The sequence below is a fragment of the Coregonus lavaretus genome, assembly GCF_964263955.1.
Source record: "Coregonus lavaretus genome assembly, chromosome: 1".
Classification (NCBI taxonomy): Eukaryota; Metazoa; Chordata; class Actinopteri; order Salmoniformes; family Salmonidae; genus Coregonus; species Coregonus lavaretus.
This window is the reverse complement of record NC_139988.1, coordinates 93,735,059-93,871,212: the sequence shown is the minus strand read 5'-3', so window position 1 is coordinate 93,871,212 and position 136,154 is coordinate 93,735,059. Positions and strand designations below refer to the sequence as shown.

The window sequence follows — 136,154 nt, the reverse complement described above, 5'->3', positions numbered from 1 at the left end:
GTTGTTGTTATAGAGGACACTCCAGTGTCTTGTTGTTGTTGTTGTTGTTGTAGAGGACACTCCAGTGTCTTGTTGTTGTTGTAGAGGACACTCCAGTGTCTTGTTGTTGTTGTAGAGGACACTCCAGTGTCTTGTTGTTGTTGTTGTAGAGGACACTCCAGTGTCTTGTTGTTGTAGAGGACACTCCAGTGTCTTGTTGTTGTTGTAGAGGACACTCCAGTGTCTTGTTGTTGTTGTTGTAGAGGACACTCCAGTGTCTTGTTGTTGTTGTTGTTATAGAGGACACTCCAGTGTCTTGTCGTTGTTGTTGTTGTAGAGGACACTCCAGTGTCTTGTTGTTGTTGTAGAGGACACTCCAGTGTCTTGTTGTTGTTGTTGTTGTAGAGGACACTCCAGTGTCTTGTTGTTGTTGTTGTAGAGGACACTCCAGTGTCTTGTTGTTGTAGAGGACACTCCAGTGTCTTGTTGTTGTTGTTGTAGAGGACACTCCAGTGTCGTGTTGTTGTTGTTGTAGAGGACACTCCAGTGTCTTGTTGTTGTTGTTGTAGAGGACACTCCAGTGTCTTGTTGTTGTTGTTGTAGAGGACACTCCAGTGTCTTGTTGTTGTTGTTGTAGAGGACACTCCAGTGTCTTGTTGTTGTAGAGGACACTCCAGTGTCTTGTTGTTGTTGTTGTAGAGGACACTCCAGTGTCTTGTTGTTGTTGTTGTAGAGGACACTCCAGTGTCTTGTCGTTGTTGTTGTTGTAGAGGACACTCCAGTGTCTTGTTGTTGTAGAGGACACTCCAGTGTCTTGTTGTTGTTGTAGAGGACACTCCAGTGTCTTGTTGTTGTTGTTGTAGAGGACACTCCAGTGTCTTGTTGTTGTTGTAGAGGACACTCCAGTGTCTTGTTGTTGTTGTTGTAGAGGACACTCCAGTGTCTTGTTGTTGTAGAGGACACTCCAGTGTCTTGTTGTTGTTGTTGTAGAGGACACTCCAGTGTCTTGTTGTTGTTGTTGTAGAGGACACTCCAGTGTCTTGTCGTTGTTGTTGTTGTAGAGGACACTCCAGTGTCTTGTTGTTGTTGTAGAGGACACTCCAGTGTCTTGTTGTTGTTGTTGTAGAGGACACTCCAGTGTCTTGTTGTTGTAGAGGACACTCCAGTGTCTTGTCGTTGTTGTTGTTGTAGAGGACACTCCAGTGTCTTGTTGTTGTAGGAGGCCATATGTTCTATTTCCTCTCCGTTTGATATGATTATGACCTGGTATATTAAGACACTCAGTTTAATGCATGTTAGATTTCTCCTGCTGCACTATTTGATGATCAAACAGGGAATGAATCTAACAGAGTTCTCAGCAAGTTAAGTTGTTTTAGAATAACCCCAAACATGGGAGGCCTAAGGTACTAACGAGAGCGATGAAACGATAAAGATCTAAAGAGAAAGGTGAACAAACCTTACAGTTGAGCAAAGCGTTATAAAACAGGAATGATCCATGCATGCAAGGCCTAAAATAAATATATATCCTTCCTTGCCATTGCGAACCAGACAACCAAAATCGTACTAACTGAAATATCAAAAAAGCATTAATACAAATTGAAGGTATGAAGAGTATTTTTCAAATGAATCTAATAAATAGTTTTAGGTTCCTAAAGTTGCAGCTTTTAAATGGGAATCAGTATGAAAGTGGGATTTTATGCTGTAATCATTCACAGATTTATTTTGAATGACATATATATTTTAGACCACAAGAAGTGAAATTGAGCAAACAATAACAAGATGGGAAAAATATATAATGAGGCAAAAGAAAACTTAGGCTACAGCAGAGGAAAGCTTATGAAAGAAATGCGTAGTTGGCCTAGACCTATTTCAATATTATAGCAATGTGCATCAGATAGACCTGGGATCCTACACATCTCTAGACCTGGGATCCTATACATCTCTAGACCTGGGATCCTACACATCTCTAGACCTGGGATCCTACACATCTCTAGACCTGGGATCCTACACATCTCTAGACCTAGGTAACTTCAGCTTTTGGACAAATAAGAAATCAGTCCTACTTTGGACCAGTGTCTAAAAAAAGTGAATGTGAAGCCCAGTATATGGACAGAAAGATCTATAGGATAGAGCTTGAAGTAGCTAGCCTGCTGCTGCCAAGCAGTATAGCTGTGTAGTTAACTTAACACCATCATCATGACTGGCTGGATCACGTGACTGGCTGGATCACATGCTACAAGGCTCAGCTGACAGAAGTGTGCGTGCAGGCGGGCTTGTTAACCGTACATGCTGCCTAACTGTTTGTACCGGAGCCTCGATTGGTTCAGACGCTCTCGCTATGTTAATTATTGTCTAACACCCTGTGCCAAAGTCTCACTAGAAGAAACACACACTAGGGTTTAATATTTTCCTGAGAAATTTGACAAACTGACTTGTTGGAAAGGTGGCATCCTATGATGGTGCCACGTTGAAAGTCACTTGGCTTTTCAGTAAGGCCATTCTACTGCCAATGTTTGTCTATGGAGTTTGCATGGCTTAATGCTCAATTTTTATACACCTGTCAGCAACGGGTGTGGCTGAAATAGCCGATTCCACTCATTTGAAAAGGGATGTCCACATACTTTAGTTTATATAGTGTACCTTAGTACAGCATTGGTTACGTTTAGAGATCAACTGTTAAAAACAGACACGATATTGGAGGATTTGGACATAACTTCACCCATAAATCCTGGTGGAATGCATGATATTGTGTAACAGTGTTGCTTCCGTCCCTCTCCTCACCTGGGCTTGAACCAGGGACCCTCTGCACACATCGACAACAGTCACCCTCGAAGCACCGTTACCCGTCGCTCCACAAAAGCCGCGGCCCTTGCAGAGCAAAGGGAAACAACTACTTCAAGGTCTCAGAGCGAGTGACGTCACCGATTTGAAATGCTACTAGCGTGCACCGCTAACTAGCTAGCCATTTCACACCGGTTACAATTGTATATGAAACATATGCTCCTAGGTTAACCCAGAAGAAGCCATGTGCACCTAGCTTAACCCAGAAGAAGCCATATGCACCTAGCTTAACCCAGAAGAAGCCATATGCACCTAGCTTAACCCAGAAGAAGCCATATGCACCTAGCTTAACCCAGAAGAAGCCATATGCACCTAGCTTAACCCAGAAGAAGCCATATGCACCTAGCTTAACCCAGAAGAAGCCATATGCACCTAGCTTAACCCAGAAGAAGCCATATGCACCTAGGTTAACCCAGAAGAAGCCATATGCACCTAGCTTAACCCAGAAGAAGCCATATGCACCTAGGTTAACCCAGAAGAAGCCATGTGCACCTAGCTTAACCCAGAAGAAGCCATATGCACCTAGCTTAACCCAGAAGAAGCCATATGCACCTAGGTTAACCCAGAAGAAGCCATATGCACCTAGGTTAACCCAGAAGAAGCCATATGCACCTAGGTTAACCCAGAAGAAGCCATGTGCACCTAGGTTAACCCAGAAGAAGCCATGTGCACCTAGGTTAACCCAGAAGAAGCCATATGCACCTAGGTTAACCCAGAAGAAGCCATGTGCACCTAGGTTAACCCAGAAGAAGCCATATGCACCTAGCTTAACCCAGAAGAAGCCATATGCACCTAGCTTAACCCAGAAGAAGCCATATGCACAGCGCAGACAGAGGAGTTCAGAATGTTCCTCAAAGAGACTGGTTCAGGTTCAGTCCCCATGCAGCACCTTGTCTGAGCTGAGCTGACACTCAGAGACGGGTTCAGGTTCAGACCCCATGCAGCACCTTGTCTGAGCTGAGCTGACACTCAGAGACGGGTTCAGGTTCAGTCCCCCATGCAGCACCTTGTCTGAGCTGAGCTGACACTCAGAGACGGGTTCAGGTTCAGACCCCAATGCAGCACCTTGTCTGAGCTGAGCTGACACTCAGAGACGGGTTCAGGTTCAGTCCCCCATGCAGCACCTTGTCTGAGCTGAGCTGACACTCAGAGACGGGTTCAGGTTCAGTCCCCATGCAGCACCTTGTCTGAGCTGAGCTGACACTCAGAGACGGGTTCAGGTTCAGTCCCCCATGCAGCACCTTGTCTGAGCTGAGCTGACACTCAGAGACGGGTTCAGGTTCAGACCCCAATGCAGCACCTTGTCTGAGCTGAGCTGACACTCAGAGACGGGTTCAGGTTCAGTCCCCATGCAGCACCTTGTCTGAGCTGAGCTGACACTCAGAGACGGGTTCAGGTTCAGTCCCCCATGCAGCACCTTGTCTGAGCTGAGCTGACACTCAGAGACGGGTTCAGGTTCAGTCCCCATGCAGCACCTTGTCTGAGCTGAGCTGACACTCAGAGACGGGTTCAGGTTCAGTCCCCCATGCAGCACCTTGTCTGAGCTGAGCTGACACTCAGAGACGGGTTCAGGTTCAGACCCCAATGCAGCACCTTGTCTGAGCTGAGCTGACACTCAGAGACGGGTTCAGGTTCAGTCCCCATGCAGCACCTTGTCTGAGCTGAGCTGACACTCAGAGACGGGTTCAGGTTCAGTCCCCCATGCAGCACCTTGTCTGAGCTGAGCTGACACTCAGAGACGGGTTCAGGTTCAGACCCCCATGCAGCACCTTGTCTGAGCTGAGCTGACACTCAGAGACGGGTTCAGGTTCAGTCCCCCATGCAGCACCTTGTCTGAGCTGAGCTGACACTCAGAGACGGGTTCAGGTTCAGACCCCCATGCAGCACCTTGTCTGAGCTGAGCTGACACTCAGAGACGGGTTCAGGTTCAGTCCCCCATGCAGCACCTTGTCTGAGCTGAGCTGACACTCAGAGACGGGTTCAGGTTCAGACCCCCATGCAGCACCTTGTCTGAGCTGAGCTGACACTCAGAGACGGGTTCAGGTTCAGTCCCCCATGCAGCACCTTGTCTGAGCTGATATCAGAAACTGGTTAGTCCATATTCTTCTATCCAGTTACGTAGAAACATTATTATTACCATAGCAGACTAGCCTCCCGGGGCTCGTACCACACCAAGACTAATCATGTAAATCTTTCTGTTCCGTATTTGTAAAGCGATCCTGTCCCATCTGTTGAACAAGGCTAGATGAAACCTAGGCCGAGCACATTTCACAAGGCTCATATGTCTTGTTTTAAAAACACTGGTTTAAGGGTTAAAAAGGGTTCAAACATCAGATATTCACATTTCAACTTTGTCTAGTTAATCCTGTCTGCTAGTATGCATGTCTGCTCAGAAAGTCTAAAAGTTAAGTTAGGGAAGTCTAGAATATGTTTCATTTTGGTTTGTTGATCTGGCAACGGGACAGAAAGGGTAACCAAGACAACCAGTTATCCATGTAAACCACAGCTCTCTGCACGTCTCACATGTACAACTCATTATGCTGAAGGGGCTCTGCAGGGACACTGAGCGGGAGACAGAGAGGTGTGTTCGTGCGGAGGAGGAAGAGAGAGTAAACTAGGTTAAACTCCTGGCTGGTAGTTTGACTCCTGGCCCCTCTCCAGAGGGAGTATGTTTTAATGGTTCTGCTACGTGCCGTGCGGCGTGTGCTGCAGTGTGGGGGGAGGCTGTTCCATCCACTAGTCAGTGAATACTCCACCCAGATAGAGAATAACGGCGTGTGGGGGAGGCTGTTCCATCCACTAGTCGGTGAATACTCCACCCCAGATAGAGAATAACGGCGTGTGCTGCAGTGTGGGGGAGGCTGTTCCATCCACTAGTCAGTGAATACTCCACCCAGATAGAGAATAACGGCGTGTGGGGGAGGCTGTTCCATCCACTAGTCAGTGAATACTCCACCCAGATAGAGAATAACGGCGTGTGGGGGAGGCTGTTCCATCCACTAGTCAGTGAATACTCCACCCAGATAGAGAATAACGGCGTGTGGGGGAGGCTGTTCCATCCACTAGTCAGTGAATACTCCACCCCAGATAGAGAATAACGGCGTGTGGGGGAGGCTGTTCCATCCACTAGTCAGTGAATACTCCACCCAGATAGAGAATAACGGCGTGGGGGGAGGCTGTTCCATCCACTATTCAGTGAATACTCCACCCAGATAGAGAATAACGGCGTGTGGGGGAGGCTGTTCCATCCACTAGTCAGTGAATACTCCACCCCAGATAGAGAATAACGGCGTGTGGGGGAGGCTGTTCCATCCACTAGTCAGTGAATACTCCACCCAGATAGAGAATAACGGCGTGTGCTGCAGTGTGGGGGAGGCTGTTCCATCCACTAGTCAGTGAATACTCCACCCCAGATAGAGAATAACGGCGTGTGGGGGAGGCTGTTCCATCCACTAGTCAGTGAATACTCCACCCAGATAGAGAATAACGGCGTGTGCTGCAGTGTGGGGGAGGCTGTTCCATCCACTAGTCAGTGAATACTCCACCCCAGATAGAGAATAACGGCGTGTGGGGGAGGCTGTTCCATCCACTAGTCAGTGAATACTCCACCCAGATAGAGAATAACGGCGTGTGGGGGAGGCTGTTCCATCCACTAGTCAGTGAATACTCCACCCAGATAGAGAATAACGGCGTGTGGGGGAGGCTGTTCCATCCACTAGTCAGTGAATACTCCACCCAGATAGAGAATAACGGCGTGGGGGGAGGCTGTTCCATCCACTAGTCAGTGAATACTCCACCCAGATAGAGAATAACGGCGTGTGGGGGAGGCTGTTCCATCCACTAGTCAGTGAATACTCCACCCAGATAGAGAATAACGGCGTGTGGGGGAGGCTGTTCCATCCACTAGTCAGTGAATACTCCACCCAGATAGAGAATAACGGCGTGGGGGGAGGCTGTTCCATCCACTAGTCGGTGAATACTCCACCCAGATAGAGAATAACGGCGTGGGGGGAGGCTGTTCCATCCACTAGTCAGTGAATACTCCACCCAGATAGAGAATAACTTCCACTGAAATAGCCGTGGATGTATTTGGGCGATTTCGTGGAAAGGTCAACCTGAGCATCCACAAATAAAGTGCGTAATTTCCAAATGAAACCATGTTCATAATTATGCTTAAAGTTTAGGATTTTTTTTTTTTTTTTTTAAGTTTCTGTAAGAAGTTGTATGAATTTTGACCATTGCAGAGTAGAATGCAATGTCTCAAAGGCTTTAAAGTCAATCATATTTCATTTATTTTAGAAAGGGCTCACAGCTTGTTTTTCCATTCACCCCCCAGTATTAGTTCTGAAGAGTAGATGATCATGAAACAATAGACCAATAGACAGTCTGGTAAAGATAAGGGACAGGCCGTAATGTTTTTTAGGAAACGTTGTTGTAAAACATGGACCTTACATTGGATTGTCTTGAAACTTTCTCTGTAACGTTTATATGGTCTATAATCGGTTTCTCTCTTTTCATTGTCGGTATCCTTTTTCAGCGTTATGATATCCATAACGGTTGTCGGTGTGATGGAAATTGATGTATCATATCTTAGCTTCAGAATCACCGTCTGTGCTAGTTCTTAAATGTATTCTTTAGACTTTTGCCGAAGTTTGTTTATCTTGAAAATCATGTGTTCTAGCTAATATTTTCTTCTAAAATACTCAGTGGACAGTTTATTGGGTACAGTGCATTCAGAAAGTATTCAGACCCCTTGACTTTTTCCACATTTTATGTTACAGCCTTATTCTAAAATTGATTAAATAGTTTTTTCCCCATCATCAATCTACACTTAATACCCCGTAATGACAAAGCAAAATTATTAAAAATAGAAAAATTAAATATGACATTTACATAAGTATTCAGACACTTGTTGAAGCACCTTTGGCAGCGATTACTCCTGAGTGGCGCAGTGGTCTAAGGCACTGCATCGCAGTGCTAACTGTGCCACTAGAGATCCTGGTTCGAATCCAGGCTCTGTCGCAGCCGGCCGCGACCGGGAGACTCATAGGCGGCGCACAATTGGCCCAGCGTCGTCCAGGGTAGGGGAGGGAATGGCCGGCAGGGATGTAGCTCAGTTGATAGAGCATGGCGTTTGCAACGCCAGGGTTGTGGGTTCGATTCCCATGGGGGGCCAGTATAAAAAAAATATATATGTATTCACTAACTGTAAGTCGCTCTGGATAAGAGCGTCTGCTAAATGACTAAAATGTAAATGTAAAATGATTACAGCCTCGAGTCTTCTTGGGTATGATGCTACAAGCTTGGCACACCTGTATTTGGGGAGTTTCTCCCATTCTTCTCTGCAGATCCTCTCAAGCTCTGTCAGGTTGGATGGGGAGCGTCGCTGCACAGCTATTTTCAGGTCTCTCCAGAAATGTTTGATCGGGTTCAAGTCTGGGCTCTGGCTGGGCCACTCAAGGACATTCAGAGACTTCTCCCGAAGCCACTCCTGTGTTGTCTTGGCTGTGATTAGGGTCGTTGTCCTGTTGGAAGGTGAACCTTCTCCCCAGTCTGAGGTCCTGAGCGCTCTGGAGCAGGTTTTCATCAAGGATCTCTCTGTACTTTGCTCCGTTCATCTTTCCCTCGATCCTGACTAGTCACCCAGTCCCTGCCGATGAAAAAAATTTCCTCAGCATGATGCTGCCACCACCATACTTCACTGTAAGGATGGTGCCACGTTTCCTCCAGACGTGACGCTTGGCATTCAGGCCAAAGAGTTCAATCTTGGTTTCATCAGACTAGAGAATCTTGTTTCTCATGGTCTGAGAGAATTTAGGTGCCTTTTGGCAAACTCCAAGTGGGCTGTCATGTGCCTTTTACTGAGGAGTGTCTCCCGTCTGGCCGCTCTACCATAAAGGCCTGATTGGTGGAGTGCTGCAGAGATGGTTGTCCTTCTGGAAGGTTTCTCCCATCTCCACAGAGGAACTCTGGAGCTCTGTCAGAGTGACCATCGGGTTCTTGGTCACCTCCCTGACCAAGGCCCTTCTCCCCCGATTGCTCAGTTTGGCCGGGCGGCCAGCTCTAGGAAGAGTCTTGTTGGTTCCAAACTTCTTCCATTTAAGAATGATGGAGGACACTGTGTTATTGGGGACCTTCAATGCTGCAGAATTGTTTTGGTACCCTTCCCCAGATCTGTGCCTCGACACAATCCTGTCTCGGAGCTCTACGGACAATTCCTTCGACCTCATGGCTTGGATTTTGCTCTGACATGCACTGTCAACTGTTATACCTTATATAGACAGGTGTGTGCCTTTCCAAATCATGTCCAATCAATTTAATTTACCACATGTGGACTCTAATCAAGTTGTAGAAACATCAAGGATGATCAATGGAAACAGGATGCACCTGAACTCAATTTTGAGTCTCATAGCAAAGGGTCTGAATACTATTTCTGTTTTATGTTTAGTACATTTGCAAAAAATTGTAAAAACCTGTTTTTGCTTGGTCATTATGGGGTATTGTGTGTAGATTGAGAGTTGTTATTTATTTAATCAATTTTAGAATAAGGCTGTAACGAGGAAAAAGTCAAGGGGTCTGAATACTTTCCCGAAGGCACTACATCACCTGAGGGACACTCACACGTACACATGGATGTTGTATTGTAAATATGTGGTAGTAGAGTAGTGGCCTGAGGGAACACACTGAATGTGTTGTATAAGGTGTTATGTAATGTCATGTAGTATTTTAAACTGTATATAACTCATAATGTCATGTAGTATTTTAAACTGTATATAACTCATAATGTCATGTAGTATTTTAAACTGTATATAACTGTGATGTAATGTCATGTAGTATTTTAAACTGTATATAACTGTGATGTAATGTCATGTAGTATTTTAAACTGTATATAACTGTGATGTAATGTCATGTAGTATTTTAAACTGTATATAACTGTGATGTAATGTCATGTAGTATTTTAAACTCTAAAATACTACATGACATTATGAGTTATAAACTGTATATAACTCATAATTCAAAAGGCACTCACACATCTGAGCTATCTTAGTTGCAGTTGCCTGGTAACAGTTGAATAACATGAGAAAAAGAAGAAGCTGCACACTGCTCTCGATGGTATCACTGCTCTCGATGGTATCACTGTTCTTTATTAAGCTTTACTCAAAAGCTCTGACGAAGGCCTGGAGGCCGATATGTAAAGCTGAATAAAGAGCAGTGATACCATTGAGAGCTGTGTGTGGGTTTCTTCTTTTTTCCTGTATATAACTGCCTTAATGTTGCTGGACCCCAGGAAGAGTAGCTGCTGCCTTGGCAGGAACTAATGGGGATCCATAATAAACCCCAGGAAGAGTAGCTGCTGCCTTGGCAGGAACTAATGGGGATCCATAATAAACCCCAGGAAGAGTAGCTGCTGCCTTGGCAGGAACTAATGGGGATCCATAATAAACCCCAGGTATGAATGGGTGTCCGAGCTGTGTGCCCGAGCTGTGTGCCAGTAGTTCAAACAGACAGCTCGGTGCATTCAACATGTCAATACCTCTCACAAATACAAGTAGTGATGAAGTCAATCTCTCCTCCACTTTGAGCCAGGAGAGATTGACATGCATATTATTATTGTTAGCTCTCTGTGTACATCCAAGGGCCAGCCGTGCTGCCCTGTTCTGAGCCAATTGCAATTTTCCTAAGTTCCTCTTTGTGGCACCTGACCTGATTGAAACTAGGGCCTGTAGGACCTGCCTTGTTGATAATGCTGTTAAGAAGGCAGAGCAGCGCTTTATTATGTACAAACTTCTCCCCATCTTAGCTACTGTTGTATCAATATGTTTTGACCATGACAGTTTACAATCCAGGGTTACTCCAAGCAGTTTATTCACAACAACTTCCTCAATTTCCACATTATTCATTACAAGATTTAGTTGAGGTTTAGGGTTTAGTGAAGGATTTGTCCCAAATACAATGCTTTTAGTTTTTGAAATATTTAGGACTATCTTATTCCTTGCCACCTGTTCTGAAAGTAACTGCAGCTCTTTGTTAAGTGTTGCAGTCATTTCAGTCGCTGTGGTAGCTGACGCGTATACAGTGCCTTGGTGTTTTTCCTATTTTGTTGCATTAAAACCTGTAATGTAAATTGATTTTTATATTTGGATTTCATGTAATGGACATACACAAAATAGTCCAAATTGGTGAAGTGAAATTAAAAAAATAACTTGTTAAAAAAAATTCTAAAAAATTAATAACGGAAAAGTGGTGCGTGCATTATGTAGTGGGTGATTTGGACGGAGTCAGGCAGGAGGTGGTACAGCGGTACGCAGCAAATGTATAAAGCTCCACCGCGCTATCGTCACCTCCACAATAAACAATCACACACAAAGACAAGGGGCAGAGGGAATACTTATACAGGTAATGATGAGGGGATATGAACCAGGTGTGTGTAAAAACAAGACAAAACAAATGGAATGATGAGATGAGGAGCGGCAGTGGCTAGAAGGCCGGAGACGACGAACGCCGAAGCCCGAACAAGGAGAGGAGGCAGCTTCAGAGGAAGTTGTGACAGTAAACCCCCCCCCCCCCCCGACACGCGGCCAGGATGGCGACGGTGGAAATCCCGCAACAGGGAGGGATCGAGGACATCCCTCACCGGGACCCAGCACCGCTCCTTCGGACCGTACCCCTCCCACTCCACGGGGTACTAAAGGCCCCCCACCCGACGCCTCGAATCCAGAATGGAACGGACAGAGTACGCCGGGGCCCCCACACCTCAGACTCCTGGAGCAGACCAGCCACCACCGGCCTGAGGAGAGACATGTGAAACGAAGGGTTAATACGGTAATCAGGAGGGAGTAGTAACCTATACATAACCTCATTTACTCTCCTCAGGACTTTGAACGGCCCCACCAACCACAGGCTCAGCTTCTGGCAGGGCAGGTGGAGGGTCGAGAGCCAGACCTGATCACCCGGTACAAAGACCGGGGGCCTCACTGCGGTGGCGGTCAGCGTTGGCCTTCTGGCGATATACGGTGTGCTGGAGGTGGACGTGGGCAGTGTTCCATGGCTCCTCCGCGCGCCAAAACCAGTCGTCCACCGCAGGAGCTTCGGTCTGGCTCTGATGCCACGGTGCCAGGACCGGCTGAAACCCTAAAACACATTGAAATGGAGACAGGTTAATGGAGGAGTGGCGGAGAGAGTTCTGAGCATATTCGGCCCATGGCAAGAACACCGACCTCTCCCCCGGCCGGTCCTGGCAGTAGGACCGCAGGAACCTACCCACATCCTGATTCACCCGTTCCACCTGCCCATTGGGGCTCCCGAGTGGCGCAGCGGACTAAGGCACTGCATCTCAGTGCTTGAGGCGTCACTACAGACCACCTGGTTCGATTCCAGGCTGTATCACAACTGGCCGTGATTGGGAATCTCATAGGGCGGCGCACAATTTGGCTCAGCGTCGTCCGGGTTTGGCCAGTGTAGGCCGTCATTGTAAATAAGAATTTGTTCTTAACTAACTTGCCTAGTTAAATAAAGGCTAAAATAAATAGATAAAAATTAGATTCGGGGTGAAACCCAGAGGTCAGGCTGACCGAGACCCCCAGACGTTCCATGAATGCCTTCCAGACCCTGGACGTAAACTGGGGACCCCGGTCAGACACTATGTCCTCTGGCACCCCGTAGTGCCGGAAGACGTGAGTAAACAGGGATTCTGCAGTTTGCAGGGCCGTGGAGAGACCGGGCAGGAGGTGGCAGGCTTTAGAAAAGCAGGAGGGGAAGATCGGTTAGGAATGTTGTGGAACTGGGATGTAACTTACCCGCTGGAAGGTGCCTAGGTGCCTTACTCTGGGCGCTCACCGAGCGTCCTTAGCCAAGGTAGGCCACCAGTACTTCCTGGTCAGGCAGCGCACTGTACGGCCGATGCCTGGGTGATTAGAGGAGGGGGACGTGTGTGCCCAATAGATAAGACAATCACGGACAATAGACGGCCGCAGCCCAGCTGGGTACTGAGGTGGAGAAGTGGGCGTAACGCCCACTCTATGTCCACCGCCCACATTACCGGCGCCACAATGCAGGGCCTCTCCTCTGTATCGTACAGCCGTGACAGGGCATCTGCCTTCACGTTCTTTGTGCCTGGTATGTAGGACAGTGTGAAATCAAACTGGGTGACGAACAAGGCCCACCTGGCCTGGCGAGGGTTCAGCCTCCTCGCTGCCCGGATATACTCCAGGTTACGGTTGTCAGTCCAGACAAGGAAAGGTTGTTTCGCCCCCTCGAGCCAGTGCCTACACGCAGTCAGGGCTCTGACAACAGCCAACAGCTCCCGATCACCAACGTCATAGTTCTGCTCCACCGGGCTGAGCATCTTATAGAAGAAGGCACAGGGGCGGAGCTTGGGTGGTGTGCCCGAGCGTTGGCATAGGACAGCGCCTACCCCTACCTCGGACGCATCCACCTCCACTACGAACGGCAATGATGGATCGGGATGGGCCAGTACCGGGGCTGAGGTGTACAGACCCCTCAGGTTAAAAGCCCTGTCAGCCTCAGCAGTGCACCCTTCAAAAGAGAGGTGATGGGAGCTGCGACCTTGCCAAAGCCCTGGATAAACCTCCGATAGTAATTGGCAAAGCTAATAAAGTGCTGTTCCTCCTTTACCGTGGTTGGAGTCGGCCAATTACTCACGGCTGAAATGCAGTCTCCCTCCATCTCCACACCTGAGGTGGTAATGCGGTATCCGAGGAAGGAGACGGACTGTTTAACAGACACTTTTCTGCCTTGGCATATAGGTCATGCTCCAACAGTTGGCCCAGCACTCTGCGAACCAGGGACACATGCTCGGTGCGCGTAGCGGAGTACACCAGAATGTCATCGATGTAGACCACCACACCGTGACCAAGCATGTCCTGAAACACCTTGTTCACAAAGGACTGGAAGGCTGATGGAGAATTCATCAACCATTAACGGCATCACCAGGTATTCATAATGCCCCGTGGTTGTGCTGAATGCTGTTTTCCACTCGTCCCCTTCCCGGACACACACCAGGTTGTACGCACTCCGGAGATCTAATTTCATGAAGAAGCGCGCCCCATGCATTGATTCGTTAACAGATGAGATGAGGGGTAGAGGGTAACTATAGTGAATGGTAGTTTCATTAAGTGCACGGTAATCAATGCAAGGGCGCAGACCTCCGTCTTTCTTCTTCACGAAAAAGAAACTCGAGGAGGCGGGCGAAGTGGAGGGATGTATGAGCCCCTAGCGCAGGGACTCGGAGACGTGTTTCTCCATAGCCTCTGTTTCAGCCTGAGACAGGGGATATACGACTCCTGTGAGGCACAGTGTCTAACTGGAGGTTTATCGCGCAATCCCCCACCCGATGGGGGTGGTAATTTGGTCGCCTGCGTTTTGGAAAACGCTTGCACCAAGTCGAGGTATTCGGGGGGAATGCGCACAGTGGAGGTAGTGTCTGGACCTTCCACCGTGGTTGCACCAACGGAAACAGCTAGACACCTACCCTGACACTCTCGCGACCACCCCGTGAGAACCCTCTGCGGCCATGAAAAGGTGGGGTTGTGTAGTGCGAGCCAGGGAAGACCCAACACAACAGGGAAATCAGGGGACTCAATAATATAAAATGTGATTTGCTCTCTATGGGTCTCTTGCGTAATCATCGTGACTGGTGCTGTAACCTCCCTAACAAAACCTGACCCTAATGGTCAACTGTCAAGTGCTTTGATGGGCAATGGAATGGATAGGGGAACCAATGTAATACATAGACTATTAGCTAAAGACCTGTCCATAAAGTTCCCAGCTGTGCCTGAATCGACCAGCGCCTTAAACTGGGGAACTACCGTGTAATCAGGGAAGTTGATGTGTATGGTGAAGTGCACAGCAGAGGGTTCTGAACGAGTGTGGGTTTGCGCTACCTGGGGCGATGCGAGAGTGACCTGCATGCCGCCTCCAGACAGCGTGCAGCAGAATGTCCTCTCTTGCCACAAGAGTGACACTGAATGCCGAATAAATGGTTTATTCGGCAAATACAGCGGTACGCAGAAATGCGTAAAACACTACAGTGCGGTATAACGGCGCACTGGAGAAAACAAAGCACACGGGTGAATATCCCGGCGATACAAATATATAAAGCTCCACCGCGCTATCGTCACCTCCACAATAAATAATCACACACAAAGACAAGGGGGGCAGAGGGAATATTTATACAGGTACTGATGAGGGGATATGAACCAGGACAAGGGGGCAGAGGGAACACCTATACAGGTACTGATGAGGGGATATGAACCAGGACAAGGGGGCAGAGGGAACACCTATACAGGTACTGATGAGGGGATATGAACCAGGTGTGTGAAAAAACAAGACAAAACAAATGGAATGATGAGATGAGGAGCGGCTGTGGCTAGAAGGCCGGTGACGACGAACGCCGAAGCCTGCCTGAACAAGGAGAGGAGGAAGCTTTGGAGGAAGTCGTGACTGCATATGTATTCACCACCTTTGCTATGAAGCCCCTAAATAAGATCAGGTGCAACCAATTACCTTCAGAAGTCACATAATTAGTTAAATAAAGTCCACCTGTGTGCAATCTAAGTGTCACATGATCTGTCACATGATCTCAGTGTATATATACACCTGTTCTGAGAGGCCCCAGTGTCTCCAACACCACTAAGCAAGGGGCACCACCAAGCAAGCGGCACCATGATGACCAAGGAACTATCCAAACAGGGGTGGGACAAAGTTGTGGAGAAGTACAGATCAGGTTTGGGTTCTGAAAAAATATCTGAAAATTTGAACATCCCACGGAGCACCATTTAAATCCATTATTAAAAAATGGAAAGAATATGGCACGACAACAAACCTGCCAAGAGAGGGCCGCTGTCACGATCGTTAACGGATGAGAAGGACCAAGGCGCAGCGTGATATGTATTCATATTTATTTCCGTACTGAACACACGACAAATCAACAAACGAAACGTGAAGTCCAAGGTAGACAAAATAACATACCTCACACGGAACAAGATCCCACAACTAACAGGTGCCAAAAGGCTGCCTATGTATGGTCCCCAATCAGAGACAACGAGCTACAGCTGCCTCTGATTGGGAACCACACCGGCCAACATAGATCTACACACTCTAGATCTTAAACATAGAAAATCCAACATAGCAAACACACAACACAGAAAATACACACCCTGACTCAACCAATACGAGTCCCTTGAGTCAGGGCGTGACAGTACCCTCCCCCCAAAGGTGCGGACTCCGACCGTGCCACATAAACATAACAGGGTAGGGGCCGGGTGGGCATTCCGCCTCGGGGCGTGACCACCACTTACTCTCCACCTCCCTGTTGCTATTGCTGCTATTCCCTTGCTGCTATTCCAGTTTCAACTGTTCTGCCTGCGGCTACGAAACCCCTACCTGTCCCAGACCTGCTGTTTTCAACTCTAAATGATCGGCTATGAAAAGCCAACTGAGAGACCTGAGCCCTAGGACCATACGTCGGGACTACCGGCCGTGGTGACTCCTTGCTATCCCCAGTCCGCCTGGCCTTGCTGCTATTCCAGTTTAAACTGTTCTGCCTGCGGTTATGGAACCCCTACCTGTCCCAGACCTGCTGTTTTAAACTCTAATGATCGGCTATGAAAAGCCAACTGAGATTTATTCCTGATTATTATTTGACCATGCTTGTCACTTATGAACATTTTTGAACATCTTGGCATGGTTCTGTTATAATCTCCACCCGGCACAGCCAGAAGAGGACTGGCCACCCCTCATAGCCTGGTTCCTCTCTAGGTTTCTTCCTAGGTTTTGCCTTTCTAGGGAGTTTTTCCTAGCCACCGTGCTTCTACACCTGCATTACTAGCTGTTTGGGGTTTTAGGCTGGGTTTCTGTACAGCACTTCGAGATATTAGCTGATGTAAGAAGGGCTATATAAAATAAAATTGATTGATTGTTGCGCCCCTGGTCTGGACCTCGGCGCGCTGCTTCCCCTCTCCTTCCTCCCACGACGTACCAAGCCCTGTCTGGACCCTGGTGTGGGAGACCCCGAACCTGGAGAGGGGCTGACGTCTGGGTCTGGACTGGAACCGCTGACTGGAGCTGGACCCGACGACGGTGGATCGAACTGCTCTGGCTCCGGAGTGGAGCCGCTGACCGGAGCTGGATCAGGCACCGGTGGAGCGGACTGCTCTGGCTCCGGAGTGGAGCCGCTGACCGGAGCTGGACTAGACCCCGGTGGAGCGGATTGCTCTGGCTCCGGAGTGGAGCAGCTGACCGGAGCTGAACTGGGCACCGGTGGAACAGGCACGGGCCGTGCCGGACTGGACACGCGCACCACCGGCTTGGTGCGGGGAGCAGGAACGGGCCGGACCGGGCTGACGACGCGCACCACTGGCTTGGTGCGAGGGGCAGGAACAGGCCGGGCCGGGCTGGCGACGCGCACCACTGGTTTGGTGCGAGGGGCAGGAACAGGCCGGACCGGGCTGGCGACGCGCACCACTGGTTTGGTGCGAGGGGCAGGAACAGGCCGGACCGGGCTGGCGACGCGCACCACTGGCTTGATGCGAGGGGCAGGAACGGACCGTACTGGGAACACGCACCACTGGCTTAGTGCGGGGAGCAGGAACGGGTCGGGCCGTACTGGGAACACGCACCACTGTCTTAGTGCGGGGAGCAGGTACGGGCCGGACCGTACTGGGAACACACACCACTGGCCTTGTGCGGGAAGCAGGAATGGGTCGGGCCGTACTGGCAACACGCACCACTGGCTTAGTGCAGGGATCAGGAACGGGCCGGACCGGACTGGCGACACACACCACTTTCTTGGTGTGAGGAGCGGGACTGGGTTCCCTTATAAACCCCCGCTCCTTCTGCTGCCTAACCAGCTCCTCTCGCCGTGCCTCTACACTCTCCTTCTCCCTTATCGCCTCCAGTAGCTCCTCCCTCTGACCAAATAACTCCTGCTCCCTCTGGACCAATAGCCCCCGTAACCTGGTGGCCTCCTCTCCTAACCTGCAGATTCGCCACGTCGCTGCCTCCTGCTGCCTCGTCGTCCACACCGTGTGCCCCCCAAATTTTTTTATTGGGGTTGCCTCTTGGGTCTCCGTCGTCGGCACTGTTGGCGCCGTTTCTCCTCTCCTACCTGGGCATCCTCATTCATCGCCCTCCGGTAACGGACGGCCTCTTCCTCCGAAATTCTCCCCCAACCGAGGAGGACATCAACTAATGTAACCTCCCGTTGAATTCCCGGCGTTTGCTCCTGAACCCGCTGCTTGGTCCTAGGTTGGTGGGATCTTCTGTCACGATCGTTAACGAATGAGACGGACCAAGGCGCAGCGTGATATGTATTCATATTTATTTCCGTACTGAACACACGACAAAACAACAAACGAAATGTGAAGTCCAAGGTAGACAAAATAACATACCTCACACGGAACAAGATCCCACAACTAACAGGTGCCAAAAGGCTGCCTATGTATGGTCCCCAATCAGAGACAACGAGCTACAGCTGCCTCTGATTGGGGACCACCCCGGCCAACATAGATCTACACACTCTAGATCTTAAACATAGAAAATCCAACATAGCAAACACACAACACAGAAAATACACACCCTGACTCAACCAATACGAGTCCCTTGAGTCAGGGCGTGACAGCCGCCCACCAACTGAAAAGTTATGCACACTCAAGTTTTCTGTTTTTTTGTGTTATTTCTTGTTTGTTTCACACCAAAAAATATTTTGCATCTTCAAAGTGGTAGGCATGTTGTGTAAATCAAATGATACAAACCCCCCAAAATCAATTTAATTCCAGGTTGTAAGGCAACAAAATAGGAAAAATGCCAAGTGGGGTGAATACTTTCACAAGCCACTGTAGGTGAGGCAGGTGAACCTGTAACCGTATTACTTCAACAGTATTTAACACGGTGACTGGCCTTGTATACTATTCAGGCTACCTGTAATTATGCAATCCTAAAGTACTATGACTTCTGCTGACATTTTTAAAACATTCCAAATTACAACAAATGTGTTATGATAGAGTTTGATCAAGAAATCTTTCAGATTTGAATGTCTATTTTAGACTGTAACGTCAATAACGGAGAGTGTAACATTCATAGCGGTTGTGTCTCCTTCCTAGGTCTAATCATGAGATTTAGTTAATTGATCACATTCTTAGGAGAGTCAGGACTAATCTTCTCCTCCTAGGCTAATCATGAGAGTTAGTCTATTTTAATGTTGTTATGAGTAATTCTGTTATCACGTATACTTAGGAGAGTCAGGACTAATCTTTTCCTCTGTTTCTGTTCTGTTGTCTAGGCGATGGTGGCATGTTACCCAGGCAACGGGACCGGATACGTACGCCACGTGGACAACCCGAACGGAGACGGGCGATGTGTCACCTGTATATACTACCTAAATAAAGACTGGGACGCCAAGGTATATTACTAATATTACTGTCTACAGTTATCTACTATTACTGAACCATGTAGCACAGAGACTGGGATACCAAGGTATGAAATATTACTGTCTACAGTTAATCCTGAAATTAACCCTCTAGCAAAGAGGGTGGACAGGATCCTTTGGGTTTTGACCAAGTAGGGAATAGGCTGTGTTGTTGCTTTAGTCTCTGGATCTCTAGTCTGTCGTCTCTGGTGTCTCTGGATCTCTAGTTTGTAGTCTCTGCTGTTTCTGGATCTCTAGTTTGTAGTTTGTGGTGTCTCTGGTGTTTCTGGATCTCTAGTTTGTAGTCTGTGGTGTCTCTGGTGTTTCTGGATCTCTAGTTTGTAGTCTGTGGTGTATTTGGTGTTTCTGGATCTCTAGTTTGTAGTCTAGTGTCTATGGTGTTTCTGGATCTCTAGTTTGTAGTCTGTTGTGTCTCTGGTGTCTGTGGATCTCTAGTTTGTAGTCAGTGGTGTTTCTGGATCTCTAGTTTGTAGTCTGTGGTGTTTCTGGATCTCTAGTTTGTAGTCTGTGGTGTTTCTGGATCTTTAGTTTGTAGTCTGTGGTGTCTCTGGTGTTTCTGGATCTCTAGTTTGTAGTCTGTGGTGTTAATGGATCTCTAGTTTGTAGTCTGTGGTGTCTGTGGTGTTTCTGGATCTCTACTTTGTAGTCTTTGGTGTCTCTGGTGGCTCTGGATCTCTGGTTTGTAGTATGTGGTGTGTCTGGATCTCTAGTTTGTGGTTTGTGGTCTGTGGTGTCTGTGGTGTTTCTGGATCTCTAGCTTGTAGTATGTTTTGTTTCTGGATCTCTAGTTTGTAGTCTGTGGTGTCTGTGGTGTTTATGGATCTCTAGTTTGTAGTCTGTGGTGTATTTGGTGTTTATGGATCTCTAGTTTGTAGTCTGTGGTGTATTTAGTGTTTCTGGATCTCTTGTTTGTAGTCTGTGGTGTCTGGTGTTTCTGGATCTCTAGTTTGTAGTCTGTGGTGTCTGTGGTGTTTCTGGATCTCTAGTTTGTAGTCTGTGGTGTATTTGGTGTCTGTGGATCTCTAGTTTGTAGTCAGTGGTGTTTCTGGATCTCTAGTTTGTAGTCTGTGGTGTTTATGGATCTCTAGTTTGTAGTCTGTGTTGTCTCTGGTGTTTCTTGAACTGTAGTTTGTAGTATGTGGTGTGTTTGGTGTTTCTGGATCTCTAGTTTAGTCTGTGGTGTTTCTGGATCTCTAGTTTGTAGTCTTTAGTGTCTCTGGATCTGTAGTTTGTAGTCTGGTGTGTCTCTGGTGTTTCTGGATTTCTAGTTTGTAGTCTGTGGTGTTTCTGGATCTCTAGTTTGTAGTCTGTGGTGTTTCTGGATCTTTAGTTTGCAGTCTGTGGTGTTTCTGGATCTTTAGTTTGTAGTCTGTGGTGTTTCTGGATCTCTAGTTTGTAGTCTGTGGTGTTTCTGGATCTTTAGTTTGCAGTCTGTGGTGTTTCTGGATCTTTAGTTTGTAGTCTGTGGTGTTTCTGGATCTCTAGTTTAGTCTGTGGTGTTTCTGGATCTTTAGTGTGTAGTCAGTGGTGTTTCTGGATCTCTAGTTTAGTCTGTGGTGTCTCTGGTGTTTCTGGATCTCTAGTTTGTAGTCTGTGGTGTTTCTGGATCTCTAGTTTGTAGTCTGTGGTGTTTCTGGATCTTTTAGTTTGTAGTCTGTGGTGTTTCTGGATCTCTAGTTTGTAGTCTGTGGTGTTTCTGGATCTCTAGTTTGTAGTCTGTGGTGTTTCTGGATCTTTAGTTTGTAGTCTGTGGTGTTTCTGGATCTTTAGTTTGCAGTCTGTGGTGTTTCTGGATCTTTAGTTTGTAGTCTGTTGTGTTTCTGGATCTCTAGTTTAGTCTGTGGTGTTTCTGGATCTTTAGTTTGTAGTCAGTGGTGTTTCTGGATCTCTAGTTTAGTCTGTGGTGTTTCTGGATCTTTAGTTTGTAGTCAGTGGTGTTTCTGGATCTCTAGTTTAGTCTGTGGTGTTTCTGGATCTTTAGTTTGTAGTCTGTGGTGTTTCTGGATCTCTAGTTTAGTCTGTGGTGTTTCTGGATCTTTAGTTTGTAGTCTGTGGTGTTTCTGGATCTCTAGTTTAGTCTGTGGTGTTTCTGGATCTTTAGTTTGTAGTCAGTGGTGTTTCTGGATCTCTAGTTTGTAGTCTGTGGTGTTTCTGGATCTCTAGTTTGTAGTTTGTGGTGTTTCTGGATCTTTTAGTTTGTAGTCTGTGGTGTTTCTGGATCTCTAGTTTGTAGTCTGTGGTGTTTCTGGATCTTTAGTTTGTAGTCTGTGGTGTTTCTGGATCTTTTAGTTTGTAGTCTGTGGTGTTTCTGGATCTCTGGTTTGTAGTCTGTGGTGTTTCTGGATCTCTAGTTTGTAGTCTGTGGTGTTTCTGGATCTCTAGTTTGTAGTCTGTGGTGTTTCTGGATCTTTAGTTTGTAGTCTGGTGTTTCTGGATCTTTAGTTTGCAGTCTGTGGTGTTTCTGGATCTTTAGTTTGTAGTCTGTGGTGTTTCTGGATCTCTAGTTTAGTCGGTGGTGTTTCTGGATCTTTATTTTGTAGTCAGTGGTGTTTCTGGATCTCTAGTTTGTAGTCTGTGGTGTTTCTGGATCTCTAGTTTGTAGTCAGTGGTGTTTCTGGATCTCTAGTCTGTAGTCTGTGGTGTTTCTGGATCTCTAGTCTGTAGTCTGTGGTGTTTCTGGATCTTTATTTTGTAGTCAGTGGTGTTTCTGGATCTCTAGTTTGTAGTCTGTGGTGTTTCTGGATCTCTAGTTTGTAGTCTGTGGTGTTTCTGGATCTCTAGTTTGTAGTCTGTGGTGTTTCTGGATCTCTAGTTTGTAGTCTGTGGTGTTTCTGGATCTCTAGTTTGTAGTCTGTGATGTCTCTGGTGTTTCTGGATCTTTAATTTGTAGTCTGTGGTGTTTCTGGATGTCTAGTTTGTAGTCTGTGGTGTATTTGGTGTTTCTGGATCTCTAGTTTGTAGTCTTTGGTGTATTTGGTGTTTCTGGATCTTTTGTTTGTAGTCTGTGGTGTCTCTGGTGTTTCTGGATCTCTAGTTTGTAGTCTGTGGTGTCTGTGGTGTTTCTGGATCTTTAGTTTGTAGTCTGGTGTTTCTGGATCTTTAGTTTGCAGTCTGTGGTGTTTCTGGATCTTTAGTTTGTAGTCTGTGGTGTTTCTGGATCTCTAGTTTAGTCGGTGGTGTTTCTGGATCTTTATTTTGTAGTCAGTGGTGTTTCTGGATCTCTAGTTTGTAGTCTGTGGTGTTTCTGGATCTCTAGTTTGTAGTCAGTGGTGTTTCTGGATCTCTAGTCTGTAGTCTGTGGTGTTTCTGGATCTCTAGTCTGTAGTCTGTGGTGTTTCTGGATCTTTATTTTGTAGTCAGTGGTGTTTCTGGATCTCTAGTTTGTAGTCTGTGGTGTTTCTGGATCTCTAGTTTGTAGTCTGTGGTGTTTCTGGATCTCTAGTTTGTAGTCTGTGGTGTTTCTGGATCTCTAGTTTGTAGTCTGTGGTGTTTCTGGATCTCTAGTTTGTAGTCTGTGATGTCTCTGGTGTTTCTGGATCTTTAATTTGTAGTCTGTGGTGTTTCTGGATCTCTAGTTTGTAGTCAGTGGTGTTTCTGGATCTCTAGTCTGTAGTCTGTGGTGTTTCTGGATCTCTAGTCTGTAGTCTTTGGTGTTTCTGGATCTCTAGTCTGTAGTCTGTGGTGTTTCTGGATCTTTATTTTGTAGTCAGTGGTGTTTCTGGATCTCTAGTTTGTAGTCTGTGGTGTTTCTGGATCTCTAGTTTGTAGTCTGTGGTGTTTCTGGATCTCTAGTTTGTAGTCTGTGGTGTTTCTGGATCTCTAGTTTGTAGTCTGTGGTGTTTCTGGATCTCTAGTTTGTAGTCTGTGGTGTTTCTGGATCTCTAGTTTGTAGTCTGTGATGTCTCTGGTGTTTCTGGATCTTTAATTTGTAGTCTGTGGTGTTTCTGGATGTCTAGTTTGTAGTCTGTGGTGTATTTGGTGTTTCTGGATCTCTAGTTTGTAGTCTTTGGTGTATTTGGTGTTTCTGGATCTTTTGTTTGTAGTCTGTGGTGTCTCTGGTGTTTCTGGATCTCTAGTTTGTAGTCTGTGGTGTCTGTGGTGTTTCTGGATCTCTAGTTTGTAGTCTGTGGTGTATTTGGTGTTTCTGGATCTCTAGTTTGTAGTCTAGTGTCTATGGTGTTTCTGGATCTCTAGTTTGTAGTCTGTGGTGTTTCTGGATCTCTAGTTTGTAGTCTGTGGTGTTTCTGGATCTCTAGTTTGTAGTCTGTGGTGTTTCTGGATCTCTAGTTTGTAGTCTGTGATGTCTCTGGTGTTTCTGGATCTTTAATTTGTAGTCTGTGGTGTTTCTGGATGTCTAGTTTGTAGTCTGTGGTGTATTTGGTGTTTCTGGATCTCTAGTTTGTAGTCTTTGGTGTATTTGGTGTTTCTGGATCTTTTGTTTGTAGTCTGTTGTGTCTCTGGTGTCTGTGGATCTCTAGTTTGTAGTCAGTGGTGTTTCTGGATCTCTAGTTTGTAGTCTGTGGTGTTTATGGATCTCTAGTTTGTAGTCTGTGTTGTCTCTGGTGTTTCTTGAACTCTAGTTTGTAGTATGTGGTGTGTTTGGTGTTTCTGGATCTCTAGTTTAGTCTGTGGTGTTTCTGGATCTCTAGTTTAGTCTGTGGTGTTTCTGGATCTCTAGTTTGTAGTCTGTGGTGTCTCTGGTGTCTCTGGATCTCTAGTTTGTAGTCTGTGGTGTTTCTGGATCTTTAGTTTGTTGTCTGTGGTGTTTCTGGATCTCTAGTTTGTAGTCTGTGGTGTTTCTGGATCTCTAGTTTGTAGTCAGTGGTGTTTCTGGATCTCTAGTTTGTAGTCTGTGGTGTTTCTGGATCTCTAGTTTGTAGTCTGTGGTGTTTCTGGATCTCTAGTTTGTAGTCAGTGGTGTTTCTGGATCTCTAGTTTGTAGTCTGTGGTGTTTCTGGATCTCTAGTTTGTAGTCTGTGGTGTTTCTGGATCTCTAGTTTGTAGTCTGTGGTGTTTCTGGATCTCTAGTTTGTAGTCTGTGGTGTTTCTGGATCTCTAGTTTGTAGTCTGTGGTGTTTATGGATCTATAGTTTGTAGTCTGTGTTGTCTCTGGTGTTTCTTGAACTCTAGTTTGTAGTATGTGGTGTGTTTGGTGTTTCTGGATCTCTAGTTTAGTCTGTGGTGTTTCTGGATCTCTAGTTTAGTCTGTGGTGTTTCTGGATCTCTAGTTTGTAGTCTGTGGTGTCTCTGGTGTCTCTGGATCTCTAGTTTGTAGTCTGTGGTGTTTCTGGATCTTTAGTTTGTTGTCTGTGGTGTTTCTGGATCTCTAGTTTGTAGTCTGTGGTGTTTCTGGATCTCTAGTTTGTAGTCAGTGGTGTTTCTGGATCTCTAGTTTGTAGTCTGTGGTGTTTCTGGATCTCTAGTTTGTAGTCTGTGGTGTTTCTGGATCTCTAGTTTGTAGTCAGTGGTGTTTCTGGATCTCTAGTTTGTAGTCTGTGGTGTTTCTGGATCTCTAGTTTGTAGTCTTTGGTGTATTTGGTGTTTCTGGATCTTTTGTTTGTAGTCTGTGGTGTCTCTGGTGTTTCTGGATCTCTAGTTTGTAGTCTGTGGTGTCTGTGGTATTTCTGGATCTCTAGTTTGTAGTCTGTGGTGTATTTGGTGTTTCTGGATCTCTAGTTTGTAGTCTAGTGTCTATGGTGTTTCTGGATCTCTAGTTTGTAGTCTGTTGTGTCTCTGGTGTCTGTGGATCTCTAGTTTGTAGTCAGTGGTGTTTCTGGATCTCTAGTTTGTAGTCTGTGGTGTTTATGGATCTCTAGTTTGTAGTCTGTGTTGTCTCTGGTGTTTCTTGAACTCTAGTTTGTAGTATGTGGTGTGTTTGGTGTTTCTGGATCTCTAGTTTAGTCTGTGGTGTTTCTGGATCTCAAGTTTAGTCTGTGGTGTTTCTGGATCTCTAGTTTGTAGTCTGTGGTGTTTCTGGATCTCTAGTTTGTAGTCTGTGGTGTTTCTGGATCTCTAGTTTGTAGTCAGTGGTGTTTCTGGATCTCTAGTTTGTAGTCTGTTGTGTTTCTGGATCTCTAGTTTGTAGTCTGTGGTGTTTCTGGATCTCTAGTTTGTAGTCTGTGGTGTTTCTGGATCTCTAGTTTGTAGTCTGTGGTGTTTCTGGATCTCTAGTTTGTAGTCTGTGGTGTTTCTGGATCTCTAGTTTGTAGTCTGTGGTGTCTCTGGTGTTTCTGGATTTTTAGTTTGTAGTCTGTGGTGTTTCTGGATGTCTAGTTTGTAGTCTGTGGTGTATTTGGTGTTTCTGGATCTCTAGTTTGTAGTCTTTGGTGTATTTGGTGTTTCTGGATCTTTTGTTTGTAGTCTGTGGTGTCTCTGGTGTTTCTGGATCTCTAGTTTGTAGTCTGTGGTGTCTGTGGTGTTTCTGGATCTCTAGTTTGTAGTCTGTGGTGTATTTGGTGTTTCTGGATCTCTAGTTTGTAGTCTAGTGTCTATGGTGTTTCTGGATCTCTAGTTTGTAGTCTGTTGTGTCTCTGGTGTCTGTGGATCTCTAGTTTGTAGTCAGTGGTGTTTCTGGATCTCTAGTTTGTAGTCTGTGGTGTCTCTGGTGTCTCTGGATCTCTAGTTTGTAGTCTGTGGTGTTTCTGGATCTTTAGTTTGTTGTCTGTGGTGTTTCTGGATCTCTAGTTTGTAGTCTGTGGTGTTTCTGGATCTCTAGTTTGTAGTCTGTGGTGTTTCTGGATCTCTAGTTTGTAGTCTGTGGTGTCTCTGGTGTTTCTGGATCTCTAGTTTGTAGTCTGTGGTGTCTCTGGTGTTTCCAGATCTCTAGTTTGTAGTCTGTGGTGTTAATGGATCTCTAGTTTGTAGTCTGTGGTGTGTCTGGATCTCTTGTTTGTGGTCTGTGGTGTTTCTGGATCTCTAGCTTGTAGTATGTTTTGTTTCTGGGTCTCTAGGTTGTAGTCTGTGGTGTCTTTGGTGTTTATGGATCTCTAGTTTGTAGTCTGTGGTGTATTTGGTGTTTATGGATCTCTAGTTTGTAGTCTGTGGTGTATTTAGTGTTTCTGGATCTCTTGTTTGTAGTCTGTGGTGTCTGGTGTTTCTGGATCTCTAGTTTGTAGTCTGTGGTGTCTGTGGTGTTTCTTGAACTGTAGTTTGTAGTATGTGGTGTGTTTGGTGTTTCTGGATCTCTAGTTTAGTCTGTGGTGTTTCTGGATCTCTAGTTTAGTATGTGGTGTTTCTGGATCTCTAGTTTAGTCTGTGGTGTTTCTGGATCTCTAGTTTGTAGTCTTTAGTGTCTCTGGATCTGTAGTTTGTTGTCTGTGGTGTCTCTGGTGTTTCTGGATCTCTAGTTTGTAGTCTGTGGTGTTTCTGGATCTCTAGTTTGTAGTCTGTGGTGTTTCTGGATCTTTAGTTTGCAGTCTGTGGTGTTTCTGGATCTTTAGTTTGTAGTCTGTGGTGTTTCTGGATCTCTAGTTTAGTCTGTGGTGTTTCTGGATCTTTAGTTTGTAGTCAGTGGTGTTTCTGGATCTCTAGTTTAGTCTGTGGTGTCTCTGGTGTTTCTGGATCTTTTAGTTTGTAGTCTGTGGTGTTTCTGGATCTCTAGTTTGTAGTCTGTGGTGTTTCTGAATCTCTAGTTTGTAGTCTGTGGTGTTTCTGGATCTTTTAGTTTGTAGTCTGTGGTGTTTCTGGATCTTTAGTTTGTAGTCTGTGGTGTTTCTGGATCTTTAGTTTGCAGTCTGTGGTGTTTCTGGATCTTTAGTTTGTAGTCTGTGGTGTTTCTGGATCTCTAGTTTAGTCTGTGGTGTTTCTGGATCTTTAGTTTGTAGTCAGTGGTGTTTCTGGATCTCTAGTTTAGTCTGTGGTGTTTCTGGATCTTTAGTTTGTAGTCAGTGGTGTTTCTGGATCTCTAGTTTAGTCTGTGGTGTTTCTGGATCTTTAGTTTGTAGTCTGTGGTGTTTCTGGATCTCTAGTTTGTAGTCTGTGGTGTTTCTGGATCTTTAGTTTGTAGTCTGTGGTGTTTCTGGATCTCTAGTTTAGTCTGTGGTGTTTCTGGATCTTTAGTTTGTAGTCAGGGGTGTTTCTGGATCTCTAGTTTGTAGTCTGTGGTGTTTCTGGATCTTTTAGTTTGTAGTCTGTGGTGTGTCTGGTGTTTCCAGATCTCTAGTTTGTAGTCTGTGGTGTTAATGGATCTCTAGTTTGTAGTCAGTGGTGTTTCTGGATCTCTAGTCTGTAGTCTGTGGTGTTTCTGGATCTCTAGTCTGTAGTCTGTGGTGTTTCTGGATCTCTAGTTTGTAGTCAGTGGTGTTTCTGGATCTCTAGTTTGTAGTCTGTGGTGTTTCTGGATCTCTAGTTTGTAGTCTGTGGTGTTTCTGGATCTCTAGTTTGTAGTCTGTGGTGTTTCTGGATCTTTAGTTTGTAGTCTGTGGTGTTTCTGGATCTTTAGTTTGCAGTCTGTGGTGTTTCTGGATCTTTAGTTTGCAGTCTGTGGTGTTTCTGGATCTTTAGTTTGTAGTCTGTGGTGTTTCTGGATCTTTAGTTTGTAGTCTGTGGTGTTTCTGGATCTCTAGTTTGTAGTCTGTGGTGTTTCTGGATCTCTAGTTTGTAGTCAGTGGTGTTTCTGGATCTCTAGTTTGTAGTCTCTGGTGTTTCTGGATCTCTAGTTTGTAGTCTGTGGTGTTTCTGGATCTTTAGTTTGCAGTCTGTGGTGTTTCTGGATCTTTAGTTTGCAGTCTGTGGTGTTTCTGGATCTTTAGTTTGTAGTCTGTGGTGTTCTGGATCTTTAGTTTGTAGTCTGTGGTGTTTCTGGATCTCTAGTTTGTAGTCTGTGGTGTTTCTGGATCTCTAGTTTGTAGTCAGTGGTGTTTCTGGATCTCTAGTTTGTAGTCTGTGGTGTTTCTGGATCTCTAGTTTGTAGTCTGTGGTGTTTCTGGATCTCTAGTTTGTAGTCAGTGGTGTTTCTGGATCTCTAGTTTGTAGTCTGTGGTGTTTCTGGATCTCTAGTTTGTAGTCTGTATTGTTTCTGGATCTCTAGTTTGTAGTCTGTGGTGTTTCTGGATCTCTAGTTTGTAGTCTGTGGTGTTTCTGGATCTCTAGTTTGTAGTCTGTGGTGTTTCTGGATCTCTAGTTTGTAGTCTGTGATGTCTCTGGTGTTTCTGGATCTTTAATTTGTAGTCTGTGGTGTTTCTGGATGTCTATTTTGTAGTCTGTGGTGTATTTGGTGTTTCTGGATCTCTAGTTTGTAGTCTTTGGTGTATTTGGTGTTTCTGGATCTTTTGTTTGTAGTCTGTGGTGTCTCTGGTGTTTCTGGATCTCTAGTTTGTAGTCTGTGGTGTCTGTGGTGTTTCTGGATCTCTAGTTTGTAGTCTGTGGTGTATTTGGTGTTTCTGGATCTCTAGTTTGTAGGCTTGTGTCTATGGTGTTTCTGGATCTCTAGTTTGTAGTCTGTTGTGTCTCTGGTGTCTGTGGATCTCTAGTTTGTAGTCAGTGGTGTTTCTGGATCTCTAGTTTGTAGTCTGTGGTGTTTATGGATCTCTAGTTTGTAGTCTGTGTTGTCTCTGGTGTTTCTTGAACTCTAGTTTGTAGTATGTGGTGTGTTTGGTGTTTCTGGATCTCTAGTTTAGTCTGTGGTGTTTCTGGATCTCTAGTTTAGTCTGTGGTGTTTCTGGATCTCTAGTTTGTAGTCTGTGGTGTCTCTGGTGTCTCTGGATCTCTAGTTTGTAGTCTGTGGTGTTTCTGGATCTTTAGTTTGTTGTCTGTGGTGTTTCTGGATCTCTAGTTTGTAGTCTGTGGTGTTTCTGGATCTCTAGTTTGTAGTCAGTGGTGTTTCTGGATCTCTAGTTTGTAGTCTGTGGTGTTTCTGGATCTTTTAGTTTGTAGTCTGTGGTGTTTCTGGATCTCTAGTTTGTAGTCTGTGGTGTTTCTGAATCTCTAGTTTGTAGACTGTGGTGTTTCTGGATCTTTTAGTTTGTAGTCTGTGGTGTTTCTGGATCTTTAGTTTGTAGTCTGTGGTGTTTCTGGATCTTTAGTTTGCAGTCTGTGGTGTTTCTGGATCTTTAGTTTGTAGTCTGTGGTGTTTCTGGATCTCTAGTTTAGTCTGTGGTGTTTCTGGATCTTTAGTTTGTAGTCAGTGGTGTTTCTGGATCTCTAGTTTAGTCTGTGGTGTTTCTGGATCTTTAGTTTGTAGTCAGTGGTGTTTCTGGATCTCTAGTTTAGTCTGTGGTGTTTCTGGATCTTTAGTTTGTAGTCTGTGGTGTTTCTGGATCTCTAGTTTGTAGTCTGTGGTGTTTCTGGATCTTTAGTTTGTAGTCTGTGGTGTTTCTGGATCTCTAGTTTAGTCTGTGGTGTTTCTGGATCTTTAGTTTGTAGTCAGTGGTGTTTCTGGATCTCTAGTTTGTAGTCTGTGGTGTTTCTGGATCTTTTAGTTTGTAGTCTGTGGTGTCTCTGGTGTTTCCAGATCTCTAGTTTGTAGTCTGTGGTGTTAATGGATCTCTAGTTTGTAGTCAGTGGTGTTTCTGGATCTCTAGTCTGTAGTCTGTGGTGTTTCTGGATCTCTAGTCTGTAGTCTGTGGTGTTTCTGGATCTCTAGTTTGTAGTCAGTGGTGTTTCTGGATCTCTAGTTTGTAGTCTGTGGTGTTTCTGGATCTCTAGTTTGTAGTCTGTGGTGTTTCTGGATCTCTAGTTTGTAGTCTGTGGTGTTTCTGGATCTTTAGTTTGTAGTCTGTGGTGTTTCTGGATCTTTAGTTTGCAGTCTGTGGTGTTTCTGGATCTTTAGTTTGCAGTCTGTGGTGTTTCTGGATCTTTAGTTTGTAGTCTGTGGTGTTTCTGGATCTTTAGTTTGTAGTCTGTGGTGTTTCTGGATCTCTAGTTTGTAGTCTGTGGTGTTTCTGGATCTCTAGTTTGTAGTCAGTGGTGTTTCTGGATCTCTAGTTTGTAGTCTCTGGTGTTTCTGGATCTCTAGTTTGTAGTCTGTGGTGTTTCTGGATCTTTAGTTTGCAGTCTGTGGTGTTTCTGGATCTTTAGTTTGCAGTCTGTGGTGTTTCTGGATCTTTAGTTTGTAGTCTGTGGTGTTCTGGATCTTTAGTTTGTAGTCTGTGGTGTTTCTGGATCTCTAGTTTGTAGTCTGTGGTGTTTCTGGATCTCTAGTTTGTAGTCAGTGGTGTTTCTGGATCTCTAGTTTGTAGTCTGTGGTGTTTCTGGATCTCTAGTTTGTAGTCTGTGGTGTTTCTGGATCTCTAGTTTGTAGTCAGTGGTGTTTCTGGATCTCTAGTTTGTAGTCTGTGGTGTTTCTGGATCTCTAGTTTGTAGTCTGTGTTGTTTCTGGATCTCTAGTTTGTAGTCTGTGGTGTTTCTGGATCTCTAGTTTGTAGTCTGTGGTGTTTCTGGATCTCTAGTTTGTAGTCTGTGGTGTTTCTGGATCTCTAGTTTGTAGTCTGTGATGTCTCTGGTGTTTCTGGATCTTTAATTTGTAGTCTGTGGTGTTTCTGGATGTCTAGTTTGTAGTCTGTGGTGTATTTGGTGTTTCTGGATCTCTAGTTTGTAGTCTTTGGTGTATTTGGTGTTTCTGGATCTTTTGTTTGTAGTCTGTGGTGTCTCTGGTGTTTCTGGATCTCTAGTTTGTAGTCTGTGGTGTCTGTGTTGTTTCTGGATCTCTAGTTTGTAGTCTGTGGTGTATTTGGTGTTTCTGGATCTCTAGTTTGTAGGCTTGTGTCTATGGTGTTTCTGGATCTCTAGTTTGTAGTCTGTTGTGTCTCTGGTGTCTGTGGATCTCTAGTTTGTAGTCAGTGGTGTTTCTGGATCTCTAGTTTGTAGTCTGTGGTGTTTATGGATCTCTAGTTTGTAGTCTGTGTTGTCTCTGGTGTTTCTTGAACTCTAGTTTGTAGTATGTGGTGTGTTTGGTGTTTCTGGATCTCTAGTTTAGTCTGTGGTGTTTCTGGATCTCTAGTTTAGTCTGTGGTGTTTCTGGATCTCTAGTTTGTAGTCTGTGGTGTCTCTGGTGTCTCTGGATCTCTAGTTTGTAGTCTGTGGTGTTTCTGGATCTTTAGTTTGTTGTCTGTGGTGTTTCTGGATCTCTAGTTTGTAGTCTGTGGTGTTTCTGGATCTCTAGTTTGTAGTCAGTGGTGTTTCTGGATCTCTAGTTTGTAGTCTGTGGTGTTTCTGGATCTCTAGTTTGTAGTCTGTGGTGTTTCTGGATCTCTAGTTTGTAGTCAGTGGTGTTTCTGGATCTCTAGTTTGTAGTCTGTGGTGTTTCTGGATCTCTAGTTTGTAGTCTGTGGTGTTTCTGGATCTCTAGTTTGTAGTCTGTGGTGTTTCTGGATCTCTAGTTTGTAGTCTGGTGTTTCTGGATCTCTAGTTTGTGGTCTGTGGTGTTTCTGGATCTCTAGTTTGTAGTCTGTGATGTCTCTGGTGTTTCTGGATCTTTAGTTTGTAGTCTGTGGTGTTTCTGGATGTCTAGTTTGTAGTCTGTGGTGTATTTGGTGTTTCTGGATCTCTAGTTTGTAGTCTTTGGTGTATTTAGTGTTTCTGGATCTTTTGTTTGTAGTCTGTGGTGTCTGGTGTTTCTGGATCTCTAGTTTGTAGTCTGTGGTGTCTGTGGTGTTTCTGGATCTCTAGTTTGTAGTCTGTGGTGTATTTGGTGTTTCTGGATCTCTAGTTTGTAGTCTAGTGTCTATGGTGTTTCTGGATCTCTAGTTTGTAGTCTGTTGTGTCTCTGGTGTCTGTGGATCTCTAGTTTGTAGTCAGTGGTGTTTCTGGATCTCTAGTTTGTAGTCTGTGGTGTTTATGGATCTCTAGTTTGTAGTCTGTGTTGTCTCTGGTGTTTCTTGAACTCTAGTTTGTAGTATGTGGTGTGTTTGGTGTTTCTGGATCTCTAGTTTAGTCTGTGGTGTTTCTGGATCTCTAGTTTAGTCTGTGGTGTTTCTGGATCTCTAGTTTGTAGTCTGTGGTGTCTCTGGTGTCTCTGGATCTCTAGTTTGTAGTCTGTGGTGTTTCTGGATCTTTAGTTTGTTGTCTGTGGTGTTTCTGGATCTCTAGTTTGTAGTCTGTGGTGTTTCTGGATCTCTAGTTTGTAGTCTGTGGTGTTTCTGGATCTCTAGTTTGTAGTCTTTGGTGTCTCTGGTGTTTCTGGATCTCTAGTTTGTAGTCTGTGGTGTCTCTGGTGTTTCCAGATCTCTAGTTTGTAGTCTGTGGTGTTAATGGATCTCTAGTTTGTAGTCTGTGGTGTTTCTGGATCTCTAGTTTGTAGTCAGTGGTGTTTCTGGAACTCTAGTTTGTAGTCTGTGGTGTTTCTGGATCTATAGTTTGTAGTCTGTGGTGTTTCTGGATCTCTAGTTTGTAGTCTGTGGTGTTTCTGGATCTCTAGTTTGTAGTCTGTGGTGTTTCTGGATCTCTAGTTTGTAGTCTGTGGTGTTTCTGGATCTCTAGTTTGTAGTCTGTGATGTCTCTGGTGTTTCTGGATGTCTAGTTTGTAGTCTGTGGTGTATTTGGTGTTTCTGGATCTCTAGTTTGTAGTCTTTGGTGTATTTGGTGTTTCTGGATCTTTTGTTTGTAGTCTGTGGTGTCTCTGGTGTTTCTGGATCTCTAGTTTGTAGTCTGTGGTGTTTCTGGATCTATAGTTTGTAGTCTGTGGTGTTTCTGGATCTCTAGTTTGTAGTCTGTGGTGTTTCTGGATCTCTAGTTTAGTCTGTGGTGTTTCTGGATCTCTAGTTTGTAGTCTGTGGTGTCTCTGGTGTCTCTGGATCTCTAGTTTGTAGTCTGTGGTGTTTCTGGATCTTTAGTTTGTTGTCTGTGGTGTTTCTGGATCTCTAGTTTGTAGTCTGTGGTGTTTCTGGATCTCTAGTTTGTAGTCTGTGGTGTTTCTGGATCTCTAGTTTGTAGTCTGTGGTGTCTGTGGTGTTTCTGGATCTCTACTTTGTAGTCTTTGGTGTCTCTGGTGGCTCTGGATCTCTGGTTTGTAGTATGTGGTGTGTCTGGATCTCTAGTTTGTGGTTTGTGGTCTGTGGTGTCTGTGGTGTTTCTGGATCTCTAGCTTGTAGTATGTTTTGTTTCTGGATCTCTAGTTTGTAGTCTGTGGTGTCTGTGGTGTTTCTGGATCTCTAGTTTGTAGTCTGTGGTGTATTTAGTGTTTCTGGATCTCTAGTTTGTAGTCTGTGGTGTTTCTGGTGTTTCTGGATCTCTAGTTTGTAGTCTGTGGTGTCTGTGGTGTTTCTGGATCACTAGTTTGTAGTCTGTGGTGTATTTGGTGTCTGTGGATCTCTAGTTTGTAGTCAGTGGTGTTTCTGGATCTCTAGTTTGTAGTCTGTGATGTTTATGGATCTCTAGTTTGTAGTCTGTGGTGTATTTGGTGTTTCTGGATCTCTAGTTTGTAGTCTAGTGTCTATGGTGTTTCTGGATCTCTAGTTTGTAGTCTGTTGTGTCTCTGGTGTCTGTGGATCTCTAGTTTGTAGTCAGTGGTGTTTCTGGATCTCTAGTTTGTAGTCTGTGGTGTTTATGGATCTCTAGTTTGTAGTCTGTGTTGTCTCTGGTGTTTCTTGAACTCTAGTTTGTAGTATGTGGTGTGTTTGGTGTTTCTGGATCTCTAGTTTAGTCTGTGGTGTTTCTGGATCTCTAGTTTAGTCTGTGGTGTTTCTGGATCTCTAGTTTAGTCTGTGGTGTTTCTGGATCTCTAGTTTGTAGTCTGTGGTGTCTCTGGATCTGTAGTTTATAGTCTGTGGTGTCTCTGGTGTTTCTGGATCTCTAGTTTGTAGTCTGTTGTGTTTCTGGATCTTTAGTTTGTAGTCTGTGGTGTTTCTGGATCTCTAGTTTGTAGTCTGTGGTGTTTCTGGATCTCTAGTTTGTAGTCTGTGGTGTCTCTGGTGTTTCTGGATCTCTAGTTTGTAGTCTGTTGGGTTTCTGGATCTTTAATTTGTAGTCTGTGGTGTTTATGGATCTCTAGTTTGTAGTCTGTGGTGTTTCTGGATCTCTAGTTTGTAGTCTGTGGTGTTTCTGGATCTCTAGTTTGTAGTCTGTGATGTCTCTGGTGTTTCTGGATCTTTAATTTGTAGTCTGTGGTGTTTCTGGATGTCTAGTTTGTAGTCTGTGGTGTATTTGGTGTTTCTGGATCTCTAGTTTGTAGTCTTTGGTGTATTTGGTGTTTCTGGATCTTTTGTTTGTAGTCTGTGGTGTCTCTGGTGTTTCTGGATCTCTAGTTTGTAGTCTGTGGTGTCTGTGGTGTTTCTGGATCTCTAGTTTGTAGTCTGTGGTGTATTTGGTGTTTCTGGATCTCTAGTTTGTAGGCTTGTGTCTATGGTGTTTCTGGATCTCTAGTTTGTAGTCTGTTGTGTCTCTGGTGTCTGTGGATCTCTAGTTTGTAGTCAGTGGTGTTTCTGGATCTCTAGTTTGTAGTCTGTGGTGTTTATGGATCTCTAGTTTGTAGTCTGTGTTGTCTCTGGTGTTTCTTGAACTCTAGTTTGTAGTATGTGGTGTGTTTGGTGTTTCTGGATCTCTAGTTTAGTCTGTGGTGTTTCTGGATCTCTAGTTTAGTCTGTGGTGTTTCTGGATCTCTAGTTTGTAGTCTGTGGTGTCTCTGGTGTCTCTGGATCTCTAGTTTGTAGTCTGTGGTGTTTCTGGATCTTTAGTTTGTTGTCTGTGGTGTTTCTGGATCTCTAGTTTGTAGTCTGTGGTGTTTCTGGATCTCTAGTTTGTAGTCAGTGGTGTTTCTGGATCTCTAGTTTGTAGTCTGTGGTGTTTCTGGATCTCTAGTTTGTAGTCTGTGGTGTTTCTGGATCTCTAGTTTGTAGTCAGTGGTGTTTCTGGATCTCTAGTTTGTAGTCTGTGGTGTTTCTGGATCTCTAGTTTGTAGTCTGTGGTGTTTCTGGATCTCTAGTTTGTAGTCTGTGGTGTTTCTGGATCTCTAGTTTGTAGTCTGGTGTTTCTGGATCTCTAGTTTGTAGTCTGTGGTGTCTGTGGTGTTTCTGGATCTCTAGTTTGTAGTCTGTGGTGTATTTGGTGTTTCTGGATCTCTAGTTTGTAGGCTTGTGTCTATGGTGTTTCTGGATCTCTAGTTTGTAGTCTGTTGTGTCTCTGGTGTCTGTGGATCTCTAGTTTGTAGTCAGTGGTGTTTCTGGATCTCTAGTTTGTAGTCTGTGGTGTTTATGGATCTCTAGTTTGTAGTCTGTGTTGTCTCTGGTGTTTCTTGAACTCTAGTTTGTAGTATGTGGTGTGTTTGGTGTTTCTGGATCTCTAGTTTAGTCTGTGGTGTTTCTGGATCTCTAGTTTAGTCTGTGGTGTTTCTGGATCTCTAGTTTGTAGTCTGTGGTGTCTCTGGTGTCTCTGGATCTCTAGTTTGTAGTCTGTGGTGTTTCTGGATCTTTAGTTTGTTGTCTGTGGTGTTTCTGGATCTCTAGTTTGTAGTCTGTGGTGTTTCTGGATCTCTAGTTTGTAGTCAGTGGTGTTTCTGGATCTCTAGTTTGTAGTCTGTGGTGTTTCTGGATCTCTAGTTTGTAGTCTGTGGTGTTTCTGGATCTCTAGTTTGTAGTCAGTGGTGTTTCTGGATCTCTAGTTTGTAGTCTGTGGTGTTTCTGGATCTCTAGTTTGTAGTCTGTGGTGTTTCTGGATCTCTAGTTTGTAGTCTGTGGTGTTTCTGGATCTCTAGTTTGTAGTCTGGTGTTTCTGGATCTCTAGTTTGTGGTCTGTGGTGTTTCTGGATCTCTAGTTTGTAGTCTGTGATGTCTCTGGTGTTTCTGGATCTTTAGTTTGTAGTCTGTGGTGTTTCTGGATGTCTAGTTTGTAGTCTGTGGTGTATTTGGTGTTTCTGGATCTCTAGTTTGTAGTCTTTGGTGTATTTAGTGTTTCTGGATCTTTTGTTTGTAGTCTGTGGTGTCTGGTGTTTCTGGATCTCTAGTTTGTAGTCTGTGGTGTCTGTGGTGTTTCTGGATCTCTAGTTTGTAGTCTGTGGTGTATTTGGTGTTTCTGGATCTCTAGTTTGTAGTCTAGTGTCTATGGTGTTTCTGGATCTCTAGTTTGTAGTCTGTTGTGTCTCTGGTGTCTGTGGATCTCTAGTTTGTAGTCAGTGGTGTTTCTGGATCTCTAGTTTGTAGTCTGTGGTGTTTATGGATCTCTAGTTTGTAGTCTGTGTTGTCTCTGGTGTTTCTTGAACTCTAGTTTGTAGTATGTGGTGTGTTTGGTGTTTCTGGATCTCTAGTTTAGTCTGTGGTGTTTCTGGATCTCTAGTTTAGTCTGTGGTGTTTCTGGATCTCTAGTTTGTAGTCTGTGGTGTCTCTGGTGTCTCTGGATCTCTAGTTTGTAGTCTGTGGTGTTTCTGGATCTTTAGTTTGTTGTCTGTGGTGTTTCTGGATCTCTAGTTTGTAGTCTGTGGTGTTTCTGGATCTCTAGTTTGTAGTCTGTGGTGTTTCTGGATCTCTAGTTTGTAGTCTTTGGTGTCTCTGGTGTTTCTGGATCTCTAGTTTGTAGTCTGTGGTGTCTCTGGTGTTTCCAGATCTCTAGTTTGTAGTCTGTGGTGTTAATGGATCTCTAGTTTGTAGTCTGTGGTGTTTCTGGATCTCTAGTTTGTAGTCAGTGGTGTTTCTGGAACTCTAGTTTGTAGTCTGTGGTGTTTCTGGATCTATAGTTTGTAGTCTGTGGTGTTTCTGGATCTCTAGTTTGTAGTCTGTGGTGTTTCTGGATCTCTAGTTTGTAGTCTGTGGTGTTTCTGGATCTCTAGTTTGTAGTCTGTGGTGTTTCTGGATCTCTAGTTTGTAGTCTGTGATGTCTCTGGTGTTTCTGGATGTCTAGTTTGTAGTCTGTGGTGTATTTGGTGTTTCTGGATCTCTAGTTTGTAGTCTTTGGTGTATTTGGTGTTTCTGGATCTTTTGTTTGTAGTCTGTGGTGTCTCTGGTGTTTCTGGATCTCTAGTTTGTAGTCTGTGGTGTTTCTGGATCTATAGTTTGTAGTCTGTGGTGTTTCTGGATCTCTAGTTTGTAGTCTGTGGTGTTTCTGGATCTCTAGTTTAGTCTGTGGTGTTTCTGGATCTCTAGTTTGTAGTCTGTGGTGTCTCTGGTGTCTCTGGATCTCTAGTTTGTAGTCTGTGGTGTTTCTGGATCTTTAGTTTGTTGTCTGTGGTGTTTCTGGATCTCTAGTTTGTAGTCTGTGGTGTTTCTGGATCTCTAGTTTGTAGTCTGTGGTGTTTCTGGATCTCTAGTTTGTAGTCTGTGGTGTCTGTGGTGTTTCTGGATCTCTACTTTGTAGTGTTTGGTGTCTCTGGTGGCTCTGGATCTCTGGTTTGTAGTATGTGGTGTGTCTGGATCTCTAGTTTGTGGTTTGTGGTCTGTGGTGTCTGTGGTGTTTCTGGATCTCTAGCTTGTAGTATGTTTTGTTTCTGGATCTCTAGTTTGTAGTCTGTGGTGTCTGTGGTGTTTCTGGATCTCTAGTTTGTAGTCTGTGGTGTCTCTGGTGTTTCTGGATCTCTAGTTTGTAGTCTGTGGTGTCTGTGGTGTTTCTGGATCACTAGTTTGTAGTCTGTGGTGTATTTGGTGTCTGTGGATCTCTAGTTTGTAGTCAGTGGTGTTTCTGGATCTCTAGTTTGTAGTCTGTGATGTTTATGGATCTCTAGTTTGTAGTCTGTGGTGTATTTGGTGTTTCTGGATCTCTAGTTTGTAGTCTAGTGTCTATGGTGTTTCTGGATCTCTAGTTTGTAGTCTGTTGTGTCTCTGGTGTCTGTGGATCTCTAGTTTGTAGTCAGTGGTGTTTCTGGATCTCTAGTTTGTAGTCTGTGGTGTTTATGGATCTCTAGTTTGTAGTCTGTGTTGTCTCTGGTGTTTCTTGAACTCTAGTTTGTAGTATGTGGTGTGTTTGGTGTTTCTGGATCTCTAGTTTAGTCTGTGGTGTTTCTGGATCTCTAGTTTAGTCTGTGGTGTTTCTGGATCTCTAGTTTAGTCTGTGGTGTTTCTGGATCTCTAGTTTGTAGTCTGTGGTGTCTCTGGATCTGTAGTTTATAGTCTGTGGTGTCTCTGGTGTTTCTGGATCTCTAGTTTGTAGTCTGTTGTGTTTCTGGATCTTTAGTTTGTAGTCTGTGGTGTTTCTGGATCTCTAGTTTGTAGTCTGTGGTGTTTCTGGATCTCTAGTTTGTAGTCTGTGGTGTCTCTGGTGTTTCTGGATCTCTAGTTTGTAGTCTGTTGGGTTTCTGGATCTTTAATTTGTAGTCTGTGGTGTTTATGGATCTCTAGTTTGTAGTCTGTGGTGTCTGTGGTGTTTCTGGATCTCTAGTTTGTAGTCTGTGGTGTATTTGGTGTTTCTGGATCTCTAGTTTGTAGTCTAGTGTCTATGGTGTTTCTGGATCTCTAGTTTGTAGTCTGTTGTGTCTCTGGTGTCTGTGGATCTCTAGTTTGTAGTCAGTGGTGTTTCTGGATCTCTAGTTTGTAGTCTGTGGTGTTTATGGATCTCTAGTTTGTAGTCTGTGTTGTCTCTGGTGTTTCTTGAACTCTAGTTTGTAGTATGTGGTGTGTTTGGTGTTTCTGGATCTCTAGTTTAGTCTGTGGTGTTTCTGGATCTCTAGTTTAGTCTGTGGTGTTTCTGGATCTCTAGTTTGTAGTCTGTGGTGTCTCTGGTGTCTCTGGATCTCTAGTTTGTAGTCTGTGGTGTTTCTGGATCTTTAGTTTGTTGTCTGTGGTGTTTCTGGATCTCTAGTTTGTAGTCTGTGGTGTTTCTGGATCTCTAGTTTGTAGTCTGTGGTGTTTCTGGATCTCTAGTTTGTAGTCTTTGGTGTCTCTGGTGTTTCTGGATCTCTAGTTTGTAGTCTGTGGTGTCTCTGGTGTTTCCAGATCTCTAGTTTGTAGTCTGTGGTGTTAATGGATCTCTAGTTTGTAGTCTGTGGTGTTTCTGGAACTCTAGTTTGTAGTCTGTGGTGTTTCTGGATCTATAGTTTGTAGTCTGTGGTGTTTCTGGATCTCTAGTTTGTAGTCTGTGGTGTTTCTGGATCTCTAGTTTGTAGTCTGTGGTGTTTCTGGATCTCTAGTTTGTAGTCTGTGGTGTTTCTGGATCTCTAGTTTGTAGTCTGTGATGTCTCTGGTGTTTCTGGATGTCTAGTTTGTAGTCTGTGGTGTATTTGGTGTTTCTGGATCTCTAGTTTGTAGTCTTTGGTGTATTTGGTGTTTCTGGATCTTTTGTTTGTAGTCTGTGGTGTCTCTGGTGTTTCTGGATCTCTAGTTTGTAGTCTGTGGTGTCTGTGGTGTTTCTGGATCTCTAGTTTGTAGTCTGTGGTGTATTTGGTGTTTCTGGATCTCTAGTTTGTAGTCTAGTGTCTATGGTGTTTCTGGATCTCTAGTTTGTAGTCTGTTGTGTCTCTGGTGTCTGTGGATCTCTAGTTTGTAGTCAGTGGTGTTTCTGGATCTCTAGTTTGTAGTCTGTGGTGTTTATGGATCTCTAGTTTGTAGTCTGTGTTGTCTCTGGTGTTTCTTGAACTCTAGTTTGTAGTATGTGGTGTGTTTGGTGTTTCTGGATCTCTAGTTTAGTCTGTGGTGTTTCTGGATCTCTAGTTTAGTCTGTGGTGTTTCTGGATCTCTAGTTTGTAGTCTGTGGTGTCTCTGGTGTCTCTGGATCTCTAGTTTGTAGTCTGTGGTGTTTCTGGATCTTTAGTTTGTTGTCTGTGGTGTTTCTGGATCTCTAGTTTGTAGTCTGTGGTGTTTCTGGATCTCTAGTTTGTAGTCTGTGGTGTTTCTGGATCTCTAGTTTGTAGTCTGTGGTGTCTGTGGTGTTTCTGGATCTCTACTTTGTAGTCTTTGGTGTCTCTGGTGGCTCTGGATCTCTGGTTTGTAGTATGTGGTGTGTCTGGATCTCTAGTTTGTGGTTTGTGGTCTGTGGTGTCTGTGGTGTTTCTGGATCTCTAGCTTGTAGTATGTTTTGTTTCTGGATCTCTAGTTTGTAGTCTGTGGTGTCTGTGGTGTTTCTGGATCTCTAGTTTGTAGTCTGTGGTGTATTTAGTGTTTCTGGATCTCTAGTTTGTAGTCTGTGGTGTCTCTGGTGTTTCTGGATCTCTAGTTTGTAGTCTGTGGTGTCTGTGGTGTTTCTGGATCACTAGTTTGTAGTCTGTGGTGTATTTGGTGTCTGTGGATCTCTAGTTTGTAGTCAGTGGTGTTTCTGGATCTCTAGTTTGTAGTCTGTGATGTTTATGGATCTCTAGTTTGTAGTCTGTGGTGTATTTGGTGTTTCTGGATCTCTAGTTTGTAGTCTAGTGTCTATGGTGTTTCTGGATCTCTAGTTTGTAGTCTGTTGTGTCTCTGGTGTCTGTGGATCTCTAGTTTGTAGTCAGTGGTGTTTCTGGATCTCTAGTTTGTAGTCTGTGGTGTTTATGGATCTCTAGTTTGTAGTCTGTGTTGTCTCTGGTGTTTCTTGAACTCTAGTTTGTAGTATGTGGTGTGTTTGGTGTTTCTGGATCTCTAGTTTAGTCTGTGGTGTTTCTGGATCTCTAGTTTAGTCTGTGGTGTTTCTGGATCTCTAGTTTAGTCTGTGGTGTTTCTGGATCTCTAGTTTGTAGTCTGTGGTGTCTCTGGATCTGTAGTTTATAGTCTGTGGTGTCTCTGGTGTTTCTGGATCTCTAGTTTGTAGTCTGTTGTGTTTCTGGATCTTTAGTTTGTAGTCTGTGGTGTTTCTGGATCTCTAGTTTGTAGTCTGTGGTGTTTCTGGATCTCTAGTTTGTAGTCTGTGGTGTCTCTGGTGTTTCTGGATCTCTAGTTTGTAGTCTGTTGTGTTTCTGGATCTTTAATTTGTAGTCTGTGGTGTTTATGGATCTCTAGTTTGTAGTCTGTGGTGTTTCTGGATCTCTAGTTTGTAGTCTGTGGTGTCTCTGGTGTTTCTTGAACTCTAGATTGTAGTCTGTGGTGTATTTGGTGTTTCTGGATCTCTAGTTTGTAGTCTGGTGTATTTGGTGTTTCTGGATCTATAGTTTGTAGTCTGGTGTCTATGGTGTTTCTGGATCTCTAGTTTGTAGTATGTGGTGTATTTGGTGTCTGTGGATCTCTAGTTTGTAGTCAGTGGTGTTTCTGGATCTCTAGTTTGTAGTCTGTGGTGTTTATGGATCTCTAGTTTGTAGTCTGTGTTGTCTCTGGTGTTTCTTGAACTCTAGTTTGTAGTATGTGGTGTGTTTGGTGTTTCTGGATCTCTAGTTTAGTCTGTGGTGTTTCTGGATCTCTAGTTTAGTCTGTGGTGTTTCTGGATCTCTAGTTTAGTCTGTGGTGTTTCTGGATCTCTAGTTTGTAGTCTGTGGTGTCTCTGGATCTGTAGTTTATAGTCTGTGGTGTCTCTGGTGTTTCTGGATCTCTAGTTTGTAGTCTGTTGTGTTTCTGGATCTTTAGTTTGTAGTCTGTGGTGTTTCTGGATCTCTAGTTTGTAGTCTGTGGTGTTTCTGGATCTCTAGTTTGTAGTCTGTGGTGTCTCTGGTGTTTCTGGATCTCTAGTTTGTAGTCTGTTGTGTTTCTGGATCTTTAATTTGTAGTCTGTGGTGTTTCTGGATCTCTAGTTTGTAGTCTGTGGTGTTTCTGGATCTCTAGTTTGTAGTCTGTGGTGTCTCTGGTGTTTCTTGAACTCTAGATTGTAGTCTGTGGTGTATTTGGTGTTTCTGGATCTCTAGTTTGTAGTCTGGTGTATTTGGTGTTTCTGGATCTATAGTTTGTAGTCTGGTGTCTATGGTGTTTCTGGATCTCTAGTTTGTAGTATGTGGTGTATTTGGTGTCTGTGGATCTCTAGTTTGTAGTCAGTGGTGTTTCTGGATCTCTAGTTTGTAGTCTGTGGTGTCTATGGTGTTTCTGGATCTCTAGTTTAGTCTGTGGTGTATCTGGATCTCTAGTTTGTAGACTGTGGTGCCTCTGGATCTCTAGTTTGTAGACTTTGGTGTTTCTGGATCTCTAGTTTGTAGTCTGTGGTGTCTCTGGTGTTTCTGGATCTCTAGTTTGTAGTCTGTGGTGTTAATGGATCTCTAGTTTGTAGTCTGTGGTGTCTGTGGTGTTTCTTGATCTCTAGTTTGTAGTATGTGGTGTCTCTGGTGGCTCTGGATCTCTGGTTTGTAGTATGTGGTGTGTCTGGATCTCTTGTTTGTGGTTTGTGGTCTGTGGTGTTTCTGGATCTCTAGCTTGTAGTATGTTTTGTTTCTGGATCTCTAGGTTGTAGTCTGTGGTGTCTTTGGTGTTTATGGATCTCTAGTTTGTAGTCTGTGGTGTATTTGGTGTTTATGGATGTCTAGTTTGTAGTCTGTGGTGTATTTAGTGTTTCTGGATCTCTTGTTTGTAGTCTGTGGTGTCTGGTGTTTCTGGATCTCTAGTTTGTAGTCTGTGGTGTCTGTGGTGTTTCTGGATCTCTAGTTTGTAGTCTGTGGTGTATTTGGTGTCTGTGGATCTCTAGTTTGTAGTCAGTGGTGTTTCTGGATCTCTAGTTTGTAGTCTGTGGTGTTTATGGATCTCTAGTTTGTAGTCTGTGTTGTCTCTGGTGTTTCTTGAACTGTAGTTTGCAGTATGTGGTGTGTTTGGTGTTTCTGGATCTCTAGTTTAGTCTGTGGTGTTTCTGGATCTCTAGTTTAGTATGTGGTGTTTCTGGATATCTAGTTGTAGTCTGTGGTGTTTTTGGATCTCTAGTTTGTAGTCTGTGGTGTTTCTGGATCTTTAGTTTGTAGTCTGTGGTGTTTCTGGATCTCTAGTTTAGTCTGTGGTGTTTCTGGATCTTTAGTTTGTAGTCAGTGGTGTTTCTGGATCTCTAGTTTAGTCTGTGGTGTCTCTGGTGTTTCTGGATCTCTAGTTTGTAGTCTGTGGTGTTTCTGGATCTCTAGTTTGTAGTCTGTGGTGTTTCTGGATCTTTTAGTTTGTAGTCTGTGGTGTTTCTGGATCTCTAGTTTGTAGTCTGTGGTGTTTCTGAATCTCTAGTTTGTAGTCTGTGGTGTTTCTGGATCTCTAGTTTATTCTGTGGTGTTTCTGGATCTTTAGTTTGTAGTCAGTGGTGTTTCTGGATCTCTAGTTTGTAGTCTTTGGTGTTTCTGGATCTCTAGTTTGTAGTTTGTGGTGTTTCTGGATCTTTTAGTTTGTAGTCTGTGGTGTTTCTGGATCTTTAGTTTGTAGTCAGTGGTTTTTTCTGGATCTCTAGTTTAGTCTGTGGTGTTTCTGGATCTTTAGTTTGTAGTCTGTGGTGTTTCTGGATCTCTAGTTTGTAGTCTGTGGTGTTTCTGGATCTTTAGTTTGTAGTCTGTGGTGTTTCTGGATCTCTAGTTTAGTCTGTGGTGTTTCTGGATCTTTAGTTTGTAGTCAGTGGTGTTTCTGGATCTCTAGTTTGTAGTCTGTGGTGTTTCTGGATCTTTTAGTTTGTAGTCTGTGGTGTCTCTGGTGTTTCCAGATCTCTAGTTTGTAGTCTGTGGTGTTAATGGATCTCTAGTTTGTAGTCAGTGGTGTTTCTGGATCTCTAGTCTGTAGTCTGTGGTGTTTCTGGATCTCTAGTCTGTAGTCTGTGGTGTTTCTGGATCTCTAGTTTGTAGTCTGTGGTGTTTCTGGATCTCTAGTTTGTAGTCTGTGGTGTTTCTGGATCTCTAGTTTGTAGTCTGTGGTGTTTCTGGATCTCTAGTTTGTAGTCTGTGGTGTTTCTGGATCTTTAGTTTGTAGTCTGTGGTGTTTCTGGATCTTTAGTTTGCAGTCTGTGGTGTTTCTGGATCTTTAGTTTGCAGTCTGTGGTGTTTCTGGATCTTTAGTTTGTAGTCTGTGGTGTTTCTGGATCTTTAGTTTGTAGTCTGTGGTGTTTCTGGATCTCTAGTTTGTAGTCTGTGGTGTTTCTGGATCTCTAGTTTGTAGTCAGTGGTGTTTCTGGATCTCTAGTTTGTAGTCTCTGGTGTTTCTGGATCTCTAGTTTGTAGTCTGTGGTGTTTCTGGATCTTTAGTTTGCAGTCTGTGGTGTTTCTGGATCTTTAGTTTGCAGTCTGTGGTGTTTCTGGATCTTTAGTTTGTAGTCTGTGGTGTTCTGGATCTTTAGTTTGTAGTCTGTGGTGTTTCTGGATCTCTAGTTTGTAGTCTGTGGTGTTTCTGGATCTCTAGTTTGTAGTCAGTGGTGTTTCTGGATCTCTAGTTTGTAGTCTGTGGTGTTTCTGGATCACTAGTTTGTAGTCTGTGGTGTTTCTGGATCTCTAGTTTGTAGTCAGTGGTGTTTCTGGATCTCTAGTTTGTAGTCTGTGGTGTTTCTGGATCTCTAGTTTGTAGTCTGTATTGTTTCTGGATCTCTAGTTTGTAGTCTGTGGTGTTTCTGGATCTCTAGTTTGTAGTCTGTGGTGTTTCTGGATCTCTAGTTTGTAGTCTGTGGTGTTTCTGGATCTTTAATTTGTAGTCTGTGGTGTTTCTGGATGTCTAGTTTGTAGTCTGTGGTGTATTTGGTGTTTCTGGATCTCTAGTTTGTAGTCTTTGGTGTATTTGGTGTTTCTGGATCTTTTGTTTGTAGTCTGTGGTGTCTCTGGTGTTTCTGGATCTCTAGTTTGTAGTCTGTGGTGTCTGTGGTGTTTCTGGATCTCTAGTTTGTAGTCTGTGGTGTATTTGGTGTTTCTGGATCTCTAGTTTGTAGGCTTGTGTCTATGGTGTTTCTGGATCTCTAGTTTGTAGTCTGTTGTGTCTCTGGTGTCTGTGGATCTCTAGTTTGTAGTCAGTGGTGTTTCTGGATCTCTAGTTTGTAGTCTGTGGTGTTTATGGATCTCTAGTTTGTAGTCTGTGTTGTCTCTGGTGTTTCTTGAACTCTAGTTTGTAGTATGTGGTGTGTTTGGTGTTTCTGGATCTCTAGTTTAGTCTGTGGTGTTTCTGGATCTCTAGTTTAGTCTGTGGTGTTTCTGGATCTCTAGTTTGTAGTCTGTGGTGTCTCTGGTGTCTCTGGATCTCTAGTTTGTAGTCTGTGGTGTTTCTGGATCTTTAGTTTGTTGTCTGTGGTGTTTCTGGATCTCTAGTTTGTAGTCTGTGGTGTTTCTGGATCTCTAGTTTGTAGTCAGTGGTGTTTCTGGATCTCTAGTTTGTAGTCTGTGGTGTTTCTGGATCTTTTAGTTTGTAGTCTGTGGTGTTTCTGGATCTCTAGTTTGTAGTCTGTGGTGTTTCTGAATCTCTAGTTTGTAGACTGTGGTGTTTCTGGATCTTTTAGTTTGTAGTCTGTGGTGTTTCTGGATCTTTAGTTTGTAGTCTGTGGTGTTTCTGGATCTTTAGTTTGCAGTCTGTGGTGTTTCTGGATCTTTAGTTTGTAGTCTGTGGTGTTTCTGGATCTCTAGTTTAGTCTGTGGTGTTTCTGGATCTGTAGTTTGTAGTCAGTGGTGTTTCTGGATCTCTAGTTTAGTCTGTGGTGTTTCTGGATCTTTAGTTTGTAGTCAGTGGTGTTTCTGGATCTCTAGTTTAGTCTGTGGTGTTTCTGGATCTTTAGTTTGTAGTCTGTGGTGTTTCTGGATCTCTAGTTTGTAGTCTGTGGTGTTTCTGGATCTTTAGTTTGTAGTCTGTGGTGTTTCTGGATCTCTAGTTTAGTCTGTGGTGTTTCTGGATCTTTAGTTTGTAGTCAGTGGTGTTTCTGGATCTCTAGTTTGTAGTCTGTGGTGTTTCTGGATCTTTTAGTTTGTAGTCTGTGGTGTCTCTGGTGTTTCCAGATCTCTAGTTTGTAGTCTGTGGTGTTAATGGATCTCTAGTTTGTAGTCAGTGGTGTTTCTGGATCTCTAGTCTGTAGTCTGTGGTGTTTCTGGATCTCTAGTCTGTAGTCTGTGGTGTTTCTGGATCTCTAGTTTGTAGTCAGTGGTGTTTCTGGATCTCTAGTTTGTAGTCTGTGGTGTTTCTGGATCTCTAGTTTGTAGTCTGTGGTGTTTCTGGATCTCTAGTTTGTAGTCTGTGGTGTTTCTGGATCTTTAGTTTGTAGTCTGTGGTGTTTCTGGATCTTTAGTTTGCAGTCTGTGGTGTTTCTGGATCTTTAGTTTGCAGTCTGTGGTGTTTCTGGATCTTTAGTTTGTAGTCTGTGGTGTTTCTGGATCTTTAGTTTGTAGTCTGTGGTGTTTCTGGATCTCTAGTTTGTAGTCTGTGGTGTTTCTGGATCTCTAGTTTGTAGTCAGTGGTGTTTCTGGATCTCTAGTTTGTAGTCTCTGGTGTTTCTGGATCTCTAGTTTGTAGTCTGTGGTGTTTCTGGATCTTTAGTTTGCAGTCTGTGGTGTTTCTGGATCTTTAGTTTGCAGTCTGTGGTGTTTCTGGATCTTTAGTTTGTAGTCTGTGGTGTTCTGGATCTTTAGTTTGTAGTCTGTGGTGTTTCTGGATCTCTAGTTTGTAGTCTGTGGTGTTTCTGGATCTCTAGTTTGTAGTCAGTGGTGTTTCTGGATCTCTAGTTTGTAGTCTGTGGTGTTTCTGGATCTCTAGTTTGTAGTCTGTGGTGTTTCTGGATCTCTAGTTTGTAGTCAGTGGTGTTTCTGGATCTCTAGTTTGTAGTCTGTGGTGTTTCTGGATCTCTAGTTTGTAGTCTGTGTTGTTTCTGGATCTCTAGTTTGTAGTCTGTGGTGTTTCTGGATCTCTAGTTTGTAGTCTGTGGTGTTTCTGGATCTCTAGTTTGTAGTCTGTGGTGTTTCTGGATCTCTAGTTTGTAGTCTGTGATGTCTCTGGTGTTTCTGGATCTTTAATTTGTAGTCTGTGGTGTTTCTGGATGTCTAGTTTGTAGTCTGTGGTGTATTTGGTGTTTCTGGATCTCTAGTTTGTAGTCTTTGGTGTATTTGGTGTTTCTGGATCTTTTGTTTGTAGTCTGTGGTGTCTCTGGTGTTTCTGGATCTCTAGTTTGTAGTCTGTGGTGTCTGTGGTGTTTCTGGATCTCTAGTTTGTAGTCTGTGGTGTATTTGGTGTTTCTGGATCTCTAGTTTGTAGGCTTGTGTCTATGGTGTTTCTGGATCTCTAGTTTGTAGTCTGTTGTGTCTCTGGTGTCTGTGGATCTCTAGTTTGTAGTCAGTGGTGTTTCTGGATCTCTAGTTTGTAGTCTGTGGTGTTTATGGATCTCTAGTTTGTAGTCTGTGTTGTCTCTGGTGTTTCTTGAACTCTAGTTTGTAGTATGTGGTGTGTTTGGTGTTTCTGGATCTCTAGTTTAGTCTGTGGTGTTTCTGGATCTCTAGTTTAGTCTGTGGTGTTTCTGGATCTCTAGTTTGTAGTCTGTGGTGTCTCTGGTGTCTCTGGATCTCTAGTTTGTAGTCTGTGGTGTTTCTGGATCTTTAGTTTGTTGTCTGTGGTGTTTCTGGATCTCTAGTTTGTAGTCTGTGGTGTTTCTGGATCTCTAGTTTGTAGTCAGTGGTGTTTCTGGATCTCTAGTTTGTAGTCTGTGGTGTTTCTGGATCTCTAGTTTGTAGTCTGTGGTGTTTCTGGATCTCTAGTTTGTAGTCAGTGGTGTTTCTGGATCTCTAGTTTGTAGTCTGTGGTGTTTCTGGATCTCTAGTTTGTAGTCTGTGGTGTTTCTGGATCTCTAGTTTGTAGTCTGTGGTGTTTCTGGATCTCTAGTTTGTAGTCTGGTGTTTCTGGATCTCTAGTTTGTAGTCTGTGGTGTTTCTGGATCTCTAGTTTGTAGTCTGTGATGTCTCTGGTGTTTCTGGATCTTTAGTTTGTAGTCTGTGGTGTTTCTGGATGTCTAGTTTGTAGTCTGTGGTGTATTTGGTGTTTCTGGATCTCTAGTTTGTAGTCTTTGGTGTATTTAGTGTTTCTGGATCTTTTGTTTGTAGTCTGTGGTGTCTGGTGTTTCTGGATCTCTAGTTTGTAGTCTGTGGTGTCTGTGGTGTTTCTGGATCTCTAGTTTGTAGTCTGTGGTGTATTTGGTGTTTCTGGATCTCTAGTTTGTAGTCTAGTGTCTATGGTGTTTCTGGATCTCTAGTTTGTAGTCTGTTGTGTCTCTGGTGTCTGTGGATCTCTAGTTTGTAGTCAGTGGTGTTTCTGGATCTCTAGTTTGTAGTCTGTGGTGTTTATGGATCTCTAGTTTGTAGTCTGTGTTGTCTCTGGTGTTTCTTGAACTCTAGTTTGTAGTATGTGGTGTGTTTGGTGTTTCTGGATCTCTAGTTTAGTCTGTGGTGTTTCTGGATCTCTAGTTTAGTCTGTGGTGTTTCTGGATCTCTAGTTTGTAGTCTGTGGTGTCTCTGGTGTCTCTGGATCTCTAGTTTGTAGTCTGTGGTGTTTCTGGATCTTTAGTTTGTTGTCTGTGGTGTTTCTGGATCTCTAGTTTGTAGTCTGTGGTGTTTCTGGATCTCTAGTTTGTAGTCTGTGGTGTTTCTGGATCTCTAGTTTGTAGTCTTTGGTGTCTCTGGTGTTTCTGGATCTCTAGTTTGTAGTCTGTGGTGTCTCTGGTGTTTCCAGATCTCTAGTTTGTAGTCTGTGGTGTTAATGGATCTCTAGTTTGTAGTCTGTGGTGTTTCTGGATCTCTAGTTTGTAGTCAGTGGTGTTTCTGGAACTCTAGTTTGTAGTCTGTGGTGTTGCTGGATCTATAGTTTGTAGTCTGTGGTGTTTCTGGATCTCTAGTTTGTAGTCTGTGGTGTTTCTGGATCTCTAGTTTGTAGTCTGTGGTGTTTCTGGATCTCTAGTTTGTAGTCTGTGGTGTTTCTGGATCTCTAGTTTGTAGTCTGTGATGTCTCTGGTGTTTCTGGATGTCTAGTTTGTAGTCTGTGGTGTATTTGGTGTTTCTGGATCTCTAGTTTGTAGTCTTTGGTGTATTTGGTGTTTCTGGATCTTTTGTTTGTAGTCTGTGGTGTCTCTGGTGTTTCTGGATCTCTAGTTTGTAGTCTGTGGTGTCTGTGGTGTTTCTGGATCTCTAGTTTGTAGTCTGTGGTGTATTTGGTGTTTCTGGATCTCTAGTTTGTAGTCTAGTGTCTATGGTGTTTCTGGATCTCTAGTTTGTAGTCTGTTGTGTCTCTGGTGTCTGTGGATCTCTAGTTTGTAGTCAGTGGTGTTTCTGGATCTCTAGTTTGTAGTCTGTGGTGTTTATGGATCTCTAGTTTGTAGTCTGTGTTGTCTCTGGTGTTTCTTGAACTCTAGTTTGTAGTATGTGGTGTGTTTGGTGTTTCTGGATCTCTAGTTTAGTCTGTGGTGTTTCTGGATCTCTAGTTTAGTCTGTGGTGTTTCTGGATCTCTAGTTTGTAGTCTGTGGTGTCTCTGGATCTCTAGTTTGTAGTCTGTGGTGTTTCTGGATCTTTAGTTTGTTGTCTGTGGTGTTTCTGGATCTCTAGTTTGTAGTCTGTGGTGTTTCTGGATCTCTAGTTTGTAGTCTGTGGTGTTTCTGGATCTCTAGTTTGTAGTCTGTGGTGTCTGTGGTGTTTCTGGATCTCTACTTTGTAGTCTTTGGTGTCTCTGGTGGCTCTGGATCTCTGGTTTGTAGTATGTGGTGTGTCTGGATCTCTAGTTTGTGGTTTGTTGTCTGTGGTGTTTCTGGATCTCTAGCTTGTAGTATGTTTTGTTTCTGGATCTCTAGTTTGTAGTCTGTGGTGTCTGTGGTGTTTCTGGATCTCTAGTTTGTAGTCTGTGGTGTATTTAGTGTTTCTGGATCTCTAGTTTGTAGTCTGTGGTGTCTCTGGTGTTTCTGGATCTCTAGTTTGTAGTCTGTGGTGTCTGTGGTGTTTCTGGATCACTAGTTTGTAGTCTGTGGTGTATTTGGTGTCTGTGGATCTCTAGTTTGTAGTCAGTGGTGTTTCTGGATCTCTAGTTTGTAGTCTGTGATGTTTATGGATCTCTAGTTTGTAGTCTGTGGTGTATTTGGTGTTTCTGGATCTCTAGTTTGTAGTCTAGTGTCTATGGTGTTTCTGGATCTCTAGTTTGTAGTCTGTTGTGTCTCTGGTGTCTGTGGATCTCTAGTTTGTAGTCAGTGGTGTTTCTGGATCTCTAGTTTGTAGTCTGTGGTGTTTATGGATCTCTAGTTTGTAGTCTGTGTTGTCTCTGGTGTTTCTTGAACTCTAGTTTGTAGTATGTGGTGTGTTTGGTGTTTCTGGATCTCTAGTTTAGTCTGTGGTGTTTCTGGATCTCTAGTTTAGTCTGTGGTGTTTCTGGATCTCTAGTTTAGTCTGTGGTGTTTCTGGATCTCTAGTTTGTAGTCTGTGGTGTCTCTGGATCTGTAGTTTATAGTCTGTGGTGTCTCTGGTGTTTCTGGATCTCTAGTTTGTAGTCTGTTGTGTTTCTGGATCTTTAGTTTGTAGTCTGTGGTGTTTCTGGATCTCTAGTTTGTAGTCTGTGGTGTTTCTGGATCTCTAGTTTGTAGTCTGTGGTGTCTCTGGTGTTTCTGGATCTCTAGTTTGTAGTCTGTTGTGTTTCTGGATCTTTAATTTGTAGTCTGTGGTGTTTCTGGATCTCTAGTTTGTAGTCTGTGGTGTTTCTGGATCTCTAGTTTGTAGTCTGTGGTGTCTCTGGTGTTTCTTGAGCTCTAGATTGTAGTCTGTGGTGTATTTGGTGTTTCTGGATCTCTAGTTTGTAGTCTGGTGTATTTGGTGTTTCTGGATCTATAGTTTGTAGTCTGGTGTCTATGGTGTTTCTGGATCTCTAGTTTGTAGTATGTGGTGTATTTGGTGTCTGTGGATCTCTAGTTTGTAGTCAGTGGTGTTTCTGGATCTCTAGTTTGTAGTCTGTGGTGTTTATGGATCTCTAGTTTGTAGTCTGTGTTGTCTCTGGTGTTTCTTGAACTCTAGTTTGTAGTATGTGGTGTGTTTGGTGTTTCTGGATCTCTAGTTTAGTCTGTGGTGTTTCTGGATCTCTAGTTTAGTCTGTGGTGTTTCTGGATCTCTAGTTTAGTCTGTGGTGTTTCTGGATCTCTAGTTTGTAGTCTGTGGTGTCTCTGGATCTGTAGTTTATAGTCTGTGGTGTCTCTGGTGTTTCTGGATCTCTAGTTTGTAGTCTGTTGTGTTTCTGGATCTTTAGTTTGTAGTCTGTGGTGTTTCTGGATCTCTAGTTTGTAGTCTGTGGTGTTTCTGGATCTCTAGTTTGTAGTCTGTGGTGTCTCTGGTGTTTCTGGATCTCTAGTTTGTAGTCTGTTGTGTTTCTGGATCTTTAATTTGTAGTCTGTGGTGTTTCTGGATCTCTAGTTTGTAGTCTGTGGTGTTTCTGGATCTCTAGTTTGTAGTCTGTGGTGTCTCTGGTGTTTCTTGAACTCTAGATTGTAGTCTGTGGTGTATTTGGTGTTTCTGGATCTCTAGTTTGTAGTCTGGTGTATTTGGTGTTTCTGGATCTATAGTTTGTAGTCTGGTGTCTATGGTGTTTCTGGATCTCTAGTTTGTAGTATGTGGTGTATTTGGTGTCTGTGGATCTCTAGTTTGTAGTCAGTGGTGTTTCTGGATCCCTAGTTTGTAGTCTGTGGTGTCTATGGTGTTTCTGGATCTCTAGTTTAGTCTGTGGTGTATCTGGATCTCTAGTTTGTAGACTGTGGTGCCTCTGGATCTCTAGTTTGTAGACTTTGGTGTTTCTGGATCTCTAGTTTGTAGTCTGTGGTGTCTCTGGTGTTTCTGGATCTCTAGTTTGTAGTCTGTGGTGTTAATGGATCTCTAGTTTGTAGTCTGTGGTGTCTGTGGTGTTTCTTGATCTCTAGTTTGTAGTATGTGGTGTCTCTGGTGGCTCTGGATCTCTGGTTTGTAGTATGTGGTGTGTCTGGATCTCTTGTTTGTGGTTTGTGGTCTGTGGTGTTTCTGGATCTCTAGCTTGTAGTATGTTTTGTTTCTGGATCTCTAGGTTGTAGTCTGTGGTGTCTTTGGTGTTTATGGATCTCTAGTTTGTAGTCTGTGGTGTATTTGGTGTTTATGGATCTCTAGTTTGTAGTCTGTGGTGTATTTAGTGTTTCTGGATCTCTTGTTTGTAGTCTGTGGTGTCTGGTGTTTCTGGATCTCTAGTTTGTAGTCTGTGGTGTCTGTGGTGTTTCTGGATCTCTAGTTTGTAGTCTGTGGTGTATTTGGTGTCTGTGGATCTCTAGTTTGTAGTCAGTGGTGTTTCTGGATCTCTAGTTTGTAGTCTGTGGTGTTTATGGATCTCTAGTTTGTAGTCTGTGTTGTCTCTGGTGTTTCTTGAACTGTAGTTTGCAGTATGTGGTGTGTTTGGTGTTTCTGGATCTCTAGTTTAGTCTGTGGTGTTTCTGGATCTCTAGTTTAGTATGTGGTGTTTCTGGATATCTAGTTGTAGTCTGTGGTGTTTTTGGATCTCTAGTTTGTAGTCTGTGGTGTTTCTGGATCTTTAGTTTGCAGTCTGTGGTGTTTCTGGATCTTTAGTTTGTAGTCTGTGGTGTTTCTGGATCTCTAGTTTAGTCTGTGGTGTTTCTGGATCTTTAGTTTGTAGTCAGTGGTGTTTCTGGATCTCTAGTTTAGTCTGTGGTGTCTCTGGTGTTTCTGGATCTCTAGTTTGTAGTCTGTGGTGTTTCTGGATCTCTAGTTTGTAGTCTGTGGTGTTTCTGGATCTTTTAGTTTGTAGTCTGTGGTGTTTCTGGATCTCTAGTTTGTAGTCTGTGGTGTCTCTGGTGTTTCTGGATCTCTAGTTTGTAGTCTGTGGTGTTAATGGATCTCTAGTTTGTAGTCTGTGGTGTCTCTGGTGTTTCTTGAACTCTAGATTGTAGTCTGTGGTGTATTTGGTGTTTCTGGATCTCTAGTTTGTAGTCTGGTGTATTTGGTGTTTCTGGATCTATAGTTTGTAGTCTGGTGTCTATGGTGTTTCTGGATCTCTAGTTTGTAGTATGTGGTGTATTTGGTGTCTGTGGATCTCTAGTTTGTAGTCAGTGGTGTTTCTGGATCTCTAGTTTGTAGTCTGTGGTGTCTATGGTGTTTCTGGATCTCTAGTTTAGTCTGTGGTGTATCTGGATCTCTAGTTTGTAGACTGTGGTGCCTCTGGATCTCTAGTTTGTAGACTTTGGTGTTTCTGGATCTCTAGTTTGTAGTCTGTGGTGTCTCTGGTGTTTCTGGATCTCTAGTTTGTAGTCTGTGGTGTTAATGGATCTCTAGTTTGTAGTCTGTGGTGTCTGTGGTGTTTCTTGATCTCTAGTTTGTAGTATGTGGTGTCTCTGGTGGCTCTGGATCTCTGGTTTGTAGTATGTGGTGTGTCTGGATCTCTTGTTTGTGGTTTGTGGTCTGTGGTGTTTCTGGATCTCTAGCTTGTAGTATGTTTTGTTTCTGGATCTCTAGGTTGTAGTCTGTGGTGTCTTTGGTGTTTATGGATCTCTAGTTTGTAGTCTGTGGTGTATTTGGTGTTTATGGATCTCTAGTTTGTAGTCTGTGGTGTATTTAGTGTTTCTGGATCTCTTGTTTGTAGTCTGTGGTGTCTGGTGTTTCTGGATCTCTAGTTTGTAGTCTGTGGTGTCTGTGGTGTTTCTGGATCTCTAGTTTGTAGTCTGTGGTGTATTTGGTGTCTGTGGATCTCTAGTTTGTAGTCAGTGGTGTTTCTGGATCTCTAGTTTGTAGTCTGTGGTGTTTATGGATCTCTAGTTTGTAGTCTGTGTTGTCTCTGGTGTTTCTTGAACTGTAGTTTGCAGTATGTGGTGTGTTTGGTGTTTCTGGATCTCTAGTTTAGTCTGTGGTGTTTCTGGATCTCTAGTTTAGTATGTGGTGTTTCTGGATATCTAGTTGTAGTCTGTGGTGTTTTTGGATCTCTAGTTTGTAGTCTGTGGTGTTTCTGGATCTTTAGTTTGCAGTCTGTGGTGTTTCTGGATCTTTAGTTTGTAGTCTGTGGTGTTTCTGGATCTCTAGTTTAGTCTGTGGTGTTTCTGGATCTTTAGTTTGTAGTCAGTGGTGTTTCTGGATCTCTAGTTTAGTCTGTGGTGTCTCTGGTGTTTCTGGATCTCTAGTTTGTAGTCTGTGGTGTTTCTGGATCTCTAGTTTGTAGTCTGTGGTGTTTCTGGATCTTTTAGTTTGTAGTCTGTGGTGTTTCTGGATCTCTAGTTTGTAGTCTGTGGTGTTTCTGAATCTCTAGTTTGTAGTCTGTGGTGTTTCTGGATCTCTAGTTTATTCTGTGGTGTTTCTGGATCTTTAGTTTGTAGTCAGTGGTGTTTCTGGATCTCTAGTTTGTAGTCTTTGGTGTTTCTGGATCTCTAGTTTGTAGTTTGTGGTGTTTCTGGATCTTTTAGTTTGTAGTCTGTGGTGTTTCTGGATCTCTAGTTTGTAGTCTGTGGTGTTTCTGGATCTTTAGTTTGTAGTCTGTGGTGTTTCTGGATCTTTTAGTTTGTAGTCTGTGGTGTTTCTGGATCTCTAGTTTGTAGTCTGTGGTGTTTCTGGATCTCTAGTTTGTAGTCTGTGGTGTTTCTGGATCTTTAGTTTGTAGTCTGTGGTGTTTCTGGATCATTAGTTTGCAGTCTGTGGTGTTTCTGGATCTTTAGTTTGTAGTCTGTGGTGTTTCTGGATCTCTAGTTTAGTCGGTGGTGTTTCTGGATCTTTAGTTTGTAGTCAGTGGTGTTTCTGGATCTCTAGTTTGTAGTCAGTGGTGTTTCTGGATCTCTAGTTTGTAGTCTGTGGTGTTTCTGGATCTCTAGTTTGTAGTCAGTGGTGTTTCTGGATCTCTAGTTTGTAGTCTGTGGTGTTTCTGGATCTCTAGTTTGTAGTCTGTGGTGTTTCTGGATCTCTAGTTTGTAGTCTGTGGTGTTTCTGGATCTCTAGTTTGTAGTCTCTGGTGTTTCTGGATCTTTAGTTTGTAGTCTGTGGTGTTTCTGGATCTTTTAGTTTGTAGTCTGTGGTGTTTCTGGATCTCTAGTTTGTAGTCTGTGGTGTTTCTGGATCTCTAGTTTGTAGTCTGTGGTGTTTCTGGATCTTTAGTTTGTAGTCTGTGGTGTTTCTGGATCTTTAGTTTGCAGTCTGTGGTGTTTCTGGATCTTTAGTTTGTAGTCTGTGGTGTTTCTGGATCTCTAGTTTAGTCGGTGGTGTTTCTGGATCTTTAGTTTGTAGTCAGTGGTGTTTCTGGATCTCTAGTTTGTAGTCTGTGGTGTTTCTGGATCTCTAGTTTGTAGTCAGTGGTGTTTCTGGATCTCTAGTTTGTAGTCTGTGGTGTTTCTGGATCTCTAGTCTGTAGTCTGTGGTGTTTCTGGATCTCTAGTTTGTAGTCAGTAGTGTTTCTGGATCTCTAGTTTGTAGTCTGTGGTGTTTCTGGATCTCTAGTTTGTAGTCTGTGGTGTTTCTGGATCTCTAGTTTGTAGTCTGTGGTGTTTCTGGATCTCTAGTTTGTAGTCTCTGGTGTTTCTGGATCTTTAGTTTGTAGTCTGTGGTGTTTCTGGATCTTTAGTTTGCATTCTGTGGTGTTTCTGGATCTTTAGTTTGTAGTCTGTGGTGTTTCTGGATCTCTAGTTTAGTCTGTGGTGTTTCTGGATCTTTAGTTTGTAGTCAGTGGTGTTTCTGGATCAATAGTTTGTAGTCTGTGGTGTTTCTGGATCTTTAGTTTGCAGTCTGTGCTGTTTCTGGATCTTTAGTTTGTAGTCTGTGGTGTTTCTGGATCTCTAGTTTAGTCTGTGGTGTTTCTGGATCTTTAGTTTGTAGTCAGTGGTGTTTCTGGATCTCTAGTTTAGTCTGTGGTGTCTCTGGTGTTTCTGGATCTCTAGTTTGTAGTCTGTGGTGTTTCTGGATCTCTAGTTTGTAGTCTGTGGTGTTTCTGGATCTCTAGTTTGTAGTCTGTGGTGTTTCTGAATCTCTATTTTGTAGTCTGTGGTGTTTCTGGATCTCTAGTTTGTAGTCTCTGGTGTTTCTGGATCTTTAGTTTGTAGTCTGTGGTGTTTCTGGATCTTTAGTTTGCATTCTGTGGTGTTTCTGGATCTTTAGTTTGTAGTCTGTGGTGTTTCTGGATCTCTAGTTTGTAGTCTGTGGTGTTTCTGGATCTCTAGTTTGTAGTCTGTGGTGTTTCTGGATCTCTAGTTTGTAGTCTCTGGTGTTTCTGGATCTTTAGTTTGTAGTCTGTGGTGTTTCTGGATCTTTAGTTTGCATTCTGTGGTGTTTCTGGATCTTTAGTTTGTAGTCTGTGGTGTTTCTGGATCTTTTAGTTTGTAGTCTGTGGTGTTTCTGGATCTCTAGTTTGTAGTCTGTGGTGTTTCTGGATCTCTAGTTTGTAGTCTGTGGTGTTTCTGGATCTTTAGTTTGTAGTCTGTGGTGTTTCTGGATCTTTAGTTTGCAGTCTGTGGTGTTTCTGGATCTTTAGTTTGTAGTCTGTGGTGTTTCTGGATCTCTAGTTTAGTCGGTGGTGTTTCTGGATCTTTAGTTTGTAGTCAGTGGTGTTTCTGGATCTCTAGTTTGTAGTCTGTGGTGTTTCTGGATCTCTAGTTTGTAGTCAGTGGTGTTTCTGGATCTCTAGTTTGTAGTCTGTGGTGTTTCTGGATCTCTAGTCTGTAGTCTGTGGTGTTTCTGGATCTCTAGTTTGTAGTCAGTAGTGTTTCTGGATCTCTAGTTTGTAGTCTGTGGTGTTTCTGGATCTCTAGTTTGTAGTCTGTGGTGTTTCTGGATCTCTAGTTTGTAGTCTGTGGTGTTTCTGGATCTCTAGTTTGTAGTCTCTGGTGTTTCTGGATCTTTAGTTTGTAGTCTGTGGTGTTTCTGGATCTTTAGTTTGCATTCTGTGGTGTTTCTGGATCTTTAGTTTGTAGTCTGTGGTGTTTCTGGATCTCTAGTTTAGTCTGTGGTGTTTCTGGATCTTTAGTTTGTAGTCAGTGGTGTTTCTGGATCAATAGTTTGTAGTCTGTGGTGTTTCTGGATCTTTAGTTTGCAGTCTGTGCTGTTTCTGGATCTTTAGTTTGTAGTCTGTGGTGTTTCTGGATCTCTAGTTTAGTCTGTGGTGTTTCTGGATCTTTAGTTTGTAGTCAGTGGTGTTTCTGGATCTCTAGTTTAGTCTGTGGTGTCTCTGGTGTTTCTGGATCTCTAGTTTGTAGTCTGTGGTGTTTCTGGATCTCTAGTTTGTAGTCTGTGGTGTTTCTGGATCTCTAGTTTGTAGTCTGTGGTGTTTCTGAATCTCTATTTTGTAGTTTGTGGTGTTTCTGGATCTTTAGTTTGTAGTCTGTGGTGTTTCTGGATCCTTAGTTTGCAGTCTGTGGTGTTTCTGGATCTTTAGTTTGTAGTCTGTGGTGTTTCTGGATCTCTAGTTTAGTCTGTGGTGTTTCTGGATCTTTAGTTTGTAGTCAGTGGTGTTTCTGGATCTCTAGTTTAGTCTGTGGTGTTTCTGGATCTTTAGTTTGTAGTCAGTGGTGTTTCTGGGTCTCTAGTTTAGTCTGTGGTGTTTCTGGATCTTTAGTTTGTAGTCTGTGGTGTTTCTGGATCTCTAGTTTAGTCTGTGGTGTTTCTGGATCTTTAGTTTGTAGTCAGTGGTGTTTCTGGATCTCTAGTTTGTAGTCTGTGGTGTTTCTGGATCTCTAGTTTGTAGTTTGTGGTGTTTCTGGATATTTTAGTTTGTAGTCTGTGGTGTTTCTGGATCTCTAGTTTGTAGTCTGTGGTGTTTCTGGATCTTTAGTTTGTAGTCTGTGGTGTTTCTGGATATTTTAGTTTGTAGTCTGTGGTGTTTCTGGATCTCTAGTTTGTAGTCTGTGGTGTTTCTGGATCTCTAGTTTGTAGTCTGTGGTGTTTCTGGATCTTTAGTTTGTAGTCTGTGGTGTTTCTGGATCTTTAGTTTGCAGTCTGTGGTGTTTCTGGATCTTTAGTTTGTAGTCTGTGGTGTTTCTGGATCTCTAGTTTAGTCGGTGGTGTTTCTGGATCTTTAGTTTGTAGTCAGTGGTGTTTCTGGATCTCTAGTTTGTAGTCAGTGGTGTTTCTGGATCTCTAGTTTGTAGTCAGTGGTGTTTCTGGATCTCTAGTTTGTAGTCAGTGGTGTTTCTGGATCTCTAGTTTGTAGTCTGTGGTGTTTCTGGATCTCTAGTCTGTAGTCTGTGGTGTTTCTGGATCTCTAGTTTGTAGTCAGTGGTGTTTCTGGATCTCTAGTTTGTAGTCTGTGGTGTTTCTGGATCTCTAGTTTGTAGTCTGTGGTGTTTCTGGATCTCTAGTTTGTAGTCTGTGGTGTTTCTGGATCTCTAGTTTGTAGTCTGTGGTGTTTCTGGATCTCTAGTTTGTAGTCTGTGATGTCTCTGGTGTTTCTGGATCTTTAGTTTGTAGTCTGTGGTGTTTCTGGATGTCTAGTTTGTAGTCTGTGGTGTATTTGGTGTTTCTGGATCTCTAGTTTGTAGTCTTTGGTGTATTTGGTGTTTCTGGATCTTTTGTTTGTAGTCTGTGGTGTCTCTGGTGTTTCTGGATCTCTAGTTTGTAGTCTGTGGTGTCTGTGGTGTTTCTGGATCTCTAGTTTGTAGTCTGTGGTGTATTTGGTGTTTCTGGATCTCTAGTTTGTAGTCTAGTGTCTATGGTGTTTCTGGATCTCTAGTTTGTAGGTTGTTGTGTCTCTGGTGTCTGTGGATCTCTAGTTTGTAGTCAGTGGTGTTTCTGGATATCTAGTTTGTAGTCTGTGGTGTTTATGGATCTCTAGTTTGTAGGTTGTTGTGTCTCTGGTGTCTGTGGATCTCTAGTTTGTAGTCTGTGGTGTTTCTGGATCTCTAGTTTGTAGTCTCTGGTGTTTCTGGATCTTTAGTTTGTAGTCTGTGGTGTTTCTGGATCTTTAGTTTGCATTCTGTGGTGTTTCTGGATCTTTAGTTTGTAGTCTGTGGTGTTTCTGGATCTTTTAGTTTGTAGTCTGTGGTGTTTCTGGATCTCTAGTTTGTAGTCTGTGGTGTTTCTGGATCTCTAGTTTGTAGTCTGTGGTGTTTCTGGATCTTTAGTTTGTAGTCTGTGGTGTTTCTGGATCTTTAGTTTGCAGTCTGTGGTGTTTCTGGATCTTTAGTTTGTAGTCTGTGGTGTTTCTGGATCTCTAGTTTAGTCGGTGGTGTTTCTGGATCTTTAGTTTGTAGTCAGTGGTGTTTCTGGATCTCTAGTTTGTAGTCTGTGGTGTTTCTGGATCTCTAGTTTGTAGTCAGTGGTGTTTCTGGATCTCTAGTTTGTAGTCTGTGGTGTTTCTGGATCTCTAGTCTGTAGTCTGTGGTGTTTCTGGATCTCTAGTTTGTAGTCAGTAGTGTTTCTGGATCTCTAGTTTGTAGTCTGTGGTGTTTCTGGATCTCTAGTTTGTAGTCTGTGGTGTTTCTGGATCTCTAGTTTGTAGTCTGTGGTGTTTCTGGATCTCTAGTTTGTAGTCTCTGGTGTTTCTGGATCTTTAGTTTGTAGTCTGTGGTGTTTCTGGATCTTTAGTTTGCATTCTGTGGTGTTTCTGGATCTTTAGTTTGTAGTCTGTGGTGTTTCTGGATCTCTAGTTTAGTCTGTGGTGTTTCTGGATCTTTAGTTTGTAGTCAGTGGTGTTTCTGGATCAATAGTTTGTAGTCTGTGGTGTTTCTGGATCTTTAGTTTGCAGTCTGTGCTGTTTCTGGATCTTTAGTTTGTAGTCTGTGGTGTTTCTGGATCTCTAGTTTAGTCTGTGGTGTTTCTGGATCTTTAGTTTGTAGTCAGTGGTGTTTCTGGATCTCTAGTTTAGTCTGTGGTGTCTCTGGTGTTTCTGGATCTCTAGTTTGTAGTCTGTGGTGTTTCTGGATCTCTAGTTTGTAGTCTGTGGTGTTTCTGGATCTCTAGTTTGTAGTCTGTGGTGTTTCTGAATCTCTATTTTGTAGTTTGTGGTGTTTCTGGATCTTTAGTTTGTAGTCTGTGGTGTTTCTGGATCCTTAGTTTGCAGTCTGTGGTGTTTCTGGATCTTTAGTTTGTAGTCTGTGGTGTTTCTGGATCTCTAGTTTAGTCTGTGGTGTTTCTGGATCTTTAGTTTGTAGTCAGTGGTGTTTCTGGATCTCTAGTTTAGTCTGTGGTGTTTCTGGATCTTTAGTTTGTAGTCAGTGGTGTTTCTGGGTCTCTAGTTTAGTCTGTGGTGTTTCTGGATCTTTAGTTTGTAGTCTGTGGTGTTTCTGGATCTCTAGTTTAGTCTGTGGTGTTTCTGGATCTTTAGTTTGTAGTCAGTGGTGTTTCTGGATCTCTAGTTTGTAGTCTGTGGTGTTTCTGGATCTCTAGTTTGTAGTTTGTGGTGTTTCTGGATATTTTAGTTTGTAGTCTGTGGTGTTTCTGGATCTCTAGTTTGTAGTCTGTGGTGTTTCTGGATCTTTAGTTTGTAGTCTGTGGTGTTTCTGGATATTTTAGTTTGTAGTCTGTGGTGTTTCTGGATCTCTAGTTTGTAGTCTGTGGTGTTTCTGGATCTCTAGTTTGTAGTCTGTGGTGTTTCTGGATCTTTAGTTTGTAGTCTGTGGTGTTTCTGGATCTTTAGTTTGCAGTCTGTGGTGTTTCTGGATCTTTAGTTTGTAGTCTGTGGTGTTTCTGGATCTCTAGTTTAGTCGGTGGTGTTTCTGGATCTTTAGTTTGTAGTCAGTGGTGTTTCTGGATCTCTAGTTTGTAGTCAGTGGTGTTTCTGGATCTCTAGTTTGTAGTCAGTGGTGTTTCTGGATCTCTAGTTTGTAGTCAGTGGTGTTTCTGGATCTCTAGTTTGTAGTCTGTGGTGTTTCTGGATCTCTAGTCTGTAGTCTGTGGTGTTTCTGGATCTCTAGTTTGTAGTCAGTGGTGTTTCTGGATCTCTAGTTTGTAGTCTGTGGTGTTTCTGGATCTCTAGTTTGTAGTCTGTGGTGTTTCTGGATCTCTAGTTTGTAGTCTGTGGTGTTTCTGGATCTCTAGTTTGTAGTCTGTGGTGTTTCTGGATCTCTAGTTTGTAGTCTGTGATGTCTCTGGTGTTTCTGGATCTTTAGTTTGTAGTCTGTGGTGTTTCTGGATGTCTAGTTTGTAGTCTGTGGTGTATTTGGTGTTTCTGGATCTCTAGTTTGTAGTCTTTGGTGTATTTGGTGTTTCTGGATCTTTTGTTTGTAGTCTGTGGTGTCTCTGGTGTTTCTGGATCTCTAGTTTGTAGTCTGTGGTGTCTGTGGTGTTTCTGGATCTCTAGTTTGTAGTCTGTGGTGTATTTGGTGTTTCTGGATCTCTAGTTTGTAGTCTAGTGTCTATGGTGTTTCTGGATCTCTAGTTTGTAGGTTGTTGTGTCTCTGGTGTCTGTGGATCTCTAGTTTGTAGTCAGTGGTGTTTCTGGATATCTAGTTTGTAGTCTGTGGTGTTTATGGATCTCTAGTTTGTAGTCTGTGTTGTCTCTGGTGTTTCTTGAACTCTAGTTTGTAGTATGTGGTGTGTTTGGTGTTTCTGGATCTCTAGTTTAGTCTGTGGTGTTTCTGGATCTCTAGTTTAGTCTGTGGTGTTTCTGGATCTCTAGTTTGTAGTCTGTGGTGTCTCTGGTGTCTCTGGATCTCTAGTTTGTAGTCTGTGGTGTTTCTGGATCTTTAGTTTGTTGTCTGTGGTGTTTCTGGATCTCTAGTTTGTAGTCTGTGGTGTTTCTGGATCTCTAGTTTGTAGTCTGTGGTGTTTCTGGATCTCTAGTTTGTAGTCTGTGGTGTCTGTGGTGTTTCTGGATCTCTACTTTGTAGTCTTTGGTGTCTCTGGTGGCTCTGGATCTCTGGTTTGTAGTATGTGGTGTGTCTGGATCTCTAGTTTGTGGTTTGTGGTCTGTGGTGTCTGTGGTGTTTCTGGATCTCTAGCTTGTAGTATGTTTTGTTTCTGGATCTCTAGTTTGTAGTCTGTGGTGTTTCTGGATCTCTAGTTTGTAGTCTGTGGTGTCTCTGGTGTTTCTGGATCTCTAGTTTGTAGTCTGTGGTGTTAATGGATCTCTAGTTTGTAGTCTGTGGTGTCTGTGGTGTTTCTGGATCTCTAGTTTGTAGTATGTGGTGTCTCTGGTGGCTCTGGATCTCTGGTTTGTAGTATGTGGTGTGTCTGGATCTCTTGTTTGTGGTTTGTGGTCTGTGGTGTTTCTGGATCTCTAGCTTGTAGTATGTTTTGTTTCTGGATCTCTAGGTTGTAGTCTGTGGTGTCTTTGGTGTTTATGGATCTCTAGTTTGTAGTCTGTGGTGTATTTGGTGTTTATGGATCTCTAGTTTGTAGTCTGTGGTGTATTTAGTGTTTCTGGATCTCTTGTTTGTAGTCTGTGGTGTCTGGTGTTTCTGGATCTCTAGTTTGTAGTCTGTGGTGTCTGTGGTGTTTCTGGATCTCTAGTTTGTAGTCTGTGGTGTATTTGGTGTCTGTGGATCTCTAGTTTGTAGTCAGTGGTGTTTCTGGATCTCTAGTTTGTAGTCTGTGGTGTTTATGGATCTCTAGTTTGTAGTCTGTGTTGTCTCTGGTGTTTCTTGAACTGTAGTTTGCAGTATGTGGTGTGTTTGGTGTTTCTGGATCTCTAGTTTAGTCTGTGGTGTTTCTGGATCTCTAGTTTAGTATGTGGTGTTTCTGGATCTCTAGTTTAGTCTGTGGTGTTTCTGGATCTCTAGTTTGTAGTCTTTAGTGTCTCTGGATCTGTAGTTTGTTGTCTGTGGTGTCTCTGGTGTTTCTGGATATCTAGTTGTAGTCTGTGGTGTTTTTGGATCTCTAGATTGTAGTCTGTGGTGTTTCTGGATCTTTAGTTTGCAGTCTGTGGTGTTTCTGGATCTTTAGTTTGTAGTCTGTGGTGTTTCTGGATCTCTAGTTTAGTCTGTGGTGTTTCTGGATCTTTAGTTTGTAGTCAGTGGTGTTTCTGGATCTCTAGTTTAGTCTGTGGTGTCTCTGGTGTTTCTGGATCTCTAGTTTGTAGTCTGTGGTGTTTCTGGATCTCTAGTTTGTAGTCTGTGGTGTTTCTGGATCTTTTAGTTTGTAGTCTGTGGTGTTTCTGGATCTCTAGTTTGTAGTCTGTGGTGTTTCTGAATCTCTAGTTTGTAGTCTGTGGTGTTTCTGGATCTCTAGTTTATTCTGTGGTGTTTCTGGATCTTTAGTTTGTAGTCAGTGGTGTTTCTGGATCTCTAGTTTGTAGTCTTTGGTGTTTCTGGATCTCTAGTTTGTAGTTTGTGGTGTTTCTGGATCTTTTAGTTTGTAGTCTGTGGTGTTTCTGGATCTCTAGTTTGTAGTCTGTGGTGTTTCTGGATCTTTAGTTTGTAGTCTGTGGTGTTTCTGGATCTTTTAGTTTGTAGTCTGTGGTGTTTCTGGATCTCTAGTTTGTAGTCTGTGGTGTTTCTGGATCTCTAGTTTGTAGTCTGTGGTGTTTCTGGATCTTTAGTTTGTAGTCTGTGGTGTTTCTGGATCATTAGTTTGCAGTCTGTGGTGTTTCTGGATCTTTAGTTTGTAGTCTGTGGTGTTTCTGGATCTCTAGTTTAGTCGGTGGTGTTTCTGGATCTTTAGTTTGTAGTCAGTGGTGTTTCTGGATCTCTAGTTTGTAGTCAGTGGTGTTTCTGGATGTCTAGTTTGTAGTCAGTGGTGTTTCTGGATCTCTAGTTTGTAGTCTGTGGTGTTTCTGGATCTCTAGTTTGTAGTCAGTGGTGTTTCTGGATCTCTAGTTTGTAGTCTGTGGTGTTTCTGGATCTCTAGTTTGTAGTCTGTGGTGTTTCTGGATCTCTAGTTTGTAGTCTGTGGTGTTTCTGGATCTCTAGTTTGTAGTCTCTGGTGTTTCTGGATCTTTAGTTTGTAGTCTGTGGTGTTTCTGGATCTTTTAGTTTGTAGTCTGTGGTGTTTCTGGATCTCTAGTTTGTAGTCTGTGGTGTTTCTGGATCTCTAGTTTGTAGTCTGTGGTGTTTCTGGATCTTTAGTTTGTAGTCTGTGGTGTTTCTGGATCTTTAGTTTGCAGTCTGTGGTGTTTCTGGATCTTTAGTTTGTAGTCTGTGGTGTTTCTGGATCTCTAGTTTAGTCGGTGGTGTTTCTGGATCTTTAGTTTGTAGTCAGTGTTGTTTCTGGATCTCTAGTTTGTAGTCTGTGGTGTTTCTGGATCTCTAGTTTGTAGTCAGTGGTGTTTCTGGATCTCTAGTTTGTAGTCTGTGGTGTTTCTGGATCTCTAGTCTGTAGTCTGTGGTGTTTCTGGATCTCTAGTTTGTAGTCAGTGGTGTTTCTGGATCTCTAGTTTGTAGTCTGTGGTGTTTCTGGATCTCTAGTTTGTAGTCTGTGGTGTTTCTGGATCTCTAGTTTGTAGTCTGTGGTGTTTCTGGATCTCTAGTTTGTAGTCTCTGGTGTTTCTGGATCTTTAGTTTGTAGTCTGTGGTGTTTCTGGATCTTTAGTTTGCATTCTGTGGTGTTTCTGGATCTTTAGTTTGTAGTCTGTGGTGTTTCTGGATCTCTAGTTTAGTCTGTGGTGTTTCTGGATCTTTAGTTTGTAGTCAGTGGTGTTTCTGGATCAATAGTTTGTAGTCTGTGGTGTTTCTGGATCTTTAGTTTGCAGTCAGTGGTGTTTCTGGATCTTTAGTTTGTAGTCTGTGGTGTTTCTGGATCTCTAGTTTAGTCTGTGGTGTTTCTGGATCTTTAGTTTGTAGTCAGTGGTGTTTCTGGATCTCTAGTTTAGTCTGTGGTGTCTCTGGTGTTTCTGGATCTCTAGTTTGTAGTCTGTGGTGTTTCTGGATCTCTAGTTTGTAGTCTGTGGTGTTTCTGGATCTCTAGTTTGTAGTCTGTGGTGTTTCTGAATCTCTATTTTGTAGTTTGTGGTGTTTCTGGATCTTTAGTTTGTAGTCTGTGGTGTTTCTGGATCTTTAGTTTGCAGTCTGTGGTGTTTCTGGATCTTTAGTTTGTAGTCTGTGGTGTTTCTGGATCTCTAGTTTAGTCTGTGGTGTTTCTGGATCTTTAGTTTGTAGTCAGTGGTGTTTCTGGATCTCTAGTTTAGTCTGTGGTGTTTCTGGATCTTTAGTTTGTAGTCAGTGGTGTTTCTGGGTCTCTAGTTTAGTCTGTGGTGTTTCTGGATCTTTAGTTTGTAGTCAGTGGTGTTTCTGGATCTCTAGTTTAGTCTGTGGTGTTTCTGGATCTTTAGTTTGTAGTCAGTGGTGTTTCTGGATCTCTAGTTTGTAGTCTGTGGTGTTTCTGGATCTCTAGTTTGTAGTTTGTGGTGTTTCTGGATCTTTTAGTTTGTAGTCTGTGGTCTTTCTGGATCTCTAGTTTGTAGTCTGTGGTGTTTCTGGATCTTTAGTTTGTAGTCTGTGGTGTTTCTGGATCTTTAGTTTGTAGTCTGTGGTGTTTCTGGATCTCTAGTTTAGTCGGTGGTGTTTCTGGATCTTTAGTTTGTAGTCTGTGGTGTTTCTGGATCTTTAGTTTGCATTCTGTGGTGTTTCTGGATCTCTAGTTTGTAGTCTCTGGTGTTTCTGGATCTTTAGTTTGTAGTCTGTGGTGTTTCTGGATCTTTAGTTTGCATTCTGTGGTGTTTCTGGATCTTTAGTTTGTAGTCTGTGGTGTTTCTGGATCTCTAGTTTAGTCTGTGGTGTTTCTGGATCTTTAGTTTGTAGTCAGTGGTGTTTCTGGATCAATAGTTTGTAGTCTGTGGTGTTTCTGGATCTTTAGTTTGCAGTCTGTGGTGTTTCTGGATCTTTAGTTTGTAGTCTGTGGTGTTTCTGGATCTCTAGTTTAGTCTGTGGTGTTTCTGGATCTTTAGTTTGTAGTCAGTGGTGTTTCTGGATCTCTAGTTTAGTCTGTGGTGTCTCTGGTGTTTCTGGATCTCTAGTTTGTAGTCTGTGGTGTTTCTGGATCTCTAGTTTGTAGTCTGTGGTGTTTCTGGATCTCTAGTTTGTAGTCTGTGGTGTTTCTGAATCTCTATTTTGTAGTTTGTGGTGTTTCTGGATCTTTAGTTTGTAGTCTGTGGTGTTTCTGGATCTTTAGTTTGCAGTCTGTGGTGTTTCTGGATCTTTAGTTTGTAGTCTGTGGTGTTTCTGGATCTCTAGTTTAGTCTGTGGTGTTTCTGGATCTTTAGTTTGTAGTCAGTGGTGTTTCTGGATCTCTAGTTTAGTCTGTGGTGTTTCTGGATCTTTAGTTTGTAGTCAGTGGTGTTTCTGGGTCTCTAGTTTAGTCTGTGGTGTTTCTGGATCTTTAGTTTGTAGTCAGTGGTGTTTCTGGATCTCTAGTTTAGTCTGTGGTGTTTCTGGATCTTTAGTTTGTAGTCAGTGGTGTTTCTGGATCTCTAGTTTGTAGTCTGTGGTGTTTCTGGATCTCTAGTTTGTAGTTTGTGGTGTTTCTGGATCTTTTAGTTTGTAGTCTGTGGTCTTTCTGGATCTCTAGTTTGTAGTCTGTGGTGTTTCTGGATCTTTAGTTTGTAGTCTGTGGTGTTTCTGGATCTTTAGTTTGTAGTCTGTGGTGTTTCTGGATCTCTAGTTTAGTCGGTGGTGTTTCTGGATCTTTAGTTTGTAGTCAGTGGTGTTTCTGGATCTCTAGTTTGTAGTCAGTGTTGTTTCTGGATCTCTAGTTTGTAGTCAGTGGTGTTTCTGGATCTCTAGTTTGTAGTCTGTGGTGTTTCTGGATCTCTAGTCTGTAGTCTGTGGTGTTTCTGGATCTCTAGTTTGTAGTCAGTGGTGTTTCTGGATCTCTAGTTTGTAGTCTGTGGTGTTTCTGGATCTCTAGTTTGTAGTCTGTGGTGTTTCTGGATCTCTAGTTTGTAGTCTGTGGTGTTTCTGGATCTCTAGTTTGTAGTCTGTGGTGTTTCTGGATCTCTAGTTTGTAGTCTGTGATGTCTCTGGTGTTTCTGGATCTTTAGTTTGTAGTCTGTGGTGTTTCTGGATGTCTAGTTTGTAGTCTGTGGTGTATTTGGTGTTTCTGGATCTCTAGTTTGTAGTCTTTGGTGTATTTGGTGTTTCTGGATCTTTTGTTTGTAGTCTGTGGTGTCTCTGGTGTTTCTGGATCTCTAGTTTGTAGTCTGTGGTGTCTGTGGTGTTTCTGGATCTCTAGTTTGTAGTCTGTGGTGTTTCTGGATCTCTAGTTTGTAGTCTGTGGTGTTTCTGGATCTTTAGTTTGTAGTCTGTGGTGTTTCTGGATCATTAGTTTGCAGTCTGTGGTGTTTCTGGATCTTTAGTTTGTAGTCTGTGGTGTTTCTGGATCTCTAGTTTAGTCGGTGGTGTTTCTGGATCTTTAGTTTGTAGTCAGTGGTGTTTCTGGATCTCTAGTTTGTAGTCAGTGGTGTTTCTGGATGTCTAGTTTGTAGTCAGTGGTGTTTCTGGATCTCTAGTTTGTAGTCTGTGGTGTTTCTGGATCTCTAGTTTGTAGTCTGTGGTGTTTCTGGATCTCTAGTTTGTAGTCTGTGGTGTTTCTGGATCTCTAGTTTGTAGTCTCTGGTGTTTCTGGATCTTTAGTTTGTAGTCTGTGGTGTTTCTGGATCTTTTAGTTTGTAGTCTGTGGTGTTTCTGGATCTCTAGTTTGTAGTCTGTGGTGTTTCTGGATCTCTAGTTTGTAGTCTGTGGTGTTTCTGGATCTTTAGTTTGTAGTCTGTGGTGTTTCTGGATCTTTAGTTTGCAGTCTGTGGTGTTTCTGGATCTTTAGTTTGTAGTCTGTGGTGTTTCTGGATCTCTAGTTTAGTCGGTGGTGTTTCTGGATCTTTAGTTTGTAGTCAGTGTTGTTTCTGGATCTCTAGTTTGTAGTCTGTGGTGTTTTTGGATCTCTAGTTTGTAGTCAGTGGTGTTTCTGGATCTCTAGTTTGTAGTCTGTGGTGTTTCTGGATCTCTAGTCTGTAGTCTGTGGTGTTTCTGGATCTCTAGTTTGTAGTCAGTGGTGTTTCTGGATCTCTAGTTTGTAGTCTGTGGTGTTTCTGGATCTCTAGTTTGTAGTCTGTGGTGTTTCTGGATCTCTAGTTTGTAGTCTGTGGTGTTTCTGGATCTCTAGTTTGTAGTCTCTGGTGTTTCTGGATCTTTAGTTTGTAGTCTGTGGTGTTTCTGGATCTTTAGTTTGCATTCTGTGGTGTTTCTGGATCTTTAGTTTGTAGTCTGTGGTGTTTCTGGATCTCTAGTTTAGTCTGTGGTGTTTCTGGATCTTTAGTTTGTAGTCAGTGGTGTTTCTGGATCAATAGTTTGTAGTCTGTGGTGTTTCTGGATCTTTAGTTTGCAGTCTGTGGTGTTTCTGGATCTTTAGTTTGTAGTCTGTGGTGTTTCTGGATCTCTAGTTTAGTCTGTGGTGTTTCTGGATCTTTAGTTTGTAGTCAGTGGTGTTTCTGGATCTCTAGTTTAGTCTGTGGTGTCTCTGGTGTTTCTGGATCTCTAGTTTGTAGTCTGTGGTGTTTCTGGATCTCTAGTTTGTAGTCTGTGGTGTTTCTGGATCTCTAGTTTGTAGTCTGTGGTGTTTCTGAATCTCTATTTTGTAGTTTGTGGTGTTTCTGGATCTTTAGTTTGTAGTCTGTGGTGTTTCTGGATCTTTAGTTTGCAGTCTGTGGTGTTTCTGGATCTTTAGTTTGTAGTCTGTGGTGTTTCTGGATCTCTAGTTTAGTCTGTGGTGTTTCTGGATCTTTAGTTTGTAGTCAGTGGTGTTTCTGGATCTCTAGTTTAGTCTGTGGTGTTTCTGGATCTTTAGTTTGTAGTCAGTGGTGTTTCTGGGTCTCTAGTTTAGTCTGTGGTGTTTCTGGATCTTTAGTTTGTAGTCAGTGGTGTTTCTGGATCTCTAGTTTAGTCTGTGGTGTTTCTGGATCTTTAGTTTGTAGTCAGTGGTGTTTCTGGATCTCTAGTTTGTAGTCTGTGGTGTTTCTGGATCTCTAGTTTGTAGTTTGTGGTGTTTCTGGATCTTTTAGTTTGTAGTCTGTGGTCTTTCTGGATCTCTAGTTTGTAGTCTGTGGTGTTTCTGGATCTTTAGTTTGTAGTCTGTGGTGTTTCTGGATCTTTAGTTTGTAGTCTGTGGTGTTTCTGGATCTCTAGTTTAGTCGGTGGTGTTTCTGGATCTTTAGTTTGTAGTCAGTGGTGTTTCTGGATCTCTAGTTTGTAGTCAGTGTTGTTTCTGGATCTCTAGTTTGTAGTCAGTGGTGTTTCTGGATCTCTAGTTTGTAGTCTGTGGTGTTTCTGGATCTCTAGTCTGTAGTCTGTGGTGTTTCTGGATCTCTAGTTTGTAGTCAGTGGTGTTTCTGGATCTCTAGTTTGTAGTCTGTGGTGTTTCTGGATCTCTAGTTTGTAGTCTGTGGTGTTTCTGGATCTCTAGTTTGTAGTCTGTGGTGTTTCTGGATCTCTAGTTTGTAGTCTGTGGTGTTTCTGGATCTCTAGTTTGTAGTCTGTGATGTCTCTGGTGTTTCTGGATCTTTAGTTTGTAGTCTGTGGTGTTTCTGGATGTCTAGTTTGTAGTCTGTGGTGTATTTGGTGTTTCTGGATCTCTAGTTTGTAGTCTTTGGTGTATTTGGTGTTTCTGGATCTTTTGTTTGTAGTCTGTGGTGTCTCTGGTGTTTCTGGATCTCTAGTTTGTAGTCTGTGGTGTCTGTGGTGTTTCTGGATCTCTAGTTTGTAGTCTGTGGTGTATTTGGTGTTTCTGGATCTCTAGTTTGTAGTCTAGTGTCTATGGTGTTTCTGGATCTCTAGTTTGTAGGTTGTTGTGTCTCTGGTGTCTGTGGATCTCTAGTTTGTAGTCAGTGGTGTTTCTGGATATCTAGTTTGTAGTCTGTGGTGTTTATGGATCTCTAGTTTGTAGTCTGTGTTGTCTCTGGTGTTTCTTGAACTCTAGTTTGTAGTATGTGGTGTGTTTGGTGTTTCTGGATCTCTAGTTTAGTCTGTGGTGTTTCTGGATCTCTAGTTTAGTCTGTGGTGTTTCTGGATCTCTAGTTTGTAGTCTGTGGTGTCTCTGGTGTCTCTGGATCTCTAGTTTGTAGTCTGTGGTGTTTCTGGATCTTTAGTTTGTTGTCTGTGGTGTTTCTGGATCTCTAGTTTGTAGTCTGTGGTGTTTCTGGATCTCTAGTTTGTAGTCTGTGGTGTTTCTGGATCTCTAGTTTGTAGTCTGTGGTGTCTGTGGTGTTTCTGGATCTCTACTTTGTAGTCTTTGGTGTCTCTGGTGGCTCTGGATCTCTGGTTTGTAGTATGTGGTGTGTCTGGATCTCTAGTTTGTGGTTTGTGGTCTGTGGTGTCTGTGGTGTTTCTGGATCTCTAGCTTGTAGTATGTTTTGTTTCTGGATCTCTAGTTTGTAGTCTGTGGTGTCTGTGGTGTTTCTGGATCTCTAGTTTGTAGTCTGTGGTGTATTTAGTGTTTCTGGATCTCTAGTTTGTAGTCTGTGGTGTCTCTGGTGTTTCTGGATCTCTAGTTTGTAGTCTGTGGTGTCTGTGGTGTTTCTGGATCTCTAGTTTGTAGTCTGTGGTGTATTTGGTGTCTGTGGATCTCTAGTTTGTAGTCAGTGGTGTTTCTGGATCTCTAGTTTGTAGTCTGTGGTGTTTATGGATCTCTAGTTTGTAGTCTGTGTTGTCTCTGGTGTTTCTTGAACTCTAGTTTGTAGTATGTGGTGTGTTTGGTGTTTCTGGATCTCTAGTTTAGTCTGTGGTGTTTCTGGATCTCTAGTTTAGTCTGTGGTGTTTCTGGATCTCTAGTTTGTAGTCTGTGGTGTATTTGGTGTCTGTGGATCTCTAGTTTGTAGTCGGTGGTGTTTCTGGATCTTTAGTTTGTAGTCAGTGTTGTTTCTGGATCTCTAGTTTGTAGTCTGTGGTGTTTCTGGATCTCTAGTTTGTAGTCAGTGGTGTTTCTGGATCTCTAGTTTGTAGTCTGTGGTGTTTCTGGATCTCTAGTCTGTAGTCTGTGGTGTTTCTGGATCTCTAGTTTGTAGTCAGTGGTGTTTCTGGATCTCTAGTTTGTAGTCTGTGGTGTTTCTGGATCTCTAGTTTGTAGTCTGTGGTGTTTCTGGATCTCTAGTTTGTAGTCTGTGGTGTTTCTGGATCTCTAGTTTGTAGTCTCTGGTGTTTCTGGATCTTTAGTTTGTAGTCTGTGGTGTTTCTGGATCTTTAGTTTGCATTCTGTGGTGTTTCTGGATCTTTAGTTTGTAGTCTGTGGTGTTTCTGGATCTCTAGTTTAGTCTGTGGTGTTTCTGGATCTTTAGTTTGTAGTCAGTGGTGTTTCTGGATCAATAGTTTGTAGTCTGTGGTGTTTCTGGATCTTTAGTTTGCAGTCTGTGGTGTTTCTGGATCTTTAGTTTGTAGTCTGTGGTGTTTCTGGATCTCTAGTTTAGTCTGTGGTGTTTCTGGATCTTTAGTTTGTAGTCAGTGGTGTTTCTGGATCTCTAGTTTAGTCTGTGGTGTCTCTGGTGTTTCTGGATCTCTAGTTTGTAGTCTGTGGTGTTTCTGGATCTCTAGTTTGTAGTCTGTGGTGTTTCTGGATCTCTAGTTTGTAGTCTGTGGTGTTTCTGAATCTCTATTTTGTAGTTTGTGGTGTTTCTGGATCTTTAGTTTGTAGTCTGTGGTGTTTCTGGATCTTTAGTTTGCAGTCTGTGGTGTTTCTGGATCTTTAGTTTGTAGTCTGTGGTGTTTCTGGATCTCTAGTTTAGTCTGTGGTGTTTCTGGATCTTTAGTTTGTAGTCAGTGGTGTTTCTGGATCTCTAGTTTAGTCTGTGGTGTTTCTGGATCTTTAGTTTGTAGTCAGTGGTGTTTCTGGGTCTCTAGTTTAGTCTGTGGTGTTTCTGGATCTTTAGTTTGTAGTCAGTGGTGTTTCTGGATCTCTAGTTTAGTCTGTGGTGTTTCTGGATCTTTAGTTTGTAGTCAGTGGTGTTTCTGGATCTCTAGTTGTTAGTCTGTGGTGTTTCTGGATCTCTAGTTTGTAGTTTGTGGTGTTTCTGGATCTTTTAGTTTGTAGTCTGTGGTCTTTCTGGATCTCTAGTTTGTAGTCTGTGGTGTTTCTGGATCTTTAGTTTGTAGTCTGTGGTGTTTCTGGATCTTTAGTTTGTAGTCTGTGGTGTTTCTGGATCTCTAGTTTAGTCGGTGGTGTTTCTGGATCTTTAGTTTGTAGTCAGTGGTGTTTCTGGATCTCTAGTTTGTAGTCAGTGTTGTTTCTGGATCTCTAGTTTGTAGTCAGTGGTGTTTCTGGATCTCTAGTTTGTAGTCTGTGGTGTTTCTGGATCTCTAGTCTGTAGTCTGTGGTGTTTCTGGATCTCTAGTTTGTAGTCAGTGGTGTTTCTGGATCTCTAGTTTGTAGTCTGTGGTGTTTCTGGATCTCTAGTTTGTAGTCTGTGGTGTTTCTGGATCTCTAGTTTGTAGTCTGTGGTGTTTCTGGATCTCTAGTTTGTAGTCTGTGGTGTTTCTGGATCTCTAGTTTGTAGTCTGTGATGTCTCTGGTGTTTCTGGATCTTTAGTTTGTAGTCTGTGGTGTTTCTGGATGTCTAGTTTGTAGTCTGTGGTGTATTTGGTGTTTCTGGATCTCTAGTTTGTAGTCTTTGGTGTATTTGGTGTTTCTGGATCTTTTGTTTGTAGTCTGTGGTGTCTCTGGTGTTTCTGGATCTCTAGTTTGTAGTCTGTGGTGTCTGTGGTGTTTCTGGATCTCTAGTTTGTAGTCTGTGGTGTTTCTGGATCTCTAGTTTGTAGTCTGTGGTGTTTCTGGATCTTTAGTTTGTAGTCTGTGGTGTTTCTGGATCTCTAGTTTGTAGTCTGTGGTGTTTCTGGATCTCTAGTTTGTAGTCAGTGGTGTTTCTGGATCTCTAGTTTGTAGTCTGTGGTGTTTCTGGATCTCTAGTTTGTAGTCTGTGGTGTTTCTGGATCTCTAGTTTGTAGTCTGTGGTGTTTCTGGATCTCTAGTTTGTAGTCTCTGGTGTTTCTGGATCTTTAGTTTGTAGTCTGTGGTGTTTCTGGATCTTTTAGTTTGTAGTCTGTGGTGTTTCTGGATCTCTAGTTTGTAGTCTGTGGTGTTTCTGGATCTCTAGTTTGTAGTCTGTGGTGTTTCTGGATCTTTAGTTTGTAGTCTGTGGTGTTTCTGGATCTTTAGTTTGCAGTCTGTGGTGTTTCTGGATCTTTAGTTTGTAGTCTGTGGTGTTTCTGGATCTCTAGTTTAGTCGGTGGTGTTTCTGGATCTTTAGTTTGTAGTCAGTGTTGTTTCTGGATCTCTAGTTTGTAGTCTGTGGTGTTTCTGGATCTCTAGTTTGTAGTCAGTGGTGTTTCTGGATCTCTAGTTTGTAGTCTGTGGTGTTTCTGGATCTCTAGTCTGTAGTCTGTGGTGTTTCTGGATCTCTAGTTTGTAGTCAGTGGTGTTTCTGGATCTCTAGTTTGTAGTCTGTGGTGTTTCTGGATCTCTAGTTTGTAGTCTGTGGTGTTTCTGGATCTCTAGTTTGTAGTCTGTGGTGTTTCTGGATCTCTAGTTTGTAGTCTCTGGTGTTTCTGGATCTTTAGTTTGTAGTCTGTGGTGTTTCTGGATCTTTAGTTTGCATTCTGTGGTGTTTCTGGATCTTTAGTTTGTAGTCTGTGGTGTTTCTGGATCTCTAGTTTAGTCTGTGGTGTTTCTGGATCTTTAGTTTGTAGTCAGTGGTGTTTCTGGATCTCTAGTTTGTAGTCTGTGGTGTTTCTGGATCTCTAGTTTGTAGTCAGTGGTGTTTCTGGATCTCTAGTTTGTAGTCTGTGGTGTTTCTGGATCTCTAGTTTGTAGTCTGTGGTGTTTCTGGATCTCTAGTTTGTAGTCTGTGGTGTTTCTGGATCTCTAGTTTGTAGTCTCTGGTGTTTCTGGATCTTTAGTTTGTAGTCTGTGGTGTTTCTGGATCTTTTAGTTTGTAGTCTGTGGTGTTTCTGGATCTCTAGTTTGTAGTCTGTGGTGTTTCTGGATCTCTAGTTTGTAGTCTGTGGTGTTTCTGGATCTTTAGTTTGTAGTCTGTGGTGTTTCTGGATCTTTAGTTTGCAGTCTGTGGTGTTTCTGGATCTTTAGTTTGTAGTCTGTGGTGTTTCTGGATCTCTAGTTTAGTCGGTGGTGTTTCTGGATCTTTAGTTTGTAGTCAGTGTTGTTTCTGGATCTCTAGTTTGTAGTCTGTGGTGTTTCTGGATCTCTAGTCTGTAGTCTGTGGTGTTTCTGGATCTCTAGTTTGTAGTCAGTGGTGTTTCTGGATCTCTAGTTTGTAGTCTGTGGTGTTTCTGGATCTCTAGTTTGTAGTCTGTGGTGTTTCTGGATCTCTAGTTTGTAGTCTGTGGTGTTTCTGGATCTCTAGTTTGTAGTCTCTGGTGTTTCTGGATCTTTAGTTTGTAGTCTGTGGTGTTTCTGGATCTTTAGTTTGCATTCTGTGGTGTTTCTGGATCTTTAGTTTGTAGTCTGTGGTGTTTCTGGATCTCTAGTTTAGTCTGTGGTGTTTCTGGATCTTTAGTTTGTAGTCAGTGGTGTTTCTGGATCAATAGTTTGTAGTCTGTGGTGTTTCTGGATCTTTAGTTTGCAGTCTGTGGTGTTTCTGGATCTTTAGTTTGTAGTCTGTGGTGTTTCTGGATCTCTAGTTTAGTCTGTGGTGTTTCTGGATCTTTAGTTTGTAGTCAGTGGTGTTTCTGGATCTCTAGTTTAGTCTGTGGTGTCTCTGGTGTTTCTGGATCTCTAGTTTGTAGTCTGTGGTGTTTCTGGATCTCTAGTTTGTAGTCTGTGGTGTTTCTGGATCTCTAGTTTGTAGTCTGTGGTGTTTCTGAATCTCTATTTTGTAGTTTGTGGTGTTTCTGGATCTTTAGTTTGTAGTCTGTGGTGTTTCTGGATCTTTAGTTTGCAGTCTGTGGTGTTTCTGGATCTTTAGTTTGTAGTCTGTGGTGTTTCTGGATCTCTAGTTTAGTCTGTGGTGTTTCTGGATCTTTAGTTTGTAGTCAGTGGTGTTTCTGGATCTCTAGTTTAGTCTGTGGTGTTTCTGGATCTTTAGTTTGTAGTCAGTGGTGTTTCTGGGTCTCTAGTTTAGTCTGTGGTGTTTCTGGATCTTTAGTTTGTAGTCAGTGGTGTTTCTGGATCTCTAGTTTAGTCTGTGGTGTTTCTGGATCTTTAGTTTGTAGTCAGTGGTGTTTCTGGATCTCTAGTTTGTAGTCTGTGGTGTTTCTGGATCTCTAGTTTGTAGTTTGTGGTGTTTCTGGATCTTTTAGTTTGTAGTCTGTGGTCTTTCTGGATCTCTAGTTTGTAGTCTGTGGTGTTTCTGGATCTTTAGTTTGTAGTCTGTGGTGTTTCTGGATCTTTAGTTTGTAGTCTGTGGTGTTTCTGGATCTCTAGTTTAGTCGGTGGTGTTTCTGGATCTTTAGTTTGTAGTCAGTGGTGTTTCTGGATCTCTAGTTTGTAGTCAGTGTTGTTTCTGGATCTCTAGTTTGTAGTCAGTGGTGTTTCTGGATCTCTAGTTTGTAGTCTGTGGTGTTTCTGGATCTCTAGTCTGTAGTCTGTGGTGTTTCTGGATCTCTAGTTTGTAGTCAGTGGTGTTTCTGGATCTCTAGTTTGTAGTCTGTGGTGTTTCTGGATCTCTAGTTTGTAGTCTGTGGTGTTTCTGGATCTCTAGTTTGTAGTCTGTGGTGTTTCTGGATCTCTAGTTTGTAGTCTGTGGTGTTTCTGGATCTCTAGTTTGTAGTCTGTGATGTCTCTGGTGTTTCTGGATCTTTAGTTTGTAGTCTGTGGTGTTTCTGGATGTCTAGTTTGTAGTCTGTGGTGTATTTGGTGTTTCTGGATCTCTAGTTTGTAGTCTTTGGTGTATTTGGTGTTTCTGGATCTTTTGTTTGTAGTCTGTGGTGTCTCTGGTGTTTCTGGATCTCTAGTTTGTAGTCTGTGGTGTCTGTGGTGTTTCTGGATCTCTAGTTTGTAGTCTGTGGTGTATTTGGTGTTTCTGGATCTCTAGTTTGTAGTCTAGTGTCTATGGTGTTTCTGGATCTCTAGTTTGTAGGTTGTTGTGTCTCTGGTGTCTGTGGATCTCTAGTTTGTAGTCAGTGGTGTTTCTGGATATCTAGTTTGTAGTCTGTGGTGTTTATGGATCTCTAGTTTGTAGTCTGTGTTGTCTCTGGTGTTTCTTGAACTCTAGTTTGTAGTATGTGGTGTGTTTGGTGTTTCTGGATCTCTAGTTTAGTCTGTGGTGTTTCTGGATCTCTAGTTTAGTCTGTGGTGTTTCTGGATCTCTAGTTTGTAGTCTGTGGTGTCTCTGGTGTATCTGGATCTCTAGTTTGTAGTCTGTGGTGTTTCTGGATCTTTAGTTTGTTGTCTGTGGTGTTTCTGGATCTCTAGTTTGTAGTCTGTGGTGTTTCTGGATCTCTAGTTTGTAGTCTGTGGTGTTTCTGGATCTCTAGTTTGTAGTCTGTGGTGTCTGTGGTGTTTCTGGATCTCTACTTTGTAGTCTTTGGTGTCTCTGGTGGCTCTGGATCTCTGGTTTGTAGTATGTGGTGTGTCTGGATCTCTAGTTTGTGGTTTGTGGTCTGTGGTGTCTGTGGTGTTTCTGGATCTCTAGCTTGTAGTATGTTTTGTTTCTGGATCTCTAGTTTGTAGTCTGTGGTGTCTGTGGTGTTTCTGGATCTCTAGTTTGTAGTCTGTGGTGTATTTAGTGTTTCTGGATCTCTAGTTTGTAGTCTGTGGTGTCTCTGGTGTTTCTGGATCTCTAGTTTGTAGTCTGTGGTGTCTGTGGTGTTTCTGGATCTCTAGTTTGTAGTCTGTGGTGTATTTGGTGTCTGTGGATCTCTAGTTTGTAGTCAGTGGTGTTTCTGGATCTCTAGTTTGTAGTCTGTGGTGTTTATGGATCTCTAGTTTGTAGTCTGTGTTGTCTCTGGTGTTTCTTGAACTCTAGTTTGTAGTATGTGGTGTGTTTGGTGTTTCTGGATCTCTAGTTTAGTCTGTGGTGTTTCTGGATCTCTAGTTTAGTCTGTGGTGTTTCTGGATCTCTAGTTTGTAGTCTGTGGTGTATTTGGTGTCTGTGGATCTCTAGTTTGTAGTCAGTGGTGTTTCTGGATCTCTAGTTTGTAGTCTGTGGTGTTTATGGATCTCTAGTTTGTAGTCTGTGTTGTCTCTGGTGTTTCTTGAACTCTAGTTTGTAGTATGTGGTGTGTTTGGTGTTTCTGGATCTCTAGTTTGTAGTCAGTGGTGTTTCTGGATCTCTAGTTTGTAGTCAGTGGTGTTTCTGGATCTCTAGTTTGTAGTCTGTGGTGTTTCTGGATCTCTAGTTTAGTCTGTGGTGTTTCTGGATCTCTAGTTTAGTCTGTGGTGTTTCTGGATCTCTAGTTTGTAGTCTGTGGTGTCTCTGGATATGTAGTTTATAGTCTGTGGTGTCTCTGGTGTTTCTGGATCTCTAGTTTGTAGTCTGTTGTGTTTCTGGATCTTTAGTTTGTAGTCTGTGGTGTTTCTGGATCTCTAGTTTGTAGTCTGTGGTGTTTCTGGATCTCTAGTTTGTAGTCTGTGGTGTTTCTGGATCTTTAGTTTGTAGTCTGTGGTGTTTCTGGATCTTTAGTTTGTAGTCTGTGGTGTTTCTGGATCTCTAGTTTAGTCGGTGGTGTTTCTGGATCTTTAGTTTGTAGTCAGTGGTGTTTCTGGATCTCTAGTTTGTAGTCAGTGGTGTTTCTGGATCTCTAGTTTGTAGTCAGTGGTGTTTCTGGATCTCTAGTTTGTAGTCTGTGGTGTTTCTGGATCTCTAGTTTGTAGTCTGTGATGTCTCTGGTGTTTCTGGATCTTTAGTTTGTAGTCTGTGGTGTTTCTGGATGTCTAGTTTGTAGTCTGTGGTGTATTTGGTGTGTCTGGATCTCTAGTTTGTGGTTTGTGGTCTGTGGTGTCTGTGGTGTTTCTGGATCTCTAGCTTGTAGTATGTTTTGTTTCTGGATCTCTAGTTTGTAGTCTGTGGTGTCTGTGGTGTTTCTGGATCTCTAGTTTGTAGTCTGTGGTGTATTTAGTGTTTCTGGATCTCTAGTTTGTAGTCTGTGGTGTCTCTGGTGTTTCTGGATCTCTAGTTTGTAGTCTGTGGTGTCTGTGGTGTTTCTGGATCTCTAGTTTGTAGTCTGTGGTGTATTTGGTGCCTGTGGATCTCTAGTTTGTAGTCAGTGGTGTTTCTGGATCTCTAGTTTGTAGTCTGTGGTGTTTATGGATCTCTAGTTTGTAGTCTGTGTTGTCTCTGGTGTTTCTTGAACTCTAGTTTGTAGTATGTGGTGTGTTTGGTGTTTCTGGATCTCTAGTTTAGTCTGTGGTGTTTCTGGATCTCTAGTTTAGTCTGTGGTGTTTCTGGATCTCTAGTTTGTAGTCTGTGGTGTATTTGGTGTCTGTGGATCTCTAGTTTGTAGTCAGTGGTGTTTCTGGATCTCTAGTTTGTAGTCTGTGGTGTTTATGGATCTCTAGTTTGTAGTCTGTGTTGTCTCTGGTGTTTCTTGAACTCTAGTTTGTAGTATGTGGTGTGTTTGGTGTTTCTGGATCTCTAGTTTGTAGTCAGTGGTGTTTTGGATCTCTAGTTTGTAGTCAGTGGTGTTTCTGGATCTCTAGTTTGTAGTCTGTGGTGTTTCTGGATCTCTAGTTTAGTCTGTGGTGTTTCTGGATCTCTAGTTTAGTCTGTGGTGTTTCTGGATCTCTAGTTTGTAGTCTGTGGTGTCTCTGGATATGTAGTTTATAGTCTGTGGTGTCTCTGGTGTTTCTGGATCTCTAGTTTGTAGTCTGTTGTGTTTCTGGATCTTTAGTTTGTAGTCTGTGGTGTTTCTGGATCTCTAGTTTGTAGTCTGTGGTGTTTCTGGATCTCTAGTTTGTAGTCTGTGGTGTTTCTGGATCTTTAGTTTGTAGTCTGTGGTGTTTCTGGATCTTTAGTTTGTAGTCTGTGGTGTTTCTGGATCTCTAGTTTAGTCGGTGGTGTTTCTGGATCTTTAGTTTGTAGTCAGTGGTGTTTCTGGATCTCTAGTTTGTAGTCAGTGGTGTTTCTGGATCTCTAGTTTGTAGTCAGTGGTGTTTCTGGATCTCTAGTTTGTAGTCTGTGGTGTTTCTGGATCTCTAGTCTGTGGTGTTTCTGGATCTCTAGTTTGTAGTCAGTGGTGTTTCTGGATCTCTAGTTTGTAGTCTGTGGTGTTTCTGGATCTCTAGTTTGTAGTCTGTGGTGTTTCTGGATCTCTAGTTTGTAGTCTGTGGTGTTTCTGGATCTCTAGTTTGTAGTCTGTGGTGTTTCTGGATCTCTAGTTTGTAGTCTGTGATGTCTCTGGTGTTTCTGGATCTTTAGTTTGTAGTCTGTGGTGTTTCTGGATGTCTAGTTTGTAGTCTGTGGTGTATTTGGTGTTTCTGGATCTCTAGTTTGTAGTCTTTGGTGTATTTGGTGTTTCTGGATCTTTTGTTTGTAGTCTGTGGTGTCTCTGGTGTTTCTGGATCTCTAGTTTGTAGTCTGTGGTGTCTGTGGTGTTTCTGGATCTCTAGTTTGTAGTCTGTGGTGTATTTGGTGTTTCTGGATATCTAGTTTGTAGTCTAGTGTCTATGGTGTTTCTGGATCTCTAGTTTGTAGTCTGTTGTGTCTCTGGTGTCTGTGGATCTCTAGTTTGTAGTCAGTGGTGTTTCTGGATATCTAGTTTGTAGTCTGTGGTGTTTATGGATCTCTAGTTTGTAGTCTGTGGTGTCTGTGGTGTTTCTGGATCTCTAGTTTGTAGTCTGTGGTGTATTTGGTGTCTGTGGATCTGTAGTTTGTAGTCAGTGGTGTTTCTGGATCTCTAGTTTGTAGTCTGTGGTGTTTATGGATCTCTAGTTTGTAGTCTGTGTTGTATCTGGTGTTTCTTGAACTCTAGTTTGTAGTATGTGGTGTGTTTGGTGTTTCTGGATCTCTAGTTTAGTCTGTGGTGTTTCTGGATCTCTAGTTTAGTCTGTGGTGTTTCTGGATCTCTAGTTTGTAGTCTGTGGTGTATTTGGTGTCTGTGGATCTCTAGTTTGTAGTCAGTGGTGTTTCTGGATCTCTAGTTTGTAGTCTGTGGTGTTTATGGATCTCTAGTTTGTAGTCTGTGTTGTCTCTGGTGTTTCTTGAACTCTAGTTTGTAGTATGTGGTGTGTTTGGTGTTTCTGGATCTCTAGTTTAGTCTGTGGTGTTTCTGGATCTCTAGTTTAGTCTGTGGTGTTTCTGGATCTCTAGTTTAGTCTGTGGTGTTTCTGGATCTCTAGTTTGTAGTCTGTGGTGTCTCTGGATCTGTAGTTTATAGTCTGTGGTGTCTCTGGTGTTTCTGGATCTCTAGTTTGTAGTCTGTTGTGTTTCTGGATCTTTAGTTTGTAGTCTGTGGTGTTTCTGGATCTCTAGTTTGTAGTCTGTGGTGTTTCTGGATCTCTAGTTTGTAGTCTGTGGTGTTTCTGGATCTTTAGTTTGTAGTCTGTGGTGTTTCTGGGTCTTTAGTTTGCAGTCTGTGGTGTTTCTGGATCTTTAGTTTGTAGTCTGTGGTGTTTCTGGATCTCTAGTTTAGTCGGTGGTGTTTCTGGATCTTTAGTTTGTAGTCAGTGGTGTTTCTGGATCTCTAGTTTGTAGTCTGTGGTGTTTCTGGATCTCTAGTTTGTAGTCAGTGGTGTTTCTGGATCTCTAGTTTGTAGTCTGTGGTGTTTCTGGATCTCTAGTCTGTAGTCTGTGGTGTTTCTGGATCTCTAGTTTGTAGTCAGTGGTGTTTCTGGATCTCTAGTTTGTAGTCTGTGGTGTTTCTGGATCTCTAGTTTGTAGTCTGTGGTGTTTCTGGATCTCTAGTTTGTAGTCTGTGGTGTTTCTCGATCTCTAGTTTGTAGTCTCTGGTGTTTCTGGATCTTTAGTTTGTAGTCTGTGGTGTTTTTGGATCTTTAGTTTGCAGTCTGTGGTGTTTCTGGATCTTTAGTTTGTAGTCTGTGGTGTTTCTGGATCTCTAGTTTAGTCTGTGGTGTTTCTGGATCTTTAGTTTGTAGTCAGTGGTGTTTCTGGATCTCTAGTTTGTAGTCTGTGGTGTTTCTGGATCTTTAGTTTGCAGTCTGTGGTGTTTCTGGATCTTTAGTTTGTAGTCTGTGGTGTTTCTGGATCTCTAGTTTAGTCTGTGGTGTTTCTGGATCTTTAGTTTGTAGTCAGTGGTGTTTCTGGATCTCTAGTTTAGTCTGTGGTGTTTCTGGATCTCTAGTTTAGTCTGTGGTGTTTCTGGATCTCTAGTTTGTAGTCTGTGGTGTATTTGGTGTCTGTGGATCTCTAGTTTGTAGTCAGTGGTGTTTCTGGATCTCTAGTTTGTAGTCTGTGGTGTTTATGGATCTCTAGTTTGTAGTCTGTGTTGTCTCTGGTGTTTCTTGAACTCTAGTTTGTAGTATGTGGTGTGTTTGGTGTTTCTGGATCTCTAGTTTAGTCTGTGGTGTTTCTGGATCTCTAGTTTAGTCTGTGGTGTTTCTGGATCTCTAGTTTAGTCTGTGGTGTTTCTGGATCTCTAGTTTGTAGTCTGTGGTGTTTCTGGATCTCTAGTTTGTAGTCAGTGGTGTTTCTGGATCTCTAGTTTGTAGTCTGTGGTGTTTCTGGATCTCTAGTCTGTAGTCTGTGGTGTTTCTGGATCTCTAGTTTGTAGTCAGTGGTGTTTCTGGATCTCTAGTTTGTAGTCTGTGGTGTTTCTGGATCTCTAGTTTGTAGTCTGTGGTGTTTCTGGATCTCTAGTTTGTAGTCTGTGGTGTTTCTGGATCTCTAGTTTGTAGTCTCTGGTGTTTCTGGATCTTTAGTTTGTAGTCTGTGGTGTTTCTGGATCTTTAGTTTGCATTCTGTGGTGTTTCTGGATCTTTAGTTTGTAGTCTGTGGTGTTTCTGGATCTCTAGTTTAGTCTGTGGTGTTTCTGGATCTTTAGTTTGTAGTCAGTGGTGTTTCTGGATCAATAGTTTGTAGTCTGTGGTGTTTCTGGATCTTTAGTTTGCAGTCTGTGGTGTTTCTGGATCTTTAGTTTGTAGTCTGTGGTGTTTCTGGATCTCTAGTTTAGTCTGTGGTGTTTCTGGATCTTTAGTTTGTAGTCAGTGGTGTTTCTGGATCTCTAGTTTAGTCTGTGGTGTCTCTGGTGTTTCTGGATCTCTAGTTTGTAGTCTGTGGTGTTTCTGGATCTCTAGTTTGTAGTCTGTGGTGTTTCTGGATCTCTAGTTTGTAGTCTGTGGTGTTTCTGAATCTCTATTTTGTAGTTTGTGGTGTTTCTGGATCTTTAGTTTGTAGTCTGTGGTGTTTCTGGATCTTTAGTTTGCAGTCTGTGGTGTTTCTGGATCTTTAGTTTGTAGTCTGTGGTGTTTCTGGATCTCTAGTTTAGTCTGTGGTGTTTCTGGATCTTTAGTTTGTAGTCAGTGGTGTTTCTGGATCTCTAGTTTAGTCTGTGGTGTTTCTGGATCTTTAGTTTGTAGTCAGTGGTGTTTCTGGGTCTCTAGTTTAGTCTGTGGTGTTTCTGGATCTTTAGTTTGTAGTCAGTGGTGTTTCTGGATCTCTAGTTTAGTCTGTGGTGTTTCTGGATCTTTAGTTTGTAGTCAGTGGTGTTTCTGGATCTCTAGTTTGTAGTCTGTGGTGTTTCTGGATCTCTAGTTTGTAGTTTGTGGTGTTTCTGGATCTTTTAGTTTGTAGTCTGTGGTCTTTCTGGATCTCTAGTTTGTAGTCTGTGGTGTTTCTGGATCTTTAGTTTGTAGTCTGTGGTGTTTCTGGATCTTTAGTTTGTAGTCTGTGGTGTTTCTGGATCTCTAGTTTAGTCGGTGGTGTTTCTGGATCTTTAGTTTGTAGTCAGTGGTGTTTCTGGATCTCTAGTTTGTAGTCAGTGTTGTTTCTGGATCTCTAGTTTGTAGTCAGTGGTGTTTCTGGATCTCTAGTTTGTAGTCTGTGGTGTTTCTGGATCTCTAGTCTGTAGTCTGTGGTGTTTCTGGATCTCTAGTTTGTAGTCAGTGGTGTTTCTGGATCTCTAGTTTGTAGTCTGTGGTGTTTCTGGATCTCTAGTTTGTAGTCTGTGGTGTTTCTGGATCTCTAGTTTGTAGTCTGTGGTGTTTCTGGATCTCTAGTTTGTAGTCTGTGGTGTTTCTGGATCTCTAGTTTGTAGTCTGTGATGTCTCTGGTGTTTCTGGATCTTTAGTTTGTAGTCTGTGGTGTTTCTGGATGTCTAGTTTGTAGTCTGTGGTGTATTTGGTGTTTCTGGATCTCTAGTTTGTAGTCTTTGGTGTATTTGGTGTTTCTGGATCTTTTGTTTGTAGTCTGTGGTGTCTCTGGTGTTTCTGGATCTCTAGTTTGTAGTCTGTGGTGTCTGTGGTGTTTCTGGATCTCTAGTTTGTAGTCTGTGGTGTTTCTGGATCTCTAGTTTGTAGTCTGTGGTGTTTCTGGATCTTTAGTTTGTAGTCTGTGGTGTTTCTGGATCATTAGTTTGCAGTCTGTGGTGTTTCTGGATCTTTAGTTTGTAGTCTGTGGTGTTTCTGGATCTCTAGTTTAGTCGGTGGTGTTTCTGGATCTTTAGTTTGTAGTCAGTGGTGTTTCTGGATCTCTAGTTTGTAGTCAGTGGTGTTTCTGGATGTCTAGTTTGTAGTCAGTGGTGTTTCTGGATCTCTAGTTTGTAGTCTGTGGTGTTTCTGGATCTCTAGTTTGTAGTCAGTGGTGTTTCTGGATCTCTAGTTTGTAGTCTGTGGTGTTTCTGGATCTCTAGTTTGTAGTCTGTGGTGTTTCTGGATCTCTAGTTTGTAGTCTGTGGTGTTTCTGGATCTCTAGTTTGTAGTCTCTGGTGTTTCTGGATCTTTAGTTTGTAGTCTGTGGTGTTTCTGGATCTTTTAGTTTGTAGTCTGTGGTGTTTCTGGATCTCTAGTTTGTAGTCTGTGGTGTTTCTGGATCTCTAGTTTGTAGTCTGTGGTGTTTCTGGATCTTTAGTTTGTAGTCTGTGGTGTTTCTGGATCTTTAGTTTGCAGTCTGTGGTGTTTCTGGATCTTTAGTTTGTAGTCTGTGGTGTTTCTGGATCTCTAGTTTAGTCGGTGGTGTTTCTGGATCTTTAGTTTGTAGTCAGTGTTGTTTCTGGATCTCTAGTTTGTAGTCTGTGGTGTTTCTGGATCTCTAGTTTGTAGTCAGTGGTGTTTCTGGATCTCTAGTTTGTAGTCTGTGGTGTTTCTGGATCTCTAGTCTGTAGTCTGTGGTGTTTCTGGATCTCTAGTTTGTAGTCAGTGGTGTTTCTGGATCTCTAGTTTGTAGTCTGTGGTGTTTCTGGATCTCTAGTCTGTAGTCTGTGGTGTTTCTGGATCTCTAGTTTGTAGTCTGTGGTGTTTCTGGATCTCTAGTTTGTAGTCTGTGGTGTTTCTGGATCTCTAGTTTGTAGTCTGTGGTGTTTCTGGATCTCTAGTTTGTAGTCTCTGGTGTTTCTGGATCTTTAGTTTGTAGTCTGTGGTGTTTCTGGATCTTTAGTTTGCATTCTGTGGTGTTTCTGGATCTTTAGTTTGTAGTCTGTGGTGTTTCTGGATCTCTAGTTTAGTCTGTGGTGTTTCTGGATCTTTAGTTTGTAGTCAGTGGTGTTTCTGGATCAATAGTTTGTAGTCTGTGGTGTTTCTGGATCTTTAGTTTGCAGTCTGTGGTGTTTCTGGATCTTTAGTTTGTAGTCTGTGGTGTTTCTGGATCTCTAGTTTAGTCTGTGGTGTTTCTGGATCTTTAGTTTGTAGTCAGTGGTGTTTCTGGATCTCTAGTTTAGTCTGTGGTGTCTCTGGTGTTTCTGGATCTCTAGTCTGTAGTCTGTGGTGTTTCTGGATCTCTAGTTTGTAGTCAGTGGTGTTTCTGGATCTCTAGTTTGTAGTCTGTGGTGTTTCTGGATCTCTAGTTTGTAGTCTGTGGTGTTTCTGGATCTCTAGTTTGTAGTCTGTGGTGTTTCTGGATCTCTAGTTTGTAGTCTGTGGTGTTTCTGGATCTCTAGTTTGTAGTCTGTGATGTCTCTGGTGTTTCTGGATCTTTAGTTTGTAGTCTGTGGTGTTTCTGGATGTCTAGTTTGTAGTCTGTGGTGTATTTGGTGTTTCTGGATCTCTAGTTTGTAGTCTTTGGTGTATTTGGTGTTTCTGGATCTTTTGTTTGTAGTCTGTGGTGTCTCTGGTGTTTCTGGATCTCTAGTTTGTAGTCTGTGGTGTCTGTGGTGTTTCTGGATCTCTAGTTTGTAGTCTGTGGTGTATTTGGTGTTTCTGGATCTCTAGTTTGTAGTCTAGTGTCTATGGTGTTTCTGGATCTCTAGTTTGTAGGTTGTTGTGTCTCTGGTGTCTGTGGATCTCTAGTTTGTAGTCAGTGGTGTTTCTGGATATCTAGTTTGTAGTCTGTGGTGTTTATGGATCTCTAGTTTGTAGTCTGTGTTGTCTCTGGTGTTTCTTGAACTCTAGTTTGTAGTATGTGGTGTGTTTGGTGTTTCTGGATCTCTAGTTTAGTCTGTGGTGTTTCTGGATCTCTAGTTTAGTCTGTGGTGTTTCTGGATCTCTAGTTTGTAGTCTGTGGTGTCTCTGGTGTCTCTGGATCTCTAGTTTGTAGTCTGTGGTGTTTCTGGATCTTTAGTTTGTTGTCTGTGGTGTTTCTGGATCTCTAGTTTGTAGTCTGTGGTGTTTCTGGATCTCTAGTTTGTAGTCTGTGGTGTTTCTGGATCTCTAGTTTGTAGTCTGTGGTGTCTGTGGTGTTTCTGGATCTCTACTTTGTAGTCTTTGGTGTCTCTGGTGGCTCTGGATCTCTGGTTTGTAGTATGTGGTGTGTCTGGATCTCTAGTTTGTGGTTTGTGGTCTGTGGTGTCTGTGGTGTTTCTGGATCTCTAGCTTGTAGTATGTTTTGTTTCTGGATCTCTAGTTTGTAGTCTGTGGTGTCTGTGGTGTTTCTGGATCTCTAGTTTGTAGTCTGTGGTGTATTTAGTGTTTCTGGATCTCTAGTTTGTAGTCTGTGGTGTCTCTGGTGTTTCTGGATCTCTAGTTTGTAGTCTGTGGTGTCTGTGGTGTTTCTGGATCTCTAGTATGTAGTCTGTGGTGTATTTGGTGTCTGTGGATCTCTAGTTTGTAGTCAGTGGTGTTTCTGGATCTCTAGTTTGTAGTCTGTGGTGTTTATGGATCTCTAGTTTGTAGTCTGTGTTGTCTCTGGTGTTTCTTGAACTCTAGTTTGTAGTATGTGGTGTGTTTGGTGTTTCTGGATCTCTAGTTTAGTCTGTGGTGTTTCTGGATCTCTAGTTTAGTCTGTGGTGTTTCTGGATCTCTAGTTTGTAGTCTGTGGTGTATTTGGTGTCTGTGGATCTCTAGTTTGTAGTCAGTGGTGTTTCTGGATCTCTAGTTTGTAGTCTGTGGTGTTTATGGATCTCTAGTTTGTAGTCTGTGTTGTCTCTGGTGTTTCTTGAACTCTAGTTTGTAGTATGTGGTGTGTTTGGTGTTTCTGGATCTCTAGTTTGTAGTCAGTGGTGTTTCTGGATCTCTAGTTTGTAGTCAGTGGTGTTTCTGGATCTCTAGTTTGTAGTCTGTGGTGTTTCTGGATCTCTAGTTTAGTCTGTGGTGTTTCTGGATCTCTAGTTTAGTCTGTGGTGTTTCTGGATCTCTAGTTTGTAGTCTGTGGTGTCTCTGGATATGTAGTTTATAGTCTGTGGTGTCTCTGGTGTTTCTGGATCTCTAGTTTGTAGTCTGTTGTGTTTCTGGATCTTTAGTTTGTAGTCTGTGGTGTTTCTGGATCTCTAGTTTGTAGTCTGTGGTGTTTCTGGATCTCTAGTTTGTAGTCTGTGGTGTTTCTGGATCTTTAGTTTGTAGTCTGTGGTGTTTCTGGATCTTTAGTTTGTAGTCTGTGGTGTTTCTGGATCTCTAGTTTAGTCGGTGGTGTTTCTGGATCTTTAGTTTGTAGTCAGTGGTGTTTCTGGATCTCTAGTTTGTAGTCAGTGGTGTTTCTGGATCTCTAGTTTGTAGTCAGTGGTGTTTCTGGATCTCTAGTTTGTAGTCTGTGGTGTTTCTGGATCTCTAGTCTGTGGTGTTTCTGGATCTCTAGTTTGTAGTCAGTGGTGTTTCTGGATCTCTAGTTTGTAGTCTGTGGTGTTTCTGGATCTCTAGTTTGTAGTCTGTGGTGTTTCTGGATCTCTAGTTTGTAGTCTGTGGTGTTTCTGGATCTCTAGTTTGTAGTCTGTGGTGTTTCTGGATCTCCAGTTTGTAGTCTGTGATGTCTCTGGTGTTTCTGGATCTTTAGTTTGTAGTCTGTGGTGTTTCTGGATGTCTAGTTTGTAGTCTGTGGTGTATTTGGTGTTTCTGGATCTCTAGTTTGTAGTCTTTGGTGTATTTGGTGTTTCTGGATCTTTTGTTTGTAGTCTGTGGTGTCTCTGGTGTTTCTGGATCTCTAGTTTGTAGTCTGTGGTGTCTGTGGTGTTTCTGGATCTCTAGTTTGTAGTCTGTGGTGTATTTGGTGTTTCTGGATCTCTAGTTTGTAGTCTAGTGTCTATGGTGTTTCTGGATCTCTAGTTTGTAGTCTGTTGTGTCTCTGGTGTCTGTGGATCTCTAGTTTGTAGTCAGTGGTGTTTCTGGATATCTAGTTTGTAGTCTGTGGTGTTTATGGATCTCTAGTTTGTAGTCTGTGGTGTCTGTGGTGTTTCTGGATCTCTAGTTTGTAGTCTGTGGTGTATTTGGTGTCTGTGGATCTGTAGTTTGTAGTCAGTGGTGTTTCTGGATCTCTAGTTTGTAGTCTGTGGTGTTTATGGATCTCTAGTTTGTAGTCTGTGTTGTCTCTGGTGTTTCTTGAACTCTAGTTTGTAGTATGTGGTGTGTTTGGTGTTTCTGGATCTCTAGTTTAGTCTGTGGTGTTTCTGGATCTCTAGTTTAGTCTGTGGTGTTTCTGGATCTCTAGTTTGTAGTCTGTGGTGTATTTGGTGTCTGTGGATCTCTAGTTTGTAGTCAGTGGTGTTTCTGGATCTCTAGTTTGTAGTCTGTGGTGTTTATGGATCTCTAGTTTGTAGTCTGTGTTGTCTCTGGTGTTTCTTGAACTCTAGTTTGTAGTATGTGGTGTGTTTGGTGTTTCTGGATCTCTAGTTTAGTCTGTGGTGTTTCTGGATCTCTAGTTTAGTCTGTGGTGTTTCTGGATCTCTAGTTTAGTCTGTGGTGTTTCTGGATCTCTAGTTTGTAGTCTGTGGTGTCTCTGGATCTGTAGTTTATAGTCTGTGGTGTCTCTGGTGTTTCTGGATCTCTAGTTTGTAGTCTGTTGTGTTTCTGGATCTTTAGTTTGTAGTCTGTGGTGTTTCTGGATCTCTAGTTTGTAGTCTGTGGTGTTTCTGGATCTCTAGTTTGTAGTCTGTGGTGTTTCTGGATCTTTAGTTTGTAGTCTGTGGTTTTTCTGGGTCTTTAGTTTGCAGTCTGTGGTGTTTCTGGATCTTTAGTTTGTAGTCTGTGGTGTTTCTGGATCTCTAGTTTAGTCGGTGGTGTTTCTGGATCTTTAGTTTGTAGTCAGTGGTGTTTCTGGATCTCTAGTTTGTAGTCTGTGGTGTTTCTGGATCTCTAGTTTGTAGTCAGTGGTGTTTCTGGATCTCTAGTTTGTAGTCTGTGGTGTTTCTGGATCTCTAGTCTGTAGTCTGTGGTGTTTCTGGATCTCTAGTTTGTAGTCAGTGGTGTTTCTGGATCTCTAGTTTGTAGTCTGTGGTGTTTCTGGATCTCTAGTTTGTAGTCTGTGGTGTTTCTGGATCTCTAGTTTGTAGTCTGTGGTGTTTCTCGATCTCTAGTTTGTAGTCTCTGGTGTTTCTGGATCTTTAGTTTGTAGTCTGTGGTGTTTTTGGATCTTTAGTTTGCAGTCTGTGGTGTTTCTGGATCTTTAGTTTGTAGTCTGTGGTGTTTCTGGATCTCTAGTTTAGTCTGTGGTGTTTCTGGATCTTTAGTTTGTAGTCAGTGGTGTTTCTGGATCTCTAGTTTGTAGTCTGTGGTGTTTCTGGATCTTTAGTTTGCAGTCTGTGGTGTTTCTGGATCTTTAGTTTGTAGTCTGTGGTGTTTCTGGATCTCTAGTTTAGTCTGTGGTGTTTCTGGATCTTTAGTTTGTAGTCAGTGGTGTTTCTGGATCTCTAGTTTAGTCTGTGGTGTTTCTGGATCTCTAGTTTAGTCTGTGGTGTTTCTGGATCTCTAGTTTGTAGTCTGTGGTGTATTTGGTGTCTGTGGATCTCTAGTTTGTAGTCAGTGGTGTTTCTGGATCTCTAGTTTGTAGTCTGTGGTGTTTATGGATCTCTAGTTTGTAGTCTGTGTTGTCTCTGGTGTTTCTTGAACTCTAGTTTGTAGTATGTGGTGTGTTTGGTGTTTCTGGATCTCTAGTTTAGTCTGTGGTGTTTCTGGATCTCTAGTTTAGTCTGTGGTGTTTCTGGATCTCTAGTTTAGTCTGTGGTGTTTCTGGATCTCTAGTTTGTAGTCTGTGGTGTCTCTGGATCTGTAGTTTATAGTCTGTGGTGTCTCTGGTGTTTCTGGATCTCTAGTTTGTAGTCTGTTGTGTTTCTGGATCTTTAGTTTGTAGTCTGTGGTGTTTCTTGATCTCTAGTTTGTAGTCTTTGGTGTTTCTGGATCTCTAGTTTGTAGTTTGTGGTGTTTCTGGATCTTTAGTTTGTAGTCTGTGGTGTTTCTGGATCTTTAGTTTGCAGTCTGTGGTGTTTCTGGATCTTTAGTTTGTAGTCTGTGGTGTTTCTGGATCTCTAGTCTGTAGTCTTTGGTGTTTCTGGATCTCTGGTTTGTAGTCAGTGGTGTTTCTGGATCTCTAGTTTGTAGTCTGTGGTGTTTCTGGATCTCTAGTTTGTAGTCTGTGGTGTTTCTGGATCTCTAGTTTGTAGTCAGTGGTGTTTCTGGATCTCTAGTTTGTAGTCTGTGGTGTTTCTGGATCTCTAGTCTGTAGTCTGTGGTGTTTCTGGATCTCTAGTTTGTAGTCAGTGGTGTTTCTGGATCTCTAGTTTGTAGTCTGTGGTGTTTCTGGATCTCTAGTTTGTAGTCTGTGGTGTTTCTGGATCTCTAGTTTGTAGTCTGTGGTGTTTCTGGATCTCTAGTTTGTAGTCTGTGATGTCTCTGGTGTTTCTGGATCTTTAGTTTGTAGTCTGTGGTGTTTCTGGATGTCTAGTTTGTAGTCTGTGGTGTATTTGGTGTTTCTGGATCTCTAGTTTGTAGTCTTTGGTGTATTTGGTGTTTCTGGATCTTTTGTTTGTAGTCTGTGGTGTCTCTGGTGTTTCTGGATCTCTAGTTTGTAGTCTGTGGTGTCTGTGGTGTTTCTGGATCTCTAGTTTGTAGTCTGTGGTGTATTTGGTGTTTCTGGATCTCTAGTTTGTAGTCTAGTGTCTATGGTGTTTCTGGATCTCTAGTTTGTAGTCTGTTGTGTCTCTGGTGTCTGTGGATCTCTAGTTTGTAGTCAGTGGTGTTTCTGGATATCTAGTTTGTAGTCTGTGTTGTCTCTGGTGTTTCTTGAACTCTAGTTTGTAGTATGTGGTGTGTTTGGTGTTTCTGGATCTCTAGTTTAGTCTGTGGTGTTTCTGGATCTCTAGTTTAGTCTGTGGTGTTTCTGGATCTCTAGTTTGTAGTCTGTGGTGTCTCTGGTGTCTCTGGATCTCTAGTTTGTAGTCTGTGGTGTTTCTGGATCTTTAGTTTGTTGTCTGTGGTGTTTCTGGATCTCTAGTTTGTAGTCTGTGGTGTTTCTGGATCTCTAGTTTGTAGTCTGTGGTGTTTCTGGATCTCTAGTTTGTAGTCTGTGGTGTCTGTGGTGTTTCTGGATCTCTACTTTGTAGTCTTTGGTGTCTCTGGTGGCTCTGGATCTCTGGTTTGTAGTATGTGGTGTGTCTGAATCTCTAGTTTGTGGTTTGTGGTCTGTGGTGTCTGTGGTGTTTCTGGATCTCTAGCTTGTAGTATGTTTTGTTTCTGGATCTCTAGTTTGTAGTCTGTGGTGTCTGTGGTGTTTCTGGATCTCTAGTTTGTAGTCTGTGGTGTATTTAGTGTTTCTGGATCTCTAGTTTGTAGTCTGTGGTGTCTCTGGTGTTTCTGGATCTCTAGTTTGTAGTCTGTGGTGTCTGTGGTGTTTCTGGATCTCTAGTTTGTAGTCTGTGGTGTATTTGGTGTCTGTGGATCTCTAGTTTGTAGTCAGTGGTGTTTCTGGATCTCTAGTTTGTAGTCTGTTGTGTTTATGGATCTCTAGTTTGTAGTCTGTGTTGTCTCTGGTGTTTCTTGAACTCTAGTTTGTAGTATGTGGTGTGTTTGGTGTTTCTGGATCTCTAGTTTAGTCTGTGGTGTTTCTGGATCTCTAGTTTAGTCTGTGGTGTTTCTGGATCTCTAGTTTGTAGTCTGTGGTGTATTTGGTGTCTGTGGATCTCTAGTTTGTAGTCAGTGGTGTTTCTGGATCTCTAGTTTGTAGTCTGTGGTGTTTATGGATCTCTAGTTTGTAGTCTGTGTTGTCTCTGGTGTTTCTTGAACTCTAGTTTGTAGTATGTGGTGTGTTTGGTGTTTCTGGATCTCTAGTTTAGTCTGTGGTGTTTCTGGATCTCTAGTTTAGTCTGTGGTGTTTCTGGATCTCTAGTGTAGTCTGTGGTGTTTCTGGATCTCTAGTTTGTAGTCTGTGGTGTCTCTGGATCTGTAGTTTATAGTCTGTGGTGTCTCTGGTGTTTCTGGATCTCTAGTTTGTAGTCTGTTGTGTTTCTGGATCTTTAGTTTGTAGTCTATGGTGTTTCTAGATCTCTAGTTTGTAGTCTGTGGTGTTTCTGGATCTCTAGTTTGTAGTCTGTGGTGTTTCTGGATCTTTAGTTTGTAGTCTGTGGTGTTTCTGGATCTTTAGTTTGCAGTCTGTGGTGTTTCTGGATCTTTAGTTTGTAGTCTGTGGTGTTTCTGGATCTCTAGTTTAGTCGGTGGTGTTTCTGGATCTTTAGTTTGTAGTCAGTGGTGTTTCTGGATCTCTAGTTTGTAGTCTGTGGTGTTTCTGGACCTCTAGTTTGTAGTCAGTGGTGTTTCTGGATCTCTAGTTTGTAGTCTGTGGTGTTTCTGGATCTCTAGTCTGTAGTCTGTGGTGTTTCTGGATCTCTAGTTTGTAGTCTGTGGTGTTTCTGGATCTCTAGTTTGTAGTCTGTGGTGTTTCTGGATCTCTAGTTTGTAGTCTGTGGTGTTTCTGGATCTCTAGTTTGTAGTCTGTGGTGTTTCTGGATCTCTAGTTTGTAGTCTCTGGTGTTTCTGGATCTTTAGTTTGTAGTCTGTGGTGTTTCTGGATCTCTAGTTTAGTCTGTGGTGTTTCTGGATCTTTAGTTTGTAGTCAGTGGTGTTTCTGGATCTCTAGTTTGTAGTCTGTGGTGTTTCTGGATCTTTAGTTTGCAGTCTGTGGTGTTTCTGGATCTTTAGTTTGTAGTCTGTGGTGTTTCTGGATCTCTAGTTTAGTCTGTGGTGTTTCTGGATCTTTAGTTTGTAGTCAGTGGTGTTTCTGGATCTCTAGTTTAGTCTGTGGTGTCTCTGGTGTTTCTGGATCTCTAGTTTGTAGTCTGTGGTGTTTCTGGATCTCTAGTTTGTAGTCTGTGGTGTTTCTGGATCTTTTAGTTTGTAGTCTGTGGTGTTTCTGGATCTCTAGTTTGTAGTCTGTGGTGTTTCTGAATCTCTAGTTTGTAGTCTGTGGTGTTTCTGGATCTTTAGTTTGTAGTCTGTGGTGTTTCTGGATCTTTAGTTTGCAGTCTGTGGTGTTTCTGGATCTTTAGTTTGTATTCTGTGGTGTTTCTGGATCTCTAGTTTAGTCTGTGGTGTTTCTGGATCTTTAGTTTGTAGTCAGTGGTGTTTCTGGATCTCTAGTTTAGTCTGTGGTGTTTCTGGATCTCTAGTTTGTAGTCTGTGGTGTATTTGGTGTCTGTGGATCTCTAGTTTGTAGTCAGTGGTGTTTCTGGATCTCTAGTTTGTAGTCTGTTGTGTTTATGGATCTCTAGTTTGTAGTCTGTGTTGTCTCTGGTGTTTCTTGAACTCTAGTTTGTAGTATGTGGTGTGTTTGGTGTTTCTGGATCTCTAGTTTAGTCTGTGGTGTTTCTGGATCTCTAGTTTAGTCTGTGGTGTTTCTGGATCTCTAGTTTGTAGTCTGTGGTGTATTTGGTGTCTGTGGATCTCTAGTTTGTAGTCAGTGGTGTTTCTGGATCTCTAGTTTGTAGTCTGTGGTGTTTATGGATCTCTAGTTTGTAGTCTGTGTTGTCTCTGGTGTTTCTTGAACTCTAGTTTGTAGTATGTGGTGTGTTTGGTGTTTCTGGATCTCTAGTTTAGTCTGTGGTGTTTCTGGATCTCTAGTTTAGTCTGTGGTGTTTCTGGATCTCTAGTTTGTAGTCTGTGGTGTCTCTGGATCTGTAGTTTATAGTCTGTGGTGTCTCTGGTGTTTCTGGATCTCTAGTTTGTAGTCTGTTGTGTTTCTGGATCTTTAGTTTGTAGTCTGTGGTGTTTCTGGATCTCTAGTTTGTAGTCTGTGGTGTTTCTGGATCTCTAGTTTGTAGTCTGTGGTGTTTCTGGATCTTTAGTTTGTAGTCTGTGGTGTTTCTGGATCTTTAGTTTGCAGTCTGTGGTGTTTCTGGATCTTTAGTTTGTAGTCTGTGGTGTTTCTGGATCTCTAGTTTAGTCGGTGGTGTTTCTGGATCTTTAGTTTGTAGTCAGTGGTGTTTCTGGATCTCTAGTTTGTAGTCTGTGGTGTTTCTGGATCTCTAGTTTGTAGTCTGTGGTGTTTCTGGATCTCTAGTTTGTAGTCAGTGGTGTTTCTGGATCTCTAGTTTGTAGTCTGTGGTGTTTCTGGATCTCTAGTCTGTAGTCTGTGGTGTTTCTGGATCTCTAGTTTGTAGTCTGTGGTGTTTCTGGATCTCTAGTTTGTAGTCTGTGGTGTTTCTGGATCTCTAGTTTGTAGTCTGTGGTGTTTCTGGATCTCTAGTTTGTAGTCTGTGGTGTTTCTGGATCTCTAGTTTGTAGTCTCTGGTGTTTCTGGATCTTTAGTTTGTAGTCTGTGGTGTTTCTGGATCTTTAGTTTGCAGTCTGTGGTGTTTCTGGATCTTTAGTTTGTAGTCTGTGGTGTTTCTGGATCTCTAGTTTAGTCTGTGGTGTTTCTGGATCTTTAGTTTGTAGTCAGTGGTGTTTCTGGATCTCTAGTTTGTAGTCTGTGGTGTTTCTGGATCTTTAGTTTGCAGTCTGTGGTGTTTCTGGATCTTTAGTTTGTAGTCTGTGGTGTTTCTGGATCTCTAGTTTAGTCTGTGGTGTTTCTGGATCTTTAGTTTGTAGTCAGTGGTGTTTCTGGATCTCTAGTTTAGTCTGTGGTGTCTCTGGTGTTTCTGGATCTCTAGTTTGTAGTCTGTGGTGTTTCTGGATCTCTAGTTTGTAGTCTGTGGTGTTTCTGGATCTTTTAGTTTGTAGTCTGTGGTGTTTCTGGATCTCTAGTTTGTAGTCTGTGGTGTTTCTGAATCTCTAGTTTGTAGTCTGTGGTGTTTCTGGATCTTTAGTTTGTAGTCTGTGGTGTTTCTGGATCTTTAGTTTGCAGTCTGTGGTGTTTCTGGATCTTTAGTTTGTATTCTGTGGTGTTTCTGGATCTCTAGTTTAGTCTGTGGTGTTTCTGGATCTTTAGTTTGTAGTCAGTGGTGTTTCTGGATCTCTAGTTTAGTCTGTGGTGTTTCTGGATCTTTAGTTTGTAGTCAGTGGTGTTTCTGGGTCTCTAGTTTAGTCTGTGGTGTTTCTGGATCTTTAGTTTGTAGTCTGTGGTGTTTCTGGATCTCTAGTTTAGTCTGTGGTGTTTCTGGATCTTTAGTTTGTAGTCTGTGGTGTTTCTGGATCTCTAGTTTAGTCTGTGGTGTTTCTGGATCTTTAGTTTGTAGTCAGTGGTGTTTCTGGATCTCTAGTTTGTAGTCAGTGGTGTTTCTGGATCTCTAGTTTGTAGTCTGTGGTGTTTCTGGATCTCTAGTCTGTAGTCTGTGGTGTTTCTGGATCTCTAGTTTGTAGTCAGTGGTGTTTCTGGATCTCTAGTTTGTAGTCTGTGGTGTTTCTGGATCTCTAGTTTGTAGTCTGTGGTGTTTCTGGATCTCTAGTTTGTAGTCTGTGGTGTTTCTGGATCTCTAGTTTGTAGTCTGTGGTGTTTCTGGATCTCTAGTTTGTAGTCTGTGATGTCTCTGGTGTTTCTGGATCTTTAGTTTGTAGTCTGTGGTGTTTCTGGATGTCTAGTTTGTAGTCTGTGGTGTATTTGGTGTTTCTGGATCTCTAGTTTGTAGTCTTTGGTGTATTTGGTGTTTCTGGATCTTTTGTTTGTAGTCTGTGGTGTCTCTGGTGTTTCTGGATCTCTAGTTTGTAGTCTGTGGTGTTTCTGGATCTCTAGTTTGTAGTCTGTGGTGTTTCTGGATCTTTTAGTTTGTAGTCTGTGGTGTTTCTGGATCTCTAGTTTGTAGTCTGTGGTGTTTCTGGATCTCTAGTTTGTAGTCTGTGGTGTTTCTGGATCTCTAGTTTGTAGTCTCTGGTGTTTCTGGATCTTTAGTTTGTAGTCTGTGGTGTTTCTGGATCTTTAGTTTGCAGTCTGTGGTGTTTCTGGATCTTTAGTTTGTAGTCTGTGGTGTTTCTGGATCTCTAGTTTAGTCTGTGGTGTTTCTGGATCTTTAGTTTGTAGTCAGTGGTGTTTCTGGATCTCTAGTTTGTAGTCTGTGGTGTTTCTGGATCTTTAGTTTGCAGTCTGTGGTGTTTCTGGATCTTTAGTTTGTAGTCTGTGGTGTTTCTGGATCTCTAGTTTAGTCTGTGGTGTTTCTGGATCTTTAGTTTGTAGTCAGTGGTGTTTCTGGATCTCTAGTTTAGTCTGTGGTGTCTCTGGTGTTTCTGGATCTCTAGTTTGTAGTCTGTGGTGTTTCTGGATCTCTAGTTTGTAGTCTGTGGTGTTTCTGGATCTTTTAGTTTGTAGTCTGTGGTGTTTCTGGATCTCTAGTTTGTAGTCTGTGGTGTTTCTGAATCTCTAGTTTGTAGTCTGTGGTGTTTCTGGATCTTTAGTTTGTAGTCTGTGGTGTTTCTGGATCTTTAGTTTGCAGTCTGTGGTGTTTCTGGATCTTTAGTTTGTATTCTGTGGTGTTTCTGGATCTCTAGTTTAGTCTGTGGTGTTTCTGGATCTTTAGTTTGTAGTCAGTGGTGTTTCTGGATCTCTAGTTTAGTCTGTGGTGTTTCTGGATCTTTAGTTTGTAGTCAGTGGTGTTTCTGGGTCTCTAGTTTAGTCTGTGGTGTTTCTGGATCTTTAGTTTGTAGTCTGTGGTGTTTCTGGATCTCTAGTTTAGTCTGTGGTGTTTCTGGATCTTTAGTTTGTAGTCTGTGGTGTTTCTGGATCTCTAGTTTAGTCTGTGGTGTTTCTGGATCTTTAGTTTGTAGTCAGTGGTGTTTCTGGATCTCTAGTTTGTAGTCTGTGGTGTTTCTGGATCTCTAGTTTGTAGTTTGTGGTGTTTCTGGATCTTTTAGTTTGTAGTCTGTGGTGTTTCTGGATCTCTAGTTTGTAGTCTGTGGTGTTTCTGGATCTTTAGTTTGTAGTCTTTGGTGTTTCTGGATCTTTTAGTTTGTAGTCTGTGGTGTTTCTGGATCTCTAGTTTGTAGTCTGTGGTGTTTCTGGATCTCTAGTTTGTAGTCTGTGGTGTTTCTGGATCTTTAGTTTGTAGTCTGTGGTGTTTATGGATCTTTAGTTTGCAGTCTGTGGTGTTTCTGGATCTTTAGTTTGTAGTCTGTGGTGTTTCTGGATCTCTAGTTTGTAGTCAGTGGTGTTTCTGGATCTCTAGTTTGTAGTCTGTGGTGTTTCTGGATCTCTAGTCTGTAGTCTGTGGTGTTTCTGGATCTCTAGTTTGTAGTCAGTGGTGTTTCTGGATCTCTAGTTTGTAGTCTGTGGTGTTTCTGGATCTCTAGTTTGTAGTCTGTGGTGTTTCTGGATCTCTAGTTTGTAGTCTGTGGTGTTTCTGGATCTCTAGTTTGTAGTCTGTGGTGTTTCTGGATCTCTAGTTTGTAGTCTGTGATGTCTCTGGTGTTTCTGGATCTTTAGTTTGTAGTCTGTGGTGTTTCTGGATGTCTAGTTTGTAGTCTGTGGTGTATTTGGTGTTTCTGGATCTCTAGTTTGTAGTCTTTGGTGTATTTGGTGTTTCTGGATCTTTTGTTTGTAGTCTGTGGTGTCTCTGGTGTTTCTGGATCTCTAGTTTGTAGTCTGTGGTGTTTCTGGATCTCTAGTTTGTAGTCTGTGGTGTTTCTGGATCTTTTAGTTTGTAGTCTGTGGTGTTTCTGGATCTCTAGTTTGTAGTCTGTGGTGTTTCTGAATCTCTAGTTTGTAGTCTGTGGTGTTTCTGGATCTTTAGTTTGTAGTCTGTGGTGTTTCTGGATCTTTAGTTTGCAGTCTGTGGTGTTTCTGGATCTTTAGTTTGTATTCTGTGGTGTTTCTGGATCTCTAGTTTAGTCTGTGGTGTTTCTGGATCTTTAGTTTGTAGTCAGTGGTGTTTCTGGATCTCTAGTTTAGTCTGTGGTGTTTCTGGATCTCTAGTTTGTAGTCTGTGGTGTATTTGGTGTCTGTGGATCTCTAGTTTGTAGTCAGTGGTGTTTCTGGATCTCTAGTTTGTAGTCTGTTGTGTTTATGGATCTCTAGTTTGTAGTCTGTGTTGTCTCTGGTGTTTCTTGAACTCTAGTTTGTAGTATGTGGTGTGTTTGGTGTTTCTGGATCTCTAGTTTAGTCTGTGGTGTTTCTGGATCTCTAGTTTAGTCTGTGGTGTTTCTGGATCTCTAGTTTGTAGTCTGTGGTGTATTTGGTGTCTGTGGATCTCTAGTTTGTAGTCAGTGGTGTTTCTGGATCTCTAGTTTGTAGTCTGTGGTGTTTATGGATCTCTAGTTTGTAGTCTGTGTTGTCTCTGGTGTTTCTTGAACTCTAGTTTGTAGTATGTGGTGTGTTTGGTGTTTCTGGATCTCTAGTTTAGTCTGTGGTGTTTCTGGATCTCTAGTTTAGTCTGTGGTGTTTCTGGATCTCTAGTTTAGTCTGTGGTGTTTCTGGATCTCTAGTTTGTAGTCTGTGGTGTCTCTGGATCTGTAGTTTATAGTCTGTGGTGTCTCTGGTGTTTCTGGATCTCTAGTTTGTAGTCTGTTGTGTTTCTGGATCTTTAGTTTGTAGTCTGTGGTGTTTCTGGATCTCTAGTTTGTAGTCTGTGGTGTTTCTGGATCTCTAGTTTGTAGTCTGTGGTGTTTCTGGATCTTTAGTTTGTAGTCTGTGGTGTTTCTGGATCTTTAGTTTGCAGTCTGTGGTGTTTCTGGATCTTTAGTTTGTAGTCTGTGGTGTTTCTGGATCTCTAGTTTAGTCGGTGGTGTTTCTGGATCTTTAGTTTGTAGTCAGTGTTGTTTCTGGATCTCTAGTTTGTAGTCTGTGGTGTTTCTGGATCTCTAGTTTGTAGTCAGTGGTGTTTCTGGATCTCTAGTTTGTAGTCTGTGGTGTTTCTGGATCTCTAGTCTGTAGTCTGTGGTGTTTCTGGATCTCTAGTTTGTAGTCAGTGGTGTTTCTGGATCTCTAGTTTGTAGTCTGTGGTGTTTCTGGATCTCTAGTTTGTAGTCTGTGGTGTTTCTGGATCTCTAGTTTGTAGTCTGTGGTGTTTCTGGATCTCTAGTTTGTAGTCTCTGGTGTTTCTGGATCTTTAGTTTGTAGTCTGTGGTGTTTCTGGATCTTTAGTTTGCATTCTGTGGTGTTTCTGGATCTTTAGTTTGTAGTCTGTGGTGTTTCTGGATCTCTAGTTTAGTCTGTGGTGTTTCTGGATCTTTAGTTTGTAGTCAGTGGTGTTTCTGGATCAATAGTTTGTAGTCTGTGGTGTTTCTGGATCTTTAGTTTGCAGTCTGTGGTGTTTCTGGATCTTTAGTTTGTAGTCTGTGGTGTTTCTGGATCTCTAGTTTAGTCTGTGGTGTTTCTGGATCTTTAGTTTGTAGTCAGTGGTGTTTCTGGATCTCTAGTTTAGTCTGTGGTGTCTCTGGTGTTTCTGGATCTCTAGTTTGTAGTCTGTGGTGTTTCTGGATCTCTAGTTTGTAGTCTGTGGTGTTTCTGGATCTCTAGTTTGTAGTCTGTGGTGTTTCTGAATCTCTATTTTGTAGTTTGTGGTGTTTCTGGATCTTTAGTTTGTAGTCTGTGGTGTTTCTGGATCTTTAGTTTGCAGTCTGTGGTGTTTCTGGATCTTTAGTTTGTAGTCTGATGTGTTTCTGGATCTCTAGTTTAGTCTGTGGTGTTTCTGGATCTTTAGTTTGTAGTCAGTGGTGTTTCTGGATCTCTAGTTTAGTCTGTGGTGTTTCTGGATCTTTAGTTTGTAGTCAGTGGTGTTTCTGGGTCTCTAGTTTAGTCTGTGGTGTTTCTGGATCTTTAGTTTGTAGTCAGTGGTGTTTCTGGATCTCTAGTTTAGTCTGTGGTGTTTCTGGATCTTTAGTTTGTAGTCAGTGGTGTTTCTGGATCTCTAGTTTGTAGTCTGTGGTGTTTCTGGATCTCTAGTTTGTAGTTTGTGGTGTTTCTGGATCTTTTAGTTTGTAGTCTGTGGTCTTTCTGGATCTCTAGTTTGTAGTCTGTGGTGTTTCTGGATCTTTAGTTTGTAGTCTGTGGTGTTTCTGGATCTTTAGTTTGTAGTCTGTGGTGTTTCTGGATCTCTAGTTTAGTCGGTGGTGTTTCTGGATCTTTAGTTTGTAGTCAGTGGTGTTTCTGGATCTCTAGTTTGTAGTCAGTGTTGTTTCTGGATCTCTAGTTTGTAGTCAGTGGTGTTTCTGGATCTCTAGTTTGTAGTCTGTGGTGTTTCTGGATCTCTAGTCTGTAGTCTGTGGTGTTTCTGGATCTCTAGTTTGTAGTCAGTGGTGTTTCTGGATCTCTAGTTTGTAGTCTGTGGTGTTTCTGGATCTCTAGTTTGTAGTCTGTGGTGTTTCTGGATCTCTAGTTTGTAGTCTGTGGTGTTTCTGGATCTCTAGTTTGTAGTCTGTGGTGTTTCTCTATCTCTAGTTTGTAGTCTGTGATGTCTCTGGTGTTTCTGGATCTTTAGTTTGTAGTCTGTGGTGTTTCTGGATGTCTAGTTTGTAGTCTGTGGTGTATTTGGTGTTTCTGGATCTCTAGTTTGTAGTCTTTGGTGTATTTGGTGTTTCTGGATCTTTTGTTTGTAGTCTGTGGTGTCTCTGGTGTTTCTGGATCTCTAGTTTGTAGTCTGTGGTGTCTGTGGTGTTTCTGGATCTCTAGTTTGTAGTCTGTGGTGTATTTGGTGTTTCTGGATCTCTAGTTTGTAGTCTAGTGTCTATGGTGTTTCTGGATCTCTAGTTTGTAGGTTGTTGTGTCTCTGGTGTCTGTGGATCTCTAGTTTGTAGTCAGTGGTGTTTCTGGATATCTAGTTTGTAGTCTGTGGTGTTTATGGATCTCTAGTTTGTAGTCTGTGTTGTCTCTGGTGTTTCTTGAACTCTAGTTTGTAGTATGTGGTGTGTTTGGTGTTTCTGGATCTCTAGTTTAGTCTGTGGTGTTTCTGGATCTCTAGTTTAGTCTGTGGTGTTTCTGGATCTCTAGTTTGTAGTCTGTGGTGTCTCTGGTGTCTCTGGATCTCTAGTTTGTAGTCTGTGGTGTTTCTGGATCTTTAGTTTGTTGTCTGTGGTGTTTCTGGATCTCTAGTTTGTAGTCTGTGGTGTTTCTGGATCTCTAGTTTGTAGTCTGTGGTGTTTCTGGATCTCTAGTTTGTAGTCTGTGGTGTCTGTGGTGTTTCTGGATCTCTACTTTGTAGTCTTTGGTGTCTCTGGTGGCTCTGGATCTCTGGTTTGTAGTATGTGGTGTGTCTGGATCTCTAGTTTGTGGTTTGTGGTCTGTGGTGTCTGTGGTGTTTCTGGATCTCTAGCTTGTAGTATGTTTTGTTTCTGGATCTCTAGTTTGTAGTCTGTGGTGTCTGTGGTGTTTCTGGATCTCTAGTTTGTAGTCTGTGGTGTATTTAGTGTTTCTGGATCTCTAGTTTGTAGTCTGTGGTGTCTCTGGTGTTTCTGGATCTCTAGTTTGTAGTCTGTGGTGTCTGTGGTGTTTCTGGATCTCTAGTTTGTAGTCTGTGGTGTATTTGGTGTCTGTGGATCTCTAGTTTGTAGTCAGTGGTGTTTCTGGATCTCTAGTTTGTAGTCTGTGGTGTTTATGGATCTCTAGTTTGTAGTCTGTGTTGTCTCTGGTGTTTCTTGAACTCTAGTTTGTAGTATGTGGTGTGTTTGGTGTTTCTGGATCTCTAGTTTAGTCTGTGGTGTTTCTGGATCTCTAGTTTAGTCTGTGGTGTTTCTGGATCTCTAGTTTGTAGTCTGTGGTGTATTTGGTGTCTGTGGATCTCTAGTTTGTAGTCAGTGGTGTTTCTGGATCTCTAGTTTGTAGTCTGTGGTGTTTATGGATCTCTAGTTTGTAGTCTGTGTTGTCTCTGGTGTTTCTTGAACTCTAGTTTGTAGTATGTGGTGTGTTTGGTGTTTCTGGATCTCTAGTTTGTAGTCAGTGGTGTTTCTGGATCTCTAGTTTGTAGTCAGTGGTGTTTCTGGATCTCTAGTTTGTAGTCTGTGGTGTTTCTGGATCTCTAGTTTAGTCTGTGGTGTTTCTGGATCTCTAGTTTAGTCTGTGGTGTTTCTGGATCTCTAGTTTGTAGTCTGTGGTGTCTCTGGATATGTAGTTTATAGTCTGTGGTGTCTCTGGTGTTTCTGGATCTCTAGTTTGTAGTCTGTTGTGTTTCTGGATCTTTAGTTTGTAGTCTGTGGTGTTTCTGGATCTCTAGTTTGTAGTCTGTGGTGTTTCTGGATCTCTAGTTTGTAGTCTGTGGTGTTTCTGGATCTTTAGTTTGTAGTCTGTGGTGTTTCTGGATCTTTAGTTTGTAGTCTGTGGTGTTTCTGGATCTCTAGTTTAGTCGGTGGTGTTTCTGGATCTTTAGTTTGTAGTCAGTGGTGTTTCTGGATCTCTAGTTTGTAGTCAGTGGTGTTTCTGGATCTCTAGTTTGTAGTCAGTGGTGTTTCTGGATCTCTAGTTTGTAGTCTGTGGTGTTTCTGGATCTCTAGTCTGTGGTGTTTCTGGATCTCTAGTTTGTAGTCAGTGGTGTTTCTGGATCTCTAGTTTGTAGTCTGTGGTGTTTCTGGATCTCTAGTTTGTAGTCTGTGGTGTTTCTGGATCTCTAGTTTGTAGTCTGTGGTGTTTCTGGATCTCTAGTTTGTAGTCTGTGGTGTTTCTGGATCTCTAGTTTGTAGTCTGTGATGTCTCTGGTGTTTCTGGATCTTTAGTTTGTAGTCTGTGGTGTTTCTGGATGTCTAGTTTGTAGTCTGTGGTGTATTTGGTGTTTCTGGATCTCTAGTTTGTAGTCTTTGGTGTATTTGGTGTTTCTGGATCTTTTGTTTGTAGTCTGTGGTGTCTCTGGTGTTTCTGGATCTCTAGTTTGTAGTCTGTGGTGTCTGTGGTGTTTCTGGATCTCTAGTTTGTAGTCTGTGGTGTATTTGGTGTTTCTGGATCTCTAGTTTGTAGTCTAGTGTCTATGGTGTTTCTGGATCTCTAGTTTGTAGTCTGTTGTGTCTCTGGTGTCTGTGGATCTCTAGTTTGTAGTCAGTGGTGTTTCTGGATATCTAGTTTGTAGTCTGTGGTGTTTATGGATCTCTAGTTTGTAGTCTGTGGTGTCTGTGGTGTTTCTGGATCTCTAGTTTGTAGTCTGTGGTGTATTTGGTGTCTGTGGATCTGTAGTTTGTAGTCAGTGGTGTTTCTGGATCTCTAGTTTGTAGTCTGTGGTGTTTATGGATCTCTAGTTTGTAGTCTGTGTTGTCTCTGGTGTTTCTTGAACTCTAGTTTGTAGTATGTGGTGTGTTTGGTGTTTCTGGATCTCTAGTTTAGTCTGTGGTGTTTCTGGATCTCTAGTTTAGTCTGTGGTGTTTCTGGATCTCTAGTTTGTAGTCTGTGGTGTATTTGGTGTCTGTGGATCTCTAGTTTGTAGTCAGTGGTGTTTCTGGATCTCTAGTTTGTAGTCTGTGGTGTTTATGGATCTCTAGTTTGTAGTCTGTGTTGTCTCTGGTGTTTCTTGAACTCTAGTTTGTAGTATGTGGTGTGTTTGGTGTTTCTGGATCTCTAGTTTAGTCTGTGGTGTTTCTGGATCTCTAGTTTAGTCTGTGGTGTTTCTGGATCTCTAGTTTAGTCTGTGGTGTTTCTGGATCTCTAGTTTGTAGTTTGTGGTGTCTCTAGATCTGTAGTTTATAGTCTGTGGTGTCTCTGGTGTTTCTGGATCTCTAGTTTGTAGTCTGTTGTGTTTCTGGATCTTTAGTTTGTAGTCTGTGGTGTTTCTGGATCTCTAGTTTGTAGTCTGTGGTGTTTCTGGATCTCTAGTTTGTAGTCTGTGGTGTTTCTGGATCTTTAGTTTGTAGTCTGTGGTGTTTCTGGGTCTTTAGTTTGCAGTCTGTGGTGTTTCTGGATCTTTAGTTTGTAGTCTGTGGTGTTTCTGGATCTCTAGTTTAGTCGGTGGTGTTTCTGGATCTTTAGTTTGTAGTCAGTGGTGTTTCTGGATCTCTAGTTTGTAGTCTGTGGTGTTTCTGGATCTCTAGTTTGTAGTCAGTGGTGTTTCTGGATCTCTAGTTTGTAGTCTGTGGTGTTTCTGGATCTCTAGTCTGTAGTCTGTGGTGTTTCTGGATCTCTAGTTTGTAGTCTGTGGTGTTTCTGGATCTCTAGTTTGTAGTCTGTGGTGTTTCTGGATCTCTAGTTTGTAGTCTGTGGTGTTTCTCGATCTCTAGTTTGTAGTCTCTGGTGTTTCTGGATCTTTAGTTTGTAGTCTGTGGTGTTTTTGGATCTTTAGTTTGCAGTCTGTGGTGTTTCTGGATCTTTAGTTTGTAGTCTGTGGTGTTTCTGGATCTCTAGTTTAGTCTGTGGTGTTTCTGGATCTTTAGTTTGTAGTCAGTGGTGTTTCTGGATCTCTAGTTTGTAGTCTGTGGTGTTTCTGGATCTTTAGTTTGCAGTCTGTGGTGTTTCTGGATCTTTAGTTTGTAGTCTGTGGTGTTTCTGGATCTCTAGTTTAGTCTGTGGTGTTTCTGGATCTTTAGTTTGTAGTCAGTGGTGTTTCTGGATCTCTAGTTTAGTCTGTGGTGTTTCTGGATCTCTAGTTTAGTCTGTGGTGTTTCTGGATCTCTAGTTTGTAGTCTGTGGTGTATTTGGTGTCTGTGGATCTCTAGTTTGTAGTCAGTGGTGTTTCTGGATCTCTAGTTTGTAGTCTGTGGTGTTTATGGATCTCTAGTTTGTAGTCTGTGTTGTCTCTGGTGTTTCTTGAACTCTAGTTTGTAGTATGTGGTGTGTTTGGTGTTTCTGGATCTCTAGTTTAGTCTGTGGTGTTTCTGGATCTCTAGTTTAGTCTGTGGTGTTTCTGGATCTCTAGTTTAGTCTGTGGTGTTTCTGGATCTCTAGTTTGTAGTCTGTGGTGTCTCTGGATCTGTAGTTTATAGTCTGTGGTGTCTCTGGTGTTTCTGGATCTCTAGTTTGTAGTCTGTTGTGTTTCTGGATCTTTAGTTTGTAGTCTGTGGTGTTTCTTGATCTCTAGTTTGTAGTCTTTGGTGTTTCTGGATCTCTAGTTTGTAGTTTGTGGTGTTTCTGGATCTTTAGTTTGTAGTCTGTGGTGTTTCTGGATCTTTAGTTTGCAGTCTGTGGTGTTTCTGGATCTTTAGTTTGTAGTCTGTGGTGTTTCTGGATCTCTAGTCTGTAGTCTGTGGTGTTTCTGGATCTCTGGTTTGTAGTCAGTGGTGTTTCTGGATCTCTAGTTTGTAGTCTGTGGTGTTTCTGGATCTCTAGTTTGTAGTCTGTGGTGTTTCTGGATCTCTAGTTTGTAGTCAGTGGTGTTTCTGGATCTCTAGTTTGTAGTCTGGTGTTTCTGGATCTCTAGTCTGTAGTCTGTGGTGTTTCTGGATCTCTAGTTTGTAGTCAGTGGTGTTTCTGGATCTCTAGTTTGTAGTCTGTGGTGTTTCTGGATCTCTAGTTTGTAGTCTGTGGTGTTTCTGGATCTCTAGTTTGTAGTCTGTGGTGTTTCTGGATCTCTAGTTTGTAGTCTGTGATGTCTCTGGTGTTTCTGGATCTTTAGTTTGTAGTCTGTGGTGTTTCTGGATGTCTAGTTTGTAGTCTGTGGTGTATTTGGTGTTTCTGGATCTCTAGTTTGTAGTCTTTGGTGTATTTGGTGTTTCTGGATCTTTTGTTTGTAGTCTGTGGTGTCTCTGGTGTTTCTGGATCTCTAGTTTGTAGTCTGTGGTGTCTGTGGTGTTTCTGGATCTCTAGTTTGTAGTCTGTGGTGTATTTGGTGTTTCTGGATCTCTAGTTTGTAGTCTAGTGTCTATGGTGTTTCTGGATCTCTAGTTTGTAGTCTGTTGTGTCTCTGGTGTCTGTGGATCTCTAGTTTGTAGTCAGTGGTGTTTCTGGATATCTAGTTTGTAGTCTGTGTTGTCTCTGGTGTTTCTTGAACTCTAGTTTGTAGTATGTGGTGTGTTTGGTGTTTCTGGATCTCTAGTTTAGTCTGTGGTGTTTCTGGATCTCTAGTTTAGTCTGTGGTGTTTCTGGATCTCTAGTTTGTAGTCTGTGGTGTCTCTGGTGTCTCTGGATCTCTAGTTTGTAGTCTGTGGTGTTTCTGGATCTTTAGTTTGTTGTCTGTGGTGTTTCTGGATCTCTAGTTTGTAGTCTGTGGTGTTTCTGGATCTCTAGTTTGTAGTCTGTGGTGTTTCTGGATCTCTAGTTTGTAGTCTGTGGTGTCTGTGGTGTTTCTGGATCTCTACTTTGTAGTCTTTGGTGTCTCTGGTGGCTCTGGATCTCTGGTTTGTAGTATGTGGTGTGTCTGAATCTCTAGTTTGTGGTTTGTGGTCTGTGGTGTCTGTGGTGTTTCTGGATCTCTAGCTTGTAGTATGTTTTGTTTCTGGATCTCTAGTTTGTAGTCTGTGGTGTCTGTGGTGTTTCTGGATCTCTAGTTTGTAGTCTGTGGTGTATTTAGTGTTTCTGGATCTCTAGTTTGTAGTCTGTGGTGTCTCTGGTGTTTCTGGATCTCTAGTTTGTAGTCTGTGGTGTCTGTGGTGTTTCTGGATCTCTAGTTTGTAGTCTGTGGTGTATTTGGTGTCTGTGGATCTCTAGTTTGTAGTCAGTGGTGTTTCTGGATCTCTAGTTTGTAGTCTGTTGTGTTTATGGATCTCTAGTTTGTAGTCTGTGTTGTCTCTGGTGTTTCTTGAACTCTAGTTTGTAGTATGTGGTGTGTTTGGTGTTTCTGGATCTCTAGTTTAGTCTGTGGTGTTTCTGGATCTCTAGTTTAGTCTGTGGTGTTTCTGGATCTCTAGTTTGTAGTCTGTGGTGTATTTGGTGTCTGTGGATCTCTAGTTTGTAGTCAGTGGTGTTTCTGGATCTCTAGTTTGTAGTCTGTGGTGTTTATGGATCTCTAGTTTGTAGTCTGTGTTGTCTCTGGTGTTTCTTGAACTCTAGTTTGTAGTATGTGGTGTGTTTGGTGTTTCTGGATCTCTAGTTTAGTCTGTGGTGTTTCTGGATCTCTAGTTTAGTCTGTGGTGTTTCTGGATCTCTAGTGTAGTCTGTGGTGTTTCTGGATCTCTAGTTTGTAGTCTGTGGTGTCTCTGGATCTGTAGTTTATAGTCTGTGGTGTCTCTGGTGTTTCTGGATCTCTAGTTTGTAGTCTGTTGTGTTTCTGGATCTTTAGTTTGTAGTCTATGGTGTTTCTAGATCTCTAGTTTGTAGTCTGTGGTGTTTCTGGATCTCTAGTTTGTAGTCTGTGGTGTTTCTGGATCTTTAGTTTGTAGTCTGTGGTGTTTCTGGATCTTTAGTTTGCAGTCTGTGGTGTTTCTGGATCTTTAGTTTGTAGTCTGTGGTGTTTCTGGATCTCTAGTTTAGTCGGTGGTGTTTCTGGATCTTTAGTTTGTAGTCAGTGGTGTTTCTGGATCTCTAGTTTGTAGTCTGTGGTGTTTCTGGACCTCTAGTTTGTAGTCAGTGGTGTTTCTGGATCTCTAGTTTGTAGTCTGTGGTGTTTCTGGATCTCTAGTCTGTAGTCTGTGGTGTTTCTGGATCTCTAGTTTGTAGTCTGTGGTGTTTCTGGATCTCTAGTTTGTAGTCTGTGGTGTTTCTGGATCTCTAGTTTGTAGTCTGTGGTGTTTCTGGATCTCTAGTTTGTAGTCTGTGGTGTTTCTGGATCTCTAGTTTGTAGTCTCTGGTGTTTCTGGATCTTTAGTTTGTAGTCTGTGGTGTTTCTGGATCTCTAGTTTAGTCTGTGGTGTTTCTGGATCTTTAGTTTGTAGTCAGTGGTGTTTCTGGATCTCTAGTTTGTAGTCTGTGGTGTTTCTGGATATTTAGTTTGCAGTCTGTGGTGTTTCTGGATCTTTAGTTTGTAGTCTGTGGTGTTTCTGGATCTCTAGTTTAGTCTGTGGTGTTTCTGGATCTTTAGTTTGTAGTCAGTGGTGTTTCTGGATCTCTAGTTTAGTCTGTGGTGTCTCTGGTGTTTCTGGATCTCTAGTTTGTAGTCTGTGGTGTTTCTGGATCTCTAGTTTGTAGTCTGTGGTGTTTCTGGATCTTTTAGTTTGTAGTCTGTGGTGTTTCTGGATCTCTAGTTTGTAGTCTGTGGTGTTTCTGAATCTCTAGTTTGTAGTCTGTGGTGTTTCTGGATCTTTAGTTTGTAGTCTGTGGTGTTTCTGGATCTTTAGTTTGCAGTCTGTGGTGTTTCTGGATCTTTAGTTTGTATTCTGTGGTGTTTCTGGATCTCTAGTTTAGTCTGTGGTGTTTCTGGATCTTTAGTTTGTAGTCAGTGGTGTTTCTGGATCTCTAGTTTAGTCTGTGGTGTTTCTGGATCTCTAGTTTGTAGTCTGTGGTGTATTTGGTGTCTGTGGATCTCTAGTTTGTAGTCAGTGGTGTTTCTGGATCTCTAGTTTGTAGTCTGTTGTGTTTATGGATCTCTAGTTTGTAGTCTGTGTTGTCTCTGGTGTTTCTTGAACTCTAGTTTGTAGTATGTGGTGTGTTTGGTGTTTCTGGATCTCTAGTTTAGTCTGTGGTGTTTCTGGATCTCTAGTTTAGTCTGTGGTGTTTCTGGATCTCTAGTTTGTAGTCTGTGGTGTATTTGGTGTCTGTGGATCTCTAGTTTGTAGTCAGTGGTGTTTCTGGATCTCTAGTTTGTAGTCTGTGGTGTTTATGGATCTCTAGTTTGTAGTCTGTGTTGTCTCTGGTGTTTCTTGAACTCTAGTTTGTAGTATGTGGTGTGTTTGGTGTTTCTGGATCTCTAGTTTAGTCTGTGGTGTTTCTGGATCTCTAGTTTAGTCTGTGGTGTTTCTGGATCTCTAGTTTAGTCTGTGGTGTTTCTGGATCTCTAGTTTGTAGTCTGTGGTGTCTCTGGATCTGTAGTTTATAGTCTGTGGTGTCTCTGGTGTTTCTGGATCTCTAGTTTGTAGTCTGTTGTGTTTCTGGATCTTTAGTTTGTAGTCTGTGGTGTTTCTGGATCTCTAGTTTGTAGTCTGTGGTGTTTCTGGATCTCTAGTTTGTAGTCTGTGGTGTTTCTGGATCTTTAGTTTGTAGTCTGTGGTGTTTCTGGATATTTAGTTTGCAGTCTGTGGTGTTTCTGGATCTTTAGTTTGTAGTCTGTGGTGTTTCTGGATCTCTAGTTTAGTCGGTGGTGTTTCTGGATCTTTAGTTTGTAGTCAGTGGTGTTTCTGGATCTCTAGTTTGTAGTCTGTGGTGTTTCTGGATCTCTAGTTTGTAGTCTGTGGTGTTTCTGGATCTCTAGTTTGTAGTCAGTGGTGTTTCTGGATCTCTAGTTTGTAGTCTGTGGTGTTTCTGGATCTCTAGTCTGTAGTCTGTGGTGTTTCTGGATCTCTAGTTTGTAGTCTGTGGTGTTTCTGGATCTCTAGTTTGTAGTCTGTGGTGTTTCTGGATCTCTAGTTTGTAGTCTGTGGTGTTTCTGGATCTCTAGTTTGTAGTCTGTGGTGTTTCTGGATCTCTAGTTTGTAGTCTCTGGTGTTTCTGGATCTTTAGTTTGTAGTCTGTGGTGTTTCTGGATCTTTAGTTTGCAGTCTGTGGTGTTTCTGGATCTTTAGTTTGTAGTCTGTGGTGTTTCTGGATCTCTAGTTTAGTCTGTGGTGTTTCTGGATCTTTAGTTTGTAGTCAGTGGTGTTTCTGGATCTCTAGTTTGTAGTCTGTGGTGTTTCTGGATCTTTAGTTTGCAGTCTGTGGTGTTTCTGGATCTTTAGTTTGTAGTCTGTGGTGTTTCTGGATCTCTAGTTTAGTCTGTGGTGTTTCTGGATCTTTAGTTTGTAGTCAGTGGTGTTTCTGGATCTCTAGTTTAGTCTGTGGTGTCTCTGGTGTTTCTGGATCTCTAGTTTGTAGTCTGTGGTGTTTCTGGATCTCTAGTTTGTAGTCTGTGGTGTTTCTGGATCTTTTAGTTTGTAGTCTGTGGTGTTTCTGGATCTCTAGTTTGTAGTCTGTGGTGTTTCTGAATCTCTAGTTTGTAGTCTGTGGTGTTTCTGGATCTTTAGTTTGTAGTCTGTGGTGTTTCTGGATCTTTAGTTTGCAGTCTGTGGTGTTTCTGGATCTTTAGTTTGTATTCTGTGGTGTTTCTGGATCTCTAGTTTAGTCTGTGGTGTTTCTGGATCTTTAGTTTGTAGTCAGTGGTGTTTCTGGATCTCTAGTTTAGTCTGTGGTGTTTCTGGATCTTTAGTTTGTAGTCAGTGGTGTTTCTGGGTCTCTAGTTTAGTCTGTGGTGTTTCTGGATCTTTAGTTTGTAGTCTGTGGTGTTTCTGGATCTCTAGTTTAGTCTGTGGTGTTTCTGGATCTTTAGTTTGTAGTCTGTGGTGTTTCTGGATCTCTAGTTTGTAGTCTGTGGTGTTTCTGGATCTCTAGTTTGTAGTTTGTGGTGTTTCTGGATCTTTTAGTTTGTAGTCTGTGGTGTTTCTGGATCTCTAGTTTGTAGTCTGTGGTGTTTCTGGATCTTTAGTTTGTAGTCAGTGGTGTTTCTGGGTCTCTAGTTTAGTCTGTGGTGTTTCTGGATCTTTAGTTTGTAGTCTGTGGTGTTTCTGGATCTCTAGTTTAGTCTGTGGTGTTTCTGGATCTTTAGTTTGTAGTCTGTGGTGTTTCTGGATCTCTAGTTTGTAGTCTGTGGTGTTTCTGGATCTCTAGTTTGTAGTTTGTGGTGTTTCTGGATCTTTTAGTTTGTAGTCTGTGGTGTTTCTGGATCTCTAGTTTGTAGTCTGTGGTGTTTCTGGATCTTTAGTTTGTAGTCTTTGGTGTTTCTGGATCTTTTAGTTTGTAGTCTGTGGTGTTTCTGGATCTCTAGTTTGTAGTCTGTGGTGTTTCTGGATCTCTAGTTTGTAGTCTGTGGTGTTTCTGGATCTTTAGTTTGTAGTCTGTGGTGTTTCTGGATCTTTAGTTTGCAGTCTGTGGTGTTTCTGGATCTTTAGTTTGTAGTCTGTGGTGTTTCTGGATCTCTAGTTTGTAGTCAGTGGTGTTTCTGGATCTCTAGTTTGTAGTCTGTGGTGTTTCTGGATCTCTAGTCTGTAGTCTGTGGTGTTTCTGGATCTCTAGTTTGTAGTCAGTGGTGTTTCTGGATCTCTAGTTTGTAGTCTGTGGTGTTTCTGGATCTCTAGTTTGTAGTCTGTGGTGTTTCTGGATCTCTAGTTTGTAGTCTGTGGTGTTTCTGGATCTCTAGTTTGTAGTCTGTGGTGTTTCTGGATCTCTAGTTTGTAGTCTGTGATGTCTCTGGTGTTTCTGGATCTTTAGTTTGTAGTCTGTGGTGTTTCTGGATGTCTAGTTTGTAGTCTGTGGTGTATTTGGTGTTTCTGGATCTCTAGTTTGTAGTCTTTGGTGTATTTGGTGTTTCTGGATCTTTTGTTTGTAGTCTGTGGTGTCTCTGGTGTTTCTGGATCTCTAGTTTGTAGTCTGTGGTGTTTCTGGATCTCTAGTTTGTAGTCTGTGGTGTTTCTGGATCTTTTAGTTTGTAGTCTGTGGTGTTTCTGGATCTCTAGTTTGTAGTCTGTGGTGTTTCTGAATCTCTAGTTTGTAGTCTGTGGTGTTTCTGGATCTTTAGTTTGTAGTCTGTGGTGTTTCTGGATCTTTAGTTTGCAGTCTGTGGTGTTTCTGGATCTTTAGTTTGTATTCTGTGGTGTTTCTGGATCTCTAGTTTAGTCTGTGGTGTTTCTGGATCTTTAGTTTGTAGTCAGTGGTGTTTCTGGATCTCTAGTTTAGTCTGTGGTGTTTCTGGATCTCTAGTTTGTAGTCTGTGGTGTATTTGGTGTCTGTGGATCTCTAGTTTGTAGTCAGTGGTGTTTCTGGATCTCTAGTTTGTAGTCTGTTGTGTTTATGGATCTCTAGTTTGTAGTCTGTGTTGTCTCTGGTGTTTCTTGAACTCTAGTTTGTAGTATGTGGTGTGTTTGGTGTTTCTGGATCTCTAGTTTAGTCTGTGGTGTTTCTGGATCTCTAGTTTAGTCTGTGGTGTTTCTGGATCTCTAGTTTGTAGTCTGTGGTGTATTTGGTGTCTGTGGATCTCTAGTTTGTAGTCAGTGGTGTTTCTGGATCTCTAGTTTGTAGTCTGTGGTGTTTATGGATCTCTAGTTTGTAGTCTGTGTTGTCTCTGGTGTTTCTTGAACTCTAGTTTGTAGTATGTGGTGTGTTTGGTGTTTCTGGATCTCTAGTTTAGTCTGTGGTGTTTCTGGATCTCTAGTTTAGTCTGTGGTGTTTCTGGATCTCTAGTTTAGTCTGTGGTGTTTCTGGATCTCTAGTTTGTAGTCTGTGGTGTCTCTGGATCTGTAGTTTATAGTCTGTGGTGTCTCTGGTGTTTCTGGATCTCTAGTTTGTAGTCTGTTGTGTTTCTGGATCTTTAGTTTGTAGTCTGTGGTGTTTCTGGATCTCTAGTTTGTAGTCTGTGGTGTTTCTGGATCTCTAGTTTGTAGTCTGTGGTGTTTCTGGATCTTTAGTTTGTAGTCTGTGGTGTTTCTGGATCTTTAGTTTGCAGTCTGTGGTGTTTCTGGATCTTTAGTTTGTAGTCTGTGGTGTTTCTGGATCTCTAGTTTAGTCGGTGGTGTTTCTGGATCTTTAGTTTGTAGTCAGTTGTGTTTCTGGATCTCTAGTTTGTAGTCTGTGGTGTTTCTGGATCTCTAGTTTGTAGTCTGTGGTGTTTCTGGATCTCTAGTTTGTAGTCAGTGGTGTTTCTGGATCTCTAGTTTGTAGTCTGTGGTGTTTCTGGATCTCTAGTCTGTAGTCTGTGGTGTTTCTGGATCTCTAGTTTGTAGTCTGTGGTGTTTCTGGATCTCTAGTTTGTAGTCTGTGGTGTTTCTGGATCTCTAGTTTGTAGTCTGTGGTGTTTCTGGATCTCTAGTTTGTAGTCTGTGGTGTTTCTGGATCTCTAGTTTGTAGTCTCTGGTGTTTCTGGATCTTTAGTTTGTAGTCTGTGGTGTTTCTGGATCTTTAGTTTGCAGTCTGTGGTGTTTCTGGATCTTTAGTTTGTAGTCTGTGGTGTTTCTGGATCTCTAGTTTAGTCTGTGGTGTTTCTGGATCTTTAGTTTGTAGTCTGTGGTGTTTCTGGATCTCTACTTTAGTCTGTGGTGTTTCTGGATCTTTAGTTTGTAGTCAGTGGTGTTTCTGGATCTCTAGTTTGTAGTCTGTGGTGTTTCTGGATCTTTAGTTTGCAGTCTGTGGTGTTTCTGGATCTTTAGTTTGTAGTCTGTGGTGTTTCTGGATCTCTAGTTTAGTCTGTGGTGTTTCTGGATCTTTAGTTTGTAGTCAGTGGTGTTTCTGGATCTCTAGTTTAGTCTGTGGTGTCTCTGGTGTTTCTGGATCTCTAGTTTGTAGTCTGTGGTGTTTCTGGATCTCTAGTTTGTAGTCTGTGGTGTTTCTGGATCTTTTAGTTTGTAGTCTGTGGTGTTTCTGGATCTCTAGTTTGTAGTCTGTGGTGTTTCTGAATCTCTAGTTTGTAGTCTGTGGTGTTTCTGGATCTTTAGTTTGTAGTCTGTGGTGTTTCTGGATCTTTAGTTTGCAGTCTGTGGTGTTTCTGGATCTTTAGTTTGTATTCTGTGGTGTTTCTGGATCTCTAGTTTAGTCTGTGGTGTTTCTGGATCTTTAGTTTGTAGTCAGTGGTGTTTCTGGATCTCTAGTTTAGTCTGTGGTGTTTCTGGATCTTTAGTTTGTAGTCAGTGGTGTTTCTGGGTCTCTAGTTTAGTCTGTGGTGTTTCTGGATCTTTAGTTTGTAGTCTGTGGTGTTTCTGGATCTCTAGTTTAGTCTGTGGTGTTTCTGGATCTTTAGTTTGTAGTCTGTGGTGTTTCTGGATCTCTAGTTTAGTCTGTGGTGTTTCTGGATCTTTAGTTTGTAGTCAGTGGTGTTTCTGGATCTCTAGTTTGTAGTCTGTGGTGTTTCTGGATCTCTAGTTTGTAGTTTGTGGTGTTTCTGGATCTTTTAGTTTGTAGTCTGTGGTGTTTCTGGATCTCTAGTTTGTAGTCTGTGGTGTTTCTGGATCTTTAGTTTGTAGTCTTTGGTGTTTCTGGATCTTTTAGTTTGTAGTCTGTGGTGTTTCTGGATCTCTAGTTTGTAGTCTGTGGTGTTTCTGGATCTCTAGTTTGTAGTCTGTGGTGTTTCTGGATCTTTAGTTTGTAGTCTGTGGTGTTTCTGGATCTTTAGTTTGCAGTCTGTGGTGTTTCTGGATCTTTAGTTTGTAGTCTGTGGTGTTTCTGGATCTCTAGTTTGTAGTCAGTGGTGTTTCTGGATCTCTAGTTTGTAGTCTGTGGTGTTTCTGGATCTCTAGTCTGTAGTCTGTGGTGTTTCTGGATCTCTAGTTTGTAGTCAGTGGTGTTTCTGGATCTCTAGTTTGTAGTCTGTGGTGTTTCTGGATCTCTAGTTTGTAGTCTGTGGTGTTTCTGGATCTCTAGTTTGTAGTCTGTGGTGTTTCTGGATCTCTAGTTTGTAGTCTGTGGTGTTTCTGGATCTCTAGTTTGTAGTCTGTGATGTCTCTGGTGTTTCTGGATCTTTAGTTTGTAGTCTGTGGTGTTTCTGGATGTCTAGTTTGTAGTCTGTGGTGTATTTGGTGTTTCTGGATCTCTAGTTTGTAGTCTTTGGTGTATTTGGTGTTTCTGGATCTTTTGTTTGTAGTCTGTGGTGTCTCTGGTGTTTCTGGATCTCTAGTTTGTAGTCTGTGGTGTCTGTGGTGTTTCTGGATCTCTAGTTTGTAGTCTGTGGTGTATTTGGTGTTTCTGGATCTCTAGTTTGTAGTCTAGTGTCTATGGTGTTTCTGGATCTCTAGTTTGTAGTCTGTTGTGTCTCTGGTGTCTGTGGATCTCTAGTTTGTAGTCAGTGGTGTTTCTGGATATCTAGTTTGTAGTTTGTGGTGTTTATGGATCTCTAGTTTGTAGTCTGTGTTGTCTCTGGTGTTTCTTGAACTCTAGTTTGTAGTATGTGGTGTGTTTGGTGTTTCTGGGTCTCTAGTTTAGTCTGTGGTGTTTCTGGATCTCTAGTTTGTAGTCTGTGGTGTCTCTGGTGTCTCTGGATCTCTAGTTTGTAGTCTGTGGTGTTTCTGGATCTCTAGTTTGTAGTCTGTGGTGTTTCTGGATCTCTAGTTTGTAGTCTGTGGTGTCTGTGGTGTTTCTGGATCTCTACTTTGTAGTCTTTGGTGTCTCTGGTGGCTCTGGATCTCTGGTTTGTAGTATGTGGTGTGTCTGGATCTCTAGTTTGTGGTTTGTGGTCTGTGGTGTCTGTGGTGTTTCTGGATCTCTAGCTTGTAGTATGTTTTGTTTCTGGATCTCTAGTTTGTAGTCTGTGGTGTCTGTGGTGTTTCTGGATCTCTAGTTTGTAGTCTGTGGTGTATTTAGTGTTTCTGGATCTCTAGTTTGTAGTCTGTGGTGTCTCTGGTGTTTCTGGATCTCTAGTTTGTAGTCTGTGGTGTCTGTGGTGTTTCTGGATCTCTAGTTTGTAGTATGTGGTGTATTTGGTGTCTGTGGATCTCTAGTTTGTAGTCAGTGGTGTTTCTGGATCTCTAGTTTGTAGTCTGTGGTGTTTATGGATCTCTAGTTTGTAGTCTGTGTTGTCTCTGGTGTTTCTTGAACTCTAGTTTGTAGTATGTGGTGTGTTTGGTGTTTCTGGATCTCTAGTTTAGTCTGTGGTGTTTCTGGATCTCTAGTTTAGTCTGTGGTGTTTCTGGATCTCTAGTTTAGTCTGTGGTGTTTCTGGATCTCTAGTTTGTAGTCTGTGGTGTCTCTGGATCTGTAGTTTATAGTCTGTGGTGTCTCTGGTGTTTCTGGATCTCTAGTTTGTAGTCTGTTGTGTTTCTGGATCTTTAGTTTGTAGTCTGTGGTGTTTCTGGATCTCTAGTTTGTAGTCTGTGGTGTTTCTGGATCTCTAGTTTGTAGTCTGTGATGTCTCTGGTGTTTCTGGATCTTTAGTTTGTAGTCTGTGGTGTTTCTGGATGTCTAGTTTGTAGTCTGTGGTGTATTTGGTGTTTCTGGATCTCTAGTTTGTAGTCTTTGGTGTATTTGGTGTTTCTGGATCTTTTGTTTGTAGTCTGTGGTGTCTCTGGTGTTTCTGGATCTCTAGTTTGTAGTCTGTGGTGTTTCTGGATCTCTAGTTTGTAGTCTGTGGTGTTTCTGGATCTTTTAGTTTGTAGTCTGTGGTGTTTCTGGATCTCTAGTTTGTAGTCTGTGGTGTTTCTGAATCTCTAGTTTGTAGTCTGTGGTGTTTCTGGATCTTTAGTTTGTAGTCTGTGGTGTTTCTGGATCTTTAGTTTGCAGTCTGTGGTGTTTCTGGATCTTTAGTTTGTATTCTGTGGTGTTTCTGGATCTCTAGTTTAGTCTGTGGTGTTTCTGGATCTTTAGTTTGTAGTCAGTGGTGTTTCTGGATCTCTAGTTTAGTCTGTGGTGTTTCTGGATCTCTAGTTTGTAGTCTGTGGTGTATTTGGTGTCTGTGGATCTCTAGTTTGTAGTCAGTGGTGTTTCTGGATCTCTAGTTTGTAGTCTGTTGTGTTTATGGATCTCTAGTTTGTAGTCTGTGTTGTCTCTGGTGTTTCTTGAACTCTAGTTTGTAGTATGTGGTGTGTTTGGTGTTTCTGGATCTCTAGTTTAGTCTGTGGTGTTTCTGGATCTCTAGTTTAGTCTGTGGTGTTTCTGGATCTCTAGTTTGTAGTCTGTGGTGTATTTGGTGTCTGTGGATCTCTAGTTTGTAGTCAGTGGTGTTTCTGGATCTCTAGTTTGTAGTCTGTGGTGTTTATGGATCTCTAGTTTGTAGTCTGTGTTGTCTCTGGTGTTTCTTGAACTCTAGTTTGTAGTATGTGGTGTGTTTGGTGTTTCTGGATCTCTAGTTTAGTCTGTGGTGTTTCTGGATCTCTAGTTTAGTCTGTGGTGTTTCTGGATCTCTAGTTTAGTCTGTGGTGTTTCTGGATCTCTAGTTTGTAGTCTGTGGTGTCTCTGGATCTGTAGTTTATAGTCTGTGGTGTCTCTGGTGTTTCTGGATCTCTAGTTTGTAGTCTGTTGTGTTTCTGGATCTTTAGTTTGTAGTCTGTGGTGTTTCTGGATCTCTAGTTTGTAGTCTGTGGTGTTTCTGGATCTCTAGTTTGTAGTCTGTGGTGTTTCTGGATCTTTAGTTTGTAGTCTGTGGTGTTTCTGGATCTTTAGTTTGCAGTCTGTGGTGTTTCTGGATCTTTAGTTTGTAGTCTGTGGTGTTTCTGGATCTCTAGTTTAGTCGGTGGTGTTTCTGGATCTTTAGTTTGTAGTCAGTGGTGTTTCTGGATCTCTAGTTTGTAGTCTGTGGTGTTTCTGGATCTCTAGTTTGTAGTCTGTGGTGTTTCTGGATCTCTAGTTTGTAGTCAGTGGTGTTTCTGGATCTCTAGTTTGTAGTCTGTGGTGTTTCTGGATCTCTAGTCTGTAGTCTGTGGTGTTTCTGGATCTCTAGTTTGTAGTCTGTGGTGTTTCTGGATCTCTAGTTTGTAGTCTGTGGTGTTTCTGGATCTCTAGTTTGTAGTCTGTGGTGTTTCTGGATCTCTAGTTTGTAGTCTGTGGTGTTTCTGGATCTCTAGTTTGTAGTCTCTGGTGTTTCTGGATCTTTAGTTTGTAGTCTGTGGTGTTTCTGGATCTTTAGTTTGCAGTCTGTGGTGTTTCTGGATCTTTAGTTTGTAGTCTGTGGTGTTTCTGGATCTCTAGTTTAGTCTGTGGTGTTTCTGGATCTTTAGTTTGTAGTCTGTGGTGTTTCTGGATCTCTACTTTAGTCTGTGGTGTTTCTGGATCTTTAGTTTGTAGTCAGTGGTGTTTCTGGATCTCTAGTTTGTAGTCTGTGGTGTTTCTGGATCTTTAGTTTGCAGTCTGTGGTGTTTCTGGATCTTTAGTTTGTAGTCTGTGGTGTTTCTGGATCTCTAGTTTAGTCTGTGGTGTTTCTGGATCTTTAGTTTGTAGTCAGTGGTGTTTCTGGATCTCTAGTTTAGTCTGTGGTGTCTCTGGTGTTTCTGGATCTCTAGTTTGTAGTCTGTGGTGTTTCTGGATCTCTAGTTTGTAGTCTGTGGTGTTTCTGGATCTTTTAGTTTGTAGTCTGTGGTGTTTCTGGATCTCTAGTTTGTAGTCTGTGGTGTTTCTGAATCTCTAGTTTGTAGTCTGTGGTGTTTCTGGATCTTTAGTTTGTAGTCTGTGGTGTTTCTGGATCTTTAGTTTGCAGTCTGTGGTGTTTCTGGATCTTTAGTTTGTATTCTGTGGTGTTTCTGGATCTCTAGTTTAGTCTGTGGTGTTTCTGGATCTTTAGTTTGTAGTCAGTGGTGTTTCTGGATCTCTAGTTTAGTCTGTGGTGTTTCTGGATCTTTAGTTTGTAGTCAGTGGTGTTTCTGGGTCTCTAGTTTAGTCTGTGGTGTTTCTGGATCTTTAGTTTGTAGTCTGTGGTGTTTCTGGATCTCTAGTTTAGTCTGTGGTGTTTCTGGATCTTTAGTTTGTAGTCTGTGGTGTTTCTGGATCTCTAGTTTAGTCTGTGGTGTTTCTGGATCTTTAGTTTGTAGTCAGTGGTGTTTCTGGATCTCTAGTTTGTAGTCTGTGGTGTTTCTGGATCTCTAGTTTGTAGTTTGTGGTGTTTCTGGATCTTTTAGTTTGTAGTCTGTGGTGTTTCTGGATCTCTAGTTTGTAGTCTGTGGTGTTTCTGGATCTTTAGTTTGTAGTCTTTGGTGTTTCTGGATCTTTTAGTTTGTAGTCTGTGGTGTTTCTGGATCTCTAGTTTGTAGTCTGTGGTGTTTCTGGATCTCTAGTTTGTAGTCTGTGGTGTTTCTGGATCTTTAGTTTGTAGTCTGTGGTGTTTCTGGATCTTTAGTTTGCAGTCTGTGGTGTTTCTGGATCTTTAGTTTGTAGTCTGTGGTGTTTCTGGATCTCTAGTTTGTAGTCAGTGGTGTTTCTGGATCTCTAGTTTGTAGTCTGTGGTGTTTCTGGATCTCTAGTCTGTAGTCTGTGGTGTTTCTGGATCTCTAGTTTGTAGTCAGTGGTGTTTCTGGATCTCTAGTTTGTAGTCTGTGGTGTTTCTGGATCTCTAGTTTGTAGTCTGTGGTGTTTCTGGATCTCTAGTTTGTAGTCTGTGGTGTTTCTGGATCTCTAGTTTGTAGTCTGTGGTGTTTCTGGATCTCTAGTTTGTAGTCTGTGATGTCTCTGGTGTTTCTGGATCTTTAGTTTGTAGTCTGTGGTGTTTCTGGATGTCTAGTTTGTAGTCTGTGGTGTATTTGGTGTTTCTGGATCTCTAGTTTGTAGTCTTTGGTGTATTTGGTGTTTCTGGATCTTTTGTTTGTAGTCTGTGGTGTCTCTGGTGTTTCTGGATCTCTAGTTTGTAGTCTGTGGTGTCTGTGGTGTTTCTGGATCTCTAGTTTGTAGTCTGTGGTGTATTTGGTGTTTCTGGATCTCTAGTTTGTAGTCTAGTGTCTATGGTGTTTCTGGATCTCTAGTTTGTAGTCTGTTGTGTCTCTGGTGTCTGTGGATCTCTAGTTTGTAGTCAGTGGTGTTTCTGGATATCTAGTTTGTAGTCTGTGGTGTTTATGGATCTCTAGTTTGTAGTCTGTGTTGTCTCTGGTGTTTCTTGAACTCTAGTTTGTAGTATGTGGTGTGTTTGGTGTTTCTGGGTCTCTAGTTTAGTCTGTGGTGTTTCTGGATCTCTAGTTTGTAGTCTGTGGTGTCTCTGGTGTCTCTGGATCTCTAGTTTGTAGTCTGTGGTGTTTCTGGATCTCTAGTTTGTAGTCTGTGGTGTTTCTGGATCTCTAGTTTGTAGTCTGTGGTGTCTGTGGTGTTTCTGGATCTCTACTTTGTAGTCTTTGGTGTCTCTGGTGGCTCTGGATCTCTGGTTTGTAGTATGTGGTGTGTCTGGATCTCTAGTTTGTGGTTTGTGGTCTGTGGTGTCTGTGGTGTTTCTGGATCTCTAGCTTGTAGTATGTTTTGTTTCTGGATCTCTAGTTTGTAGTCTGTGGTGTCTGTGGTGTTTCTGGATCTCTAGTTTGTAGTCTGTGGTGTATTTAGTGTTTCTGGATCTCTAGTTTGTAGTCTGTGGTGTCTCTGGTGTTTCTGGATCTCTAGTTTGTAGTCTGTGGTGTCTGTGGTGTTTCTGGATCTCTAGTTTGTAGTCTGTGGTGTATTTGGTGTCTGTGGATCTCTAGTTTGTAGTCAGTGGTGTTTCTGGATCTCTAGTTTGTAGTCTGTGGTGTTTATGGATCTCTAGTTTGTAGTCTGTGTTGTCTCTGGTGTTTCTTGAACTCTAGTTTGTAGTATGTGGTGTGTTTGGTGTTTCTGGATCTTTAGTTTGCAGTCTGTGGTGTTTCTGGATCTTTAGTTTGTAGTCTGTGGTGTTTCTGGATCTCTAGTTTAGTCGGTGGTGTTTCTGGATCTTTAGTTTGTAGTCAGTGGTGTTTCTGGATCTCTAGTTTGTAGTCTGTGGTGTTTCTGGATCTCTAGTTTGTAGTCTGTGGTGTTTCTGGATCTCTAGTTTGTAGTCAGTGGTGTTTCTGGATCTCTAGTTTGTAGTCTGTGGTGTTTCTGGATCTCTAGTCTGTAGTCTGTGGTGTTTCTGGATCTCTAGTTTGTAGTCTGTGGTGTTTCTGGATCTCTAGTTTGTAGTCTGTGGTGTTTCTGGATCTCTAGTTTGTAGTCTGTGGTGTTTCTGGATCTCTAGTTTGTAGTCTGTGGTGTTTCTGGATCTCTAGTTTGTAGTCTCTGGTGTTTCTGGATCTTTAGTTTGTAGTCTGTGGTGTTTCTGGATCTTTAGTTTGCAGTCTGTGGTGTTTCTGGATCTTTAGTTTGTAGTCTGTGGTGTTTCTGGATCTCTAGTTTAGTCTGTGGTGTTTCTGGATCTTTAGTTTGTAGTCTGTGGTGTTTCTGGATCTCTACTTTAGTCTGTGGTGTTTCTGGATCTTTAGTTTGTAGTCAGTGGTGTTTCTGGATCTCTAGTTTGTAGTCTGTGGTGTTTCTGGATCTTTAGTTTGCAGTCTGTGGTGTTTCTGGATCTTTAGTTTGTAGTCTGTGGTGTTTCTGGATCTCTAGTTTAGTCTGTGGTGTTTCTGGATCTTTAGTTTGTAGTCAGTGGTGTTTCTGGATCTCTAGTTTAGTCTGTGGTGTCTCTGGTGTTTCTGGATCTCTAGTTTGTAGTCTGTGGTGTTTCTGGATCTCTAGTTTGTAGTCTGTGGTGTTTCTGGATCTTTTAGTTTGTAGTCTGTGGTGTTTCTGGATCTCTAGTTTGTAGTCTGTGGTGTTTCTGAATCTCTAGTTTGTAGTCTGTGGTGTTTCTGGATCTTTAGTTTGTAGTCTGTGGTGTTTCTGGATCTTTAGTTTGCAGTCTGTGGTGTTTCTGGATCTTTAGTTTGTATTCTGTGGTGTTTCTGGATCTCTAGTTTAGTCTGTGGTGTTTCTGGATCTTTAGTTTGTAGTCAGTGGTGTTTCTGGATCTCTAGTTTAGTCTGTGGTGTTTCTGGATCTTTAGTTTGTAGTCAGTGGTGTTTCTGGGTCTCTAGTTTAGTCTGTGGTGTTTCTGGATCTTTAGTTTGTAGTCTGTGGTGTTTCTGGATCTCTAGTTTAGTCTGTGGTGTTTCTGGATCTTTAGTTTGTAGTCTGTGGTGTTTCTGGATCTCTAGTTTAGTCTGTGGTGTTTCTGGATCTTTAGTTTGTAGTCAGTGGTGTTTCTGGATCTCTAGTTTGTAGTCTGTGGTGTTTCTGGATCTCTAGTTTGTAGTTTGTGGTGTTTCTGGATCTTTTAGTTTGTAGTCTGTGGTGTTTCTGGATCTCTAGTTTGTAGTCTGTGGTGTTTCTGGATCTTTAGTTTGTAGTCTTTGGTGTTTCTGGATCTTTTAGTTTGTAGTCTGTGGTGTTTCTGGATCTCTAGTTTGTAGTCTGTGGTGTTTCTGGATCTCTAGTTTGTAGTCTGTGGTGTTTCTGGATCTTTAGTTTGTAGTCTGTGGTGTTTCTGGATCTTTAGTTTGCAGTCTGTGGTGTTTCTGGATCTTTAGTTTGTAGTCTGTGGTGTTTCTGGATCTCTAGTTTGTAGTCAGTGGTGTTTCTGGATCTCTAGTTTGTAGTCTGTGGTGTTTCTGGATCTCTAGTCTGTAGTCTGTGGTGTTTCTGGATCTCTAGTTTGTAGTCAGTGGTGTTTCTGGATCTCTAGTTTGTAGTCTGTGGTGTTTCTGGATCTCTAGTTTGTAGTCTGTGGTGTTTCTGGATCTCTAGTTTGTAGTCTGTGGTGTTTCTGGATCTCTAGTTTGTAGTCTGTGGTGTTTCTGGATCTCTAGTTTGTAGTCTGTGATGTCTCTGGTGTTTCTGGATCTTTAGTTTGTAGTCTGTGGTGTTTCTGGATGTCTAGTTTGTAGTCTGTGGTGTATTTGGTGTTTCTGGATCTCTAGTTTGTAGTCTTTGGTGTATTTGGTGTTTCTGGATCTTTTGTTTGTAGTCTGTGGTGTCTCTGGTGTTTCTGGATCTCTAGTTTGTAGTCTGTGGTGTCTGTGGTGTTTCTGGATCTCTAGTTTGTAGTCTGTGGTGTATTTGGTGTTTCTGGATCTCTAGTTTGTAGTCTAGTGTCTATGGTGTTTCTGGATCTCTAGTTTGTAGTCTGTTGTGTCTCTGGTGTCTGTGGATCTCTAGTTTGTAGTCAGTGGTGTTTCTGGATATCTAGTTTGTAGTCTGTGGTGTTTATGGATCTCTAGTTTGTAGTCTGTGTTGTCTCTGGTGTTTCTTGAACTCTAGTTTGTAGTATGTGGTGTGTTTGGTGTTTCTGGGTCTCTAGTTTAGTCTGTGGTGTTTCTGGATCTCTAGTTTGTAGTCTGTGGTGTCTCTGGTGTCTCTGGATCTCTAGTTTGTAGTCTGTGGTGTTTCTGGATCTCTAGTTTGTAGTCTGTGGTGTTTCTGGATCTCTAGTTTGTAGTCTGTGGTGTCTGTGGTGTTTCTGGATCTCTACTTTGTAGTCTTTGGTGTCTCTGGTGGCTCTGGATCTCTGGTTTGTAGTATGTGGTGTGTCTGGATCTCTAGTTTGTGGTTTGTGGTCTGTGGTGTCTGTGGTGTTTCTGGATCTCTAGCTTGTAGTATGTTTTGTTTCTGGATCTCTAGTTTGTAGTCTGTGGTGTCTGTGGTGTTTCTGGATCTCTAGTTTGTAGTCTGTGGTGTATTTAGTGTTTCTGGATCTCTAGTTTGTAGTCTGTGGTGTCTCTGGTGTTTCTGGATCTCTAGTTTGTAGTCTGTGGTGTCTGTGGTGTTTCTGGATCTCTAGTTTGTAGTCTGTGGTGTATTTGGTGTCTGTGGATCTCTAGTTTGTAGTCAGTGGTGTTTCTGGATCTCTAGTTTGTAGTCTGTGGTGTTTATGGATCTCTAGTTTGTAGTCTGTGTTGTCTCTGGTGTTTCTTGAACTCTAGTTTGTAGTATGTGGTGTGTTTGGTGTTTCTGGATCTCTAGTTTAGTCTGTGGTGTTTCTGGATCTCTAGTTTAGTCTGTGGTGTTTCTGGATCTCTAGTTTAGTCTGTGGTGTTTCTGGATCTCTAGTTTGTAGTCTGTGGTGTCTCTGGATCTGTAGTTTATAGTCTGTGGTGTCTCTGGTGTTTCTGGATCTCTAGTTTGTAGTCTGTTGTGTTTCTGGATCTTTAGTTTGTAGTCTGTGGTGTTTCTGGATCTCTAGTTTGTAGTCTGTGGTGTTTCTGGATCTCTAGTTTGTAGTCTGTGGTGTCTCTGGTGTTTCTGGATCTCTAGTTTGTAGTCTGTTGTGTTTCTGGATCTTTAATTTGTAGTCTGTGGTGTTTCTGGATCTCTAGTTTGTAGTCTGTGGTGTTTCTGGATCTCTAGTTTGTAGTCTGTGGTGTCTCTGGTGTTTCTTGAACTCTAGATTGTAGTCTGTGGTGTATTTGGTGTTTCTGGATCTCTAGTTTGTAGTCTGGTGTATTTGGTGTTTCTGGATCTATAGTTTGTAGACTGGTGTCTATGGTGTTTCTGGATCTCTAGTTTGTAGTATGTGGTGTATTTGGTGTCTGTGGATCTCTAGTTTGTAGTCAGTGGTGTTTCTGGATCTCTAGTTTGTAGTCTTTGGTGTCTATGGTGTTTCTGGATCTCTAGTTTAGTCTGTGGTGTATCTGGATCTCTAGTTTGTAGACTGTGGTGTCTCTGGATCTCTAGTTTGTAGTCTTTGGTGTTTCTGGATCTCTAGTTTGTAGTCTGTGGTGTCTCTGGTGTTTCTGGATCTCTAGTTTGTAGTCTGTGGTGTTTCTGGATCTCTAGTTTGTAGTCTGTGGTGTCTCTGGTGGCTCTGGATCTCTGGTTTGTAGTATGTGGTGTGTCTGGATCTCTTGTTTGTGGTCTGTGGTGTTTCTGGATCTCTAGCTTGTAGTATGTTTTGTTTCTGGGTCTCTAGGTTGTAGTCTGTGGTGTCTTTGGTGTTTATGGATCTCTAGTTTGTAGTCTGTGGTGTATTTGGTGTTTATGGATCTCTAGTTTGTAGTCTGTGGTGTATTTAGTGTTTCTGGATCTCTTGTTTGTAGTCTGTGGTGTCTGGTGTTTCTGGATCTCTAGTTTGTAGTCTGTGGTGTATTTGGTGTCTGTGGATCTCTAGTTTGTAGTCAGTGGTGTTTCTGGATCTCTAGTTTGTAGTCTGTGTTGTCTCTGGTGTTTCTTGAACTGTAGTTTGTAGTATGTGGTGTGTTTGGTGTTTCTGGATCTCTAGTTTAGTCTGTGGTGTTTCTGGATCTCTAGTTTAGTATGTGGTGTTTCTGGATCTCTAGTTTAGTCTGTGGTGTTTCTGGATCTCTAGTTTGTAGTCTTTAGTGTCTCTGGATCTCTAGTTTGTTGTCTGTGGTGTCTCTGGTGTTTCTGGATCTCTAGTTTGTAGTCTGTGGTGTTTCTGGATCTTTAGTTTGCAGTCTGTGGTGTTTCTGGATCTTTAGTTTGTAGTCTGTGGTGTTTCTGGATCTCTAGTTTAGTCTGTGGTGTTTCTGGATCTTTAGTTTGTAGTCAGTGGTGTTTCTGGATCTCTAGTTTAGTCTGTGGTGTCTCTGGTGTTTCTGGATCTCTAGTTTGTAGTCTGTGGTGTTTCTGGATCCCTAGTTTGTAGTCTGTGGTGTTTCTGGATCTTTTAGTTTGTAGTCTGTGGTGTTTCTGAATCTCTAGTTTGTAGTCTCTGGTGTTTCTGGATCTCTAGTTTAGTCTGTGGTGTTTCTGGATCTTTAGTTTGTAGTCAGTGGTGTTTCTGGATCTCTAGTTTAGTCTGTGGTGTCTCTGGTGTTTCTGGATCTCTAGTTTGTAGTCTGTGGTGTTTCTGGATCCCTAGTTTGTAGTCTGTGGTGTTTCTGGATCTTTTAGTTTGTAGTCTGTGGTGTTTCTGAATCTCTAGTTTGTAGTCTGTGGTGTTTCTGGATCTTTTAGTTTGTAGTCTGTGGTGTTTCTGGATCTTTAGTTTGTAGTCTGTGGTGTTTCTGGATCTTTAGTTTGCAGTCTGTGGTGTTTCTGGATCTTTAGTTTGTAGTCTGTGGTGTTTCTGGATCTCTAGTTTAGTCTGTGGTGTTTCTGGATCTTTAGTTTGTAGTCAGTGGTGTTTCTGTATCTCTAGTTTAGTCTGTGGTGTTTCTGGATCTTTAGTTTGTAGTCAGTGGTGTTTCTGGATCTCTAGTTTAGTCTGTGGTGTTTCTGGATCTTTAGTTTGTAGTCTGTGGTGTTTCTGGATCTCTAGTTTAGTCTGTGGTGTTTCTGGATCTTTAGTTTGTAGTCTGTGGTGTTTCTGGATCTTCAGTTTGCAGTCTGTGGTGTTTCTGGATCTTTAGTTTGTAGTCTGTGGTGTTTCTGGATCTCTAGTTTGTAGTCAGTGGTGTTTCTGGATCTCTAGTTTGTAGTCTGTGGTGTTTCTGGATCTCTAGTTTGTAGTCTGTGGTGTTTCTGGATCTCTAGTTTGTAGTCTGTGGTGTTTCTGGATCTCTAGTTTGTAGTCTGTGGTGTTTCTGGATCTTTAGTTTGTAGTCTGTGGTGTTTCTGGATCTTTAGTTTGCAGTCTGTGGTGTTTCTGGATCTTTAGTTTGTAGTCTGTGGTGTTTCTGGATCTCTAGTTTAGTCGGTGGTGTTTCTGGATCTTTAGTTTGTAGTCAGTGGTGTTTCTGGATCTCTAGTTTGTAGTCTGTGGTGTTTCTGGATCTCTAGTTTGTAGTCAGTGGTGTTTCTGGATCTCTAGTTTGTAGTCTGTGGTGTTTCTGGATCTCTAGTCTGTAGTCTGTGGTGTTTCTGGATCTCTAGTTTGTAGTCAGTGGTGTTTCTGGATCTCTAGTTTGTAGTCTGTGGTGTTTCTGGATCTCTAGTTTGTAGTCTGTGGTGTTTCTGGATCTCTAGTTTGTAGTCTGTGGTGTTTCTGGATCTCTAGTTTGTAGTGTCTGGTGTTTCTGGATCTTTAGTTTGTAGCGTGTGGTGTTTCTGGATCTTTAGTTTGCAGTCTGTGGTGTTTCTGGATCTTTAGTTTGTAGTCTGTGGTGTTTCTGGATCTCTACTTTAGTCTGTGGTGTTTCTGGATCTTTAGTTTGTAGTCAGTGGTGTTTCTGGATCTCTAGTTTGTAGTCTGTGGTGTTTCTGGATATTTAGTTTGCAGTCTGTGGTGTTTCTGGATCTTTAGTTTGTAGTCTGTGGTGTTTCTGGATCTCTAGTTTAGTCTGTGGTGTTTCTGGATCTTTAGTTTGTAGTCAGTGGTGTTTCTGGATCTCTAGTTTAGTCTGTGGTGTCTCTGGTGTTTCTGGATCTCTAGTTTGTAGTCTGTGGTGTTTCTGGATCTCTAGTTTGTAGTCTGTGGTGTTTCTGGATCTTTTAGTTTGTAGTCTGTGGTGTTTCTGGATCTCTAGTTTGTAGTCTGTGGTGTTTTTGAATCTCTAGTTTGTAGTCTGTGGTGTTTCTGGATCTTTAGTTTGTAGTCTGTGGTGTTTCTGGATCTTTAGTTTGCAGTCTGTGGTGTTTCTGGATCTTTAGTTTGTAGTCTGTGGTGTTTCTGGATCTCTAGTTTGTAGTCTGTGGTGTTTCTGGATCTCTAGTTTGTAGTTTGTGGTGTTTCTGGATCTTTTAGTTTGTAGTCTGTGGTGTTTCTGGATCTCTAGTTTGTAGTCTGTGGTGTTTCTGGATCTTTAGTTTGTAGTCTGTGTTGTTTCTGGATCTTTTAGTTTGTAGTCTGTGGTGTTTCTAGATCTCTAGTTTGTAGTCTGTGGTGTTTCTGGATCTCTAGTTTGTAGTCTGTGGTGTTTCTGGATCTTTAGTTTGTAGTCTGTGGTGTTTCTGGATCTTTAGTTTGCAGTCTGTGGTGTTTCTGGATCTTTAGTTTGTAGTCTGTGGTGTTTCTGGATCTCTACTTTAGTCGGTGGTGTTTCTGGATCTTTAGTTTGTAGTCAGTGGTGTTTCTGGATCTCTAGTTTGTAGTCTGTGGTGTTTCTGGATCTCTAGTTTGTAGTCAGTGGTGTTTCTGGATCTCTAGTTTGTAGTCTGTGGTGTTTCTGGATCTCTAGTCTGTAGTCTGTGGTGTTTCTGGATCCCTAGTTTGTAGTCTGTGGTGTTTCTGGATCTCTAGTTTGTAGTCTGTGGTGTTTCTGGATCTCTAGTTTGTAGTCTGTGGTGTTTCTGGATCTTTAGTTTGTAGTCTGTGGTGTTTCTGGATCTTTAGTTTGCAGTCTGTGGTGTTTCTGGATCTTTAGTTTGTAGTCTGTGGTGTTTCTGGATCTCTAGTTTAGTCGGTGGTGTTTCTGGATCTTTATTTTGTAGTCAGTGGTGTTTCTGGATCTCTAGTTTGTAGTCTGTGGTGTTTCTGGATCTCTAGTTTGTAGTCAGTGGTGTTTCTGGATCTCTAGTTTGTAGTCTGTGGTGTTTCTGGATCTCTAGTCTGTAGTCTGTGGTGTTTCTGGATCTCTAGTTTGTAGTCAGTGGTGTTTCTGGATCTCTAGTTTGTAGTCTGTGGTGTTTCTGGATCTCTAGTTTGTAGTCTGTGGTGTTTCTGGATCTCTAGTTTGTAGTCTGTGGTGTTTCTGGATCTCTAGTTTGTAGTGTCTGGTGTTTCTGGATCTTTAGTTTGTAGCGTGTGGTGTTTCTGGATCTTTAGTTTGCAGTCTGTGGTGTTTCTGGATCTTTAGTTTGTAGTCTGTGGTGTTTCTGGATCTCTACTTTAGTCTGTGGTGTTTCTGGATCTTTAGTTTGTAGTCAGTGGTGTTTCTGGATCTCTAGTTTGTAGTCTGTGGTGTTTCTGGATCTTTAGTTTGCAGTCTGTGGTGTTTCTGGATCTTTAGTTTGTAGTCTGTGGTGTTTCTGGATCTCTAGTTTAGTCTGTGGTGTTTCTGGATCTTTAGTTTGTAGTCAGTGGTGTTTCTGGATCTCTAGTTTAGTCTGTGGTGTCTCTGGTGTTTCTGGATCTCTAGTTTGTAGTCTGTGGTGTTTCTGGATCTCTAGTTTGTAGTCTGTGGTGTTTCTGGATCTTTTAGTTTGTAGTCTGTGGTGTTTCTGGATCTCTAGTTTGTAGTCTGTGGTGTTTCTGAATCTCTAGTTTGTAGTCTGTGGTGTTTCTGGATCTTTAGTTTGTAGTCTGTGGTGTTTCTGGATCTTTAGTTTGCAGTCTGTGGTGTTTCTGGATCTTTAGTTTGTAGTCTGTGGTGTTTCTGGATCTCTAGTTTAGTCTGTGGTGTTTCTGGATCTTTAGTTTGTAGTCAGTGGTGTTTCTGGGTCTCTAGTTTAGTCTGTGGTGTTTCTGGATCTTTAGTTTGTAGTCTGTGGTGTTTCTGGATCTCTAGTTTAGTCTGTGGTGTTTCTGGATCTTTAGTTTGTAGTCTGTGGTGTTTCTGGATCTCTAGTTTAGTCTGTGGTGTTTCTGGATCTTTAGTTTGTAGTCAGTGGTGTTTCTGGATCTCTAGTTTGTAGTCTGTGGTGTTTCTGGATCTCTAGTTTGTAGTTTGTGGTGTTTCTGGATCTTTTAGTTTGTAGTCTGTGGTGTTTCTGGATCTCTAGTTTGTAGTCTGTGGTGTTTCTGGATCTTTAGTTTGTAGTCTGTGGTGTTTCTGGATCTTTTAGTTTGTAGTCTGTGGTGTTTCTGGATCTCTAGTTTGTAGTCTGTGGTGTTTCTGGATCTCTAGTTTGTAGTCTGTGGTGTTTCTGGATCTTTAGTTTGTAGTCTGTGGTGTTTCTGGATCTTTAGTTTGCAGTCTGTGGTGTTTCTGGATCTTTAGTTTGTAGTCTGTGGTGTTTCTGGATCTCTAGTTTAGTCGGTGGTGTTTCTGGATCTTTAGTTTGTAGTCAGTGGTGTTTCTGGATCTCTAGTTTGTAGTCAGTGGTGTTTCTGGATCTCTAGTTTGTAGTCAGTGGTGTTTCTGGATCTCTAGTTTGTAGTCTGTGGTGTTTCTGGATCTCTAGTCTGTCGTCTGTGGTGTTTCTGGATCTCTAGTTTGTAGTCAGTGGTGTTTCTGGATCTCTAGTTTGTAGTATGTGGTGTTTCTGGATCTCTAGTTTGTAGTCTGTGGTGTTTCTGGATCTCTAGTTTGTAGTCTCTGGTGTTTCTGGATCTTTAGTTTGTAGTCTGTGGTGTTCCTGGATCTTTAGTTTGCAGTCTGTGGTGTTTCTGGATCTTTAGTTTGTAGTCTGTGGTGTTTCTGGATCTCTAGTTTAGTCTGTTGTGTTTCTGGATCTTTAGTTTGTAGTCTGTGGTGTTTCTGGATCTCTAATTTGTAGTCAGTGGTGTTTCTGGATCTCTAGTTTGTAGTCTGTGGTGTTTCTGGATCTCTAGTTTGTAGTCTGTGGTGTTTCTGGATCTCTAGTTTAGTCTGTGGTGTTTCTGGATCTCTAGTTTGTAGTCTGTGGTGTTTCTGGATCTCTAATTTGTAGTCAGTGGTGTTTCTGGATCTCTAGTTTGTAGTCTGTGGTGTTTCTGGATCTCTAGTTTGTAGTCTGTGGTGTTTCTGGATCTCTAGTTTGTAGTCAGTGGTGTTTCTGGATCTCTAGTTTGTAGTCTGTGGTGTTTCTGGATCTCTAGTTTGTAGTCTGTGGTGTTTCTGGATCTCTAGTTTGTAGTCTGTGGTGTTTCTGGATCTCTAGTTTGTAGTCTGTGGTGTTTCTGGATCTCTAGTTTGTAGTCTGTGGTGTTTCTGGATCTTTAGTTTGCAGTCTGTGGTGTTTCTGGATCTTTAGTTTGTAGTCTGTGGTGTTTCTGGATCTCTAGTTTAGTCAGTGGTGTTTCTGGATCTTTAGTTTGTAGTCAGTGGTGTTTCTGGATCTCTAGTTTGTAGTCTGTGGTGTTTCTGGATCTCTAGTTTGTAGTCTCTGGTGTTTCTGGATCTTTAGTTTGTAGTCTGTGGTGTTCCTGGATCTTTAGTTTGCAGTCTGTGGTGTTTCTGGATCTCTAGTTTGTAGTCTGTGGTGTTTCTGGATCTTTAGTTTGTAGTCTGTGGTGTTTCTGGATCTTTAGTTTGCAGTCTGTGGTGTTTCTGGATCTTTAGTTTGTAGTCTGTGGTGTTTCTGGATCTCTAGTTTAGTCGGTGGTGTTTCTGGATCTTTAGTTTGTAGTCAGTGGTGTTTCTGGATCTCTAGTTTGTAGTCTGTGGTGTTTCTGGATCTCTAGTTTGTAGTCTCTGGTGTTTCTGGATCTTTAGTTTGTAGTCTGTGGTGTTCCTGGATCTTTAGTTTGCAGTCTTTGGTGTTTCTGGATCTTTAGTTTGTAGTCTGTGGTGTTTCTGGATCTCTAGTTTAGTCTGTGGTGTTTCTGGATCTTTAGTTTGTAGTCAGTGGTGTTTCTGGATCTCTAGTTTGTAGTCAGTGGTGTTTCTGGATCTCTAGTTTGTAGTCTGTGGTGTTTCTGGATCTCTAGTTTGTAGTCAGTGGTGTTTCTGGATCTCTAGTTTGTAGTCTGTGGTGTTTCTGGATCTCTAGTTTGTAGTCAGTGGTGTTTCTGGATCTCTAGTTTGTAGTCTGTGGTGTTTCTGGATCTCTAGTCTGTAGTCTGTGGTGTTTCTGGATCTCTAGTTTGTAGTCAGTGGTGTTTCTGGATCTCTAGTTTGTAGTCTGTGGTGTTTCTGGATCTCTAGTTTGTAGTCTGTGGTGTTTCTGGATCTCTAGTTTGTAGTCTGTGGTGTTTCTGGATCTCTAGTTTGTAGTCTCTGGTGTTTCTGGATCTTTAGTTTGTAGTCTGTGGTGTTTCTGGATCTCTAGTTTGTAGTCTGTGGTGTTTCTGGATCTCTAGTTTGTAGTCTCTGGTGTTTCTGGATCTTTAGTTTGTAGTCTGTGGTGTTCCTGGATCTTTAGTTTGCAGTCTGTGGTGTTTCTGGATCTCTAGTTTGTAGTCTCTGGTGTTTCTGGATCTTTAGTTTGTAGTCTGTGGTGTTCCTGGATCTTTAGTTTGCAGTCTGTGGTGTTTCTGGATCTTTAGTTTGTAGTCTGTGGTGTTTCTGGATCTCTAGTTTAGTCTGTGGTGTTTCTGGATCTTTAGTTTGTAGTCAGTGGTGTTTCTGGATCTCTAGTTTGTAGTCTGTGGTGTTTCTGGATCTCTAATTTGTAGTCAGTGGTGTTTCTGGATCTCTAGTTTGTAGTCTGTGGTGTTTCTGGATCTCTAGTTTGTAGTCTGTGGTGTTTCTGGATCTCTAGTTTGTAGTCAGTGGTGTTTCTGGATCTCTAGTTTGTAGTCTGTGGTGTTTCTGGATCTCTAGTTTGTAGTCTGTGGTGTTTCTTGATCTCTAGTTTGTAGTCTGTGGTGTTTCTGGATCTCTAGTTTGTAGTCTGTGGTGTTTCTGGATCTCTAGTTTGTAGTCTGTGGTGTTTCTGGATCTCTAGTTTGTAGTCTGTGGTGTCTCTGGTGTTTCTGGATCTCTAGTTTGTAGTCTGTGGTGTCTGTTGTTTCTTGATCTCTAGATGTGTGAGGAGAGCAGCCTATCATATCGTAGTATTAACGTGTGTAGAGATCAGCCTATCATATCGTAGTATTAACGTGTGTAGAGATCAGCCTATCATGACGTATGATTAACATGCGTGTGAAGATAGGGGCCTATCATATCGTAGATGTGAAAGGTTGATCACCGATATGTTTCTTGGCTCTGAGTGTCTCCGGGTTCCCAGCAGAACTATTTTCCTGTTAGATTATTCTTTCCCTTTGCTCAGCAGGAAATACCGTTACCAGGCCGCTTCCTATCCACAGCTCTCCTCCCTTAGCCCTCCTTGACTTGGAGTGTGTCCCAAATTGCACCCCATTCCCTATACAGTCACTACTTTTGACCAGAGCCTAACGGGCCTTGGCGAAAAGTAGTTCATTCTAAAGGGAATAGGGTGCCATTTGGAACGTAAACCCAGAAGGTGGAACTAGTTCCATGTTTGTAACCGATTCAGCCATATGCTCTTTAAAATGGGCCTTCACATCCTGTCAAACAGTTGTTGCTTTCAATGCTGCTATGATTGGTCTGTTGACCTTTTTGTCAAACCCATTTCTTTCTTAAATAGCTACAGCAGAGTATTAGATACATCTGTTATCTCTCGTTCTATTGTCGTGGTCTGTTCTCACATCTCTGCATATATTATTTGGTTCTATTCTAGGAACATGGGGATATTCTGATTGACTGACTGATTTGTTTTTCCAGGAACATGGGGGTGTTCTGCGTATCTTCCCAGAGGGTAAAGCTCAGTTTGCCGACATCGAGCCTAAGTTTGACCGGTTGCTGTTCTTCTGGTCAGACAGACGGAACCCACATGAGGTCCAGCCGGCCCACGCTACTAGGTCGGTACCTTACCTGGTCAGCGACATAGAACACCTGTCCATTAACCTGTCCATTAACCTGTCCAGAACAGAAACTCTCAAGCCTCCTTATAACACACCTTTATAACTCATCTCATAACACACGTTTATAACACATCTCATAACACACTCGTATAACACATCTTATGATACGACTTCATCGCTCATATTATAACACACTTTATAACACATCTTAACACCTTTATAACATCTTATAACCCACCGTTATAACATCTTATAGTATGAAAATGTATGCACTCACCAACTGTAAGTCGCTCTGGATAAGAGGGTCTGCTAAATGACTAAAATGTAAAAATGTAAAATAATATACCTTTAACACACCTTTAACTCCTCTAATAACACACCTTTATAAATCATCTTATAACACACCTTTTATAAATAATCTTATAACACATGCTCAACCCTCAGCCACTCTCAACTCGCAAACAGCTTATAACACACCCCCACCTGTCCCACCTGTCCCATCTGTCCCACCTGTCCAGAACTCTTGTCTCTGATCTATGGTCTCTCCCTGCCTCCTCCTCTCTGTCCAGGTATGCCATCACAGTGTGGTATTTTGATGCTGATGAACGAGCCAGGGCTAAAAAGAAATACCTAACAGGTAAACCTCTTACTATGAGGATGTCGCTGTATATACCGTAAAACTTGAATTAATAGCCCAGGCGTTTTATTTACTTCAATCACTGAACACGACAGGCTTCTATTAGAGACAGGCTTCTATTAGAGCCAGGCTTCTATTTCCTTAATGTACACAGCTTCTGCTCAATAAAATGTTGAAAAGACTACCACACTGTTTGTGACCAGTATGACCAGTATATACATTACAGAGACTAGGCTGCGTATCATACACCCTGATTTTGCGCTTCAGCACCATGAATTTGATGTTGTGTTTTCTTTTTGGTGGCGCCATGGCTAGTAACGATGACAGGATTTTTAATGCACACGACCGAGGAAATATCATAATGTGTCCATGGTAACCTGGTAAACAATTTATTTAGACCCAGTGTTTTATTTTAAACAGCCGTTTATTTGCGGAAATGTGTGCCGATGCCCGGATATTAAAAGGGACAGGTGGCTGTTAAACACCTTTCCACAAACCTACTAGGAGAATCATCTCACTGTCAGTCCTCTACTCTAAATCTGACTCTCTGTGTCTCTCTCTGTGTGTCTGTCTGTCTGTCTCTCTGTGTGTCTGTCTGTCTCTCTGTGTGTCTGTCTCTGTGTGTGTGTTTCCAGGAGCTGGAGAGAAAGGAGTGAAGGTGGAACTGAACAAACCATCAGACCCCAGCTAGTGAGAGAGAGGAGAGGAGAGGAGAGGATGGGAGGAGACCCCCCATCTACCAGCCATGAAGTGAGAGAGAGAGAGAGAGAGAGAGAGACACACAGAGAGAGAGAGAGAGACACAGAGAGAGAGAGAGAGACACAGAGAGAGAGAGAGAGAGACACAGAGAGAGAGAACTAAAGTGATTTCTTGTTCTTCACTTTCCCTGGAGCTCTACTGGTGGACTGACTCCTCAACTGACCTTGAATGTCATGACGTCACAGGACTGTCCCCTCTCTGTCTGTGGCCTAAATGGGAACCTATTTCATACGTAGTGCACTAGTGACCAAAATACATGCTCATTGGAGAATCTCCATTGAAATAGCTTTTTATTCCACGACTAGACTATGGGCCCTGTTCAAAAGTAGTTCACTATGTAGGGAAAAGGGTGCCATTTGGGATGAAGTCTGTGGCCTTTTGGTGAAGACAGAATACTGAGACAAAAGAGCGGACATTTAGAGAACGCTTCGAGCTTCAGAAACCAACCAACCCCTGAGAGACTGTCATTTTGTTGTCTTTTACTGTGTTCTGGTTTTGTGGTAGATTCCTTAAAGGTACAGGGTCCATACTTACGAACTCTGAGTTGACCGTATTGCGTGTGCGCCTCGTGGTAGCAAGGCTTCTAATTGTGACATGTTTTCCTATGGGAAAAGCTAACAGCTAGCATAGTTTTAAAAGGTTTAAGCAGAGGGTTAATTCAGAGTTCGTAAGTATGGACCCACAGTGTTTTGCATACACTTGTTGTGTTAATGCTGTTTACATGGAATAAGCTGTTTTAAGCTTTTTGTTAAATGAGCTTCTGGAGGTTTTTGATAACATGAGGAGATATCTAAATTAAAAAGGGTTTTGATAACATGAGGAAAGATCTCAATTAACAAGGTTTTTGATAACATGAGGAGAAATCTCAATTAAAAATATTTTTCAGACAGTATTTTTGTCTCCTGTTTTATGTAGTCTTCAGTCACTGGTGCTGCACAGTGAAGTGTCTATAACCCTTGCTGCTTCTCTCTCTCTCCTCTCTCTCTCCTCTCTCTCTCTCTCTCTGTCTCTCTCTCTCTCTCTCTCTCTCTCTCTCTCTCTCTCTCTCTCTCTGTCTCTCTCTCTCTGTCTCTCTGTCTCTCTCTCTCTCTCTGTCTCTCTCTCTGTCTCTCTTCTCTCTCTCTCCCTCTTCTCTCTCCCTCTTCTCTCCCTCTTCTCTCTCTCTCTCTCTCTCTCTCTCTCTCTCTCTCTCTCTCCCTCTTCTCTTCCTCTTCTCTTCCTCTTCTCTCTTCCTCTCCCTCTTCTCTCTCTCTCTGCCTCTCTCTCTTCTCTCTCTCCCTCTTCTCTCCCCCTCTTCTCTCTCTCTCCCTCTTCTCTCTCCCTCTTCTCTCCCTCTTCTCTCTTCCTCTCCCTCTTCTCTCTCCTCTCTCTCTCCCCCTCTTCTCTCTCTCTCCCTCTTCTCTCCCCCTCTTCTCTCTCTCTCCCTCTTCTCTCTCCCTCTTCTCTCTCCCTCTCTCTCCCTCTCTCTCTCTCTCTCTCCCTCTTCTCTTCCTCTTCTCTCTTCCTCTCCCTCTTCTCTCTCTCTCTCTCTCTCTGCCTCTCTCTCTTCTCTCTCTCCCTCTTCTCTCCCCCTCTTCTCTCTCTCTCCCGCTTCTCTCTCCCTCTTCTCTCCCTCTTCTCTCTTCCTCTCCCTCTTCTCTCTCTCTCCCTCTCTCTCTCTCCCTCTTCTCTTCCTCTTCTCTCTCTCTCTCTCCCTCTCTCTCTCTCTCTCCCTCTCCCTCTCTCTCTCTCTCTCTCTCTCTCCCTCTCTCCCTCTTCTCTCTCTCTTGATATGTAATGAATGATACTTGGTTGATGACGCATTGTCCCTGTAGGAGTTCCTTTAGTTGTCCCATACTGCCACCTACAGGTCAAATCAAGACTTTCTGGGAACAGACTGTAGTCAGTTCGATCACAATCATGGAATGAAATATGCCATTCGTTTAGAGGGATGAAATTATGATTGTTTTTATGTGAACTAATCCAGTTCACCAATAACAACTAACATGTTTAATGTAGTTGAGAAGTCTTGCGAAGCCATTTTGAATTCCAGAGTACAGTCAAATAATGTAAACAGATGTTAAAATAAGCACTTTAATATTATACAATACATTTCACATCAAATTCCTCAAATCAAAACCCCTTCAACATTGTAAAAAGTTGTTTTTATTTTTATGAAGCACTCTTTTGTCAAAAGAAGCACTTAATATAATAAAAGTTAGATCCCCATCAAATGTATAGTATATAATAATATAATAATAATAATAATAATAATAATAATAATAATAATAATAATAAAACAATATGCCATTGCTCTACCAATTGAGCTACAGAGGACCATATAGTTAATACAGTGTAATGCATGGCCTATCCATATCTAATTTATAGTACATGGTTTATGAACTGATACACAAAACGACGCCGGATTCAAAACTTTGAGTTTCTCAATTTAAATAGTATACAAAATTATTGCAACCAATATAATGTTATATATATATGGGGGATACAACCCCATCCCAGCTCTGCAGATTTTTTGCTGCGAAGAGACAGAATCATTTATTTTGGTACTGTCCATATGTAGCTTGTTTTTGGTCGCAGGTTCAGGAATGGCTGAAGAATCCCAACATTTACCTGGAGCTAACTGCAAGTAACTCTGGAAATAGCACTGCTAGGTGATTTGAAAAGTCACAGTCAATTGATCAATATTATAATACTCTTAGCAAAAATATTTATATTTTAATTTACAATCTGTAGAAACTATGAGAAGAAAGGTTCAGAACTTTTGTGAAACATCACAGCACAGTGGGAAAATATATGGGAGCTAGAAATCAAAACTGGATGGTCTTCAGAGATAGATGGAAGGGGTTGAGGGCCTGCACGGACTTGCAGTAGCCCTGAGACCACTGTGCAGAGTGCAGAAGAATATCAGCCCACAGAGAGAAGCAGGAGATTGAACTTCACTCAACGTTCTAGAGTTTTCCTGTTAGTTAACACTA

The 136,154-nt window shown here is 42.2% G+C and overlaps 1 protein-coding gene across 1 annotated transcript; it reads left to right on the top strand.

The window, feature by feature from the left end:
• Positions 1-19,016: 19,016 nt before the first annotated feature.
• On the top strand, positions 19,017-134,070 carry LOC311134480 (egl nine homolog 1-like; the record flags this gene model as incomplete). The annotated part of the gene is made up of 5 exons (XM_084168166.1): positions 19,017-19,022; positions 19,121-19,240; positions 131,644-131,780; positions 132,353-132,420; positions 133,056-134,070. The coding sequence occupies 5 exons, from the start codon at positions 19,017-19,019 to the stop codon at positions 133,109-133,111; spliced, it is 387 nt and encodes a 128-aa protein (XP_084024292.1). The 3' UTR covers positions 133,112-134,070.
• Between the last annotated feature and the right edge of the window lie 2,084 nt (positions 134,071-136,154).